The following is a 144,179-nucleotide window of genomic DNA, read 5'->3' as shown; positions in this document are numbered from 1 at the left end:
TTAGTAACTTAAGTACTGGTAAATCAGAAGCATTAGCCATGCCTGGTGTTTGTGGGATACAAAACTTACGTGTTATCGATCGCGAAATGTGCCGGGTTGTTTCCAGAAATAAAGCTAAAGGTCAAAGCTTGACCTTCAGGGTCAGAGGCCTATAATGAGAAAACAATATATCCCTCTCAAAGCAAGTTGTAATGGTAATGGTGCTGATTATACTTGTTTGCTCAGTTATCTCAGTCATAAATGATGCTCGTGTAAGTTGCAGGAAAATGTTTTCCAACTACATGACTTTGTCTATCAGTAGGTTTCCTCATTAATATCAAAATGCCATAAATTGAAATGTGTGTAAAATATATACATACTTAACAAAATTTCAACCAATCACAAAGTAGCACACCACACAAATTACAGTCATTCTGTCAAAAGACTTCTTACAAAATGTTTGTATCAATCTTAGTGAAATGAACACAAATTCCGACCTATCAGAAGCAGCTTATTACAGCCAACTTTTTCTAATAAGGAAACTGAAGTTATAATATCAACGAAAGCACATAATCAATGTGCCTTATTTGATTGAAATTGAACATCATGTAAATTTGAGACAATCAGGTGACTCTCTCCTGCATCAATTTATCAAATCTGCATATGGTTTTAAAATTGATAATATGTCTACAACATATCAAATATGAACCAATTCTGAAAACATATATACATTCTTTATCTATTTGTAGTGAGTAAATGGCAGGAACATTCAACATTCAAGTGTATAGAGCAATCAAACAAATTGAATGAGTTGAGTGCTGCACAATTACACAAATAATGTTATAACTGAAAGTTTCCAGGTCTCTGCCAATAAAAGAGGAGGTAAACCAATTTGATTTGAAAACTAACAAACCTTCATCAATAAAATAATATATTAAATAGAATGATTTAATTAAAGGAATTAAGAAGTTCTGTAAGTAACAGGGCATTACCGGAACAGTGAAGATGGAAGAAGCGACATTCACTCCTTCGCTGACTGTCACAGTGTAAGTACTGGCAGGTATAACTGGAGCCTCAGTACCCGATGGTGTCACAGTAATAGTAACAGCTGTAACTGTAGATCTGTAATACAATGTAACATTAAAGTGTTAGTAGGTCTGATCAAAGTCTCAGTATCCAATACTGTCACAGCCATATGTAAGCACCAATGGTGTTCCTCATTTGGTATCATTCTGTTAAAATTAAGATGGAAGAATTTGCATATTGATGAAATTTAATGTATATCAGTAATAGAAAACAATGTAACAGAACAAACTGCAGTCTCTGGAATAATAATTGAGAGCAATTGGCAAAAGGAATCAAAGCTTTTTAACGTGTAACAGGGTTTGTTCGCCAGTGTCTTACTTTCATCATTTTTTTAAATAGGCTGTTAAAATTAGACATTCCTAATTTCATACCAAATGAGAAAAATTGCAAGTGGCAAAATAAACCTGTGGTATATTCAGGAAAACTTAATCATAGCAGACACATTAATTCAAATCACTTATCACATTGATGACTTTTTTTTTCTCAACTGCATTTTCCTTGTTAATATTACAAAGTGATCTTTTCCAATTAGGTCTGTATCATTTTCTCATACACATTCTGTATATGTTGCTATGAGACTAAGAATGCACTGAAATAGACATCTACTGTCTGACACCCAGGGGTGTTGATGACTTACAATCTGCCAACTGGAGTGTTAGGCGAGTCACTAGCTTGTACTTCCACGGTATAAACTTCGTCCTTGACAGCAGTTCCAATCACAGACAACAGGCCATTTATATTATCAATTGCAAAAACACTCGTATCACCAGAAAAAATTGTGTAGCGTACCGTTCCAAAATCTCCTGTATCACCATCTGTAGCTGTGACCTAGGTAGAAAGACAAGATAACACTACAAATAACAAAAACAAACAAGTAACTATTCAGATCAGAAAGGTAATGGAAACAGAGAATTAATAGTTAGGTCATTCGTAAATCATCAAACAGAGATATCATCTCTCAGATTACACATCTCTGTGGTATTGGAAACAGAGAATTAATAGTTAGGTCATTTGTAAATCATCAAACAGAGATATCATCTCTCAGATTACACATCTCTGTGGTATTGGAAACAGAGAATTAATAGTTAGGTCATTTGTAAATCATCAAACAGGGATATCATCTCTCAGACTACAGATCTACGTGGTATTGGAAACAACGAGTTATCGGAATTAGGCCATATATGTGAAAATTATTATGTGTCTAGTAAAACTGCAATAGTTGAGACATGAAAGCAAAAACAAAATGATAATAATAAAGAAGAGATCCCAGAGGGATCTTGGCGCCGATTATTGTTTGATCTTTATTTTCTCTTTGAAAGTTGGATCTTTTCCCTCTTTTCTCTGTTTTTGCTCTTAATGATAAGAAATTTGAACGTTCCTTTGCGAAAATAGCAATGATAATCTTTACCTGCCATATCCAAGATGGTCACCTGAAAGCCTTTTTTGGTTTTTTCTCACCAGTCCCAAAATCAAACGGGCACAAGTAAAGATCAAAGGAAACAAACACATAAAATTTCTATAAGATCTATGTTGTAGTTCTCAAGAAAAAGTGATAAACTTGTAAAATCAAAATCCAAGATGGCTGCCTGTTGGCCATTTTGTTTTTCAGATCTGTCCACAACGGGCACATCTAGGGACCAAGTGGAACCTACATATGAAATTTGAGAAAGATCCATCCAGTACTTTTCAAGAAATAGAAATAACAAAAATTGTTTAGGACAAACGGAGGAATGGACCAATGACATCAAGAGTAATAAGAGACCTCATCACTTACAGCTATAAGACTGCTTGGTGAAGCTGAATAATCGCCGGCTACAACAGTATCCGCATAACCTCTTCCTGTGAAGGCTGGAGCCAAGTCATTCACATCCCTGACAAACACAGTCACAGACACACTAGTTGACAATGGCACAGCGGTGTGGGTCTCTGTTACTTGTACCTGTAAAACACACAAATTCAGTAATAATCAAACACAAATTCAGTAATAATCAAACACAAATTCAGTAATAATCAAGGGAGCTAACTTTAAATGTAACTCACTACACCCCAACCGCTTCACTCCTCAAATACTAAATAAGTTTTTAAAGATAATTTACAATATTCAGATATAGAGAAGGAACATCAATGATTTGAGAGATTTGATTGAAGTAACACAAAGGCATAAATGTATTGAAACCATCTAAACATGAGCAATTGTAGCAAACAATTTTGTGGTCACCAAACAAAAAAGGCATAAAAAATGACTTTCTGACAAAAGAATCTTAAATCACTAACCGTAAATGTAAAAGACTTGGGAAAAGGCACAGCTTCATAATTCAAGTCTCCTGTCACTACTATGTATCCATCTGCTGTCACACCAAAGTTACTGGTCCCACTCACAGCATAATCATATGTACCATCCGAAGGATCCGCCTAGAGAGGCAAAATGCATTGTATGCCAATCACTTGTCACTTACTTTCTCTGGAATTTTTCATCTACTCTTTCAAATAATTGTATTTTAAAATCCTGATCAGAACTGAAAATTAAATATCTACTAGTAATTTTAAAACACTTGCCCATATCAAGTTTATTTTTGTTTTCAAATTTGTAAATTCAACAGTACAATACACATTCTTTACTGAACGCAGTCATAATCAGTCATTCATTAGTCATCAGAATATCTAAGAAAGCACCTGCCAAATTGGTTTATCTTCATCTCAGAAGCAATATGATGTCATCTGTTCTCAAACTCCTTAATTCCTCAATAAAATTATATCACATGTCCTGACAAACTGTAAATAATTACTATTTACAGTAGGATTAAGAAACTGCACAATCATAATTTGATCAATATTTCCAGTGCAAACAATGCTATAATTTAGATTCCTGTTAGATATGTACATTCACAGACAATGATAATCATAATGAAAACTTTTACCAAGTCACGGTCAGCGACGATCAGGCGAAGCAACTGTGTTCCTGCTTGATTTTGTACCACTGTGTTGAGTGGTACATTTTCATCAACATAACCAGTAAATGGTACAGTCACGTCCGGTGCAAGTACATTGGCAGGGTTTACAGTTAGTTCCAGTACTGCCTCAGTGGTACGGTTGTTTCCAGATTGACCAGACTCTTGTGCCTAAAATGGATTAAAGAATTATACTTATAGTTTGACTGTAACAATGTCATCACACACTTTTTATTATTATTCTTAGTCAAAAACATGTACATTCAAACCTGTCTTAGTTGCCATCCAACTTAAGCACTTATGTGACAGTAATCTGTCCTCCCTATGTGGCTCTACTAAATAACCTGAATTAAGTGACACTTGTCTGATGCAACCAGCGACCTTCATTACTGTGTCTCAAACACCAAAAACGACCTTTTTCAGCAACTCTTTAAAGTTACCTGGCTTGCGTAAGTGTCAAGACCATAATGCCACATGAAATACTAAGACAATAGATAAATTGTAAATCATTAATCGTGCTACCCAAGCAGTTGATTAACAAATAAAAATAATGTGATTCTCAAAATTTCTCTTGGATCACATACAAATCACTACAAAAATATAAATACAACAACAGGTTAAAGATCAACGCATTTTTGGCAAAATGCTTTAGCAGCCAGAACAGGAGATGTCAAATTGGATTTATGGCAGAATAACAGGTGTCGCCTGGTTATTAAAACACATCACTCGCTGATTAGCAGAGAGTTCTGATCTAATAAATCATGGCTTCTACCAAAATCATGGAATATTCACAAAATCACTACTGGTGCCATAACACAGTACATTTATAATTCTATTCTTGTTCTAATTATTTGGGCTTTATTACAAGTCTTAATTGTGTAACTGAAGCTGAAGATGAAGTTTAGATCAACTATAAAACTAAGAAATCAAAAGAAGCTATATTACCAGGATGAAGACAACCACATTGGGCTCACTGCCTATGTTCAAAGGAGTATTGACGCTGATGAATGTGGTGTATAAGCCATTGCTATTTGGTCCTTCAGACAGTGAAAATCTCGACCCAAGGTTAGGTGGATATGCTGAAAAAAAAATATAGTGTATTGGCATTTATTGCATAAGATTCTGTCATAAAACATCAAATATGAAAGGGAACTCTACAGTGGAAAATGCAATAATGTTTGTTCAGCAATAACATACAATTCTTTCAGTTATATGGAAATTACATATAAATTTTTCATTGATCATCAAAGCGAAGAAGACACCTACTATCCAAAATGGAAAAGCTGATAGGATAGTTGAGTGAATCTCTGTCCCGTGCCCGGATATCAATAGGGGTAGTGGTATCTCCCTTTCTGTTAATTATTAGAGTCTGAAATAACACCAGAGGTACATAAACCACAACAGATAGTATTCCTTATGGTTAACAAACAAATCACTTAGTCATCAGTTCTGACTGGTCATGTGTATACAAGATATTATACAAGTTCTAACTGAATAAGCAGTGTTAACTATTCTGATTTTGGTTTGGAATAATAATCAAACATTTTTTAACATGTGATTTTCATAAGCAAACATTCTAATATGTGATTTAAAATTCATTAACATACATAAAGCTATTAATTTTTAATTTCTGAAAAAAGTTTTACTCACAGACGTTGTGCCAGATGTAATTGAAGAAGTGTATTGTGGAAACACACAAAAATTATTGAACACTGTACAGCCTGCATACTCAAACACCGGACTAAGGTCATCTGCATCCATGATGTTGACTGTCACTGTTGCTGTTGCAGTCCTCTGTGTACCTGCTGGAGCGCTGTCCTGTATAAAATCTCAATGGTGAGTTATACTGACTTGAAGTGATTTCACAATGTTTACATTATGACCCAGTTATTCCCCTTGGTAGACATTCCAACATGTAGATTATCCATAGTTAATTTTCTGGCCCAGGTAATCTATTGGGCAGAATATATGCCCAGGGATTATATTTTCACACTGTGACTTCCCTTTAGGTTTACAGTCTGACCTGATGATTCCACCAAGTTTACAATCTAACCTGATCATTCCCACCAAGTTTACAATCTGACCTGATGATTCCCACCAAGTTTACAATCTAACCTGATCATTCCCACCAAGTTTACAATCTGACCTGATGATTCCCACCAAGTTTACAATCTGACCTGATGATTCCACCAAGTTTACAATCTGACCTGATCATTCCTTCCACAAAGTTTACAATCTGACCTGATGATTCCACCAAGTTTATAATCTGACCTGATGATTCCACCAAGTTAACAATCTGACCTGGATACTCAAAACTTACTGTAGCTGTGACTTCCAGTAGGTAAAATTTGTTGGTGCCAAGGGATTCATAATCTAACGGACTGGCAATCTTTAAGAAGTTGGTGTCTAGAGAGAATTTGCTTGAGCCAACTCCCTACAAAATAGAAAGGAATTATACAAAACATTTCATTTCCAAATAGTATTAAATCAATGAAATTTATTTTTCCCAAGAAGAAACAAAAAATCAAAAAAAAAAAAAAAAAACAAGGCCAAAGGGTCTTAATGGCCACCTTAGTTACAATAGTTTTTGAAACATGTCAGAGAAATAATTTTGTTGAAAAAAGTAAGATAACTTTAACTGCTTTGTACACATAATGCAAATGTAAACTGTGTATAACATTAACTGCTGCCCCATGCTAAGGCTTCTAACCAAGTTTGAATTAAATGAGGTTAAACTCAAAGACTGAAATTTCCTATATGAAACCTTCCATCCATAATAGTAAGAAATCATTGAAATTTCAGTCAATTTGACTCATTTTTGCCCTGCCCATCACTCTCTGGGGGTAAGCCAATGTCAATATGTTTATCTCATCAAACTGTCATCTTATACTGATAATTCTAACCAAGTTTGAACTATTTCCAATAGAAAATAAATAATGTTCAAAAATGTGAATTTGCTAAATGTACTGTAGTAAAATTTACTCCCTCCCCAGGGGGAAATGTGAAACCCTTGGGTCATGAAATTTACAAATCTTGTTAAGTATTTGATTCTACTATACCTGGGATTTCAGGAGAAAATTTGTGAAGTTTCAAACAATTTGACCTTTTTTGGCCTTGCCCCTAAGGCCCATTAAGTATGGGGACCATATAACTTACAAGTTCGGTGCATCCTCAGCCATGTCAGGTTTTTGTAAAATTTCATTGAAATTGGTCCAGTAGTTTTCCAGAAGACGATGAAAATGCTAAAAAGTTTACGACGCAGGACACAGGACAAGAGGGGATTGCAATAGAACCATAGGTGATCAAAAAAAATCTTCTGGTGAAAGGGAATATTAATTCATACGCTTGAAAACAAAACTAAGGCAAAATCTTTAACAAAATTTGATAGATTTCATCATATTCTACATACCGGCAAAAGTCCATAAATTATTTTTCTGTTATTTCCAGCATCTTTGTCAATGGCAAAGATATCTTGAAAAATGGTTGTTCCCACCACAGCCAACTAGGAAACAAAATACAAGTTTACATTTAAACTCTAAGGTTATTATTTCTTAGAAAGCTGTCGTCTGTTGACTAACAAGAGATACTAGAAGGATCTTGGTGCCAACCATTGAATAATCTTTATTGATTTTATGCACTACTGATTTTTTCTCTAGTTTTTCCGTCTTTCCACTTTTCTGCTTAATCATTTCAGAACATGAGAATCCTATATCTAAGAAAGGCTTAACAAGAACTTTCAGAGAAATAGTGATAAACTTGACCAGTCAAAATCAAACATGTGCTTCAGAAAGTCATTTAGTTTTCTTGAAAACAAAATTGAAAAGACACAACTTGGGACCAAGTTCAAGAAATATCTTTCCATTCTATTTCAAGAAAAAGAGATAACAAATTTCAAACATCAATATCAAAAAACCTGTGTGAATTTTTGAAACCTTGTACATGAAATCACAATTTGATATAAAAATACAGAGAGCTACTGATTGTGTCTTTGTAAGGACATCACATCTGATCAATGGTTGTCCTTTGGTCTTTTTCTTAATAGAACCAAGACATTACATCATATCACATATATACCTGTAGTTAATCACTGAACTCACCTCATCCACGTTAGTCTGGTAAGGTAACCCCTCAAATTCAGGTGTATTGTCATTAATATCATTTATTGTCACCAACACATTGTAAGTGATAGTTGTCTAGAATGAAAAAATAAAAGGAGTTCATAACTAATGGATCCTGATACCAATAATATACAAAGTATAGGAATTTCTTGTACTTCCTACAAAATATGTTTTACACATCAGAATATTTATTTTGTTGATAGCGATAGATGTTACATTCATTACAGTCTGATACAATACATCATTTGGAAACTTTTACATTACTGTCCATCCCCTTTAATCAACGATAATTCTTTCACATTAAACACATCACAATCTTCATTTTTAAACATTAAATATAAGTCATTGACATTTCTACATAGTTTAACCTTACTGATAAGTCACTGACATTTCTACATTGTTTAACCTTACTGATAAGTCACTGACATTTCTACATTGTTTAACCTTACAGATAAGTCACTGGCATTTCTACATTGTTTAACCTTACAGATAAGTCACTGACATTTCTACATAGTTTAACCTTACTGATAAGTCATTGACATTTCTACATAGTTTAATCTTACTGATAAGTCACTGACATTTCTACATTGTTTAACCTTACAGATAAGTCATTGACATTTCTACATAGTTTAACCTTACTGATAAGTCATTGACATTTCTACATTGTTTAACCTTACTGATAAGTCATTGACATTTCTACATTGTTTAACCTTACTGATAAGTCACTGACATTTCTACATAGTTTAACCTTACTGATAAGTCATTGACATTTCTACATTGTTTAACCTTACTGATAAGTCACTGACATTTCTACATAGTTTAACCTTACTGATAAGTCATTGACATTTCTGAAGTGTTAAACCTTACTGATAAGTCACTGACATTTCTACATAGTTTAACCTTACTGATAAGTCACTGACATTTCTACATAGTTTAACCTTACCGATAAGTCATTGACATTTCTGAAGTGTTAAACCTTACTGATAAGTCACTGACATTTCTACATAGTTTAACCTTACAGATAAGTCACTGACATTTCTACATTGTTTAACCTTACAGATAAGTCACTACATTTCTACATTGTTTAACCTTACTGATAAGTCATTGACATTTCTACATAGTTTAACCTTACTGATAAGTCACTGTCATTTCTACATTGTTAAACCTTTTCAATAAGTCATTGACATTTCTACATAGTTTAATCTTACTGATAAGTCACTGACATTTCTACATTGTTTAACCTTACTGATAAGTCATTGACATTTCTGAAGTGTTAAACCTTACTGATAAGTCACTGACATTTCTACATAGTTTAACCTTACTGATAAGTCACTGACATTTCTACATAGTTTAACCTTACTGATAAGTCATTGACATTTCTGAAGTGTTAAACCTTACTGATAAGTCACTGACATTTCTACATAGTTTAACCTTACAGATAAGTCACTGACATTTCTACATTGTTAAACCTTTTCAATAAGTCATTGACATTTCTACATAGTTTAACCTTACTGACAAGTCACTGACATTTCTACATTGTTTAACCTTACTGATAAGTCATTGACATTTCTGAAGTGTTAAACCTTACTGATAAGTCACTGACATTTCTACATAGTTTAACCTTACTGATAAGTCATTGACATTTCTGAAGTGTTAAACCTTACTGATAAGTCACTGACATTTCTACATTGTTTAACCTTACAGATAAGTCATTGACATATCTACATTGTTTAACCTTACTGATAAGTCACTGACATTTCTACATTGTTTAACCTTACTGATAAGTCATTGACATTTCTGAAGTGTTAAACCTTACTGATAAGTCACCGACATTTCTACATTGTTTAACCTTACTGATAAGTCATTGACATTTCTGAAGTGTTAAACCTTACCGTTGTGTCGAGGACATTTCTACATTGCAGCTTAAATGACGCGACATCTACATCATCAGAGATTCTGAAGTCAGCACCCTGCACAGAGAACACAATAAATGAATCAATTAAGATTCAAACATCCATTACATGAACAAGAAAATAAAAGAAATCAATCCAAATAGATAAATACTGATGATGTATTTAATTTGGGGAAATCAAATTTTAGCGTACTATTACATATTACTTAATTCTGAGACAATGTGAGGGGATAATATTCTTAGATTACCAATATTTATACTTCTGAACATAAAAATCTTAGGACAAAATAAGAAAATGCTTCAAGAGCCTAAAGAAATGAGGACTACATACATCTCTGTCTACTGGGGCAAAGAGTCGAATGAAGACACCCTTTGTCTCTCCATTGATTGGACTCGATAGATCTTGTTCAACAAGCTGGAAGTGAGATGTTCCATTGGGTTCGTTTTCCTTGATAGTTGCCTCATCAATAATGGTCAGACTTATCTGATTGACACCAGGACTTAGGGTTCCAAAGATAGTACTGAACGCAGTGAAAGCATCTAAGTTTAGCAGGTCTATAATGAAGTCAAATAGTGTGGATTAGAATACTTATACAATACATCTAATCAATGAGACGTTTAACATATATTTGCACATCAATTTATCATACAAAAGTAACAGCACAAATTCATTATTCCATAGTTACAGCACATTCATTATTCAATAGTTACAACACATATTCATTTTTCCATAGTTACAGCTCAAATTCATTATTCCATAGTTACAGCACAAATTCACTATGCCACAATTACGGCACAAATTCATTGTCATTTATTAAACAGCATTTACAATAAACATTTATCATATAACACTTGCAGTCTACATTTATCACATATTGTTTATTGTATCCATTTATCACAGATTATTTACTCTATATGTTTATCACACAAAATTTACAGTACACATTTATCTCAACGTTTATATGAAAAAAATATCTCACATCATTTACAGCATACATTTATCACATCTTTAAAGCACATATTTGTCACATCACATTTACAGCATTAAACTATAACATCATTTTTGTCCTTCTAAAGTATAAAAGAAATGATCCATACCTCGAGCTCTGTTCGCTCTAAATGTCAAGAAAAGAATACCAAACAATCCTATTGGCTGTAAAATCTTGGCATACCCTTTTTTAGAATAGATAAGCCATTTATTTTTAACCTCGTTTAATTAACATGTACATATAAAAATTTCATAATAACATATTTGGAGCAAAGGTAACAAACAGGCTTACAAAGCCACCAACGACTCCAAATCAAGGGAAGGGAATCCAACTGTAGCAGTAGAAAATTGTCCAATCATGTTGTAAAATAAATCCAGACGAATAATAAAGTTAGGTTGCAAATAAAAAGAAAACTTCCAGAGAAAATTAAAAAATCAATATGGCGTCGAAGTGTCTGAAAAATGCTGCTGAAGAGGGGTTTTCAATAGCCCCGCAAGGGCAAACTGACCCCTGGTCGGACAAACAGGGATCGCCGAAGCCCACAGAGGCCAATTATACTGACCAATCAGTGATCACCTGACTTAATTACCATACATACATTTACATATCAACTGAAACATCATGTACATAAAACCTAAGTATGTGTGAACCTTTGTTGTACAAAAATATGTCTATAAATAGACATTTGTTATTTTACAGCAGATAGTCATAACATCATATTTACAGCACATATTTATCACAAAATATTTAAAGCACGAATCTATCTCATCACACTTACAGCATGTATTCATCACACAATTTTTACAGCACACATTTATCACACATTTATAAACATTTTTTATGGCTTGTGTACAGCACATTAATCGTAAGATATTTATCAGGCAGTTTTTCCAACAAAATCATCCCTAAAGTTTGACTTACCAGTGGCAGTAGCTTCATCGAAATCAAGTCTTATAGTAGGGTTGGAAGCTGTACTTGAGCCAGTTGTTAATTCACAAGCTGAAGAAAGAAAATAAAAAGCAGAATATACAAGTGTCAAATATATATAGTATTTTGGTAAATGTTAATTTCACATTAATTTGTATGACAAGGTGAAGAAAACAGAGAGCTTTCTCTCCTGACTTAAACAGTGGTATTTACCTTAAAAATGATTACAAGTTAAAACAAAGATTAATCATACTGAGAGATTTTTTTTCATCATGATTTAAAACCACAAAGCAACACTATTATTTCTTTTGACATGATGAACCGTATTCACTAAATATACAAATATGTATTTATTGTATGTCCGGTGATCATGTCAATATGATGACATTGGAATCAGATCATTACAACTTGTTAACCCTTTGTGGATGAATATAGGGTGACTAAGGGGCATGTACAAAGAAAACTGTTAACTACAAGCATTCTGAAAAAAATATAACAGTAGTTTTACTGTTGAGGGTCATGATATTAACTAGTACATTGGAATGATAGTATTCTTGGACAAATACTTCATTATGTGGACCAATAACTATTGCTGTAAAGTGACTAGGTCAGATATTGTCCAACCTTGATGGAAATGTCAATCAGACCAAGACATGATGATCTGATAAGACTAACTAACAATAAGGTCACAAACTGCAAGCATGGTCAATAAAAAGGTTACAGCTACAACTCAACTAACAACACCAGCTGCATATTTACACAACTACATCCTAACTGGCACAATCACACTGCTACAGCTACAACTCAACTAACAACACCAGCTGCATATTTACACAACTACATCCTAACTGGCACAATCACACTGCTACAGCTACAACTCAACTAACAACACCAGCTGCATATTTACACAACTACATCCTAACTGGCACAATCACACTGCTACAGCTACAACTCAACTAACAACACCAGCTACATATTTACACAACTACATCCTAACTGGCACAATCACACTGCTACAGCTACAACTCAACTAACAACACCAGCTGCATATTGTCACAACTACATCTTACAAACTGACAGAGTTTGAGGATGTGTAAGGAAAGATCATCAACATAAGGAGCTAAAGGGAATATAGATTTAAATAATTTTGCAAAAAAAATATCAAAGGAGTCGTCAGGAGGGATGAGAAAGTCACTAGATGAATTAATGGGAAATTACTTTTAAACAAATTTGTTGTATTAAAGGTAAGTTAGAAAAGAATAATGAATTTAAGTAATTAAGGAATATACAAATTAACAGCACTGTAGTGTTCAGAAGATATAATCACAGATTGGGCAAGTATGAAAAGGGACAGCGTCAAAAGAAATAGTAGTCAAATATCCAGACAAAGTTCCAATAGGTAACCACCAGAAAAACATCGCAAACAATCACATTAGGAGGGTTAATATGCAAGGTACAGATCTATGAATTTTCAATACAAGTTGTATGTGGAGATAAAGAATTTTATCCATGGTGTCCTACAGTTAACTATTACCTGTACATATTGGAAGCCAAAATTCTTTTGTAAAACAACCACAACATAAAACTTACGGTTCTGAGCAGCTACATAGCTAACTATCACCAGGGTTGTGACTAGGAGCCCCAGTGAATCCATTCCGGCTGAGGCAGCCATGGGTGTGGACGATGCCACAAGTCTTCTTCTGAAAGTAGAAAATACAATCAGTGTCATGTTATGATTAACAGTATAATTTACAATTTAACATGAATTTTGTTTCATGGATGTCAAATATATTCATATTTTTCTATACATCTTTATCTTTTGAATGTCTATTCATTCAATTTAAAGTAATCAGCTGAAGGATCTACACCAAGAAATTCACTAATAAGCCCATCCATATCTACCTGGTATTCGGTTTTGCAGAAATGCCAACAAATTCAAAATCATTTTCTTGTAATATGCCCACTCCCATACGTACCTCCAAAAAATATACAAAAGGTTCGAGAAATGTTACAATATATTGCAATGGTTTACAAAATGTGAGACCATGTTTACAACCCATATTACTACAGGTTACCTATGTATTATAGATACATTTATTAATAATATCACTAATTTTTTTTTTAAATTCAAAAAATTCTGTTATATAAGTCAACCAATTTTGGAGGAGCAAAGTTAAGATATGTTTGAAAATTATACTTTAAATCTGCAGCTACATCTACAAGTATGTAGGGCTGAAAATTTTGAAGTGATATGTGTACATTTTAGTCAAATGAATTCCTTGTCAATGTTTTTTCAAAAAACAAATAATCAAAAATTGAAAATGTCAAGATCTTTATAGCGTTAAATGTTCAGTTTGTCAATATTTCTCATTTTATTTGGAGATGTCAATAATGAAGTCCCACCCAGTAGCCAGACGCTATATACTGGTGTTCACTGAAGCATGATATAACATGAATGACTCGGCCAAGCCCCATGATACACCTAAATCAGGCTACCTGTTTGACAACTTACGGGTACTTCAATACAGAAAATATGGAGCGAAAAATCGAATACATTATTGAATGTCTTGATAATAATGATGATACCCCTATTGTTTTCACTGACAATACCTAGAATGTACAGTTATAGGCCTACAGTACTACTGTCGTTCTGTAAGAATCTCCTCCAAGTACTAAAAAGTAATGTAATTGTAATTATTCTTGGTGATCCATTCAATAACAAATTCCCCTATTCATCTGATATAATGCAAATATATTTGGATAAAATTGAAGAATTTTTAAATTTGCATTTATTTAATAATTAATTATTTGAGTATTTTTTTACTTTATATATATATATAAAACACAAGTTTAACGTAACAAATGCATGTTTTTTGTTTTTAAATTCCAGTTCCACTTATTTTACTTTTATTTTTTGACATCCCTTCTAACTGAATAAAAAGATAATTAACAATTTGCTATAATGTCAAAATGAGGAGGGTCATACTTCCTCATGATTTCATTTGAATTTAAATCATGATTTGAAACATAAAAAATAAACCATTACATTATACAAGACATAAATCTATGAAAGACTAGTGAAAATGTATGTCAGTATAATTATATCATTAATCAAGATACATAGTAAAAAATCAATCTAAGGTCGTCAAATAATGGTAATTGTTTCTTGAAATGTGTAATATAGATACTATGCATGTACAAACATTTTCCTATGGCTACACCCTATAATGTGTATGGTACATGTAACTTGTGTTTATGTAATCTTATACATAATGTAGGATAGCTTAATTGTTGCAATTTCTCCATTCTGGTGAAGATATGTCGAATGTCAAATAGCAAAACATTTAGCAGATAAGATTTATCAAAATAATTCACTGAAATTGCCATCTAGACCCAACCCCATCATTCAGATCCAAGCCCCCGTCTGTCAATCAACATTACGTTATTACTATTATGTCCTGTGATTGTCTTATACTAGATCACGATTAAATCATTAATTTGTCAATTATAACTTGACCATCGGTAATGCTAAATTATCGTTGTCATATTGCATCCGACATTTGATTGCTCATGTTTAGAATAGTACAGTAGCTATACAGCGTGTTTGAAGCATGGTCCATATATAAAATACACGCAAACCGGTATCTAAACTATAAAATGTAAGATAAAATTCAATATTTACCTGATGTTAATAAATAATCAAAATCCGAAAAATATAAGTCCGATCCTGCCTGCTGAATATTATTGCAGGTCTGTTTTGGCCAATGATGCACTACTGGCCACTTCGATGGTCCGTACCCGTGGTTGCAACCTCGCGGAATCACCACCACACCTTGAGTACGGTCTATAACAGGTACAATAATATATGCTAAGGTTTTCATTATGAAAAGCCCGTCTCTTGATACTATTTTAAACCTCAATAGGCTGGAGCCAACTCAAGCGTAGTTGACAAACCGGTTCTACAAGTGGAGCGAGTTTCTTCCAAAGGAGTTGCCTGTGGTGAAGCAAAAATAACAACCAATCAGAAGTGGGGTTTCCCCGATTCAAGAATAACAGCAAATAGTTATTTTGCAGGCTCCGCTTCGTACTTTCTCGTCTGCGTCTCAGGATTACCTATAGAAATCTACGCATTTTAGTAGTTTAGTTGATAAATTCACGTACAGTTGTGAATTCTAAAATAGCGAACCAAATTTAAATCATGTAAATAGTTCTATAGATACATCGACAGTTTTGTCACCACCGACTTAAAATAATCACTTTTCATAAATATTTTAGTGCTAAACCACGAACTTTGAATGTTCCGTGCAGTTATCCATATCTCCGATATATTCAAGAAATCAAGGTTGGAATTCCGATTAATCAACAACCTATATATACTCATACAATTCAATTATCATTTTTACATGATACACTGAAATTAACCTTAATTGTTCAAAATCATGCTTGTTGTCTTGATAGGTCATAGGGCCTCCGAGCAAAATATTAGTTATGTTATCACTTGGCAATGAATGTAAAGCTAGTTTCCATAAATAGTATGGTTTTAATTGATTGTGTAGTAATAAAAATATTGAAAAATCGGTATCTTTGGTTTCCTAATCTAAAACGAACTTATACACAATTTTCTTCTAGCATATTTTATTTGGAAATGTGCCAACATTTAGTAAAAGTTCAAAATACTCATATAAGTTGTACTTTTTCAATATTCTAAAAATGTCTGGTATATAACTGTCTTTGGTATATTCATTTAAGTTGTATAAAAAGCACCTCAATGTAAAAAATCTATTAGATAAGTTACGTGCTTCTTTCCATTCTGCACAACCTTCATAAAAAAAAAATTCTGGTATCAATAAATGCTTCTAAGGACATCCATCCCAGTAGGGATGTGCACATGTCAGCTCTAGTTCTTTTTTCTAGACCTTGTATTGACTTTAAAGTAAAACGATGGACCCTTTCCAGCATCAATATTTCGGATTTTGAAAGTATCCAAAGTTCACAACCGTACAGTGCAGAAGGACATACTATAAATATAAACATCTTTGAAACAGTTAAAAGATTAAGAGCTCATTGATGAGCTCCAGAACGTTTAGGTGCCATAATACCATTTTAAAGTTATTACAAGCCTGCTTTTCTCTCAACCTTTATGTATATATGCTGCATTTGGAAATAAAGAATTATACTGAATGGAGGCATTTTGCTTTTCTAACCAGTTTCAAATCTATACAAAATCCTTTCTTATGCTGTCCTGAAAAAAAAAACGCACAACTAAAAAAAGACCATTGCAGCATTCCGTTTTCTTTTTTAGATCAGTCTTCGGCGACAAGCACGCACAACTTAGGACCAAGAAGAACTGCTGTGTATATGTAATGGGTGAAGAGATGGGCGATAATTGCTTGGTCTTATCGCTCCATCGCTCACTGGATTAGGTACGATTCAGCATTTGGTATTACTTATATTGGAACTCTTTTGTATGAAAAGTTGCGAAAAAGAATAATAATAAAAGAAATAAAGAGAGGGACTCAGCACTCTGGACAAGTCATTTGTTACCATACCAAATTCCCCGATAACATAACCTATATATGCAATTTGAGAAATATCGATCCAGTACCTCCTCAAGTAATTGTGAAGGAAATCTTTTAACTAGTCCAAAATGACAGTGTGACAGCTATTTTGCTGTCAATCCATAGTTTGGGTTATGCACAACACCTGGAACTTGTATGTTAGATTTAAGATTGACCAATTTAGTAATGGCTGTTCTTTGTTTCTTTTTTCCGATCAATTCCAAAACTGGATAGGCACAACTAAGGACTGAGGGAATCCTGCTCGAGTACATCTGAAGAAGTGTGGACAACAAAGGTAAAACGTTCAAAGGTTTATTTGTCTTACCGATCATGTAATGCCTTTAAGGTGTGAACTTTGAGACTTATCGAACGAGCGATGATGGGCGATAACTGTTGTATTTCGGCGTTTATTACGATAATCCCACAAAACTGATTACATAAAAAAAACCTGATGGGCACTTTTTCAAAATTTGGAAATGGTCCATACAGCAATTCTCAAGAAATAACGATAGTAAACTAGAATTGTCAAAATCAAAGATGGCCGCCTGTTGACAACGTTGTTTTACCGATAAGTCCGAAAATCAAATCGTGTATGCGCAACTGCGGTTCAAGGGCCAACTAAAATAAAATTCCATCAAGAAATCTACTTCTCAAGAAATAACGATAACAAGAATGGCTTCAGTATTGACGAAGGACGTACGATGACTCAAAGTAATCACAAAAACGTCACACACAAAGTCTCTGGCTAGATTGTGATGTATATCGTACGAACATTACTTAATATACTTACAAGATACACCATGAGTTACATATATAAAGTCACGTGATCATTTAAAGACGAGAATAACGTAAATGTTACTCCTTGCATTCACGCTGTACATAACACTCTTCATCATTTTCCCTTTCATTTAACGATATTTTCCATCAAACTCCTTGTGTACCATCAGATATCGTCATCCGTCCCGAGACCCCAAATTTCACCAAGCATTACATTTTAGGAAATGTACCTCTTAGTCAAATTCGGTGAACATTGTCATCTCTCATTCTTTAATCCTCCATTATCCAACTATTCTTTATCAAACAATAGACTTCGTCTACCATGATTCTACAGCATTTTTTTCATCATTCATTCAGTTTTCTTCTTTTGGCCAAATTCCTCCTTTGGTTATCAAATTTGGTCCTTTGTGAAAAATCTCTAAATATTATCCCTGCAGATTTGGCGTAAGCGTTGTACCAGCTATCCCTATTGCATGATAATAACGGGCTACTTAACTACTAAAGATCATTCTGCTTCCTGTTGTCGTCCTTGACAATACCTCGTTTTTGGCCTTTAGACAAATGTTCGCCCCTTGTAATGAAAGCCCTGGGTTCTATCCCAGTACCTAGACATACTAGATTCACCGATTAACGGATCAGCATTGTGTTAGGATAACGATTGGCCCAACCGTTGTCAGTATAATGGACCCCCGTAGGTAGTGTAATAGCTCTATAAACTAGACTTTAGTTTCGCACTAATGTATCTCGCATGCACAGGGAGGTCGAAATCAAATAAATCTTCATCGAAAGGTTATACTTTAAACACCACATATTCTTTACGTTACATTTTATCGATATCACAAGATGTTTTTCGTCAAACATTTTCATCAAACTCCTTCCTTGTCATTCCTTAATCTTAACGTCACTTTAACCAACGTCACCTTCATCCGGCGTCACCTGTTTTACAAAATGTTGAACTAGAAAAGTCCTAATTATGTTGAAACCGAAATTCGGCAAATGTTATGGAAGCAACACTTAGTTTACACGTATCCATCATTTTTATCATCAGGGATACCTGCAATAAATCACAATGCTAGTTAAATGATTCATCTCTATGAAAAATGGTCAAATAACGACGTTATTTTTTAGCTCTGTGGGTGCTGCATCAAATGATACATTTCATCAAACGTCCCCGGCTAACACCACGTTTCACAAAACCTTATCCTTCAACACACTTTCATTTCACTTCAGTTTAGTCACCTTTCAACGTCCATGCTGCCACACCCCGGCTCTTGGAAACCAGACATAACGACTGAGGTCTCTTGAGAGTTTTATTAGAAGCCTTTTTGTTTGAAATAGATCAAGTGAAAGCAATTTCTGTTGCTATAATAGAAAGGTCAAGAACATATTTGAAACTTCGTTTAGTACTCAAACAGAAGACATGGTAGTAAAACAACCACTTTTTCGCCTTTATCAAGCGCAAATCTTCAATTAATTGGCAATAAGATGAACTTGAACACCCCCCCCTCCTTTTTCCAAAGTTATTGAATTTTTGATAATTCGTTATCAACCATTTTTTGTTTTGCTTTGTTTTTTAAAATGTTTCAATTACAATACATAAATGAAGATATTATCTCCCCTCACACCTTTATCTCTCCACGTTGTAGATGTATTATATTTGCATATATCAATTATATACTTTAGATTAATTCTTTCACATATCAATATTATCATGGATCTTGTTCTTGTTTAACAGCATTATATAATAACATCAATATTCTCTGTCCATATTTCCACACTTACACACACGCTGACACACACATACACCGGAAAAAATTAACACGCATTTGCAGATATTCGCTGATTCAGAAGGTATACATATTCTCACAAACTTACTAGGTAGGTATAAAACAGTGAGTTATACTAAACACCGGAAATGGTGGCATAGGTAGACAAGAAAGAGACAAACAACATATACCAGTTAGAACAACAGCAGGTGCGTTAAGATATCTAGATTACTTCACAAATAAACGTTAGGTAATGGTCTCTAACACGTTTGTGTAGAGTCTGTGAAGTCATTGGTTAGAATCAGCAGGACGTCCCTGGAATCAGGAAGTTCTATCAGTGCTTTCATTTTCCTCCATTTGTTCTCTAACCTCCTTTCAGATCCCTTTGATTATTTGCTATATTTTTGAACAGTATAGTATTCCTTGATAGAATTTACAAGAGAATCTGGGTATAACCTTTTGTGTAAAACATCTAGTCTTCTATATTCTCATTTTATGCTGAAAATTGGAAAACTTGAATTTTCAAGAAAATGTTATTATAAATGCATTTTAAGGTATTTCTAAACCGTGTAAGATATTCTGTACTTCCTGGTATTCCCGCATGATATGAACAACTGTTTCTTCTTCTGTACCAAGGAGACAGGGTGGGCTGGTCAATAATCCTATTTCATACATATAGAAATTAGCTGTCAAAATACATGTATGTTTGACTATTCTACATGGAAGTCGCTGTAGCTTAGTATTCCTATGTATATATATAGTATTATTTGTTACTTCTAGATATCTATCTATCTCGAGTGATGTAATTGGACTACTTTCCAGTTTGTCCAACCAGTAACAGTAGTATGGTTTTTCACGAGATGATACATATCTTTTTACCCTTTCCTTCCTTTTTAAGAGAAAATCAGTGTTTAACAGGTATTTTACTGATACTTTATCTAAACCTTTTTCATTTTTTGTTTTAAAAATCAACCCCAGGTAGATATTTTTTGTCGACAGATAATAGACCATGCTATTTCAGAAAGCTTGTGTCAGTTTGACATATTTTGATAAATTCTTCAAACGTTCGAGAAAGTAAGAGCATCTGGCGTTTATTAAGTCGTTCATTATAGTAACCCATCTATTGTGTTGTTTACATTGATGTATTGTAAAACTCAGTTTTTCTCTAACAATTAAAATTGTATCATACCACAATGAGATTGTCCATGTGATCTTTAGTGAACTTCCCATCCAAATGTCAAATCTTTCCCAGACCAGAACGAAATATTTCCAAAACTTGTTTTTACCACCTTTTTGACATATCCTAATATAATCACTTCGACAGTTAGAGACCATATGTAATACATGTTTTAAAATGATCTAATAGAAACTTCATTTCACGCATAATATTCATATACATACAACATTGCATTAAATATCCCATTTTAATCGGATTCAGGAACGTCGTGTTATTTTTCATTATTTATTTACTTATTTGTATATACATCGCGTAACAGTTTATTTGATATCAGAGGAAGGGGTGAATGTATAGAGCCGAAGGTTTTCTCCTGAGACCAGTGACCTCACTCCATTGATACTTTAAACCAGATACCTGGCAATTTATTAGGATCTCCAAGTAACCATGTTGCTTTGTGTATATTTAGACGCTATCCAGTCTCCTGATGATTGTGATGGTTACGTTTGCAGTGGCGTAGCTCCCATAGAAAGAAAAAGCCCGGGCTTACACATAAAAAAAAAATCCGTGCATAGAGTATAACGGACTAAATTACAAAACTAAGGTTGAAAATAAATATAAGGGGTTGAAGTTTGTTGTTAAATAAATAAAAAAAAAGTCTCAGAAAACAATTCAAAACATCTTTGAAATCATGAAATTCATTTTCACATGGGCTTATACATTTCTGCTGAGCTAGCTACGCCCCTGGTTTGTCATCGATGACAGTAATGTCAAATAATTATTTTCATGTTTTTTTTTAAAAACAGTTTGAGCATGACTTGCATGACTAACACAAAGATCAACATATGTTTTCGGTGTCTGTAACAAGGTATTGTTCTACTAAGGCATCTGATCCCATGGATCCCAAACTAGATCTACATGTACATCTTTTCTCGCCGAGTACCTACACTTGATATTGCTGGAGATCTACATCCGATCTCTTCACAAGTCTCGCAATGACTAACCATTATACAGGACATCTTGTCGGAGATCGATATCGTGACGCCCCAAGCCATTATGTAATTTGTTGATGTGGATGGGGAGATAATTTACCGGTCTGATGATAAAATGCATGAACAGCTTGTAAACTGTATGCAAAGGTGTATTATACCAGTAATCCACGGGTATGCTAACGATGCGTCAAATACGGTCTACCTACCTATACTGTCGTCTTACCTGTAAAAGGCAGGTAAACATCTCCACGACATTCCGACGGGGCGTGAAGGCATGGAATGCATGAGTCATTATTTAGGTTTAATTCATATTTTAACGAACAGTGAACGTTTTATTATGTTTGTTTCGTGTAGGCGCACGTTAGTAATCATAACACGAACATAAACAAGCCCACACTTTTTAACAATAATGTAATATAGTAAACCTTTGTTGTTTATACCTACAGCATATGCACCAGGGATAGTTCTTGGTTCGCTTCTCGGAGAGAGCTTATTTTATCACCCCAGCAGGTGTACTAGAGTTCCTTAAAAACATTTTGTGCTTAGACTTTTAATGTCAAATCTAAAAGTTTTTGGTACAAGTGTTGAAAGGCATCAGTTTACTCATTACTAGGATACTGGTGTTTGGTTTGAGGGTTTCTGTGAGCGTACTTTATTTCTCCAGGGATTCCCTATAAACCAACCACAAATGCTAGTTTGAGGTTCAATGGTAAATAATGTGAGGCGAACTTCTGTACCGATGGCGGTATTCTTGTGTTATCGGTCGTCAGGGACGCGCATGTACAGAAAGAAATGGTATAACCTGCCCGAAGTGTCTTTAAAGTAAGTTTTTGACGAATAATGAAAATCACAATGGCATATGCTCAGCAAAGACGTATAGATTTATTTCCCAGTAGATATCCCCGTGTGTCATATACGTCCCTGGGGAAGGAGTTCAATAAGACATAAATTCTCCACTGAGAAGGGGTGGGGCGTTCTAGAAAGTCCTGTAATATGTTCCGTTGTATTTCAAGACGTGAAATATCGTAAAATATGGACGAGTGATTTGTACCATATTCATGTCATATTTACTAAGTTTTCAACTGATTGAAAATGACAAGCATAAAAGAAAAGTCTTTTTGGTTTTAATTTTCCTTTCTGTACCCCATACATGGGACGTATATAACTGTATTATACGAAACGAAATTGGACACGTTTACATAAATATTAGAATTTCTGTGATATTTATGCTTTCAATTTTTCTCCTCGAGTCAATCATGTTCATCGTACGAAGAATAGTGACAAATTCTGACGTCATATTTAGAGGCTCTCTATCAATCATGCCATTTTTGTTGGGTCATGAATAGTTTTTGGATGGACCTACCTGTAATATATACATGTATCTAGAGGATGTTACTACTGATACTGAAATATCGGGGTCGTTCTTTAGAGATATTCTATTTAAACTGGTCGTTCCGTGACAGCATTCAAAGTGAGAACTACTTATTATTACATCTATCTTTTATTGTCCAATACTCTTTCATCTTTGAAAAATAATGTATACTACAACACAGCATACTCAGAAAGAGCATAAATAAGCCAAAAATACCAATTAATAATACGTACGCAGCAGGCATCGGCGGTGTATTCGGACAAGACAAGAAGAGTTATCTCCCCTACTTACTGTCGACACCGGGGATGTAGGTGTTATACACGTTCCCACTGTCTTTTACTACACGATAAAAAAGACAACGCACTAATCAAGACATTTTCAACTCAATATCTGAATGTACCGAAGCGAAGCATATTACACATGCAATGACGACTGTGTTTGTACAAACGTTTCATTAGTTCAAAACACACCCACATGTACACACCAGTTGGACACCTCATATATATAGTGTCCATTTTCAATTGCTATCAGACAGGTTCAGAAAATGCACATGACACTGGAATTAACGCTGAACTTGAAATATTAACTTATTTTCATAGCATGATATAAATCTATGTGCATTAAGTAATAAAGCATAGTCAGTATCGCATCTTTTAAAATCAACATTTTCTTCTAAAAAGAAAAGGAAAAAAAAAGAAAAAAACATTTTAAAAAATCGCCTAGTACTAGTCATATTAATTTATAACATGAATTCCTCGAATACACGACAATCGCGTGTACATCACACGTCTATGTGAAACTTCTAAATTTCTCTTGTGTCGCTGTTCTGTTATGATTTTTTTTCATTGTAAAACTCTATTGTATACTTGTGGCACAGTACGAAAATCAAAGTCACAGAGCCTTTATCAATTCCTCAAGTAGAATATATGCTCTATTGCTACATCGTATTTGAAATATTAGCTCGGAATGGAACTACGTTTTATTATTTTTGTATGGGTTACATTGAAGACCAATAAAAGTAGAGAAAAATTAAATATATTCTTTAAAGTGATGTTCTTATGAAGGCTGTGTACAATTCTGTACGGGATTCGTGAATATGAAGTGTTCAGAGTAACTAAATACACTAATGGTAACCAAGCGTTGACAGCGCCGCCAGAAGTACACTCTAGACTGGTTGCTTGGTTACAGGTGTTCAGTCTCCTTGACTCGTCCTATCTCTAGTTCGGCGATTAGACTATTACATGTCTCAACAGCACCTGCAACTGACCTTTCAGTATTTTTCAGCATATAAGATTTACGTACATTATGCTATTTATTAACCTTTAATTTCGAGGAATTCAGAAAATAACATATCTGGAGAATACAGCCACGGATTTCTAGGACGGACGAATATTATTATATATATTGTATTCCAGATTACCAATTGATGGTAACTTGATATCAGTTCTAATAAATTTTAACATGACAAGAATGTTTTCACCAATTTAGAATATGTCGATCTCTTCTTCTATCAGAGGCGATTAAATCCGTGTAAACTCCAAGAATTACGTTCTCGAACTAGAACCAGGTAGTAAACCAGACATGTTATACGTGAAATTATGGTTTTTAAATGTTAGATATACTACATAATTATTATTTTACACACTGAACGTCACTCGTGCAATCATGGATGCGTCTTCAACAGTCCGTATTATGGTAAAACGGTGCCTGCTTTATATTCCAAAGACCAAATAGCCCAACGACCCTGTAATCTGAAGACAAAATACTCTTTCTTTTTCATTACTTTTGCGCCAATGCCCAATTAAAAAGGAAGTAGGGTACCTGAATAATGTAAGCAAAACTCACCCGAAGTAGACGACGCCATTTTGAATTTGTGTGTGTACCTTACTTTATGGTCACGTGGCTTCTACACATTGTTTTCACCAGTGATAAACGACGCTTCCTTTCCAATAGAGTGGTACATACTATTTGATTTCCGTCGAAGTGATACACAATACTACAATGTAGATATGTAACATTTTCTGTTTGACAGGACCATGGACGTAAAATACTGTTTTTTACGTCCCTGGATAGGATATTCGGTCGCAACTGAAATTCAGCTCCCGGTATGAATGGGTCGGGAACCAGGGACGTATGTCGTTTTTATGCCAGTTGCATTTGAGACACAGTCATAGTTTGCTCTCGAAGATATACACTTATTTCACGCCTGAAAATGTCACGGTTACATTAAAAATGAACACGAACCGGTTAAATACGCTATCTGGTTGGTTAGATATCAAACGCAATTTTCCACTTTTATATAAAAGGATCTCTTACAGGAACAATAGCATTTTGCCCACGAACCAATTTAAACCAAACTGGGTGCTATTTGTAGCATATTGAGAGACAAATCAGGAAATTAGTTTTAAAAACCCAAAAGGTCCCAGGGGCCTGTGCTATAACTCATTTAATGTAGTGTACAACAGGTGCACATTAAGGGTAAGTTTTTGGTCAAAAACCTATTAAATAGATAAAAAAAAATCTTGCATCAATTGATACTGTATTGCAATTAGCATGTTTATCTTTACATTTATGATGTAAAATATTGAACAAAATACTGAAAGATAAAAACGTTATGCGATCTTGAAGTTGAAAAACATTATTTTTTTAGCATTTTTTAAAAGATATCACAACTTTTTGTTGAAGTGAAGCACGTACATCTGGTTCTAGCACACCAAAAATTTGTACAGATATTTGGGTCATTATACTGTCTAACTATGGCAAAAATTTCAGAAAAATCGAGAACCGGTAAAATTGTCATTTCAAGGTCAAAAGGCATCGTGGTCTATTTTCCAATCAATCATTCTTTTTTGAAATATTATTTAATACTTCTTTTATGATAATTAATATTGCTTATGACTGATGCTAATCTGAACTGTATGTAAAAACATGGTAAATTAACTGTAATTAAGGTTGCTTGTATTGAAATGTGTTATTTCCAAATACACGAGTCTCTTTACACCGTCTTTCTCACCAGGCACATACACGTAATCTGGTCGAACGCGCCCTTTTGATTACTTGTCGAACGAACCGGGAGATGGGAGTAAACATGGATGCTGGGGGTCGGCAAGAGTGATATATTGAAACATATTAACGACCCTTAACACATGTCAGTTAGCGATCCACTCCTTCGGGAGTTGAAAGGTATTATGGGATTATGAAACATACTTAATTTAGTTTAAAATATGATGTTTGTTATTTGCATATTGCATTATTGTCAACGTAACTTGTCAAAAGCAGATCGTGAAAATCGACATGCATCAATGAGAGCGCTGATCGGGAATGTCATCAGCTAGTCACTCAGTGATATGATAGTTGTACTCAAATTCAGACTTGCAGCTGTGCTTCTGTTTTGTCACTTTTGTGGCGACGTTACAAAATAACAGACTTTTAAGTCAGCCAATGTTGGCACACGAGCAACTATTTACATGGAACTATCATGGAGTTATAACAAGGACAACATATGGCATTTTAAAAACAACACTGATGTGTTGAAAGAATTTCAATTCAAACCCAAGTTCTCGTTTTATTTTGTACAGGTCAATAAATCACCGAATAGTTAAAATTAGAGAGGTAAAATGACAAGGCCCACTGGAGGCTAATCTGGTGTTAGCTTTTGCGTTTATTCACCGAGCTGTGAAGTCATTGATGCACCCTCTCCTTACACTTGTTATCAAATCTTTATCTATCTATGCCACATTTTCTTATAGTCTGTAGTTGGTATCAATTTAGCACTGATAGGCCCACCAAAACAATTTTGTTGCCAAGTAAAGTGAGGCTCATTTTTTCCTCTAACTTGCATTACTTGAATACCCCCTGTTTATCATACTGAGTGTTATGTACCAACTGTATCCTTATCATCTATTATTATTTTCTTGTTCCTTCAGATTTGTCAAATTGTTATTCTTCTGAAAAATGAGCGGGTTGGTGTGGCTTGTATAGTGTTAAATCTGAGGTCTGTCACACAGCTGACGAAATATGCTTCTTTAGCTCAGTTGGTAGGGCTGGTCAATTATCATGCCAGAGATCCAGGTTCAATTTGTGGTGGGTTACCTGACAGGAATGTGTATATTTTCTGGTCTTTCACGCTTCAAACAAGCCACATTCTTCTTCATTTATATCTCCGTCCTTTCATATTCATATAGTATTTTCCTCTCTATTCCTCAAACAGGTCATGCTTGCTAAAATTACCTGTGTCATACATAATTGTGTCCAACTTCAGCATACTGATAAGATAATTTATGGTAAGAATTACACATGTCAAATAGAAAGTTACTCAGCTTTCATACTCCATGATTTAGAAACAATTTTCTTCTTATTATACTGTACTATTTCAGTTGTTTCCAAAACAGGAATATTTCTAACGAGCCAGTTTACTGTAACATATATCACTGATTTCTATTGAAGGACTCGTTTTGGAACTTCGGACCAAAAATGAAAATGTCTGTGATAGGACGCCAACACTACATAGGCTGTGTAAAATCCTAGAGGAGATCTTCAGGAAAGGTTTAAAAAGTAAGTACGGAAAAGAAATTCCCAACAGAGTTGTGAGTGTAGACAGCTAAAGAAACAGATATTTTGTAAAGGTAGTCATCAGTCCAGTAATAATTATTGCCAGTTTTCATTTAAATTTGTCTGGTCTCGCCTGCACTGTAGAGTTACTGGGTCTTCATACTTGGGATATGGGTTCACCTTGATGAGGCGGTGTGTCCTGTATCAAAAGAAGGTCACGCTGACCTACACTTTGACCTCAAAGAAAAAGTATGTGTGTGCTCTATTTCCTACACCGCTATATACTGAAACATCTTCCTTTGGGCATGGGTTCACTTGCAGTGTATTCTGGGCATATGTTCTAATACTCAGTGGGTAACTGTTATTCATCCAATTATCTTTTTATACAAGATGTGCTAAGATCCATTTGTATGTCCTTTGATTTACTCTTTCCAGCTCCTGTTTTCAGGATCCGGTTTTCTTGTGTATGTTATCATACTATCTGATTGCAAATACTTTGCAGATCCTGGTTGGTTTGGAAAGTGTGACTATTGGACATGGATAAGCAAGCTCAACAATATTTCCAAACAAAGGTAAAATTGATTTTGTTCCCTGTTCCTTAATTGAATGTCTTTTCCACTTGGTCTTTATGTAAATCTGACTGATGTAAGTGCCACTTCCCTATTACAATGGAACTTCTACAGACCTGTAGATACTAATCAACTTGTGTTGTTCAGAGTATTTCTTAATATTACTCATAGTAATTCTGAATGCTGAATTACTATGAATGTCCTGTCCTGGAGGGATAACATATACTCCTAATTACCTCTTCAACCAGGTCACTCATGAATTACACAACTGATGTCCTTATCAAGGAAGACGTTTGTTGTACAATCAGGCCTTTCAAAAAGCTCTTGTTTGGTCAATTGAGTAAAGCATAATATGGTTACGATGATAAGTAAGAATTTTATAGTTATAGATACCTATTCAGCTTTATGTATTTGTATGGTTGTTAAATTTGCATTCATGGGCAGCTATTAGAAATCCTGCTGTATTGGAAGTCTTTAACAGTATTGGAGTGAGTGCATGTGTTCTGTGTGTCAAGGGAGACATAGCTATCAAAATTTACCTGATTTGTACAGGTAGTCTTTATTACTTTGTTATTTCAGAAACAATCCCATCTTGTCAATGGTTATAGACTCAGTGAAAGAATCAAAGAAAGTAAGTACATTCATTACCTGTAGACAGAACTATACCACCAATGATGCTGGTGTTCTAGTTCACAGAAGCAATCAAAGAATGATTGTTCACTTCAAGTGAACAAGCAATCAATTAAATTTTTCCCGTAATTGATCATAAATGATAATTAAACACTCATGATTGTTGTTAATTGAAATAAGATTTTAAAAAAGATATGCATCACTTATGCATCCAAGTAAAAGTTGATATTAAGTACCTCAATAATCACCATCACACAAGTATATCTGTTTAGTTGCCATGTTGCCATTCAAGTTTTGGGTAGTGTATTCAAGTTTTGGGTAGTGTATTTTGTGAATGTAACAAAAAAAATTTAAGAATCACTTTAAAGCTCACCTGTCCCAAAAGGCCAAGTGAGCTATAGGGATACATCATCTGTCAACTTTTCCTATAAATGACTACTAGTCATAAGTGTCTGAGCAGATTTTATCCAGATTTGGTCTGAAGCATTCTTGAGGGAAGGGGAATTTTTTTTTGATAAACCACAGGTCTAAGCCCCCTGGGGCCTGAGGGGCAGGGCCCAGTGGAGAAAATTGATCAATTTCTTTAAAATCTATCTTGCTCTTCAGGAATTGCAGGATATTGGCCAAATTTGGTCTGAAGTATGCTTGGGTGAAGGCAAATCAGTTTTGTTTAAACAGTGGGTCTATGCTCCGTTGAGCCAGAGGAATGGTGGGTCTCGGCTCAGTGGTGCCAGAGAAAGTGTGGGACTCAGCTCCCTAGCTCCCAGAGGAGCAGGGCCCAATATGAGAAATAGAGCAAACTCTTCAAAATACTACTTCTCCTGCAGGAATGATAGGATTTTGCCCAAATTTGGTCTGAAGTATTCTTGGGTGAAGGGGAATCAAATTTTACATATACAAGGGGTCTGTGCCACCTAGGGTGAGAGGTGCAGGCCCAATAAGGGAAATAAAGTTCTTTAAAATCCTTTATTTTCTTTATTTATAAATGCCTGGATGTTGCCTCAAATTTTGCCTGAAGCAGGCTCGGGTGAAGGGAAATAAATTTTGTAGAAACAGATTTCAGCCCCCTAGGGCAGGAGAGGCAGGGCCCAATTGGGTAAATGGAGCCAATTCCTTTAAATCCTGCTGCTCCTCTAGGTATTAATGAATGTTGCCCATATTTGGTCTAAAGTTTTTTTGTTTGAAGGGGAATTAGTTTTATATCAACATTGGGTTTTGGTCCCCTGAGGTGGGAGGGATGCAGCCAGATAGTGGAAATAGAGCAAATTCATTAAAATCCTTCTTCTGTTGGGACTGAAGACATCCTTGGTGATGAGAACTTAGTTTTGTACAAACAGTACTTCTTACCCTGTCTTGGAGAAGGGGCTAGCCTATAACTGGGAAAGAGATGCAAGTGTTTGAATATTTTCTCCTTTAGTTTAAATCAATTAATCAATTTCAGCAAACTAAACCAGATGAATGATGCAGGCCCTGTGAGCCTCTTTTTAGATAGTATCTGCAATACCACATTGTTTATAAAATGTGCACACACAGATCCCTTGCTGTAACCAGTCAGGTTTAACAGTGTAACAATATGGTTTCCACATTTTACAGACAGCATGGCTGTGTCTTAATTTCTAGCTTGTTTGTGCTGATGTCACCAACTAAACAGTCATTTGAAAAGTGTCATATATGGTCAATATTCTTTTCAAACAGGTATTTAGCAGCTGTGGGCGTGGCAGATTATTCATTCGATCAGCTTTGGTCAAGAAAGTCTTAGCTGTTCCAGTGCAACTTCTGGCTAAGGACCATCAACTGGCTCAGGTAAGAATTTCTGTGAAAAGTTACAAGGAGGGTCTGGTTGTATTTTAAGGATTTCAACCGACCAAGATAAGAATTCATGAGAAAAGTTTTGAGGTGGGACTGGTTGTAAGTTAAGTATCATCACCTGGCCAAGGTAAGAATTTATGAGAAAAGCTACAGGGAGGGACTGGTTGTATGTTAAGGATCATCAACAGGCCTAGTGAAGAATTCATGTGAAAAGTTACAAAGAGGGACTGATTATATGTTAAAGATCATCAGCTGGCTCAGGTAAGAATTAATGTGACATATATATGAGACATGGTGTACACTACGCATTTGGTACATGTATCTATTTCAGGTGTAGAATCTTAATCTTCTAAAATGTGTAATTTCTTGCTCTACAACCTTACCTGAGATTTGTCTGCTTTTAGATAAATTCATCATCAGGTAACTTGGTTTTTCAGAGTTAGTTTCTTCTAGATGAGGTATTGTTACTTTTATTTTAACATTCTAATTAAAGTTATTGTCTGTTTCAATGATTGTTTGTTTGTTTATGCAGGAGTGGTATACAAACAATTCTATTCTTGGGGATGAAATTTTAACAGGTATGTAAGATAAAAGGAACAGATGATATTGACAGAACATGTTATGTGTTCATCAATTGAAGGATATTGTGTTTTATCAATTTTTCAATTCACTTGATTATCATTTTGAAATGAGGTCTATAAATACTGATAAGTTTTTTTTTTTTGTGAAGAATGATAAGATAATTCACAGATATTTTATAATAAGAGAAAATCTCCCAGCTTAATCTCCCTAGGAATTCCCAAATCTCCCAAACACTGCCCAAATCTCACTAACAAGTCCCTTATCTCCCTAACAATTCCCAAATCTCACTAACAAGTCTTTAATCCACCTAACAATTCCCAAATCTCCCTAACAAGTCCCTAATCTCCCTAACAATCCCTCTCCCTAACATCTCATCTCCCTAACAAGTCCCTAATCTCCCTAACAAGTCCCTTATCTCCCTAACAATTCCCAAATCTCCCTAACAAGTCCCTAATCTCCCAAACAATTCCCAAATCTCATTAACAAGTCCCTAATCTCCCTAACAATTCCCAAATCCACCTAACAATTCCCAAATCTACCTAACAATTCCCAAATATCCCTAACAAGTCCCAAATCTCCCTAACAATTCCCAAATCTCCCTAACAAGTCCCTAATCTCACTAACAAGTCCCTAATCTCCCTAACAATTCCCAAATCTCATTAACAAGTCCCTTATCTCCCTAACAATTCCCAAATCTCACTAACAAGCCTTTAATCCACCTAACAATTCCCTAATATCCCTAACAAGTCCCTAATCTCCCTAACAATTCCCAAATCTCCCTAACAAGTCCCTAATCTCCCTAACAAGTCCCTAATCTCCCTAACAAGTCCCTAATCTCCCTAACAAGTCCCTTATCTCCCTAACAATTCCCAAATCTCCCTAACAAGTCCCTAATCTCCCTAACAAGTCCCTAATCTCCCTAACAAGTCCCTTATCTCCCTAACAATTCCCAAATCTCCCTAACAAGTCCCTAATCCACCTAACAATTCCCAAATCTCCCTAACAAGTCCCTTATCTCCCTAACAATTCCCAAATCTCACTAACAAGTCCCTTATCTCCCTAACAATTCCAAAATCTCACTAACAAGCCAATACTTAAATCTCTCTAATATAAAACCAAAATCTTGACATAGTTTCCATATTATAAACAAAATTCTTTATTGTTTTTGAATACAGTTATTTGTCCAATTCTCATTTCAGAAATTTTCCAATCTCTCCTTTTCGAACTGACAGAAGTTCCATTCCAGTTACAAGTTAAGGTAACTAGTTATTACTACTTCAGGAGAAATCAGATTTATAGCCTCTCATGTTATTTATGTTTTATTGTACATTAAAGCTTCACTTCTAAATAGAAATTAATTACTCCTTATTTTTCCATCTGTTTGACAAAGTTCTGCACAAAAAGATACAGGTATATAATGGTTTTTGTAATGTCTAGGAATTTTGTTTGCTCACAATTTTTAAATTTATCAGTTTTAAGTGGGCATTTTGCTTCCACCTCTCATGTATCAGAAATTTGTCTCAAAGCCATACATAAACAGAATCGCTGAGTATCATTATTTGATTTCATTTTGTTATAGAATGCAAGTTTCTTAGACAACACTTGGGATTTAGCAGTAAGTATGATTCTGTTAAAATGACCAGTTTCTATAGATAAAATCCTTAATAAAGTAAAAGTATTGCAGTATTATATAATCTTCATTCTTGAACATTTTTGTTTACACCTTAAAGATTAGTTTTACACCATGTTTAACAAGGACATGTCATGCAATCTGTATAGTTATGTAATTGATATTAATAAACATCTACATTACAAACATTTTCATGCATCTACTCGTTTTACCTATATTATATATTTGTGTATGTATTATATAGAGTACCAATATATTAAGATATATAATGTACCTACTGGTCTGTTGTAGACTTACACAAAGTTTGAGTTTGTGCCGTGTGATGACTTAGGACTACATGTCCAGTAAGTAATTCCTATTAGCAATGGTGATAAGGTGTCTTGACTCATGCCTGAAATCAGGCTGGGCAAAACTGAGAATTTTTTTCCCTTTTTCATGTATGAAAAACAAAAACACTGGTGTAATGTCAATGATATTAATCTATGGTAAATTATATCATGAGTGTTCCCAATGATATCTGGTGTCTGAGCATAGAATACATGTCAAACTATCCATAATGTTATAATCAACCTTTGACTAACAGACCAGGCAAGATACCTCCCTGGCCATAAAATTATGTAATTCTGTAAATCACATAGATTTAGCAAACACTTTATTTCATATATTATTTCTTCAGACATATTCATGAATACATGATTTTGTGAATGCTCATCCAGACACGACTTTTAATTCAGGAATAATGAACAATTAGAGGCATGAAGTCTTCTAGACTCAGACATTGGTAACTAACTCATCTTGGATGCCATCCAGAGTTATTTTCGTTTTAATAATCACAACAGATTTGAATTCGTGATTTTTTCTCCTCGCATGCTAATGGGGAAAAAATCTCACATGAAATAAAAGTAATTTACGTTATTCAGACAATGTACTTTCTTGTGAGATCAGGAATATCTGGAAAGCTTAACAATACATCATAGTATGGAAATATCCATTGATAAACAACCTTGTTGTAAAAATCAGATTTATATGTCCAGTTTTATTTGAATGTTTTTTTTATCTTGATCCCATTTGGGTCATTCTGCCATATTTTATTACAACTAGAAAGCAGGAAAGTGTGTACATTAAGATTACATTTCATAGAAACAAGACTTGGTTACAGTATTACAATGGTTTGCTTCCTTTGTGACAGGTTAGTACAAGGACATCTCCTGGTAGTGGCTGTGGAGTCAGGTAGTGTGGTCGAGGAGGATGTAAGTATACACAAAAATGACGCCATTTATAATTATTTATAAGAACAGGTAGATATATAGAAACATTACACAGTGTACTGTTTACAGTAGTGTACCTATGCATAAAAGAGTTTTAGTCCTAAAATTCTTAGCAAATTAGAGTATATGTATTAGATTTGGGCATGTATTAAACTTACATTTAAGGTGTTGAAAATCTAAATTTTCATCTTCGACTTTTTGGGAAAGAAGAAAAACAAATATATTGTATAATACTTAATTATTGTGTGTTGTGTACTTTATTATTAAAAGTCATTTGAGAGTTGAAGTCCAAAATACTGAGTAGATTTCCATATTGATGGAATTCCTGTATCTGATGTACTGGATGAGAGAACAACCATTTAGAAATGTTTTCTCAATACGATGGATCTGACCTCACTCCTAGTGAAGTGTAGGTATAACTGTCTCCACTACCATGTTATGTTTCCATGTGTTTGGAGATTCTGTGTTTTGATGATAGTATGATGTATTTTAACAGGGAAAGATTTCACCAGGAGATGTACTTGATGAACTCTACAAACAGCCTCTAAAAAACAGCAAAATAGCCTATGTAAGTAACAGTCTGCCAAGAATCATGAGAAATTACCTTGAATCTGTCATTAAATTGTATCACTTTTGAGCTATCCACAAGTAAACTTTGTTTACTACATACAGAGTTAGTAATGAGTCACTATTATTTGCTATGTTTTCTGCAAATATCCATACATGTATTATAATTGAGATACATACAACAAAAATAATTGTTATTTGGTTTTGAATTCTAAGATGTAGGAAAAATATTATTTAGCAAGTAAATTTAAATACAAGAGCAGTGTTCTCATTAAAAGACAGATACAGCAATATTAGTCTGGTATTCATCAACATTGATCCACCTGTTTTTTAGGATATATATTGGACGATACTGCAACACACTTCAGTTGCCTGTTCTTTAAAATCAACCTGTTGTTTCAAATCTTAGCGAGAGCACTAATGAGTCTGCTCTGACTTGATACAGGTTATCATGAGTCAACCATGACTCTAGATCAGTGTGAGTGATGTGTCAGTCACAAGTAGAAATGCTTAGATCAGTTCTGGTTATAGAAAAGTCTATTTATAGTGTGTTTAAAGTATTATCAATGTACCTGTCCTCAATTCCAATGATTTCATAATTGGAAAAAAAATTACTGAAAATATGTTAATACAGCTAATGTGTTGTCGTATCAAGATTCTAACTTATTTATCTTTTATTCTAGGCACATAATTTGCTGCAGAAATATCATGGTCTTCCAGTACATATGGGTGTTTTGAAGGTAAATTTTCACAAATATAACCTAATGTATAAATCATTAATGATTATAACAGATCAATGTTGTGTTAGAGATGTGACATTTGTCTTGTGATGGAGATGTTAGAGACATGAAATGTATCTTGTTAGGTCAACTGACCTCAAAGGTTGTCTGCCCTGCACTGTTTGTGACAGTTCAAACTTCTTAAGCTCAAACTTGCATGAAATGATCCTGAGATGGTCCTGACCAAGTGTTGTTATTTTTCGGGTATGTCTGAAATCCAAGACAGGGCCGCCATCTTGAAAAAAAATATTTTAACGTGGTGGGAATGTTAAGGAAAGGTAGTCTGACATGTGTTATATACATGACATGTGTTACAGACATGACATGTGTATTGTGTTACAGACATGACATGTGTATTGTGTTACAGACATGACATGTGTATTGTGTTACAGACATGACATGTGTATAGTGTTGCAGACATGACGTGTATTGTGTCACAGACATGACGTGTATTATGTTGCAGACATGACATGTATTTTGTGTTATAGACATGACATGTGTATTATGTTACAGACATGACGTGTATTTTGTGTTACAGTATCAGGACAGTGAAGGTAACCTATATCAGCCAATTATACAGCTATTGGAAGAATGTGGTATTGACCCTCTGAGTTTGGGGGGATCTTCTTCATGGCAAGATCAGACCAACACCCTCAATGGGAACAGAAAACCACCACATGCTATCCTGGAGGAAGACGAGGATACAGAAATACCTGTTCATGGCTCAGACAGCGGGTCAGTATTCACTGGACATTGAATTTACTCGTCCAGTGCGGTTGAATGAGGTAGTAAATCATGATGACAAGGAAAGAAATAATTGAAAGGCATAGGTATCAAACAGCCATTATCACAATTAAAAAGTTAGATACTGTGGCAAATGAAACCAGGAGAGTCATTCTGATCTGACAGTTTTACTTTGTCTGCATTACTGTCAGGTTATTTATGTATCAATATTGTTACATCAGACAGAACCTGTAAAGAATTTAGATAAAATGACACTAGAAATATTTATTTGTTTACACATCTTGGAATATCTAAAAGATAACTTGAATTAAATTTTTATCATAATATTTGAAATTCTTTGTACAGATTATGAAAATATTTTCATGTAAATTTTCAGAGCTGTTTATGAAGCATCCTATCTTGGTCATGCGATACTTGGAAAGGTAAGCCTTCTATAGACTGCCATGTTAAGTGAGATCTTGTCATTCTTCATATCTGCTAATCAAAGAGACATGATTTCAGTAACAAGTATTGTTTTACTGAGTATTTTGGTAAGACCTCCAGTACCTCAAATAGGAAATTATGTTGATGTGAGATTAGACATTGGTATTGGTCTCATTATCAAAATTTGATGTAAACACTCTCAGGTCATTTAATTGGCTCATTATCTGTTATCGCTACTGTAACATTATTATGTACTAGTGTATAACATCATTATCATTCATGATGTCATAATAGGTCAGAGTTCATACAAAAAGACTGTTGACTACCATTTGTTGAATATAATGGATATACAAACATGTACTTGAAGTCATTTTACTATTTACAGTATGTATTTTAACCCTGTGCTTATTGAAATTCTCAGATGTTTACATCATAAATAGTTTTTATTATTCTTGAGGTAGTCAATTTAAACCCAGTCATACTTGTATGAAAACTGAACCTTGTGTCCTGATGATAATCTCGTAGGATTTTCTGTATGCTGTGTTAGTAAGCTGGTTGTGTTGTAGGATGGCCGTGTTCAGAGGATAGAAGACGCGGTGTCACTGGTTGTGAGGAGTAACAAGAGAAAAAGGGTGAGAAAACCATTACTGTTCTTTATGAAGATAATGTTGGTCTACAGAGTATTTTGTAAGTTCCTGCTTCATGGAAAAATGTTATTGATAAAGAAAATTTGACTTGCATCATCGTTAATGAATTTATAAATTCTGTAAAATATGAAAATAGTTATTGTGCATATATAATTTGGAATCATTTATTTATTTCATAAAGTGAAGTCCAATGTGTGTTCTTGAAGCTTGGTATGGATGTAGAAACTATGAATACTGATATCCGCGTCTTAATATATCTCAGTATACCTGTATATAGAGATAAAATTTAGGGTCTGGTTTACTGGCCAGTAAAGGCTCTTGTGTAAACTGGTTGATATGGCAAAATGAAATTCTCTATGAGAGCAAACGTGATCACGACAAATTTGGTGAATTTGAATGGAATTGTTACAATAATCAGATTAAATTTCTGCTTAAGGGTTGATGTAAAGTAGCATGAATGAACCTGATATACTCTGAAGTTATTGTTGATAATCCCAAGGGATTACATCATTTAAAAATGGACCTGTAAGTGTCACTGGCCCACCAGATAAAAGTGATGGTAAACCTCTCACCAGATTTCCTCTATCAAACTGTTATTCCATATCTTATTGGAAATCTTAATAACCATTAACTTTACCGACATAATCATTTTAAAAAGAAAATCTCTCTTCAGTTTTTGCACAGTATATTCCTATTTATTGTTGAATGGCTCATCTAAATCCTTTTTAGTACTATTTCCAATGATTTTCAGACCTGTTGCCTCAGGTTTTATTGCAGTCATTTCTTTGTACTTCAGAGAGTGAAACTTGACCTGCGAGAAAAAGAAATATATGTCTCTGATCTGACAGATCATAAGGTATGGACATGGCATATTCAGATCATTTCTCCAGCAAACCATATTTTATAAATTAGGTTAAAAATTTGTACTATGTAACACCTTTGAGGATTTTTTGGTAGTTTCAATGAGAGCTCGAAGGTAAATGTGATGTATTTTTCATAGAAGTTACAAGATGGATTTTCTCTATAAATCTTACTTTAAGGGTCTGTATTGACACTATTTTATTCACCTGCAAAAAGAAAATAAAAAATAAAACCCCTTGAAGATAGTAACTACTACAGTATTATTTGAAAAGATATTTATATTTTAACACAAAGATTAAAAACGGTGTTTGATAGCAATTGAAAATTTCATATAAACACTACAAATTATTGTGCTTAATAACCAGATGTTTTGAAAGCTTACCAAGACAGACAGTTTTCATTCGCTGTTTGTGTTATTAGAGTACCACTGGTATTGTCTGGATATCAAGTATATTATAAAACGTTTTGTTATAGTTGGTGCTACAGCATGCCTACACTGCCATATCTGCTTGTGGGCGGAGGACTGATGCTCTCACATATATTGGTTATATTGCAGGGTACGTATTGCTACAGTACATTAATAATGGGCCTGGTGTTACTTATGAAAAAGACTTCTATAAGTTACTTTTTGAATTTGCTTTGACATACCTGGCTTAACTTATCTGTTAAGAAGCACTTTTCATAGCACAATGATATAACAAACTATAAATTCAGTGATATGTTGTCTATGAAAGTATTGGTAAACCCAGGCCTTTCTCGATCAACAGATATGTCTAGTTCATATTGTGTTTATCTGGTAATAAATCTATTGTTGATAATAAGCCCACACATATCTTTTGTCAATCAGTATAGTTGAAAATAACCTTATCATCAATTTAGAGTCAGACTCTATGTTTGTGCCCCGGGCTTATTAAGGATAATTAAGTTAGGTTTAATTAAAGAAACAATTTTCTGATAAGTGCTGTTTGATTAAGTACCCATATGACTTTTTTATATATATATTTCGTGAAGTGTTTCAATTTTCAACAACTAATACATTATGTACTTTACTAGGGAGACAACCTGTAGCCTGGCCAAGGACTTTGTGTGTCATGTATTTGAGATGAATAATGTGGAAGAGGTGAGTGGATAGTTTTTTTAGTTCTCAGTTTTTAGCTCTGGGAAATTAGATAAAATCGATAATTTTATTATAGAATTTACAGTTATTGTGATATGGCAAAGGTTTTAGTGCTACAGAAGTCAGTAATGGATTTAGAATTAGGTGATGAGTGAGTGAGAAAACCTAGAGTAGGTATTGGAGATGTGAGTAATTGGAGATGGGAGTATTGTACCTTGTTATATTGAAATACATACAGCAATCATTGTCATGAAAAAAGTGTAACTGTCGGTCCATAAAACAAAAAATGCCAAGCTGAAAATGTTCAGATAAGATCAAGAAAAACTGTCAAAGATAATTTTGATAAAATTAAAGTTCTGGAAAACACATCTTCATGACATGATGATTAAACCTCAAAAGTTTCAAAAAGATCAGTTAAAAATGGAGATCACACAGCAAAATAGCATTGCTCAAAACATCAAATGGATGTAATGCCAAAAAAGATCAAATATCAAATGGCTGTAAATCTAACAAAAATTATTGCTTCAAAATTTTTAGTAGATTATGAGAGCAGATTTCTGTTAGTGAGACTCCACTATCCATAATGTATAGGTATAAGAACTGTCCTGAATGTAAATTAAGTTGTAATAAAGTTACAAAGAAAATAAAGGAAGGGCAATAACTCTGTATATAGTAATCTGAGAGAATCACAAGTTGTAGTTGGATAGGTTTCATCATCAGTGTTACAGTGATCTGACTATCAGGTATAAAGTTGATTGTTAATTATTACTAAACACACTGAACAGAAATATATATTTTATAAACAGGTGATCGATACAACAATATGACCTGTCAGTATATAAACATGGTAAATGAAAACTGCTGGTTTGCTTCAGTTTATCATGTATATGCTTGTGATCTGGATTATATATACAAGTTTATGACAGATTTTTTTATGATATTTGAAAGTATATGTCTGTCTGTGTAATGCCTAGTAAACCGTACTTTGTCATCTCTATTTCAGGCCAGACTTGCACTGTGTACTATGGGTAAGTCTTTACTTTCTGAAATGTTTTTCATTTCTCAAGTCATTTCACTCTGATAGTTATTCATTTCCTGGATCTCTCTTGTATAAACTCCTAGTTATCTTCAGACATAATAGTATTTTAAAAAATTTTCATAACCTTAATGGAAATGTAATTACATTTATCATTCTTGTCTATCACCTATCATTTGAAATCACTCCAAATTGCTCCGCTAAATATTTGATCTTACTTTGCATCCAGTTTGTAGTTATTAGGCCATAATAAGTTAAGCAGGCTTTTTATAAAACTTTATACAAAGGTTAAAGTATATAACCAAGGTGAAATATAACAATCATTCTTGTTTAAGATATATGTTTCAATGTTTTCTATATGCCAATGTGATTTTCAGGCATCTAAACACGATGTTCCACCTTTTTTTTCATTTTGTTTCCTGATATCTGTCTGTGTTGTTTCCTGATGGATGTCTGTGCCGTTTCCTAATATCTGTTTGTGCTGTTTCCTAATGTCTGTTTGTGCTGTTTCCTCATGTCTGTTTCTGCTGTTTCCTGATATCTGTCTGTGTTGTTTCCTGATGTCTGTCTGTGCTGTTTCCTGATGTCTGTTTGTGCTGTTTCCTGATATCTGTCTGTGTTGTTTCCTAATGTCTGTCTGTGCTGTTTCCTGATGTCTGTTTGTGCTGTTTCCTGATGTATGTCTGTGCTGTTTCCTGATGTCTGTGTGTGCTGTTTCCTGATGTCTGTTTGTGCTGTTTCCTGATGTCTGTCTGTGCTGTTTCCTCATGTCTGTTTCTGCTGTTTCCTGATATCTGTCTGTGTTGTTTCCTGATGTTTGTCTGTACTGTTTCCTGATATCTGTTTGTGCTGTTTCCTGATGTCTGTCTGTGCTGTTTCCTGATGTCTGTCTGTGCTGTTTCCTGATATCTGTCAGTGCTGTATCCTGATATCTGTTTGTGCTGTTTCCTGATATCTGTCAGTGCTGTTTCCTGATGTCTGTTTGTGCTGTTTCCTGATGTCTGTCTGTGCAGTTTCCTGAAATCTGTTTGTGTTGTTTCCTGATGTCTGTCTGTGCTGTTTCCTGATGTCTGTTTGTGCAGTTTCCTGATGTCTGTCTGTGTTGTTTCCTGATGTCTGTCTGTGCTGTTTCCTGATGTCTGTTTTGTTTCCTCATGTCTGTTTTTGGTGTTTCCTCATGTTTGTCTGTACTGTTTCCTGATGTCTGTCTGTGTTTTTTCCTGATGTCTGTCTGTGGTGTTTCCTGATGTCTGTTTGTGCTGTTTCCTGATGTATGTCTGTGCTGTTTCCTGATGTCTGTGTGTGCTGTTTCCTGATGTCTGTTTGTGGTGTTTCCTGATGTCTGTCTGTGCTGTTTCCTCATGTCTGTTTGTGCTGTTTCCTGATATCTGTCTGTGTTGTTTCCTGATGTTTGTCTGTACTGTTTCCTGATATCTGTTTGTGCTGTTTCCTGATGTCTGTCTGTGCTGTTTCCTGATGTCTGTCTGTGCTGTTTCCTGATATCTGTCAGTGCTGTATCCTGATATCTGTTTGTGCTGTTTCCTGATATCTGTCAGTGCTGTTTCCTGATGTCTGTCTGTGCTGTTTCCTGATGTCTGTTTGTGCAGTTTCCTGATGTCTGTCTGTGTTGTTTCCTGATGTCTGTCTGTGCTGTTTCCTGATGTCTGTTTGTGCAGTTTCCTGATGTCTGTCTGTGCTGTTTCCTCATGTCTGTTTTTGGTGTTTCCTCATGTTTGTCTGTACTGTTTCCTGATGTCTGTCTGTGTTGTTTCCTGATGTCTGTCTGTGGTGTTTCCTGATGTCTGTCTGTGCTGTTTCCTGATGTCTGTCTGTGCTGTTTCCTGATGTCTGTTTTTGGTGTTTCCTCATGTTTGTCTGTACTGTTTCCTGATGTCTGTCTGTGCTGTTTCCTGATGTCTGTCTGTGCGGTTTCCTGAAATCTGTTTGTGTTGTTTCCTGATGTCTGTCTGTGCTGTTTCCTGATATCTGTCAGTGCTGTTTCCTGATGTCTGTTTGTGCTGTTTCCTGATATCTGTCTGTGTTGTTTCCTGATGTCTGTCTGTGCTGTTTCCTGATGTCTGTTTGTGCTGTTTCCTGATATCTGTCTGTGTTGTTTCCTAATGTCTGTCTGTGCTGTTTCCTGATGTCTGTTTGTGCTGTTTCCTGATGTATGTCTGTGCTGTTTCCTGATGTCTGTGTGTGCTGTTTCCTGATGTCTGTTTGTGGTGTTTCCTGATGTCTGTCTGTGCTGTTTCCTCATGTCTGTTTCTGCTGTTTCCTGATATCTGTCTGTGTTGTTTCCTGATGTTTGTCTGTACTGTTTCCTGATATCTGTTTGTGCTGTTTCCTGATGTCTGTCTGTGCTGTTTCCTGATGTCTGTCTGTGCTGTTTCCTGATATCTGTCAGTGCTGTATCCTGATATCTGTTTGTGCTGTTTCCTGATATCTGTCAGTGCTGTTTCCTGATGTCTGTTTGTGCTGTTTCCTGATGTCTGTCTGTGCAGTTTCCTGAAATCTGTCTGTGCTGTTTCCTGATGTCTGTCTGTGCGGTTTCCTGAAATCTGTTTGTGTTGTTTCCTGATGTCTGTCTGTGCTGTTTCCTGATATCTGTCAGTGCTGTTTCCTGATGTCTGTTTGTGCTGTTTCCTGATGTCTGTTTGTGCAGTTTCCTGATATCTGTTTTTGGTGTTTCCTGATGTCTGTCTGTGCTGTTTCCTGATGTCTGTCTGTGGTGTTTCCTCGTGTCTGTTTGTGGTGTTTCCTGATATCTGTCAGTGCTGTTTCCTGATGTCTGTTTGTGCTGTTTCCTGATGTCTGTCTGTGGTGTTTCCTCGTGTCTGTTTGTGGTGTTTCCTGAAATCTGTCTGTGTGGTTTCCTGATGTCTGTCTGTGCTGTTTCCAGATGTCTGTCTCTGCTGGTTCCTCATGTCTGTTTGTGCTGTTTCCTGATATCTGTCTGTGCTGGTTCCTGATGTCTGTTTGTGCTGTTTCCTGATGTCTGTCTGTGCTGTTTTCTAATACCTGTTCACATGTTTTTGCAGCACAAGGATTCCAGAGGACACATCTTCTACTGTGATAGTTCTTGGGAAAAACACCAAGAAGACAAACTAAGGACCAATAATAGAACTGTCATGAATTGTTAAAAGATAGAAAGTATTGTTTTCATTAGTGACTGGAGAATGTAGGAAACTTTACACAACATTGTTTTAGTTCAAATGTAAACTCATGTGATGATATTTGAAATCTTTTATGATATTTGGTGAAACTGATACAAAGTTTTGCACTATGAACGTAAAGTTTTTGAATTCATTGATTTTATTTTGTTATTAGATGTAGCAATGTTCTCAAAATATCACTGTAAAATTCTGCAGGAGATATTTGTATCCGTAAAATAGACTCTGATATCCACAAAGACAAGGTAGGGTAAGATTTAAACATGCTGAAACAAAGGATAAATGTAAATATTTACCAACTGATAAATGACATCACTTAATGAGGATTAAATACAATAATGTGACATTGCAAATCAGGTTAATATTATAAAATATTAAAAATACCCATTCTGTTGGGTTTAACATCAGCAGCCAAATCTGCACATGATTGATATTTCCCACCTAATATGGAGATCCATCGATTTTGAAAGCAAGGATGAATTCTTTAGATGATATAGAAATATTAATGTGTAGAATAGATCAGTTCTTTAAAATTAGCAAGAAATGCTTTATTTAGGCCTTGCTTTTTACTTGCTAAGATAAGCCTCCGTAAGTCAGCATGACCTTAATACATTTTTTATACATACATGTCAAGAGGTCAACTTGTCTTTAAACTGACTTTGTAGCAAGTTGTGTTTTGCTTGCGTTGTTATCCCAGCATATAGTGCCTATATTAACGGTGAATTATTTCTTACTTTCCGTGGACTTACAGGTTAATAGAAATGCATTTATCTATGATTTAAGTTAAGGGCCATGTAGATGGCTAGTCTAATCACCAGAAATGTGTTTATTGCCCAATAAATAGTCATCTTACTGGTTAAGAAATTAGTCTTCTTATCTTGTCAGAATTGAGGTCCTTAAATTGATGACTGTTTCTCTAAATTTACAACAAGCTGCAGTTATTTTAGATATCCTATGTAGTTATTGTAAAGATGAATTAGCTTCAGTCAATGTATAACCTTTATAATTATCTTATTGCAGTACTAGAAACTAGTCAAAAAATTGATCAATTTGTTGATCCTATGTTCTAATTTAAACTCCTCATCCCTCTATTCTCTAGGATTCCTAATTTTTATGTGTTTATTTAAATCCTGTGTGGAAGGTTTTTCCTATCACTGTTCAGACAGTACCTGTATATATGTAGAAACCCTTTCACACTAGTTCTGAAGCCATCTTGGTTCACAAACAATAATTCTTTTCACTGTAGTTTCTGTAATCTCTGTATGCTAATTCCATAATTTCCTTTATTTCTGTGGACCCCTCAAGTTCCCACAGCTTTTGTACAATACTTCCCTTCTTTATCAGTATTTCTGTTGATCCAGTAGTTCTCATGATACCTGATCAATAGTCCTGTATTTCTGTCAGCCCTGGTACCAGGGGGTAGTCCCTTGGTCTCTGCTTAGAAGTTCTCTTGGGACCATACATTACTTGTACATTGGTCAGTGAATTCCTACGATCCCAGTAGTAGACATGGTCCTACTAAACATCCCCCCTCAGTCCCAACTCCCACCCCACACCTGGTATTTAGTTTAACTCAGACATGAGGTGCTAATCATTTCTTATTATACATTGGTACATATATTTATCATGGTTTCTTTCATTGTTCTTAAAAAAGAATTTCCACTCAATCTTGAGGCAAAGCATCGAGATGTCTGGTCTGCAGCTTGTGGGGTTGGAGGTATTTGGTTTTTTGTTTGTTTGTTTTTGTGTTGTTTTTTTTTATTTTAATGCAATATTCTTCATAACTGTTATTGTGATCAAAGAAAATGGTCTGCTCAGATTAAATAGTACAAAAGATTGACAGAGGCTCAATTTCAAAGTTACATGATTGGATTGGATTTAAAACTCAGTTGAATTTCCTCTGCAGAAGCCTAAGTCCATGATTTATGTTAAAAAATTGAATATTGATGTGAAAATCTTGAACTAGGCTTAAGCTATGATATTCAGTCTGAAGCACTACAGAATTTGTCTAAGTGAATAATCTTGGCTTATGTAAGGTTACAAATGTCAGCTGTGATAAAAATCAAGAATAAGAGATAAGTCCCTCCAGCATCCCACACATCTCTTACAGGAGACCAACAGCGTTCAGATTGTGGAGGTCCCAAATGCTCAAGTATCCATGTGTTTATATGAGGTTGCTTTCAGTTTATCTTACATGCAGATTTGTACATAACTGAATTTAAATGTTTTGCCTGTATTTATATATTAATCAGATTTAAATCTTTTTTTCATATTTAATGAGACTCAGTATTTTTTGAGAAAATTTCAACTTGATAATGATATGTTAATATTACGTTAAAACTTGCTGAAGCTTAGTGTTACCTATCAAGAAATTATTTTTGGGGGATATCAAAACAGATCAAAAACTAATATAAGTGTTGGGTCCCTCTGAAAATACAAACCAATGTTATAAGAAGTTCAGAAGACTGTCATGAAATAATGTGACCAGTCTTCATACACTAATGTACAAGTGTAGCAGGCACATTTACAGGTAAAATGATATGTTGCATGTGCTGTGCACTTTTTGCGATGTGAAATTACAGGTAGAAAACATGTGTAATAGTCATTCGAGGGCTCACTGTGTAGAATGAATAGGATATATAAATGTCTAAAGTAAATGGCAACCTTTCTCAAAAATGTCTAAAGGATTTTTGTACAATCGGAAATGGAGATATTTTTACAAAGAGTGAATTTCAAAGCTTTGATATTAATACATACACACAATATAGTCTTGTGTATGTTAATTTTCATTATCAGGCCAGCTGAGACAAAATGTCATGATGACCTATTGCAATCGCCTTTGTCTGGCATTGTGCATCTGTAAAATTTTAAGAATATTAACTTCTTCTCAAAAACCCCCGATCAGATTTCAATGAAATTTTGCAGAAACCTTCCCACATATCATTGTTTATTTCCTACTGGAAATAACTTTGTAAGAATTCTTAGTATAGGATGACAGTATGCATTTATTGACACTGGCTTACTTTCATTGAAGTAACGATTACTTTTTCATGACACTTGAAAGCTGCTTACCCTTTAACCTCTAAATTCAATTTCACTTATCCCACGTGACCGTCATGGTTGCTAGGCCTCTTGTATTTATATAAAAAGATCATTATTTTTTTTTCTTCTATTTTTTAATGAAGTTGTGTATATTACGGCTTTTACAGATAGATTTAAACTATTTCTTACATGATTCCCACTAGCTTTTCGTAGTTAATTTTGAATAAGAGATGTTTGATGTATTTTGCTTTACTATTTCTAATGCTATGCTAACTCACCATCTTTATAAAGGTATATAATTCTTTGAATATTATGTGCTACATTTGTGATTCAGTACAATAGCATTCCATATTTATGATAAAGTGCCAATTTCTCCCAGAGTGCATTGTCCAATCCATAATGTAATGCATTGTGGGAGATTTTGATCCAGTAGTTAATATCTGTTAAACTTGACCTATAACCTGTTGTATATTAACATTCACTTCAGCCAGATTGTATGGATCACCTGTTTTGGTTGTATTCCATTATAAAATCATGGCAGTTTACATTCCTATATATGTTTTACATTGTATATAAGTATCAAGTTGTCAATAGTTCCAGCTGTTCTTTAGGTATTGGTATTTTCAAAGTACATCCCCTGATTAGGTAAGATGGTATAAAGTAATCACTTTGTGTACTTGCATCTATGATAACCCCATGGACAGATTGAGTTCATATCAACAACATACTATCACCTATCCAAGATTTGATTTTGATGGTCATCAAACAAGCATTAGCCCGCCAAGGTCTTCACCTAATTAAATTTTAGTGGTCTTTGGTCAAGGTTAAATGTCAAAGGTCATCCTTGAGCATTTCTCATATAAAAATTCGTGTGATATCTTATGAATCCAAAAATAGTTTCAACTCATATTCACACTAGCATCACACTATCACGTTCTAAACATGATTAGATTTTGGTTGTCATTAGTCAAGTTCAAAGGTCACTGTTGACCACTTTCGAAATAAAACTTGTGTACAAGATGAAACCCTTAATAGATTAATCCTTCAATATAGATTAAGATCAACAGAACAAGATTAGGGACTGAGGTATATCTGTGTGAGCTACTCACTTTGTTTTTATTTATATGTTCATTACTTCAGGTGTTGTTGTATTTTTTACATTTATCAAAGAAAAAAAACTGAAAAACTTGTTTAAATTGATTGCTTTGTATATTTGGTCATACCAAGCATATATCATTGGGACATTTAACCGTTCCTAATGGCACAGGTGGTGCAGAAACTTTTTGTGCAAAGTCCCATGTTATGATGTATATTACTGTACATGGATGAGTTTATCTCTATCTAATAATCCTGGCCAACAATTGAAATCTTCAGTATAAAAAGGTGCCAGTGTACTGCCATTATTTTCTTTATTTTTCACATAGAAATATTTTTCGTACCCATAGAATTCTGTGATAATATAAGATAGTATAGGCTGTGAAGGAGTCTCTATAATCAACCAGCATTCCATGTGTGGTATCTCTACTGCTAGTTGCTCAAGCTGTTTGACCCTTAGTCTTCAATAATTGTCCCTCAGTTTAGTATATATCTGTGAGCAGCATTACTTTTTTGCTTTTTTTAGTGCAATATTTGATTGATTGATATTTTTTTTTTTTTTTTTTTTTTTTTTTTTTTTTTTTTTTTTTTTTTTAAAGAAATAGTATTTGGAAAATTGGATGAAGTATATTGACGAAATAAGTTATAGAAAAATTTATATATCACACAGTGACTGAAATAAATTGTTGCTGTTTGACCCAACTCTGACTTTAACCAATATATATTAGGTTGGTGTTCCTGAAAACTTTTCTTAAACTTCCTATTTCTGAACTCTTTTCTATAAATCCAAACAGATTTGTCAGATGTATTTTTAGTACTGAAGAGATTTGCTCTCTTTGGGGAATTTGTCATAGAGTTCTCTTCCCTATTAGTACAATAATTAGAAAAAAAATACAAAAAAAAATACCTTACCAGAGTTACTTCCCTTTAAACATTAAATGCAGGGATTTGCTGAAACGATATTTTTTCCTATTTGTTACATTATATATTGTTTACAATTGTCTTTTTCAAATACTGCTGTTTATACCGCAATATACATCTATAAACTATCATTGTTTACCTTTAATAAATTACTTTCAGAGTAATGATACCTGATGTTGTCTTGTTCCAGTGTTATACTGCAATGACCTCGGACGACCTTGATGTATTATCAGGTCATTGGCGAAAGGTCAGATATCGGTCCTATACGGTATGGAAATCACTATGAGCTAACCCACTCGAAAATAAATTGACCTATACATGACCTTTTACCTTTGACTTCTACCACATGTCAGCACCTACCGATAAGTATTTGAATATCCCAATATGCATTTTTCATGTCCGTGATGTACGTCATCTTTCCCAATATACTTATTTCTGAAACTTTCTGCGTGGCTTTTAAAATCATTCCTTTGAGTGAAATACCTAAAAGTTCAGTTCCCCCCCCCCCCAATTCGTTTACCTAAGAAATTTAAAATGAAATAACACAAACAAAAGCGTGTATATATTACAAATGACATGGTTTATATGTAAATATGCGGGTTACATTTAGAATACATTGTTCATATATACATAATACCAGAGACATATATACGTCTCTGATAGTACTGTCATCCAACCATACACATTGATCGATATTGCATGCTGTCCGTGAATGGAAATATCAAAATGTCCATTTTTCCTTTTTAAGCACTCCGGAGTATGGTAACCGTAATGATTTGGCACATAACCCAGAACATCCTACGATAGAACAAGTCACTATCAACAAACTTTTTGTGAACAGCTGATCACTATTTTTCATGGGTTGTGAAAAACTACCAGATTATGAATGAGCGTCAATATTACATAAAACGAAAGTTTCAATTGTATATGTAAAATATCTATATCCACATCACTGTGTCCAACTTAGAACCTTGCAATATCGATACGTCACACGGTTCATCATAGTCTATGCCACAAACTTGACAAGTGGTGTATGTAACAGAGAAGTGTTTACTGGGCCCTGTGGCGGTCTGTGATCAATTGTACTCTTTGATAGGTCGGGGCTGTCTGCGATGACCCTGTTGGTTGTACCCTGTGAGCTTCCTTTTGCGGTAATTGATCGGACGGATCGTGTTGAAATCGAAGTAGCTACATTGATACTTATCGTTCTCCTGTACCTGGGGACAGATAGTCTGGAACTTGTAACCAAAGTGTATCTCCTCCGGAATATAAGATGTTCTCACTTGCACAGTCATGCTGGTTGATTCAATGATACCTTCAAAAAGTACAACCAGTTCAGAAAATCCCCCAAACTCATCCAATTTCTCCGGTGGCCATAGTGGACTGTTGACGTCAATAGTGTGATACATGACGGCAGGCCAAAGCAAAGTTAAGACGTCACTTCCGCCCTCTGATTTAAAGTCAATGAAATTTTGCTGTAGATACTCCTTTCCCTCATTATTCGCACTACGTCGGACCATGATCCCCGTTGCCTTAGTCTCTAAGAGTTGCGAGCGACGGAAGTCACCGACTCTGATCATGAGTCGCCATTGTCCATCGACAACTCCAATACATGCCTTTTGACTAAACACAACCGTTTCCCCGCGACGCTTTGATCGCTGCAGTTTTGTAAACACGAGGGCTGCCGTCAAACAATGGACACCAATCCCAATTATAAACTGGAAAAAGACGGTCAGTACGACGTGAGGACATTCTGACGTCACTCCCCGAAAGCCGTACCCGATTGTGTGTTGGGTTTCTATAGAAAACAAAAAGGCGCTTGTAAAGTCAAACACGTTAGCAATGCAAGGTGTCTCATCTGAATCATCGCCTAGACTGATGATTTCTGGGTCGTTATGAGCGATACTAAATCCATAGTACAACAGGGCGAACACCAACCACGTCAAGAGAAACCCCATAACGAAGATCAGAAAGGACCAGCGCCATTTTGCATCCACTAGAGTTGTAAGAGCGTCTTTCAAATAATGTGATATAATTACTTTGTTTCCACTGTCCAGTTTGACTCGGAATGTGCCTTGTTTAGTTACCACTCGGTGTTTGCTGCTGTTGGAATCGTACTCCGCACAGCCGTCGGGAATCACCGACATTCGCATCATAATTACAAACGTCCAGTTATTCGTTGTCTTTGAAGATAAATGCCGTAACACTTTCGTCTCCACAACTTCTTCATCAAATGACAACTTCTAATATCTGTCAAACCATCTCTTGTAAGATCCGATGTCCAGTGAGTTGAAGTGACCACTATTCGCGTACTTGTTCGTTGTAGTCTACCTGTACACAGAAATATAGGCGGTGATTACTTGGACACATGTAGACTGACAGGTGAGATATGTAAAACCTACCACTCGCATTCCGCCACAACGCGTAAACATTTACCTTTCTACAAGGACGAACTTGTGCAAGATTAGAGGGCGTTTCACGGAAGTGTACATGTAATGCACTATGTACGGATAATTGATAGGAAGAAAAAAAACAACAAAAACAAAACAAACAAAAAAATAAATAAGTAAATCCTATATATCACTTAAGAGAATAAGAAATATTGAAAGTAATAGTTTAATACCAACATGCTAAAAACTGGGATTATATTAAAAACTTTGAAAATATAATACATTTAGTAGATAATTTTTCCTTGTAGCCTATATCATCCAATATTTCTCTCGGCCAATCGGCGTAGTGTACAGCGTAAGAGATGGGATACGATACATGAGAGATGGGCCGTAACTTGTGTCGGGAATACATTATCAGCACGCCTATAAAACATGGTGACACATGTACAGGTATTATACATAGTTATGTAAATCAGGTCCGCGCTATTCCGGGAAAACATGGTTCGTGGCAGTCAGCACCACCCCCGAGTCAGCGTGACGGATGTGACGAATATGGCTCGAATTTAGATTAATTATACCGTTACATTACCGTGAAAATAACTCAAATCTGACAAATAAATAAGTAACAATTTGAACAACAAAGGGAATACATATTTTGTAGAGACTTACAATCAACTGTATGAAATGCACGATTCTTTTCATTGACAGAAGTTGTTTAAGTGAAAATAATTACAGCATACAGGACTGACAGTAAAGTCTGAAATAATGAGTGTATGTTACAGCGCTAACAAGATCGCAAATAACCATACGGTACATGTTTCAGATCATCGGACTGACGGGAAAATCAGGAATGACTGTAGAGTATGTACGGTAAATGATTGACGGGGAAATCAGGAATGACTGTAGAGTATGTACGGTACAGGACTGACAGGGAAATCAGGAATGACTGTAGACTATGTACGGTACGGGACTGCCGGGGAAACCAGGAATGACTGTAGAGTATGTACGGTACGGGACTGCCGGGGAAATCAGGAATGACTGTAGAGTATGTACGGTACAGGACTGACCGGGAAATCAGGAATGACTGTAGAGTATGTACGGTACGGGACTGACGGGGAAATCAGGAATGACTGTAGACTATGTACGGTACAGTACAGACGGGGAAAACAGGAATGACCGTAGAGTATATACGGTACGGGAATGACAGGGAAATCAGAAATAACGTTGAAATATTGGAAAAATAACAGATACAATACTATAACACTTTCTGATAAATCTGATCAGTGAGGAACTCGTTTACGGAGGACAAGGACTGAAGGATCAGCGCCTAAGGAAGAGGCTAGGCTGCTGGATAAGGAGGAACGTGGAGGAGAGGTTAGGACTGGCAGACCGATGAGAGACTTTCTTAGGGAGGGACCAAGACTGGTTGATTAAGGAGGAACTTGCGTTGAAAGAGACAGGGCTGATGAATTATGGAGAGACTCACTTGGTGAGGAGCTATGGCTGACGAATTAAACAGGGACTCACTTTAGGAACCAGGGCTTATGGATCAAGAGGAAACTCGCATTGAGAGGAGCTAGGGGCTGTCGGATCAAAGAGGGATTCCCTTAGAGAGGAGCTAGGGGCTGTCGGATCAAAGAGGGATTCCCTTAGAGAGGAGCTAGGGGCTGTCGGATCAAAGGGGGATTCCCCTAGAGAGGAGCAAGGACTGATGGATCAAAGAAGGATTCGCTAGTGTAGGGGATAAGGCTTTAAGTGACTTCAATTAGAACGAGAGTATGCATTTCTTGTTATGCCAAAGTTTAAGTCATGAAAAAAATGATCTCGCGTACATTTTGATGTTCAGAGGTTTGTCGACCTGTTTGTTAACAGTTTGGTTGTCGTCACAATCCGACTTTATGGGTGAGTATATATTTAGGTGAGGATTATAATATGTTTAACGGGTAAGTATACACAGCTAGGTGCTTAGAGCTTTTATAGTAATATTCATCCGGATTTGTTAATGGTACACGTGGCATGGAGATGCAGGTCTTATTATCTTGAAGAAGCATATCACAGGTACACCAGCGATCTATGCTTTCTTTTCCTTAATTTATGTTATTCGCTGTTTTGAATGTGTATGCCGAACTTTTAGTCTAAGTATCTATAAATGGACTTGTTATTGTGTTACCGAGTACGCTCGTGCATGCACGTGAGAATATCTTTGTTTATCTTACTACACGTATATCTTGCAGTACGGTTATGCAACACTTGTCTATATGTCAATTTGTGATATTTAATGTTGAAAAGGTTTGGTCATTGCATTGTAGGGTTATGTTCATATTTTGTAGCCTTTCTAGTCGATACTGTTTGTCCGTAAGATGAAAAGTATATCATGTGTCGACAGAGGTTTTGGGTAAAGTCTAAGTCAATTCATCAAACTATCACTTATTACAGTACATGGAATGAGTACATAGACGTGAGCGAATGTTTACAAAATATACCAAATACACGTATATTGTGTAATCTAGTGTTATAGAGATTGCGGCTAGGTTACAGTTGTATTACGTCAAATTGTGGTATTTGTATGTTATAATGTCATGCATAATGGACATTTTGTCGTTAGAAAAAAGTGGAATAATTTACAATTTACGTAGTTTTGATTTACATAATGCATAATATTGCTGACATTATTGCGATAAGTGCAAACACTATACGTAGCAATGTCAACGAGCAATACAGGTTTTGTTTAATTAACTATCATTGTGTTGGACAAGTGAAATATGTGTCTGGTCAGCCGCGTTTACTTATTTACTCGAGCAAGGTTACGTAGTGTACGTGCCGCACGTGACTTAGTGACGTGTATTGTATTCGCGAAAATGTTTTGGCATGACGTATTTGTCGTACCTTAAATGATGATTAATGTAATATATTTATTACGGTAAACATATTTGGAAAATAAAGTCAGCACTTTAAAATTATACCTGCAACAACAACAACAACAACAACAACAACAACAACAACAACAACAACAACAACAACAACAACAACAACAACAACAACAACGACGACGACGACGACGACGACGACGACGACGACGACGACAACAACAACAACAACAACAACAACAACAACACAACAACAACAACAACTATTTACACATGTGGTATGAAGTTGTCTGAAAATTGACGCACTTTTTGTGTTGTTTCCTACTGTTGATGATAAGGCAGAGCTATACAATAACAAACACCCGCCGAGGTCTATCCAAGGACTGATCAACATGAGGTCGTCTGCGAGAAATAGATCTTTCGGAGGTCAGTAACGTATTGTTGTCTTTGCTGCCATCAGAAGATCAAGTAGTTCTGTATGTAGACGAGTAAGGCCTTTATCTGTTAATGTCACTGTGATGAAGTAAAAACAAACACCTTAGAGTTTGTGGAAGGGGAGACCATATTTGAGTAACTGATGTTCGCGATGGATGTTTGAAGGTAATCGATGGTATGGTAATGGAAATTTATTAAAATCTAACAATAGACATCTATTATGACCATGCACAATGGTTTAATGACGTTAAATGGTAATATGATGCCTACATTTATTACCAGCCCTATCATCTCTTGTCTCTGACAGGTTCCTTCATCTAATAACACATAAGTGTTCAAGTGCAATCTTTCATGTTATATTCATACTACATGACATTCTGACAAATATGCCAACGTGTGCATTATTGAGCTCGGACAATATACAATATCAAAGAATCCATATTTATTAAGGGGGTGAAGCATGCGAATATGAATGGTTACGGAATATGCAAAATGACCGCAAAATGCGAAATTGAATGATAGTCCATTTATACATTTGGGTAAAAAAAACCCAAACGAATAAAAAAAACAAAAAAAACAAAAACAAAAAACAAAACAAAAAAAATACATATAATGAAAAAAATGAAACATGAACTATGATTGGATTTTCAATGAAATCAGTTGATTGGCATCATGACGAGCAGAATGGTAACCACAGACTTCCACAAACATACAGAGGTTGAGTCTGACGTTAAATAAAACTTAGGGTATCTTCACGAGCGTCCGGGTTGTAAGTTGATAAGACGAAAGTTCATTGCATTTAAGTATATTCAGATGAAATATTATCACTTTTGTAAATATGAAAAAAGTAACCGATATCTCGTTTGTGACGTCATGTCCGATTGTCACTATCAACACTTCCGTTTGATTTGGTGTCATCGCGTACTCATTATCAAAATACTTCATGACAGGATTCAGTAGCAAGAGTTGAGATCGATCTGTTTTATAAGTAAATTAAAGTTTTATTATCTTAGGTGTCTTGACTTTGACTTTACAGCCATGTTCAGTATCTCCCAGAATGCAGTTATTGTTATCCCAACTCTTGGTCTCTTATAAACGTTATGTAACACTTGCATGCAACAGTTTTAACATAATTTCATGTATGCATTGCTATTTCATGTCTGTTCTATGCTGAGAATGGAAAGAATTGTCTTATGGTTCTTTATTAAAAGTGTAAGTTCCATAATTCCGTCTCCCTTTTTCCCTCTAACGAGGGGGGTAATGTTAACTAAAGTTTATATAGTAATATATAGGAAAATAATACTATGGCGTAGATTTGATTTCTTTTCGATAAGAAGTTATTCTAACTTCATTCCTATTGTCACCAGATCGCAGTTTGCGCCAAAACAACGATGGTTGTATTAGAACTCCAGCGAACATGTTGTTTTTTCTCTGTGTTAATATTTTATCAAAATAAACTGCTGTATCCAAACCCAGCGTGTTTGTAGACCTAATGAGCATATTTGAGTACTGTCAGAGGCGTAGCAATAATGTATGCTTGTATGCTTAAACATACACTCGAATTCCATTGAGATATATTTGCCCTACTTTTTTAACCTTACTGCGCCCCTAGACCCCCTTAACCGGGGCTTCGCCCTTGGATCCTCTCTTGAAAGCATATACTCCTAAAAATGTTTTGCTACGCCACTGACTGTATTTCAGTTTGGGCAGATGTCTGAGAACGAAGTGAGACTCTTGATTTTCTAGATTTGAAAGGGTTTTGTTTTGGTTTAAATAAGCTCACCACCGACACATCACTCTGTATATCTGTTTTGGTGAATCAGGATTCGGGTATTAATAAGGTGTCGAGGACTTTTTCTTTCATATCCATCCACCACGTATCCCTTATACTGAATCTAACTATCTTTAGCTAAGAAGAATGAAAGAAAGGAACTGCGTCATTTTTACTGAACAGAATGATGCCGACTCTCAAAAACGACGTCGATCAAAGGGAGATAATTGTACTGAGAAACCCCTTAAAACCTACAAAGTAGTCGTTTACTTTACTTTACACCGTGGACACCTGCATGTAAAATATGGCTGGAGGTTACTTGTAAATCACCAGTCGCCACGTGACTTCTGTAAACCTTGTGCACCTATTTTACCTATTTTTCTACATCAGATGTCTTCAGACAGCGGCTGTTTTTTGGGGTTTTTTTGTGATTCAAGCAGAAACGTACACTTTTCGGCCTTGTGTGTTTCTCGCTTCATTATCTAAATGCAGAATTGCCGTATTCATTTCATATCACTCATTTTGCTGACGAAAATGACAACGGTAACCATGGAAAGATTTTTAATGGCACGTGAACATCACACTTTGAACGGCCGAAGAAAAAAAATTGTAAGGCTAAATTCAAACTCTTGAGACAGGCTGGTTTATATATACGATAGAATACGTGATTGTTGATTTTATATATATACACATATAATAACCGAACCACAGTGATGTAAAGACAAGGTATACCATCCTTCATCTACATAAATATGAAGTCACATACTACTCCGGCATGTACGTATGAACTCAAGCGTTGGTCGGTTCGTTGGTTACAAGTTTCCCCGTCTCTTCTCACCCTCGAATGTCAGTTCTGGCGACGTTCAAATAATATACGTTTGGCTGTGTCATAAGACTGTGTTTTGTACTCATCTTAGAAATCTCACAGTAAATAATCCTACCATGCAGGCCCGTTCTCACGCCGTGGTAAGTCGAACAACGGTCAGATAGATGGACAGGTACATAGATTTTTTTGATTGAAACCTGTCATATAGGTCACCCCTGTTGACAACGATTTACCGAGTTCGTGTTACCACAACAAAACCTTCAAATTACTGACTTTCTGAAAGCCCAATTATTTTGGTGAAAACCAGAACGCAGTAAAGGTTGATTTTTTTATACTGTGGTGTCAAACTATACCGTGTCCTATCCCGTCACATTATGATATCAAATTGTATAACAATCTTACCACTAGGATTACCAACTCATTCCAATCAAAACATACACAGATTAAGCGAGATAATGCATTGGATGATGATGATGATGATGACGACGACGACGACGACGACAACGACGACGACGACGACGATGATGATCGAGGTGAAAAGTCACTCAGTTTACAAGAGAAAAACATGTTACACATTTTTTGTTCTTTAATGAATCAAACAAAAAAAAATAAACCGATTTCGAGGAATACTTTATTTGTTGGCACAAAGACATATAAAGAGAAAATGATTTGATTTACATACATTTGATAAACTGCAGATAAACATTCCTGACTAAAGCATTCACCTAAAGCAAATATAACAAAACTATATCTCACAACTGATAAAAAGCGGAATGTCCAATCATGCGGAATGTCCAATCATATATCTGGTAAAGATTTCTATAGCAACATGAAAAAACAAACGTAGCTAGCTTTTGCAAATAGATAGCGTGTTTGTACTATAAATCTTTATAGAACCTCGACATGCTGTTAAAAGAACAACATTAAACTTTACATTACGTTCCCATAACAACGAATTATCGTTTCCATAACAACATATTATATCAATCGTTTCCACACCAACTGATTGTATCAATCGTTCCCACAATAAGTGATTGCATAATCGTTCCTATAATAACTGTTAGCATCAATCGTTCCCAACCCACCTGCTTACATCTATCGTTCTCACACTATCAAATTTTGTCAATCGTTCTCATACCACCAGATTATATCAATCGTTCTCATTCCACCAGATTATATCAATCGTTCTCATTCCACCAGATTATATCAATCGTTCTCATTCCACCAGATTATATCAATCGTTCTCATTCCACCAGATTATATCAATCGTTCTCATTCCACCAGATTATATCAATCGTTCTCATTCCACCAGATTATATCAATCGTTCTCATTCCACCAGATTATATCAATCGTTCTCATACCACCAGATTATATCAGTCGTTCTAATTCCACCAGATTATATCAATCGTTCTCATTCCACCAGACTATATCAATCGTTCTCATTCCACCAGATTATATCAGTCGTTCTCATTCCACCAGATTATATCAGTCGTTCTCATACCACCAGATTATATCAGTCGTTCTCATACCACCAGATTATATCAGTCGTTCTCATACCACCAGATTATATCAGTCGTTCTCATACCACCAGATTATATCAGTCGTTCCCCTAACACCAGATTATACCAATCGCTACCAATTGTTCTCATACCATCAAATTATATCAATGGTAGACTTCAGTGCTAAATCTCTGCATTCTTCAAGAAAGTTTTTAATAATAAATAAATTTTCATCAATACCATATTTGTTTTAGCTTATACAAGAGACCTTGGTGTCAGGTGTCAAACTTGGTCAAAGCCTTACTGATATCAAAAAAGACATTTAAGACAAAATAGTTTATACTAATCGTTCCCATACTATCACATTTTAACAATCGTTCCCATAACATCACATTTTATCAATCGTTCCCATACTATCACATTTTAACAATCGTTCCCATACCATCACATTTTATCAATCGTTCCCATACCATCACATTTTATCAATCGTTCCCATACCATCACATTTTATCAATCGTTCCCATATCATCACATTTTATCAATCGTTCCCATACTATCACATTTTATCAATCGTTCCCATACTATCACATTTTATCAATCGTTCCCATATCATCACATTTTATCAATCGTTCCCATACCATCACATTTTGTCAATCGTTCCCATATCATCACATTTTATCAATCGTTCCCATATTATCATATTATCACATTTTATCAATCGTTCCCATACTATCACATTTTATCAATCGTTCCCATACTATCACATTTTAACAATCGTTCCCATACCATCACATTTTATCAATCGTTCCCATACTATCACATTTTATCAATCGTTCTCATACCACCAGATAAAAACAAACTGAATGATGCATGTGTAATACATCGATCTAGCCCGTAAACAATGGTGTCGATCAAAAGTCTGTGTTTCAGCCTCATGTTATCACACAAAAAATCTTTTTGCTCTGACAAACCATCATTATTCGTCAAACTGTTGCCATCAATCGTACAAAGGTTTCACTAAGACAAATAATGGTTACCCACTAAGGCAAACCTTACCACCACAAATATACCCTTTTTTCCGACAAACGTAAACCAATAGGGACTTCTTCCTTCTAACAGGGTTTCATCGTTCCTTCGAATAATTACTTCTATCACTTTAACAACCTGTCATTCTGACACACTTAATGGGACAAGCTGTCAGTCGGACAGACTACTGATGTCCTGACTCATATCGGATATTTTCCGTACGTGAATGCCTTCTCTGTATGTTGTGGATTGTTCACTTCCGGAGTCGGTCGTATCTGTATTACAGCCCTCTCCATTCCCCGACTCTGTTCCGTAACACGAGTCTGTGGGCGACAGAGAGCGGACCAAAAGGTTTACCTTCCGGTTCCGGCCTGGGGAAGGGCTTATAGCTGGAATAGTATCATGGAACTGAGAATAGTCAAAATCAAGAGATCCAGATGCCTTCCATTCAGCCATCATTGGTTTGAACTTCCGGTCCCATAGGAAGTCACTCGGAAGATATGACGTGCGCGTCTGGACCATCATTCCCGTGGACTCGATCGTCCCTTGTAAGAACAAGATTACTTCAAAATTGGTCCTCCTCAAGTCGTCCTCGTCAGTGTTCCAGAATGGACTTGATGGAGTAATTCTGTGTCGCAGAGTAACAGGCCAGCGCAAAGAAATTCTAGGGTTGGTCTTCTGCGCAGAGAAATCGAGGTCATACCGGAAGTGAGATACAAATTCATCGTCATTTGTCAATCTGTCACGAACACAAATTGCACGTGCATGTGTATCGATCATATCTGAACGTTGTAGGTCACCAACTCGTATAGACAAAAACATATCCTGGTCTTCTTCTGATATACAAACATTTCGACTAAACAAAATGGTATTTGCTCGTTTCTTTGGTTTCTGGACCTTGGCTATGACCATGCCGGTGAGTAATGCCTGCAGTAAAGCCCCAATTATCGACTGTACAAGTACCGAGAACACGGCGACCGGACACTCATCGTTTACATACCTCGTACCGTAACCGATGGTAGTCTGAGTCTCCATAGAAAACAGCAACATGTTGATAAAGTCTGGGGTATTTTCTACACAAGCTCTCCATCCTTCAGTCTCCTTGATCCGCTCAAAATCTCCATGTACAGAAGATATGGCATAAAATACTGATGCAAAAAACAGCCAACTCAGCAAGATCATTAACGAAAATATTGGCAATAAAAATCGCCATGGCGTGTCCAAAAGAGTGGTGAAAATGTCGTTTAGAAATTTTAGTTTCTTGCCTGTAACGGTCCGAGATTCCACATTACAGGCTCCAGACTTTTCGACGAGTCTAGGTAAAAACGCGTGATCTTCCTGAAGGGTAGTAGGGTCGGGTGCGAACCGCACCTTGAAGCGTTTCTCCGACACACGTGGTGGAATGTCTTTCGCTGGACTGTCCATTCTGACCACAACTGGTCCGTCCATTTTCTCAGTGTAGAAGACTATTTCGGCTCTCGTAGCCAGCCTGATTATTCTCAAATGTTTCACGCAAGATGGATTGTCGCCTATTGTATCGCCTCAGGCTCTCCGTTCAGACCATAAAGCAAACACAGGTGAAAACAGTGTGCACGCCCCTTATACGAGACGGTAGCTATTGTTTTAGACAAGCTGACAGGTGAATATTGCACTTATCTATCTCGCCTTTTGTAGGTCGTCCATGCGAGGAAGTCTGGCCCGTGAATGATGTCATACTTATAATTAGATGTAGGGGTTGTTTACTTTACATGCAGGATGAAAACGTTACAAGAAGATGCCAGTCATTGACTGCCAAATTTGTGAAAATACACAAGGGACAACTGACCATAACGGCAATATCCCCGTGGCGTCATAAAATCGATATGAAGTAAAGTCATGAAGTTAGATATGAATTATAGACTAAAATGTATATATCAAGTCCGTGTCCAAAGCAATAATTAATCTTTATACACCTCAATATCCTTTAAAGGAGACGAACACACCGCCTATGAATTAATCCACGAAGACTAACTGCTCCATCTATAAATCGTTTAATTATTTATTTAAATTGACATTGTTTACCTCCACGATCAAACTGGTGTAACGCCTTTCCTTCGTTATACAAAATGACCAAAACAATTACAGGACTATGAGGAACTGATGTTTACAGCTTTTTGTTCGGTTGTTTTTTTTTTCGTTAAAACATTTTCTATTGGGGCAGGTGTTTAATAGTTTGACGAAAGCATCTTTTAAATGGATGCGTAATTTGACCAACGCATGTGTTAAATGTGTCGCTTCACCAAGAATGTTGCATTCTTGCAGTGCGGTATTGGTTGAAGTTTTGACGGAAGAGTTTTCTGCAAAGAAAAATGTATACTTTGGTATTTAGGCCAATTCAAATCACTTAAGAGTTTCCGGCAATTAAATATTCTAAACAAAACGTTTGTTAACGACGATGATTTTGACTGAAGATTTTACACTTGGTTTTGGTCTCTGAGCATCACTTTCTTCACTTGACAGCTGACGTTTATCAATATCAGATTAATTGGATATTGCCACCGAATCCAGCATAATAGTGATCTAAGTGGTGTAATTTTGTGAGGCATTCTCTAGTTAAAAAAATACATGGCGACAAACGTTCTCATCATTCCATTTGGTTTTACGTCTTTATAGCGGTGAACTTATGACGTCACAGGTTTGGAAAACGAGGTCAACGCCTCTCAGCCAAAGGTGTGTTTTTCAGAAAAGTCGCAAATTTTCTCAGTAACGTAACATTCCACGGCATTCGCGTTTTCGGCACTGTGTATTTTATGTATAACTATTTTTTAAGCTCAACATAGCTGACCTCTCAGGGTACACTTTAAACCGACGTATATGCGAGTCGGGATGCGGATGTCGGAGTTTTGTTTTGACAAGGTCACGTGATTAAGTGGATGGAGCGAAAGCGGCTCTATCGATACGATAATTAACTGATCGCGTGTTACAAACATGTTTTGCCATCAACATATCACAAATGCAGAAAATATACGGTTTTTCAAGAGGTCAAGATGTTTCTTTCCACAAATAACCACTACATCGTGGGATATTTTGTTAGTGTTTTGTGTACAAAATAAGATTATTAAAAATAGTTTTTTAAAGTCTTTCTCTCGAGTGACTAACCGCGAGTTCTATCTAGACAGTTTGCACCATCAGACGTAGTATTGAACGAGTTCCGGGAAGTCTAACGTCACTTCCTGTTGAGACGGGTCGTGCACCCATGGCACCCTTTTATTTCCTCTGGAACAGGGCGGCTGTCGTGACGTCATTTATCCACCAAGTTGATCGCTAACTATAAAACAGTAGTGATATGTACTCCAGTGAAGTGTTATAGATAACGTTTCTCACAACGTAATATCCTTATAGTTATCTGTTATGTACTAGGGTACCCCAAAAATAAGAGATACGTGCATGATAAAGGCTTTCTCCAACCCCATAAAAAAACGTGTGTTGTCGTGTGTTTTATAATCTGTTGACTAGAGAATGTTTGTAAGAAAATTATACCTTGGCTTCCACATTGTTGAAAATTGAACTAAGGGCCTTCAGTCTAGCAGAACTAACAGTCGCAAAATCACTAAAATTCAAACATTTGAAGTTATGTTTCTACAATTTGACTCCAACGTATCAACGTCGAAACAGAAGATAGTTTGAACGTAAAAAGAATAACTTTTTCATGGATAAATGAAGCTGAACGCAAAGTCTTTTAAAGATGGACGGACAGATCACACAAAGAATGCCACCATTCTTAGCCACTTTTACCGCATAAAAACAGAGATCGGTATATTTTTTTAGCAAAAATTAGCTTTATTAAGAAATCCTGCTCAATCTCAGGCCAACTTTCAAATTCTCTTGGTTCTTTTTCTCAATCTCATTCACATCTTCAAGTGACCATGCAAACACGATCTAATAAATATAAAGACAAATTTAAAATCTCAACGCATCACAAAATTTGTCCAGATATGTATAGATGGCAGATAAAAGGGGTCATGAATATGCATAGATGAGTATGTACAGATGTTTATTGATAGCCCAGGATAATGAATATGCATAGACGTCTATGTACAAATGGTAAAATGGCTGTCCAGGGTTACAAAATATTACCATAACTACAGCTTTTATTATCACAAGATTTACCTAGGATATACTAAGCACTCTCTGTAATATCACAATGTGGAGATCCTACAGAGCATTAACACAGAGATAAAGTCGGGTCAGTTGTGTACACATGTTTTATGCTTTATAATAAGTTGATATCACAGCGTATCACAAAGAGAAACATGGAAAAAACTTAAAGGCTTTAGTAGCGGTCAGAAAATATAATAGCAAGGTTATAAGAGTTACTTCCCCTCCCTCTCAGATTTTTTTAAAATGGACGGATGAAGCCAGCACATTCAAGTTCAGTTAAAGTATTCAATCTTCAACACTTATATGAGGAAAGTGTATTCGATCGATCTGATGGTGTATTTCCTTCAAAATTAAGTATCTGAACAGACATATTTTTGAAAAATTAAAGTTTTTGATTAATCTCTAGCTTGAAGAGATTGAAGACCTTATCATTAATTGGAACTGGAACTGTTTGACACAAGTAAACAGCACAAAAAATTTCCATCAAATCGTAACAAAATGTAGTGTACTTGTGTGTAATTCACCTAGCTGACACCTTTTTATAAGGATAAAACATTTTTTCTGTGTTTTTCATATTACAGGTCTGCAGGAGTTGTCCCCCTTAGTATAAAAAACCTAAGCTATGCAAGAATACAAGGAGAGCTGGAGTGTTTATGGTCATGCAATAAACAGTGACAGATATGTTTTGTAGAATATGTATGCTACAGAGAACAGTCAGAAATCTACAATTATTGAGAACTTATAGGAGAAGGTATAACTCCTTGATTACCATTAATCATATCAAGTAATCATCATTAAAAATCTTAGAAGCAACAATCACCTTGTTTATTCTAAAATACAATGATTCTATTTCAATATCTGCCTCAAAATACCAAATTACAATTGATGTTTAATTAAGACCTATAAAACCATTGCTTGTTTGTTATCTTGTCTAAGGACTCTGTGACAAATTCAACACAAATGTTTTAACCTCTGAAAACAGAAATGGCACCAAATCTTCTTCATATATCAGCAAAAATAAAATCAAAGTTCAATTCACATGTAAAACATTAAAATAAGGGATGATTGTTGTAAATCTATCAAAGGGAGATAATCATGTTAACCAAAATTCAGGTTCCCATAAATATTCAGGAGATTCTGTTTATATGTTCATTGGATTGCAATGTAAAATAAGGAGTAAATATATCTTTCCTTTTCTAAACAATCAATCAAGTATTGCTTATTTTCCAATGGGTTTACACATCAAGAGCAAAACTGATGTAGTGAGAAAACAATTCACATGAACAAAGTCGGTTATGAATATCCCAAGAAATGGATTTCAGTTAGATATATCTATTCCCAGGTGTGATGGACACATTAACCACATTCACAGGTAGCTTCTACAGACAAACTAGGCACATACATATAAGTAGCTACTCCAGTAAAGATGGGCATAAATTTCTTGCAGTTGGATAAACAAATATGGCAGAGCATTCTACACCTGTTAACAGAAAGACTTGAGGTACAAAGATGGCAGACATATTTTGAAAATGTTACTACATAATTTCTCCACTATAACATGGGTAAATAGGAAGACCACTTCATCCACCACAGCCCACACAAATCACTCTCTTCACAGACAATCAAATATTGGAGTGTTTAAATTGTCAAAAATGGCAGAAAGTAAAATATGACTTTCCAGGAATAGATTTGTCAACATTCATCATCAAGATTCCCGACCTACAAAATTCTCTGTTGCTTGTAGTTCTTGTAAGCACACATTCATACATTTTGCAATGCTAGCTTTGCCTTTTCCTTTCTCTCTCAATTAATGGATACACTCATAGTTGTATGGAACATTTTACAAACATGTTATATATACTGTTATGTAGTTGGTTCCACTAGTTCGCCATTCTTATCAAGCAATCTTGTGTATCATTTATCAAATGTGGTAACTTTCTACTCTGAATTGATGCATTGTGATGTTGACATCATCAGCCACAGGACACCTCCACAGCGTCAGAGTGAATGTCACACCTCCACAGTGTCAGAGTGACTGTCACACCTCCACAGTGTCAGAGTGACTGTCACACCTCCTCAGTGTCAGAGTAACTGTCGCAATGTGATGTAAATATCTCTGATCACATGACACCTCCACAGTGTCAGAGTGACTGTCACATTTGTGATGTAATTATAATCAGTCACATGACAACTCCAGTGTCCCTGTGGCAGTCACTTTGTGATGTAGATATCTCCAGTCACATGACAACTCCAGTGTCCCTGTGGCAGTCACTTTGTAATGTAGATATCTCCAGTCACATGACAACTCCAGTGTCCTGGTGGCAGTCACTTTGTGATGTAGATATCTCCAGTCACATGACAACTCCAGTGTCCCTCTGACTGTGACATTGTGATATAAATATCTCCCACCACCTGACACCTTTAACTGTCACAATGTGATGGATTATCTCCAGTTACCAGCCAATAAATTCTTTTCCAGTTTTACATGTAAATATAAATGTATAGAATTAAGTAAACACAATCACATGAATATCACACACATACATTCAGTACAAAGCGGGCAAATATTGTGTAACTAAAATAGGTACACACAGATACATTCACTCTGACACTAGGGTCATTGTCTGTGACAGGGATATTACAGACACATTCAACATGGTCTCCTTCTTTAGGTAGGTTGTCACACATAGCCTTCTGATCAAGTGAAAGATTGTGATTTCATCGAATGAAAATGTTCTTGGTCATCTGAAAATATAAAGAAACAAATATATACTAATTAATCATATGATTTCAGATGTTACTATAACTGACAACTTGGCACATTAAAATGTAAAACTCACATTTACCATAGGGAAAGATACTACTTAATGTAAGGTTTATTCTCCTGTATTAATGGTTTCAGCATTAACCTTACTGTAGTCATATTTAACAGTACAAAAGATAAGTGTTCATCTTAAATAAAGGCACTAAAATCGCACACAGACATCTTCATCAGTAAATATACCCCTTATTATAACAAAAATAAAACAGGTACTGGACTGTTTTATTTAAATCTTTTGACTAAGTAAGGTGTGAGATAGAAAGTTATAAATTATCCTAGATTCCTAATCCCTCCTGTGAGATTAAAAATGACAAAACCAAGTTACCATGGATACAAAATTTGATACTGATATCTCCATGGTAACATGCATCTTTTCACTCTGAGTGATATACCATCAGAGATAGCTTACGTAGCCTTCAGTCAATTAAACTTAATATACGCTACATGCTTTGTAAATTTCTTCACAAAAAATCAATGTCACTGACATATACATAGTTGCTGTCATTGTCAGGTGATGCTGCACATCTAGCATTATTACCATGGTAACGACAGATGCTGGTGAGGATGAATCTGTAACAAGGGAGGCTACTCCTCTCTGTCCTTTAGTAGAGTTTATTTCACCTTTTGTTTGTAACATGTAACACAATAATATGTGACCAACAATTATCACTTTCAGAGGGCAATATACAGTATAAAGTACTATTTCATTATATACCCACATATTAGGATATGAATATTCATATTTAACAGCACATAATAGAGCTATGATTGGCGTCTTGTTACCTCGTAATATCTTAAGCATTAAAATTACAAAAGAGAGAAGCCAAAAGGTCTTTATTTCATATTTCCATAAAGGTCAGTGAAGAGTGTTTCAACAAATGTTTTCAAGAAATGTCATACATTAAAGAGAGGCAAGGGATACAGATGAAATTTTCTTTCTGTCATTAAGGAAATGGGTATAGGACAATATTCAACCCTCCCCCCTAATAACAGGCTTCATACTAGTCTTACAATGATAAAACTAGCTGATTCCATGCTCAGTAAGGTAAGATATACTGTCTTGACAACAGGGCCTGGCACTACCAAGGAATGTTAGATATACTGTCTCAACAACAGGACATGGCACTACCAAGGAAGGTTAGATATACTGTCTCAACAACAACAGGACATGGCACTACCAAGGAAGGTTAGATATACTGTCTCAACAACAGGACATGGCACTACCAAATAATGTTAGATATACTGTCTTGACAACAGGACCTGGCACTACCACGTAAGGTTAGATATACTGTCTCAACAACAGGACATGGCACTACCAAGGAATGTTAGATATACTGTCTTGACAACAGGACCTGGCACTTCCAAGGAAGGTTAGATATACTGTCTCAACAACAGGACATGGCACTACCAAGGAAGGTTAGACATACTGTCTCAAAAACAGGACCTGGCACTACCAAGGAAGGTTAGATATACTGTCTCAACAACAGGACATGGCACTACCAAGGAATGTTAGATATACTGTCTTGACAACAGGACCTGGCACTACCAAGGAATGTTAGATATACTGTCTTGACAACAGGACCTGGCACTACCAACGAAGGTTAGATATACTGTCTTGACAACAGGACCTGGCACTACCAAGGAAGGTTAGATATACTGTCTCAACAACAGGACATGGCACTACCAAGGAATGTTAGATATACTGTCTTGACAACAGGACCTGGCACTACCAAGGAATGTTAGATATACTGTCTTGACAACAGGACCTGGCACTACCAACGAAGGTTAGATATAATGTCTCAACAACAGGACCTGGCACTACCAAGGAAGGTTAGATATACTGTCTCAACAACAGGACATGGCACTACCAAGGAATGTTAGATATACTGTCTCAACAACAGGACCTGGCACTACCAAGGAAGGTTAGATATACTGTCTCAACAACAGGACATGGCACTACCAAGGAATGTTAGATATACTGTCTCAACAACAGGACCTGGCACTACCAAGGAAGGTTAGATATACTGTCTCAACAACAGGACATGGCACTACCAAGGAATGACTATGACATCAATATAACATAAACTGCTCTCCTGCCATAGTATAACAAAACTCATCTGTAAAAATTTAAACCTCAGAGTTTGGATTTAAAACAGCTGTACGTTAAGTCTGAACCTGCATTCAATTTGAATGGCAATAACAGTGTGTTGGCTTAACTCCCAACCAATATAACCAATGATCCACACCCAAAAACTACTAAAAAGCCAAATTAAAATTTAATGTCAAATTTTTTTTCTTCTTTTACTGCTGGGGTGGTCCTACAATCATCTCAACAACAATACAAGATGATATTGAAGAACACTGTTATATTACAGTTTCAGAGCTGGCCTTGATACAAACATTATGCACATCAAAATTTTTCTCTCATTATTTTGTTTCAGTCTTTTATCATTTTTGTTTCAGTGACTAGATTAATTGTATCAAATTGTTACAGAAATAATGAGCTATTGAATTCTTAATGAAACTTTGGAGAATGTGCAACATTATCACCGTAACAAGTTCCAAGTGATCTCCATGGTAAGATGAAAAAATAACCAATATGACAGACTTGCACCACAAAAAAGTGGTGCAATGCACCAAAAAGCATTACAATTCACCTTCTAAATAATGTAAGGTCTATCTACGCTCTTGTGTTCGTCATGAGGGGAATACAGCCGACGATTCCTGGGCAAGATTCACCCTCTGGTCCGACTCATCAGCCAACATAATCGTTCCACTCTGATCAATATGTACCAACCTTAAACCTGATGTGTGACTGAGTGAGAACAAAATGTTTTATCGGTTTTGAGGATGTTATATCATTGAGGTGAAAACGGACATTCCTGAATCATATATCTCTACACATACACTAAATCAGTACATTGTACCAAGTGCTTTTGACGTACATACATTTCCATCACAATGGATAGGATGGCAATGTTCAAGTGCTTCCCCTACATTTTTTCCAGCATAGGGATTGTCAAGCTTTTCAGAAAATGTCAAAATAATTTTTCCATCAATTACTCCTAATGGACCAGTGCAATGATTTGATGACTTTACAAAAGGTCCAAATGGCCTGCTTCACTCACCTGGTTTGTGGAACTGAAAGTTATAAGTTTACCTCTCTTTAACCTATTGGGCCCCATCCCTGTTAGTGGGGGTGGGTATTGGAATGTTTGGGAGGAGGGGTCAGACCCTTTATTTCAACAAAATTGAACTCATCTCTTCAAGGATGCTCCATATCAAAGTTAGTCCATTTTCTTTACCAGGTGAGCTCAGATTTACTGAATTTTACAGGATAACATATTTTGCAAACATTGCAATTTTTTTCAAATAGATTAAATCACTTTTTAACAGCTTTTGATTATCAACAATAAAACCTAGACCTAAGCAATTTTTAAATAACTGATCTTGAATAATAATATACTATTCACCTACAAAATGTGGAAGTTGTCTGACCTAAATGATTTTAAAGAGACAAGGAAAAATATTCTATACCTATATGTATTTCTTGATTTAAGTGGTTTTGTAAAATCAAAACTTTGTTTTCGTCACTTCTCCTAATTAACGGTATCCTCCATCACCATTAATTGGATCGTTTCAACTCATTCCATCTAAATGAATGGTATCCCGTAAACAGTTTTTTCTATCACCCCTCCTAATTAATTGTACCTTCCATCAACCTTTTAAACCAATGTTACCTTTGTCATTCTTATTAATTAATGGTAACCTGCTTAAAAAACCCTCTCAGTTCATGTTATCGCCTCAAATGAATCATCACTATCGTGACTTAGCCTTACATCACCAAAATACTGACATTTATCATCGAGACAATGCCTTGTGATAGAAGGAATCAAAGAGAGGGAGACCTAAACACTGTAACCAACCAATCTACCAAGCCACTCTGCCCAATTTGGTCCTCACATTCCATGGTTCCGTTTCTACTAACTGGTGAAATTTTGCTTCACCTTAAGTGTTCTAATTGATATCACTGGTCTCTCCTCACTACTGACCGAGACCCATCCCAGCACTACATGAGGGGCCTGAAGTTGTTTTAATTGATATCACTGGTCTCTCCTCAATACTGAAGGTGAGTTACCCATCCCGTGGCCTAGCATGACATTTGTACCTGATAAGACTCTCTGCCATACATAAGGTGACCCACCCAGTAGCCCAGCAGTAGGGGTCTGACTTGTTGTAAGCTGTGACATTTGTACCTGATATGACTCTCCTCCATACATAGGGTGACCCACCCAGTAGCCCAGCAGTAGGGGTCTGACTTGTTGTAAGCTGTGACATTTGTACCTGATATGACTCTCCTCCATACATAGGGTGACCCACCCAGTAGCCCAGCAGTAGGGGTCTGACTTGTTGTAAGCTGTGACATTTGTACCTGATATGACTCTCCTCCATACATAGGGTGACCCACCCAGTAGCCCAGCAGTAGGGGTCTGACTTGTTGTAAGCTGTGACATTTTAATTGATATGACTGGCCTGACAGATGATGCTATACAGCACTCGGTATAACCAACCTACTTTTACAACAGATATTTTAAAGCTAACATCTGTTCAAACTAGGAATGAAATAAGATTCTGTGTCAGTTACTGCTTAAAATAATAACAATAAACTGTATTTGTATCTACTAGACATGCAACAATGCTGAAACTAGTTATGTGACCTCATATTAATCACTTATGTTGGCCCCCAGTTGAAGTGCACCCGTGGAGCTTTAATTTTGGAGGAAACTGGACTACCTTGTGAAAATCTGTATGGTTTGTCAGGTAACCCCATACCAATTTATGTCTGAGTTAGGAATCAAAACCAGGATACCACAAATTTACTATTACAAGTTTATAAAAGTTCAACAAAGTAACAAGTGTCATGTGAATGTTTTTATAGACTGTAAGACATATGGACAATTTGTCATTATAGACAGGATAGTTCAAATCTTCAATTAATGTGAAAGTGTAACCTTGACAGAGAAGGTCTATAGCCTTGACCTTGCAGTAATGTCTGGCCAAAACTTTACAAGAGATTTTCTTGTTTACAACACATATCATAAATATAACACTGACTGGATCTAACTGCATGTTGTATCATCATTTCACAAGGAACTTGGACAGACTAGAAGACCTTTTGGACAGACTAGAAGACCTTTTGTTTCCGATGTACTAATTGTACATTTGGTATTCCTTGGGATAATTGACTTCATGGAGACAGACGAGACAAGACAGGATGCATTGGTTTGTCTCGCTGAATCCAGAACACTGTATCACCCAATGCTGTAGTTTCTTGTCATTACAATACTAGAAATTTGACCACTTCTGCCCCTCTACCTTCCTGGAAATGAGGAATGGTACAATTCACACCTCCAAACCCTTAACTTATGATAAGTATATGATTCTATCATATCTGGGTCTTGGGAAGTCTTTTCAACCTCCCTTGAGGAGTGAGGATGGTACAATTCACACCTCCAAACCCTTCACTTATGATAAGTATATGATTCTATCATATCTGGGTCTTGGGAAGTCTTTTCAACCTCCCTTGAGGAGTGAGGATGGTACAATTCACACCTCCAAACCCTTCACTTATGATAAGTATATGATTCTATCATATCTGGGTCTTGGGAAGTCTTTTCAACCTCCCTTGAGGAGTGAGGATGGTACAATTCACACCTCCAAACCCTTCACTTATGATAAGTATATGATTCTATCATATCTGGGTCTTGGGAAGTCTTTTCAACCTCCCCTGAGGAGTGAGGATGGTACAATTCACCATTTTGTTTCACCTCTGAGTAAACGAAGGATTCTGTAAAATTTTATCAATGTTGGTTCTGGTGTTTTTGAGAAGAAGTTAAAAATGTCAATTGTCTACGAATGCAAGACAGTGATGAGAGACCCATGTTATCTATTCATCATGCGTAAGATTTATCTATGCTTAGAACTTAAGAACTATGTACTTTCTATGTACCTAAACTCTTTAGTAATTGATTGAATTTCTTGGAGAATTGCTTTCATCACTTCTCACTTCCATCACTGTAAAGCAATCGAACTTATACTCTCCTCAAACAAACACAAAATAAAATGTGTTCTTTTGTCTGAGTAATAAAACAAAGAAATAGGAATTTAGAAAATAACCGATAATGGTCAGTGAAAAAGGTCAAGTAGGTATTAAAGTAACAGCTATTTGTGCTTCCTTTATTAGGGAGCAGATTATGTTGTTTCACAAAAATGTTCAGACTGAGGTTCAATTCTGAGACAACCACATTCAAAGAATGTACTGCTTTATTGTGTCAGAAAAAGTAAAAAACTATGGACAGGAAAGTACCTCATGTTATCATTCATCATGCGTAAGATTTATCATTTGTGCTATGCTTAGAACTTAAGACTTATGTATAAGTCTATGTACCTAAACTCTTTATAATAGAATTTCTTGGAGAAGTGCTTTCAACTGGAGTGTAAATGTCAATCAATCGAAACTTGGACAGGAAAGTACTGTTTTACCTCCAATCAAACAAAACAAAATAAAATGTGTTCTATCAAATCAAAACAGAAACTATGGACAGGAAAGTACTGTTTTAACCTCCCCATGGAGTGAAAAATGGTCACAAGGTTCACCAAGTACTGTTTTGTGCCTCTGAGTATGTCAATCAAAGGTCAGAAACTATGGAAGGAAAGTTGCTCTAATGTTTTTATCAAAATCATGTTCAAAGGTCACTGGGAAAGTGTTTTTCATGTCATCAAAGAAAACAAAAAGTACATTGTCAAAGAATGTACTGCTTTATGTGTGTCAAAAAAACTATGTAAAAGAAATATGTCAATCAAAGGTCTATGGACAGGAAAGTACTGCTCTAATATGTAATCAAAGGTGAAACTATGGACAGGAAAGTACTGTTTTATCATGTCAATCAAAGGTCAGAAACTATGGACAGGAAAGTACTGTTTTATCATGTCAATCAAAGGTCAGAAACTATGGACAGGAAAGTACTGCTCTAATATGTCAATCAAAGGTCAGAAACTATGGACAGGAAAGTACTGTTTTATCATGTCAATCAAAGGTCAGAAACTATGGACAGGAAAGTACTGTTTTATCATGTCAATCAAAGGTCAGAAACTATGGACAGGAAAGTACTGTTTTATCATGTCAATCAAAGGTCAGAAACTATGGACAGGAAAGTACTGCTTTATAATGTCAATCAAAGGTCAGAAACTATGGACAGGAAAGTACTGCTCTAATATGTCAATCAAAGGTCAGAAACTATGGACAGGAAAGTACTGTTTTATCATGTCAATCAAAGGTCAGAAACTATGGACAGGAAAGTACTGTTTTATCATGTCAATCAAAGGTCAGAAACTATGGAAAAAGGTCAGAAACTATGGACATGAAAGTACTGTTTTATCATGTCAATCAAAGGTCAGAAACTATGGACAGGAAAGTACTGTTTTATCATGTCAATCAAAGGTCAGAAACTATGGACAGGAAAGTACTGTTTTATATGTCAGGTCAGAAACTATGGACAGGAAAGTACTGTTTTATCATGTCAATCAAAGGTCAGAAACTATGGACAGGAAAGTACTGTTTTATCATGTCATGTCAATCAAAGTACTGTCAATCAAAGGTCAGAAACTATGGACAGGAAAGTACTGCTCTAATATGTCAATCAAAGGTCAGAAACTATGGACAGGAAAGTACTGTTTTATCATGTCAATCAAAGGTCAGAAACTATGGACAGGAAAGTACTGTTTTATCATGTCAATCAAAGGTCAGAAACTATGGACAGGAAAGTACTGTTTTATCATGTCAATCAAAGGTCAGAAACTATGGACAGGAAAGTACTGTTTTATCATGTCAATCAAAGGTCAGAAACTATGGACAGGAAAGTACTGCTCTAATATGTCAATCAAAGGTCAGAAACTATGGACAGGAAAGTACTGTTTTATCATGTCAATCAAAGGTCAGAAACTATGGACAGGAAAGTACTGTTTTACTATGGACAGGAAAGTACTGTTTTATATGTCAATCAAAGGTCAGAAACTATGGACAGGAAAGTACTGCTCTAATATGTCAATCAAAGGTCAGAAACTATGGACAGGAAAGTACTGTTTTATCATGTCAATCAAAGGTCAGAAACTATGGACAGGAAAGTACTGTTCAAAGGTAGAAACTATGTCTGTTTTAATGTCAAAAAGGTCAGAAACTATGGACAGGAAAGTACTGTTTTATCATGTCAATCAAAGGTCAGAAACTATGGACAGGAAAGTACTGATTTATCATGTCAATCAAAGGTCAGAAACTATGGACAAAGGAAAACTATGTACTGTTTTATATGTCAATCAAAGGTCAGAAACTATGGACAGGAAAGTACTGTTTTATCATGTCAATCAAAGGTCAGAAACTATGGACAGGAAAGTACTGTTTTATCATGTCAATCAAAGGTCAGAAACTATGGACAGGAAAGTACTGCTCTAATATGTCAATCAAAGGTCAGAAACTATGGACAGGAAAGTACTGTTTTATCATGTCAATCAAAGGTCAGAAACTATGGACAGGAAAGTACTGTTTTATCATGTCAATCAAAGGTCAGAAACTATGGACAGGAAAGTACTGTTTTATCATGTCAATCAAAGGTCAGAAACTATGGACAGGAAAGTACTGTTTTATGTCAATCAAAGGTCAGAAACTATGGACAGGAAAGTACTGTTTTATCATGTCAATCAAAGGTCAGAAACTATGGACAGGAAAGTACTGTTTTATCATGTCAATCAAAGGTCAGAAACTATGGACATGAAAGTACTGTTTTATCATGTCAATCAAAGGTCAGAAACTATGGACAGGAAAGTACTGTTTTATCATGTCAATCAAAGGTCAGAAACTATGGACAGGAAAGTACTGTTTTATCATGTCAATCAAAGGTCAGAAACTATGGACAGGAAAGTACTGTTTTATCATGTCAATCAAAGGTCAGAAACTATGGACAGGAAAGTACTGTTTTATCATGTCAATCAAAGGTCAGAAACTATGGACAGGAAAGTACTGTTTTATCATGTCAATCAAAGGTCAGAAACTATGGACAGGAAAGTACTGTTTTATCATGTCAATCAAAGGTCAGAAACTATGGACAGGAAAGTACTGTTTTATCATGTCAATCAAAGGTCAGAAACTATGGACAGGAAAGTACTGTTTTATAATGTCAATCAAAGGTCAGAAACTATGGACAGGAAAGTACTGCTCTAATATGTCAATCAAAGGTCAGAAACTATGGACAGGAAAGTACTGTTAAATATGTCAATCAAAGGTCAGAAACTATGGACAGGAAAGTACTGTTTTATCATGTCAATCAAAGGTCAGAAACTATGGACAGGAAAGTACTGATATATGATGTCAATCAAAGGTCAGAAACTATGGACAGGAAAGTACTGATGTATCATGTCAATCAAAGGTCAGAAACTATGGACAGGAAAGTACTGTTTTATCATGTCAATCAAAGGTCAGAAACTATGGACAGGAAAGTACTGTTTTATCATGTCAATCAAAGGTCAGAAACTATGGACAGGAAAGTACTGTTTTATCATGTCAATCAAAGGTCAGAAACTATGGACAGGAAAGTACTGCTCTAATATGTCAATCAAAGGTCAGAAACTATGGACAGGAAAGTACTGTTTTATCATGTCAATCAAAGGTCAGAAACTATGGACAGGAAAGTACTGCTCTAATATGTCAATCAAAGGTCAGAAACTATGGACAGGAAAGTACTGTTTTATCATGTCAATCAAAGGTCAGAAACTATGGACAGGAAAGTACTGTTTTATCATGTCAATCAAAGGTCAGAAACTATGGACATACTGTTTTATCATGTCAATCAAAGGTCAGAAACTATGGACAGGAAAGTACTGCTCTAATATGTCAATCAAAGGTCAGAAACTATGGACAGGAAAGTACTGCTCTAATATGTCAATCAAAGGTCAGAAACTATGGACAGGAAAGTACTGCTCTAATATGTCAATCAAAGGTCAGAAACTATGGACAGGAAAGTACTGCTCTAATATGTCAATCAAAGGTCAGAAACTATGGACAGGAAAGTACTGCTCTAATATGTCAATCAAAGGTCAGAAACTATGGACAGGAAAGTACTGTTTTATCATGTCAATCAAAGGTCAGAAACTATGGACAGGAAAGTACTGTTTTATCATGTCAATCAAAGGTCAGAAACTATGGACAGGAAAGTACTGTTTTATCATGTCAATCAAAGGTCAGAAACTATGGACAGGAAAGTACTGCTCTAATATGTCAATCAAAGGTCAGAAACTATGGACAGGAAAGTACTGCTCTAATATGTCAATCAAAGGTCAGAAACTATGGACAGGAAAGTACGGCTTTATCATAAAGCCATCAGGCTGAATCCTCGGAGTTTCAGCTGTACATACAATCTTCATCGAACTTGAACTGACTGTCAGTTGTTGTCAGTCATATCCCTAGATCTAGACTCTCACACAAGTAGGACTGACCATATGTTCACATATCCATCAACACCAACATTGACTAAGTAGTGACCAATGGACAACACATCTGTATCTGGTGCCAGGTCATTAGGAAACATTTCCTACTGGGTCAGAACAATAGCCTGCCTGCATCAAACTATTTATTGACCCCATATGTGAAACCATCAATACAAAACTATATATATAATAGCCACAGATACCCAGCCACAGATACAGACTGTCCTCAGAATCTGGTTTAACATGCATTATAGTTATCACTATATAAATACAATGCTGAATGAAACAGTGAGTCATATATAAAAACAAAATGAAGGTTTCTCTTGTCCTAGACTGGTATATCCATGCTTTTATGATATTCATCCATGCCTTCAACCCACTTTGCTGACAAGACAGGGTGATCTCATCCCTTCAGAAATGATTCTTAAAGTTGGTAATTTAAATCTTATCACATTGTTTTCACAATAACAAAATATATATTTATTGTAGGCTCTGCCTGTCCTCGTAAATCATTTAAAAGATTAATGTTGCAGAGCAAATACATTACTCACAAGAGTAATTATCTACGTATTCATTACCTTGTCAAACTAATTGGCTATTTGTAAAAAAATCTTGCCAATAATTGTTGCTATTCTCTATGTACCTTAGTACAATGTGTTGGGCTTATTGTCATACAACACTATTCTGTATGTACCTTGGTACTGTGTGTTAGGTCTAAAGTCATACAACACTATTCTGTATCAAGCTTGGTACTGTGTGTTAGGTCTACTGTCATACAATAACACTATTCTGTATGAAGCTTGGTACTGTGTGTTAGGTCTACCATCATAAAATAACACTATTCTGTATGAAGCTTGGTATTGTGTGTTAGGTCTACTGTCATACAATAACACCATTCTCTACATACCTTGGTACTATGTGTTGGGCTTATTGTCATAAGAGAGTCTCAGACTCCTCTGCTGCTATTCGACTTGGTATTGAACTGTCTTGCGAATCAAGATCATCATCATCAAAGTCTGTTTGTGCGACTCCATGTCGCTTGATAACATAAGGGCTTGGATACCTTTCTTGTTTTGTTGACCCTAACGACGTATTCTCATCGTCTTCAATATATGTATTTTCCTGCACTGTTTCACCCATATCGGCGAGCTCCTTGGCACTACACTGCGGCGTATCTACCGCCATTGTGTTGTGGAATCGTGAAAAGTCAATCTGATATTGTCCGTTCTCCTTGCGGAATGTGACCAGACGCTCAAATCTGTGGCCCCAAAGGATCTCTCCAGGTAGATATGAGCTGCGAGCTTGTGTTGTCATACCAGTAGACTCCACAATCCCTTCTAGGATGATTATCAGCTCAAATTGTTCCCGGTGAAGATCGTCCGGAGACATTTCCCAGAAGGGACTGTCCTCATCAATTTTGTGGACTATGATAACAGGCCAGACCAAAAAGAGACGGTCTTGTCCATCCTCATAGCCAAGGTCCACATCATATTGATACAAGGGTAGAATTTCACCCTCCTTTGTGATTTTCTTTTTTATCACAACTGCGCGCACATGTGCCTCCACAATGTGTGACTTGCGCATGTCACCCACACGGAATAACAAACACATCTCTCCATCCTGTTTACATATACAGGCATTTTTACTGAACATAAGGGTTTCAGCTCTCTTTTTAGGTCTAGAGAGTTTAGCAAAAACTATACCAGTCATCATAGCCTGACAAATCACACCAAAACATGACTGAATCATCATTACTGTGATAGCCTCGGGGCATTCTTCTGTTGTGTGTCGTGATCCATACCCGATGGTGTGCTGCGTCTCTATAGAGAACAAAAGTGCCGATGTGAAGGAGCGCATTTCCCTGACACAAGGCACCCATTTATCACTGTTCATGTTGTCAGGGTCAAGGTCACCATGTGAAAAACATATCAGCCACCATATAACTGCAAATATAAGCCAACTCAGGATAAATGCCATAGCAAATAATAATAAATTATACCTCCATTTGATGTCAACTAATGTTGTGAAAATATCAGCAAGAAAACGTCGTCGCCTTTTTCTTATATTTGTTTGTGTAATGTTAACTTCTCCATTTTTGTACACTAGTCGTCGGCGCATACGTTTACTAAAGTGTCTATCTGCACGCCTGTGTAATACAGGCCCATTACTTTGGGGTGCACTTCGTGCCAGGAATTCTGTAAAAGACTCCTGCGAGCCTATCTTAGGGTCATGTTTGCCATTGTCCAGAATATCTGGCTCCCCAGATTGGAGACCACTTGCTGGGGGGCCCACCATTGGCCCATACGCTGTGTCCATGACCACTGTCTGCATCAGTTTGAGTATTGTGGCCAGAGCTTTAGCAATGCCAAAGTCCTTGGTTCCCACCGACTTCTCCACCTTGGAGGGTAGGATGGCAACGTGGCAAACTGTTCCTATGGCGATGATTTGGACAGATGGTCATACATGTCACTGAGTATTCAGAACTGCAAGAGAAGAAAAAAAATTAAGTAATAATTACACATTTTTGACAGATTTTAATATTTTTACATGTACATGACATCTGCTTTTAAAATGGAGCCCATATATACCACATATATCATCTCCCCTTTTTTAGAACGTATTGGCCAATCTAGTCAGATACAAAGCATTCAACCCATCCCTTAGGACCTGTCAATATACATACAAATAGATTATCTTCCAATTATTTTCATGTCATGCTATTTACATGCTTTAATGACCATTATTCATAACGAACTTAAACAACTACCAAAGACATCTCCGTGACTGGAATTTATCATTCACTTGTGAATAGACATGTTTTCATTCTGTTGCTATTCCATCATGCTTGTCACAAAACGATGACATCAATACTGGCCCTGTCCACATAACACTGCATCAGCAGTCTGCATCTGCAGCAGTACTGTAGTAGGCAATCAGCAGAGTTACTGGTGAAATCACCCAGCGACAGACTGTCACAACAAACTACTAATACCTATTGTGTAAAACCACCCAGCAAGACAGATGCTCAATAGACCACTACTTCCTATTGTGTGAAACCACCCAGCGACACAGACTGTCACAACCAACCACTACTTCCTAATGAACATTACAACAGGATCTACTTATTGGAATTCTGACATTTTCATCGCTCCGTAAGTCTGACTACATGGTATCATCGACAACCTGTGCACCAGAGGAGTTATTTACCAGTGTGAAAACACATCTTGCACTGCACTTTACACGAGCTTTACTACATGTGTAGTATGTATAGCAGGTCTTTCAAGCTAGGTCATTGGTTGATTCCTCATGATAGCTACTTACCTGCAGGAATTATCCACATCTGACACACATAACAATATCTGATGGTAACCTTCTCCCTGATTAATCCTACCATCAGACATAATCTCACATATGAGACAGAATATTGACAGATCATGACAATTAGAACTTGAAAGATCTCTTATTTCCAGATATTGTAATGCAGTTTGATATCGGTCAATAAATCGCCTGGTAACTACTACGCACAATTACTTAATCTTAGGGATGGTTAAGAGTCTTGAACGTAAACATATACCTGGTATATATATCTTGCCCCTAGTTTGTACAGGGTATGACCCAATGAACAACGTCACAGTGGGCTTTGTTTATGAAATGCTGCAGTTATTTTATGATAAAAAAAAATCTTGTTTTTCTTGTATAATGTGATTCACACTGATTTCTGCACTGATGTGCCCCATATCTTGATAGGCACATACAGCCACACACAGAAACATAAAGACAAAATACAGACATGGAAAACTCATTAGTTCTGGCTTCAGCTCAAACTATAAACTGCTAAAACCTGTATCCCCAAATCCCGGCCCCCTGGGGTATAGTGATGTGGAGCTGGTGGCTACACCTCTCTCATCCTACATCCTTACTTCATAAGAACATGGTAACAACACGAGATTCTACACCAATGTACTGTCTCGCTTCCTGTCTGTAGATACTGGTAGTAATAGTAAATGGGAGGCTGGACTGTTTACAGAGTCAGACCCAGACTCAGTGAAGAGTGTAATCTTTTAATCCAGTAGAGATCTACAGAAGATGACAGTGATGAGTGTAGGAGGAGGTCTGTTCAGATTGTTTATCTCTCACTCTATATTATATAACCAATTTCTATAACCCTTCATTCAATCTTTATAGTCAAGCCCATTAACTGGTATCCTAGTTAGACCCAGAGCTTTTATAGGTATTTACTTAAACAAACCCAAATACTACAACCACTTTCCACAACCACTACATATCACAAATTTGCCACAACCATCCAGAATCAATCCTGAAACTAAATCATCCACACATACAACTCCTTATTAGAATCATCATTTCTGGACAGAATACACTATCCTATTAATTTGCTTTCTTTTAAATTCATCAGTGCCTATAACGTTGATGTATCAGTCCGTTACACGTGAAGATCACTTTAATGCTGTGCGTCATTTCATTTAAGATCGACCCGTAAAATGGATATACTGTGTGACATGAAGGATCAATTTCCTGTTCATTTCAACTTAAAGTTATGTTGTTTTTTTTTCAGGAATGAAATTGTTTTGTTTAAAGATAAAAATGCATCTTTTCATTTAAACTTGCATTTTGGTATTTGTTGTGTTTGTTTAGGTAGAAGTATCGTGTCATCAACTATATATAGCCATGAACATGAAAACATCAATATAACCCAGCACGCATGATTTGAAGTCTCAATGTATCAAAGCTTTTTTCGTAGTCCCTTGAACTTCAAAACATCGAAGTTTGAATGTAACATTCTCTAGCTCAACCATCCACACACCAAACTCATTAATTAACTCACTAGCTCATCTGTCCACACACCAAACTCATCAATTAAAACACTATGATTTCCTACCTCAACCATCCACACATCAAACTCATCACACCATTCCTTGGCTCAACCATCCACACACCAAACTCAACATACCATTCCTTGGCTCAACCATCCACACACCAAACTCAACATACCATTCCTTGGCTCATACACCAAACATCCACACACCAAACTCAACCCATTCCTTGGCTCAACCATCCACACACCAAACTCATCAACACTATGATTTCCTACAAACTCATCACACCATTCCTTGGCTCAACCATCCACACACCAAACTCAACATACCATTCCTTGGCTCAACCATCCACACACCAAACTCAACATACCATTCCTTGGCTCAACCATCCACACACCAAACTCAACATACCATTCCTTGGCTCAACCATCCACACACCAAACTCAACATACCATTCCTTGGCTCAACCATCCACACACCAAACCATCCTAAGACTGAACCATTCATTGAAATCATGCCTTAACAAAGGAGGAATCAATCGCTTATACTAATACTTATATACTTGTACTCTAACACCCCTTCATACCAGATTTACTCTCTGCTCTCAAATGTTGATTTTGTCTTTGAACAGTCACAGTCACCAATGACAAACGATAATAATCAACTTGTTTTCTCCTGATCAGGTATTTTTCAATAATATGCTTCTTTACAATTAATTTTGTTGACATTAATTGACCCCAACTCATCTTTGTTTGTTGATATTAGATATTTTCACTTAATCAAGTACAATAAGATGTTGGCATGTTTTTAATTTTTTTTTCAAAGAATCTTGTGCAGATTTCCTTCTTTCAGATAATTTTATTCAATGAACAGCTGAACAAAACAAGTGTTTCTGACTGTTGCCACGTGCAGCCACTTTTAAGTAGTGTATATATACCAAAAGTCTGAGGATAAAGACCTATGGATGTAGGTTATTCAAAATGCAAGCTTGCATCGCAGGATTTTCCTTACACTAAAGCACATTCCCATCCCCTTCCCCCAACTAAAACCTTGCCAATCACAATTGTCTTCAACTGAAAATATTTGATCACTAAAATCAATTTGATCTATCATTAAACATGATGGGATAACCTTGTCATGTTGAATGAATCAATCCCCTATCAGGCCAGACCTGGTGTTACTGAGTACCAGCTCAATGTCAGCAATATATACCAGGTTTGATTAGCTTTTTTACTGATGAAGGTAGTCATCAGGAAACAGCACAGGGGTCGAACACATGATCAATTAATACCTGGATACATCTAATAAATTCTCAAAGCCTGCTATAATATGAATTTTATTAACAAAATATCTATAGCCTACCATAGTGAACATCCAACCTACAACCTGCAATTTTCTACTGTCTACAGTATGCCTTCAACCTATAACATGTCTACATCCTACAATATGCCTACAACCTTTAACATGTCTACAGCCTACAACTTCCTTCATGATTCCTTCAACCTATACCAAGTCTACATCATACAACTTGCCTACAACCTATACCATGTCTACGTCCTACAATATGCCTACAACATATACCATGTCTACATCCTACAACTTGCCTACAACTTATAACATGTCTACATCCTACAATATGCCTACAACCTATAACATGTCTACAGCCTACAATATGCCTACAACTTATAACATGTCTACATCCTATAATATGCCTACAACATGTACCATGTCTACATCCTACAATATGCCTTCATGATTCCTTCAACATGTACCATGTCTACATCCTACAATATGCCTTCAACCTTTTACATGTCTACAGCCTACAACTTCCTTCATGATTCCTTCAACCTATAACATGTCTACAGCCTACAATATGCCTTCAACCTTTTACATGTCTACAGCCTACAACTTCCTTCATGATTCCTTCAACCTATAACATGTCTACAGCCTACAACATGCCTACAAACTATACCAAGTCTACAGCCTACAAATACATGCCTTCAACCAACAACATGTCTATAGTCAACAACAACATGCCTACAACCTATATCATGTATACAGCCAACAACATGTTCACAACCTACAACCTCTCTACAACTTACATTATGTGAACACCTACAACATGTCTATGTACAGCCTTTAAAATGCCTACAACATGTCTACAGCCTACAACACATCTACAGCCTACAACACGTCTACAGCCTACAACATGTCTACAGCCTACATGTCCACAACCTCTCTACAACCTACATTATGTGAACACCTACAACATGTCTATGTACAGCCTTTAAAATGCCTACAACATGTCTACAGCCTACAACATGTCTACAGCCTACATCATGTCTACAGCCTACAACACGTCTACAGCCTACATGTCCACAAGCTCTTTACAACCTACATTATGTGAACACTCTACAACATGTCTTCAGCCTCCAACATGTCTACAGCCTACAACACGTCTACAGCCTACATGTCCACAACCTCTCTACAACCTACATTATGTGAACATTCTACAACATGTCTTCAGCCTCCAACATGTCTACAGCCTACATCATGTCTACAGCCTACAACACGTCTACAGCCTACATGTCCACAACCTCTCTACAACCTACATTATGTGAACACTCTACAACATGTCTTCAGCCTACATGTCTACAGCCTACATGTCCACAACCTGACAATATGTGAACAGCGTACAGTCTAAGTGTAGAACCTACAATATTTTCCTGCTGCCCTAGTATATACAGCAAATCAAGAAATATCATAATTTTTAAATTTCATTAATAATATATATCATACAGAACAGTTTGAGGTTTAATTCACATTCAACTTTTTTCGCATCATCAAACTAAGTCCACATTTGTTAGGTAAAACATGTCCAAATAAAACGTACCAATGACCCTGCTATTAAACTCACACCCAACAGTCCCTTATAAACCCTTTATACATGTTAGCATATAAACAAGGCCTTTCATACATCATAATCTACATGATTAGATGTCGATAGTAAGTTTGACAAAAATCCAACATTCAGATTGTGACAAAGGTTTATCAGACATAAAGTTTTTTGAGGATTGATCAGAGCTCTGATCATCAATAGTGAAAGGCCAGACATGGGAAGTACATGTGCTGGAGAAGTCTTATCACAAAACATGACAACAGCCAGCATTTGAACTGGTAACCTCAATCAATGATGTATTACACTTCACAAACAACTACCTTCCTCATAATTCACTTCGTTTAACTTTCACCTCACTTTAGAATGTTCCAGCCAAATATTTAAAGTTTAAAATACAACAGTACCTATCTTCTTTACCAATAAAATCCCCTACAGTGTATTACAGTTATAAAACTATCTTGGTGTCCATTTACTCATCAGCGCCACCTGGTGTTGTTCTGATAATAGATAGGTGATGCCACCTACCAAAAGTCATGTTTGGGTCATATATCAAAGGAAACCTTTAGCCTCTCTCCATTCTTCATTTGGAAACAATTCTCACATCACTGGTGGCCTTGAAACAAAAGGAAATAAGTCCATCCTTCATCTAATTTTATGGAAGTTAGCAAACTGTTGGTGGGCTAGCACTAATCCAATTGAGTAGAACTTGTTCAAAGAAACACTTAATGACTTATCAATTCACAAACGAAAAAAAACTGGTGACCTTTTCTTCAAAGGCTAATGAAAGGTTTACAGGATGATTCTGTATTATCTCTTGAGATGAAGTGTGATTATATATACCATGTCCTGCTCTGGTCTAAAAGCAGCTTTCCTGATAATTTGGGTACAATTACCCAATAGATGGATCACATCACCATGAATACACCACCAACATGTAAGGAACTCCAAGATCATCAACTCACTACAAAATCTGATTCAATTAGACTTTTATCTGAACTGTTCAACTTGCAGATTATTGTACAAGAATCATATTTATGTAGTGACAACAGACAAAGTCTTAGATAGGTCTGATTTCAATAAGTACTGCAGTTGTATCAGCATGATGAAATAATACAGAGGATACATCTCGTATTACAAGGAAGTTTATCCAACATATAGCTACACGTACCAAAGGTACTTAAAAAAATACATTCCTTTCACAGCACAGCTGACAAGTAGGTTCCTGTTGGCAAATGGTTGCGGATATTGTTAATACATGTATAGCACAACATTTATCTATCTCTGTTTTTTTCTGTCTGTCAGTTGAACAAGTGAGAGCATGTTTCTACCCATTCAACCAGTCTCCATCCTTCCATCTTTAATCCCGGATACAGGTAAGGTAGGGCTTTCTGATACTTCAAACTTTTAAAATTCAACTTTATCTAGTTTATAGCATTTGCAAGACATTTATTCCAATTTATATTAATCATTTTTGTTGGCTCCAAAGTAAGCATATGAGGGGTATCACTGTGGGAGTAAATAAGAGTACCTTGGCAGAGAGATTGGGAAGGTGATCTTGTTCCAATACCTTTTCACATCTGTTCCAGGAATCAAACCCTTGACCCCACGATGAAAGACGGGTGTTTATACATCTATCCCTATAATGTTCAAATCTTTACACCCTTCTTTCATTCACTACTCCTATTTTGTCCTCCATATTATAATCCACAGAATCCTCGAATGCTCTACACTGTTTTGAAAATTATTTTTGCCTTTTCCCATGAACTATATACCCTAACGTTCATCCAAAGATGACACTATTATCCCATGATGTCCATACAGGATCCATGTCATACCTCAGATGGCCAATAACCTCCTCCAACTCACATCAACACCATACCCTTCCTTAAAACTCTTAAAACTAGACCCCCAATCCATGAAGATCAATTTTATTCTTTACTATACCAGACCCCTTACTTAATCATAAATATCTACTATATCAAGATCTTCTCTACATTTCACACAATCTTTCCCAGCCTCTCCTTCACAGACTACACCCCCTCCCCCCACACTTTACTATATCCTCTTATCCTTTCACACTCTACTAGACCCAAAGTGTACTTCAGCTCTCTTCCATTCTTCCAACAACCCTCCATCTCCTCATCAACCTTCCACCCTTTTTGACAGATTTCTGGTTTTTTTCTCTTCCCAGCAGGACTCCCCACATTAAATCCAAACCACTGCCTTGATCTGTTGACCTTGTTTTCCAGCCTACATCCTGTCCATTCTGCCTGCTACAAACTTTCTCCCTATAACTTGGGGTAGTAGATGTAAATCACACAGTTGTAGAGATGTAGGCATACTTTATCACCTCTTAAGCTGATATTTCTCACCACAAGGAAACCAATTTGTCACACTCGGTAAAGTACAATCTCATCTGTGAACCATTTTACATGTATGTAGGCTCTGCTGCCATGTAGTATCACTTGAGTTATGTTTACAAATTGTGCATGTAGTCTCATTCAACAGAAAAAAAAATCCTCATCATTTTACTGCAGATTGTTGTCCTCATAAAGTCGTCAGATATAGATATATTTTGATACCTTAACACACAAATATATCGTAATGTCTGTTGGCTTAGATTTATTCTCATCCCATAAAATTTGTACATATGGTAATAATGTCTTCGGGTTTAGAGATATTCATAACATTCAGACATATGGTAATGTCTTATGACTTTCATACATTTTGACCCCTTAACACTTATATATATCCTTATATTTAAGACCTAAGATATATTCTGACCCCAATAAGGACACAAGGTGATTGGGTGGCACATAAACAACACACTCACCTTTCATCTAAACATCTGGGGTCTGATTCTCAAAACCACCGTGAAAAGGTATGGGGTCACCTGCCCAATCATCTGGGGTTTCCCCAAGTACTCCAGTTTCCTCTCCTAGTAAAACCCTTCATGCCCCTCCATCCATGCCAACAAGCATGATTTATATAAGTTGGAAAAACTTGTTTCACAATTGTTGTAAAATAAATAAAGTTAATTTTAAAAAAAGGACAAATTTTGAGAACATATATGATTATATTTCTTGGTAAAAAGTGCTGAAGTTGCGCCAGAAGGATCAATAGATTCCTTTTTATAGCAGTGTGATACATAATTTAAAACTCAGACAAATTTTATCTTACACTTATTGACATTACCATCAGATCTATGATTTATTTTCTCCTATACACCTGATAGGAGAAATTTCTGTAAGCTATTTGTATATCATTTTTTGAGGAGGTAGCTGAAATTATACACAAATATGTAGGTTTTTTTAGCAGCTGAGAACAAATTAGATTTAGTAAGAAGAGATCACTGAGTGTTCTATGTTTATCATTAGAATGTATTTATTCTGAGATGTGTTGATGCTGTGAGTTTACCTCTCATGCATGGTTAGTTTTACAATGTAACAAATTGAAATCTCTAAATAATTTATAACAAAAACATAAATATTTTATTGGTAGATAAACAAAACAATATCAGAATATATTCCCTAGTTTTTTCATTACAAACTTTTTTCCTTTAACTGAATTTTCATTTGACAGATTTTTTGTGATATTACTAGCAAAGTACCTGATGTAGTGAAGAAGTGACCCTTCTCGTTGAAGATGTAGAGTTAATCAGTTATGATGTGTGGCTAGACTGATGATCAGTTCATCAGACTTACCTTAACGAGGTAATAATTCAGAATGTCTGGATTTCCACCCACTCCTATCATCATCTACACATTACAGGTAATGTAGGTAAAGAATTTTGTAAAGATAAAAAGTTACAAATTACTTCAGGATATTTTCTCCCTTTCTGATGACAAACCCACACCAGCTACTCATTGAAACAATTTTTCTGTCCATATAATCTGTTCCAACTAAGATGTAGGCTGCAGGTGCTCATATAAGTAAGATAAGGACTTGGATTATAAGACAAAAAGATTAGAAATATAAAAAGCATTAAGATCAGGACCAGTGAGGTAAGGATTAGTAAAATTAGGACCTGGACTACAGGACCAAAGAATAAGACCAGAAAATTTAAGGACCATTAAGGTTTAAACTAGAGAAATAGGATGGGTAAGATTAAGACCTGGAGTAAAGGACCAAAGGACAAGACCAGGTAATGTGAGGACCACTAAGATTAAGACCACGAGATAAGGATAACACCCAGACCAGAATCAGCAGAACAGGACCATTAGGGGGCCTAGGACCCAAGGAAAAGGACAAGAGAAGGCAGGATCAGCAGAACAGGACCATTAGGGGGCCTAGGACCCAAGGAAAAGGACAAGAGAAGACAGGATCAGCAGAACTGGACCATTAGGGGGCCTAGGACCCAAGGAAAAGGACAAGTAAGAGAAGGCAGGATCAGCAGGGCAGATAGGCACCAGTAAGTGTTATAGTAGTTACCAAGACTAGGAGAGTGTCGTTATTTTGTGCCCTAAGGTACATAAGCTAGCTGATCAGCTTCTGAAACAAAACAAAAGTTCCATGGACCACATTGTGTTGCTAAATCAACCCTCCATATCATAATATTGCTCCGTGCTCTTAGATACATGTATACATTTTAATTTGTGTGAAATATTTCATTTATTTTCTCTGCAAATTAATGTGAAAGTATATATTTTTCTTTATACTTTGGTGGTGTATACATCAAGTTCATATTGTAGTATTCACTACTGGAGTATTTCTGCTCCATATATACTGTTTGTAAACATTGGCAATCAACCATTTACTATTGTTTCAGATATTTTTCAGACTAGATTAGATTTTATGTCATCCAATACACAGAGGATCTGTTCAATGACAGGAAGACAACTGGGTAACCAACAGGAATATCGTTCACTCACCTGTAGTACGAGTATGCCCTGGCCCTCACCACACTCATATATCACAGGACCTGAATCAGTTTGTCCTTACACAATATACATATGATTAGTGTCAGTTATTCCCCTTTGAAGCATTATTTAATTATTTAGAACTATCTAAGCGTGTAATCTGATGTGCCTTTAATCATGTCAATTAATACACTTAAACAAACTTCATAGATGATTCATAAAAGATTAAGAATATACACCACATCTGGAGTGGAACATTGAAAAGGAGATCTTTGTCATTTTAAGGCACACCACATCTGGAGTGGAACATTGAAAAGGAGATCTTTGTCATTTTAAGGCACACCACATCTGGAGTGGAACATTGAAAAGGAGATCTTTGTCATTTTAAGACACACCACATCTGGAGTGGAACATTGAAAAGGAGATCTTTGTCATTTTAAGACACACCACATCTGGAGTGGAACATTGAAAAGGAGATCTTTGTCATTTTAAGGCACACCACATCTGGAGTGGAACATTGAAAAGGAGATCTTTGTCATTTTAAGACACACCACATCTGGAGTGGAACATTGAAAAGGAGATCTTTGTCATTTTAAGACACACCACATCTGGAGTGGAACATTGAAAAGGAGATCTTCGTCATTTTAAGGCACACCACATCTGGAGTGGAACATTGAAAAGGAGATCTTTGTCATTTTAAGGCACACCACATCTGGAGTGGAGCATTGAAAAGGAGATCTTTGTCATTTTAAGACACACCACATCTGGAGTGGAACATTGAAAAGGAGATCTTTGTCATTTTAAGGCACACCACATCTGGAGTGGAACATTGAAAAGGAGATCTTTGTCATTTTAAGACACACCACATCTGGAGTGGAACATTGAAAAGGAGATCTTTGTCATTTTAAGACACACCACATCTGGAGTGGAACATTGAAAAGGAGATCTTCGTCATTTTAAGGCACACCACATCTGGAGTGGAACATTGAAAAGGAGATCTTTGTCATTTTAAGGCACACCACATCTGGAGTGGAGCATTGAAAAGGAGATCTTCGTCATTTTAAGACACACCACATCTGGAGTGGAACATTGAAAAGGAGATCTTTGTCATTTTAAGGCACACCACATCTGGAGTGGAACATTGAAAAGGAGATCTTCGTCATTTTAAGACACACCACATCTGGAGTGGAACATTAGAAAGGAGATCTACGTCATAGGAGATACACGTCATAATGAGTGTGGAACTCTTTAGGAAAGGAGATAAGACATTGTGAGAGTGCATGGAACTCTATTGGAAAGGAAAAACACATTATAGTGAGAGTGAAACTCTTTAGGAAAAGAGATACACATCATAGTGAGTGTGGAACTCTTTTAGATAGGAGATGCATTTAAGTCACAGCTATAAGTTTGAGGTGTCCAACTCTTTTGAAAAGACAAATGCAAAGCACTGCTAAGTTTATAACTTACACTGATGCACAACATTATATTCACTTACCATAGGAATGAGATAGGGAACACCTGATAGAAAAGGGCAGACTTGACTCCTTTCTTACACCTCACTGGTCACACATGCTGCTAGTGTATTAGTAAGAGTTGTTATTGATATTTTGCATATCAGCAAAAACTATTTTGTTGAATGCAATTTGGTAGATATCAATGGTTTAACACATCCTATATAACCTCCTCTGAATTTGTTTCTGTTCTTCGTGGTTTTCCCAGAAGATGACCTTGAGTTGCCACTGGCGACTGTTGAATTTCAGACAAGGAAATGAAATAGACAAGTGACAGTATCCACGTGTACCTTCGATCCAACTCCTCCTCGCCCCTTTCCTTAGATTCTAAAATTACTTTTACCCCAGGTTGACAAAACTCCCATGCCCTAGCTAACTTGCAAAACAGAATTTACATTGTTTTTAAGAAAATTATTTTAAGTGTAATTGGTAAGCATTGAAGCATGATGATAAAGCTGTAATGTTGAAAATTTGGAGGATGTTAACATGCTGTGTCGACCTATATACACAGAATATTTCACAAACACAGTGTGAAAAAAACATGCCTACGTCATTTCATGCTTTATGATATAACACATAAACCATATGTGTATCTGCATCCTCTTGCATAAGTGTGATTTCATCTGTAAATGATAAACGCTGCCCTGCATGAAGTTTCATGACCTATTGTTTTGTTGTATTAGTGTATTGTAAGCCAAAAAGAAAATCAAAACTTTTTTCTAGAAAATAATTAGTCAGTTAAGGGATTACTTTATTTAATACAATACATTCTTGATGTTAAAGGAAGGGCTGAGGGATAGACCTATAGCACATGTTGCAATGAAAAAAACAATTTTTTGCCTGAAATTTCTGAACATGTATGATACTGCAGAAAATTAATTATGGCATATTAGTTGGTTACAATTGACCATTACTGCTGGCTCAGAAATTCTGATGACATGCGACAAGTCAGAAATTTGGAGTTGACATTAAGGTTAGTTTCAGTAGACAAATTACAACACACTGGTGCTGTATCATTCTTGAGGTAAAGCCAACATCTGGCCTTAGTTTCACGAATCTACTTCAACGTTAGTCAACTTCCTGAACTTAAAACTGCTCATAGGAAAGCATAACATAAGTTAAGGAAACTTCCTTAAATTTAATTGTTTTCTTACATTATGCTGTTCTATGTGAGTTAACATTTCCTTAAGTTAAGAAAGAATCCTGACCTGGGGCTTGAAATTATTCATGAGGTTACAGATTAATTGCAGATACAGTGTATACAGGAATGAAACTTAGTGAAATATAATCGAACATCACACAGTATTATTTAGTCATAGCAGCAATAAAGTAATTGTAAATATCACTGAATATTGGGTCTTTTTTCTTCGGTCATACTGCATCACAAGTTTAAAATGTTATTAAAATCTCTTCAAAAAGGTGCCTTGATCAATGTGTTACAGAGCCTCATGCAGAAGCATTATAATTAAGTGCACTCTTGGGACTAACAAAACATCACAATAATACGTGCATCCAATACAAGTTTAAAAAGAAATTTAGTAAGCTTCACAGTGCATTAACTTGTAAGTGTTACAACAGATTCAGTAATCGTTATTGAAGGCTGAACGCCCACAGATTATCATGGAGTAGCCAGCTTGTTGACTTGGTGTAAATATACTGAGGAACAGGACAAAATGCCAACCAAGTGAAGAGTTATCATACTGACAATGAGGCAACACAAAGAGACACCTATTAAATCTATAGCTGCAGACAGGACACCTGTGTACACAGCTGCTGCATTTTAGATAGAAGGAAAAAGTGGAGGGAGGAGGGGTCAAACACATGTTTTACTCCAACTCTTTAGGTTAATCCCTTGAGGGATAAGACTTTCTTTTTTTTGAATATTGACAAAAGTCATATGTTATACAGTATAATTTTATAACTTATCTAAATGTCAGCATATTTTGTTAAAAAAGTCAAACTTCCAAAGTGTGGCTTCTACGTTGATCACTCTGATTTTTTTCTGTTGTTTCCTGTGATAAAAGAGGTTTTGCAGTGTATGATATAGTTCCTGTCTGACGTACCACATATTCCTAAGTGGAAGTTCGTTTTGATGGAGAATTAAAGTGACGGTTGTAGATGGTATAAAACCAACATTTAATATAGAGCTGTAGTAATGACCTTAAAAATCGTACCAAGATTTTGTCAGTTATCTGATCAATTTGTCAAATCAATTACTAGATTGGTCTCTTATCTCTAGAATCTTGAATTTATCTCGATTCTTTATAAATTCAAGATTCAATCAGACTTATTCGTTTTTAAGCAGCAAGCATCTGTTAGCCAGACTTTGCATATTGAGCCTAAATGGAATTATGTAACAGAATAATTATTAACCTAGTCAAGCTTGTTTAAAAAATGACTTAATGAGTTAGCTATATCATTTTACATAGTGTTAACATGTCTGTGACCTACATACATACTACAAGACAATTAACCATCATCAACAGAAAATAACATTAGTGTATATGACTCCGATTAAGCTGGGATTACAAATTTTAATATATACTTTCTCACTCACTTTATACAATTGACAGTCACTCTGAAATCTTACCTCATTGTGTCGATCTGTGTGCCCATGTTGTATTGAAATGAGGTGTTCCTCTAACACAGGAAGTGACAGAGAGACTATGTGCGTATATATATATGTATATATATAAATATCCCACCTCACAGTACACACACTACATGTCCGAAAGTTTAAGGAAGTTCTTTAATCCACTGAACACTATTTCCCTTCATATAAGCAGGACATGTGCTCACAATAACTGCCTGTAAGTCAATGCACTAATCTGTCCCCCACAAAGCCTGTGTACCTTGCTGTATTTTGTCCCTACACGACCCAAACATACACTACATCCTACAACTCTGTACACATCTGGCCTATGATTTGTAATTAGTACCCGACAATGCCCAAGTCAAAAGGTATTGTATGACTCTAACAATGGTTTCAACATGTGTTTGTGGGCAGCGTGTGGATCTGGTTGTGATCAGGTTACACTAAAACTTGGTAAAATCAGTGAGATCTCCTATCCATGTCTCAGCTTGTTTCATAACCGGTTCAAAGCCATGGCCCCCTCCCCCATCATAATGCCTTGACCTTATTCTGCCACACAGGTAACAACATTATATATTATGTCCAAACATTAACCTACCTGTCGGAAAACCAATCAATTTCAATCAGTTAAACCTGATTAGTCTTTGATCTTGGTCTATATGATTGACATCACAGAAGTACATATATTACAGACGTCCACACTGCAGAGACAGGATGGATACACCCCTATACACAGATACAATAATTTATCCAGGCTAAATATAAATCAGAACGTCTGTTAATCTCACCGTCTTAATGCTCCATGACCATTTACATACACTAAACAGTTTTCCTTTACCTTGAAATGTTTTCGTCCGAGGATAAAAGACAGGAAAAACATGCCCAAACATTTAATTTTCATGCTAATAAAAAATCAAACAGCACATTTAAAAAATACAAAAAGTTGGAGTAACTTGTCTACCAGGTAAACATTTATCACAAACAGGCAAATACAGGTAAGATATCACCCCTTTAATACAGGAGTTTGGCAATAAGCCCATGTATGTTAATAACCCCACCTACTTCTATTGCAGTATTAGTAGAGATGACAACAAATTCTATATGACTAGTCTTTAGTAAGACCACCTCCCTACACTGGGTCAAAGTTTAATAAGATCCTATGTCAGCACCCTTGTAGGAACAATAGAGTTACTATACATGTCAGCCATTCTTTTTCCTTGGTCAGTCTCAAAATTGAACATAAACAACTTTGAGAAAAGTCCTTATTCTATAGAGAAGTCTCTAGTAAATAGTGATATATTTCAGGACGGACCAGGGACCCGAGTTGAAGGTCAAGTTCAGCAACCCACCAACTGATAATGATGGACTAAGTAAACGAGCAGTAAATTTTTATCAGCTGACAGAAACCATGTGTTTGTGATATCATTATGTGGTTTTCATTTACTTCAGAAGATGTTTTTTTATCTTTAGAAAAAACTAGAACCTTACCATTTTATTCTTCATTATACCATAAACACTGCAGTCCACAATGCTTTAATTATCAAGGATGGTGTAAGCACTTGTCCAGTTGTTCTAATGAGTATATTTTGACTACAGAAGAGTGATTATTATTGGCAACTAGATGTAATTGCTTGTGCCTATGAAATTAAAGTCACCCATTCAAACGGTCATTATGCATTGATTACTTGCAGCATTATTGCACAAAATCTCCAAATTTCAGCACATCAGCAGATAAGAAAATGTTTGCCTCCTGCAACCGAAACTATATACGAAAAAACAAGTGTTTCATTGACTGTGATTGCAACGTATACTTCTGTGATAGTGTTCTAGTGTTTCAAGTTATCTTAAGTACAAGGGGAATGGCCGAGGCTACCTGAATGGAAATAACTAAAAGAAAGTTACATTTTTACTGGTCAACCAAGAAACTGCATTCAAAATGATCTTCATTAAATATTTTCTAATGTTAATATGTTTTCTATAGGGCAATTTTTATAGTGTAAATCAAGAGCAATGACTATTTTAACACCACTGAAAACCAAAGACACATTCACAGGCTACTGGCTCCCAAAAATGTTTACAAAATAAAATCTGTTCAGTTTTTTGGAAGCAAAGTCAAAATCCTTTTTTTTCAATATGCCCTGCAGCCATGAGAGAGCACTATAGGTCAATTCAAATTATACTGATAAGGAAATTCAAATACCAGAGAGTTTGTTTATATATAACTGATATATTGATGACTGCCATAACTGAAATGGCCCACACATTTCAAATGTGCTCGATTCTGCAGCAGATTAACTTCAACATTTATATTCAACCTTAAGCAATGTTTTATTTTTTTGTAAATTTCATAAAGGAAAACCATCTGTATTCAATCTCTTAATCAATGTCTTAAGATAACAAATATTATAAACTTCCAATGTCAAGTGTATTTAAAGTTCAGTTTTCAATGATTAAGCAGTAGTTCTGATCATTTATGTCTAAAGTAATGAGAAAAGTTTAGCTGTTTTCCTCCTAAATTGTGGGACTTGACAAATTAATACTTATTCAATTCAAGGTATTTGGAATACAGATTTATTCATCAAATTCAAATTCAATGTATCCCCAATACATTCGATATTTCTTCTGTAACCCTGGTAAAATACTAGCTGCAACATACCACTCGGCTAGAGAGAACTTCTCTTTAGCTTGATTGGTTGAGTGTCAGACTAGTAAGTCAGGGGTTCCAGCTTTGAATCCTAGCAGAGGCATTGAAATTAATTATAACCTCTGTTACATTGGTGCCCATGCAGGGACTTGGGAATAATGCTTAGCCATACCCCACCAACATCGCTGTAACCCCTTGGAACTCAACGAGATATTTCCTGGAGGGGGAGTACGTAACCCTGGTAAAATACTAGCTGCCATATACTGCTCGGTTAGACATAATTTCTCTTTAGCTCGATTGGCTGAGTGTCCAACTCGTACGCCAGTGGTTCCAGGTTCAAATCCTAGCAGAGGCAGTGACATAAATAATTCTAACTTGAAATGTGGAACTTCATCTCTTTCAATGTTTGAATTTAAACACAACAGAATGATATGGTTCTGTAGTCTATTCATGCCAGCAGTAGGGATTAGATTATATAATTCCTTTAATGCATTTTAAAAGCTAAACATAAATAAAACATAGTCACATATCATCAGGATACAGGGCAATGAACTTTGATCGAGAATAAAACAGCTGCATTACAATATCTGAAGCTGTTATTTACTACAGGTATCAGAAGGAATACAAATGTACAGCATTCGCATCTATATCAATAAATTATTATCAAAGTCTTTCAAAAATGAAATGTAGTGATTGTGTTAAATCCCAGGCAGGCTTAAGAATGGACCTGGCAAACTTTTTCAGACAAGCTCAAATCTGCCAAACAACTTCAGTGTTATTCTAGTGCATTCCATACAGGGTCGAGACTCCTGGACTCCAGGAATGCAAACAGCTATTTCATGCAAATCATGTATTCAAGAAATAACTATATATATCGATCCCAGATACAAGTATACACATATATGGGTTACAGGTAGATTTGTGGTGAAAATTATTTGAATTGAGCCTGCAGCATATGTAGTGAGTTTGGCTTATAAAGACTGCATCAGACTGCAGCAGATTTTGATAGTATGTAATTTTGGAGACTGCAGCAGATTTAGAGGTTTGGTATATAGGAGACTGCAGCAGATTTAGAGAGTTTGGTATACAGGAGACTGCAGCAGGTTTAGAGAGTTTGGTATACAGGAGACTGCAGCAGATTTAGAGAGTCTGGTATACAGGAGACTGCAGCAGATTTAGAGAGTTTGGTATACAGGAGACTGCAGCAGATTTTTGGTATACAGGAGAGTCAGGAGACTGCAGCAGATTTAGAGAGTTTGGTATACAGGAGAGTGCAGCAGATTTAGAGAGAGGAGACTGCAGCAGGTTTAGAGAGTCTGGTATACAGGAGACTGCAGCAGATTTAGAGAGTTTGGTATACAGGAGACTGCAGCAGATTTAGAGAGTCTGGTATACAGGAGACTGCAGCAGATTTAGAGAGTCTGGTATACAGGAGACTGCAGCAGATTTAGAGAGTTTGGTATACAGGAGACTGCAGCAGATTTAGAGAGTTTGGTATACAGGAGACTGCAGCAGATTTAGAGAGTTTGGTATACAGGAGACTGCAGCAGATTTTGAGAGTTTGGTATACAGGAGAGTTTGGTATACTGCAGCAGATTTAGAGAGTTTGGTATATAGGAGACTGCAGCAGATTTAGAGAGTTTGGTATACAGGAGACTGCAGCAGATTTAGAGAGTTTGGTATACAGGAGACTGCAGCAGATTTATTTAGAGAGTCTGGTATACAGGAGACTGCAGCAGATTTAGAGAGTTTGGTATACAGGAGACTGCAGCAGATTTAGAGAGTTTGGTATACAGGAGACTGGTATACACAGGAGACTGCAGCAGATTTAGAGAGTTTGGTATACAGGAGACTGCAGCAGATTTAGAGAGTTTGGTATACAGGAGACTGCAGCAGATTTAGAGAGTTTGGTATACAGGAGACTGCAGCAGATTTAGAGAGTTTGGTATATAGGAGACTGCAGCAGATTTATTTAGAGTTTGGTATACAGGAGACTGCAGCAGATTTAGAGAGTTTGGTATACAGGAGACTGCAGCAGATTTAGAGAGTTTGGTATACAGGAGACTGCAGCAGATTTAGAGAGTCTGGTATACAGGAGACTGCAGCAGAATTATTTAGAGAGTTTGGTATACAGGAGACTGCAGCAGATTTAGAGAGTTTGGTATACAGGAGACTGCAGCAGATTTATTTAGAGAGTTTGGTATACAGGAGACTGCAGCAGATTTAGAGAGTTTGGTATACAGGAGACTGCAGCAGATTTAGAGAGTTGGTAGATTTATTTAGAGAGTTTGGTATACAGGAGACTGCAGCAGATTTTTAGAGAGTTTGGTATACAGGAGACTGCAGCAGATTTAGAGAGTTTGGTATACAGGAGACTGCAGCAGATTTATTTGGTAGAGAGCAGCAGATTTATTTAGAGTTTTTAGGAGTTTGGTAGAGACTGCAGCAGATTTAGAGAGTTTGGTATACAAGAGACTGCAGCAGATTTTGAGAGTTTGGTATACAGGAGACTGCAGCAGATTTTGAGAGTTTGGTATACAGGAGACTGCAGCAGATTTAGAGAGTTTGGTATACAGGAGACTGCAGCAGATTTAGAGAGTTTGGTATACAGGAGACTGCAGCAGATTTATTTAGAGAGTTTGGTATACAGGAGACTGCAGCAGATTTAGAGAGTTTGGTATACAGGAGACTGCAGCAGATTTATTTAGAGAGTTTGGTATACAGGAGACTGCAGCAGATTTAGAGAGTTTGGTATACAGGAGACTGCAGCAGATTTAGAGAGTTTGGTATACAGGAGACTGCAGCAGATTTAGAGAGTTTGGTATACAGGAGACTGCAGCAGATTTAGAGAGTTTGGTATACAGGAGACTGCAGCAGATTTAGAGAGTTTGGTATAAAGGAAATTGTAGCAGATTTAGAGAGTTTGGTATACATGAGACTGCAGCAGATTTTGACACTTTGTAATTTTGGAGACTGAAGCAGATTTAGAGAGTTAAGTATAGTTTAGTATAAAGGAGATTGCAGCAGATTTAATTTAGAGAGTTTGGTATATAGGAGACTGCAGCAGGTTTAGAGAGTTTGGTATACAGGAGACTGAAGCAGATTTAGAGAGTTTAATATATAGGAGACTTTAATATGATGTATTTCCCTAACAATATTTGGTAATCATCAATATTATTCCTTGAGATTGCTTATTAAATGTAATGGTACGGTAACTCAGCATTTTTGAAAATATTGAAAGTAGCGGAATTTTAAAGTATGAATTTCCTTACGTAGACTTTATGTAAAGATTCCCCCTTCCATCCAACTTAAAAAAAATGAAGCAATTAATACTTGAGGTCTTTACTATATCTTACAATATACTACCAAAGGGGACAACATATTTCATTTGAGGAGGCGGGCTTATTACTGGACAGAAATAACTTTTGTGTGTAATTCTACTGATCAGCAATATCAATAGATAGACTTATTACCAGACATGGGCTTATTGCTGAAGAGATTCTACAGCTCCCTATTACATGCACAGTGTGTACTATTATTCACAGTGTACGGAGCTTCAAATTAAAAATTTTGTACACAGACATCATTAATAGAAAATTTAAAACAATGAACAAACAAAATACAAAATTAGCATACCTATTCAGCTGAAGATTCTTAACTGAGAAGCTAAGAGCCTGGACAAATGGTTTGGTTGTGTTACTACCAGATCTGCCTGTTGTTTTGGCAGCTCTCACATTACAGATACAGACTAGCAGTAAAGTAATGACACTATATAACAACACATGGGATTTTCTATAATAAATTGACTTGCCACAGGTGAAACCTATCAGATTTGGTTTCTCTGAAATGATTCCTGAAGTCTCCAGACACAATCATCAATAAATAGCCCTGCAATTAATTTTATGATATTAACATGATTGAGACGAATCTTAATTAATTATAAAAAAGTTTAATATTCTAATTGATTGCTTTAAGATTTTTGTTCCATGTCAAATCTTTCAAACCAAAAGTATAATGCTGAATCTGATCCAGTGGGCCTCATAAGTCTACCCCCGCCCCATCCCCATCCCTTTCCACTTCATCTAGTGTCCACTTTAAGCGTTTTTTTTTTTTTTTCATTCTTTTTAACATTAATACAATATCCATTATGGCCTCTGCCCCTGCTGTCTCCATGTATATAACACTAAGGAACACTTCAAAATGTACTTGGCACGCCTCATGATGACCAACTAAAGTCTTGAAATATTCCTGTCGACAGAGGAAACCCACGAAAGATTCTACTAATCACTAAAGCAGTGGATAGAGAAAACATGATTTTACAGCAGGTTAAGGAAGCCATCTGGAAATGTCATAGCATACATAATATGGAATTTACGACATCATAAGTATTTATGACATGGCCAAAAAGATCAGTTATGTCTAACAGAGAAAATTTCCATTCTATTCTGGACAACTGTTTTCAAAGAAATATTGGCAATGGAAGACAAATGCTATAGCATCAGCTTATGTAGTTCTGAAAGGTCAAATCTATCACCTATAGTAATCAAAGAATTAATAGCCTTAAAATGTCCCCTGACCAAAATGACCACAGGATTATCTACTGTCATATACTACTGACCTGACCATGAACAGAAAATAATGGCCAGCCAAGGGCGGATTCTCATTATCTATAATGGTGATAGATTACAATATTTGTAATGAAGTCATTTATATGTTATTTTCTTTAACGAATAAAAATTGAGCCAGAGGTAACATTCCATCGTCCATGTAGTTTATACCCAGGTCTATACCAGCCAGAAGCGAAACTTTCCACACATCTGCTGAGCTAGTGAGCAGGTAAGTTGGATGACAGATAAGCTGGTACCATTTTACTAAGTATAAATCACTCAAGTCATCAATATTTCATGTAGCCATTGATCTCCACTCGTGGCATGTTAATACCATTTGCTATAAGCTTACGTAACAAAACAGTTCATGACATGCAACCATTGTATCATTGTATCAAAGTACTACATCACTGCAATATCACAGCATCAGGTACTTTTGTATACTCACTGTAGTAACACAGTGTCAGGTACTTTTGTATACTCACTGTAGTAACACAGCATCAGGTACTTTTGTATACTCACTGTAGTAACACAGCGTCAGGTACTTTTGTATACTCACTGTAGTAACACAGTGTCAGGTACTTTTGTATACTCACTGTAGTAACACAGTGTCAGGTACTTTTGTATACTCACTGTAGTAACACAGTGTCAGGTACTTTTGTATACTCACTGTAGTAACACAGTGTCAGGTACTTTTGTATACTCACTGTAGTAACACAGTGTCAGGTACTTTAGTATACTCACTGTAGTAACACAGTGTCAGGTACTTTTGTAAACTGTGATGATTCTAGAACTGATGGATGTCATGAAGTTTGTGAAGTCAGTTTGGAACACAGCATTTTCTGACTCTAACGATACATAATCACCAAAGCTGACATTGAATAAAGGATTTTCCCACTCAAATGTCACTGAATCACCAGATGTGGAAAACAGAGGGTTTTCCTACTTAACTATTACGCAGTCATCACACTCAATTCCACCAGATACACAGAAACTAATGAGGAACAAAGGGTTTTTCAACTTAAATGCCACAAAGTCTAAGAGACATTTGGGACAGAGGGTTTTCCAACTCAGTTGTCACAGAGTCACTGAGGCTGGTGTGGGACATACTCTGGGGTTTTCCACAACTATGTCACTGATTCACAGAGGCTGGCTTGGAACGTAGGCTGACTGTTCGCCAATGTCACACGAGTACCAAGGCTGAAAGGGAACATAGATGTTTTCAACTCTGATGTCACATTACTGAGGCTGATATGGAAAATTGGTTTTCCATCTCCTTATAAACACTGGTACTCCTTAATGAGCCCGTGTATGTAGCGAAGTTTTGAGACTTAAGTTGCTACAGCAACTATTTGATTCTGGTCCAAGAACAGGTCATTTTGTCAAGATGAACGTAGTCATTGTGTTTAACTACTTTTTTACTTAATATTGTTCATGAACAAATTGTTCTCAGTGGTCATGTTTTGTTTTGTACATGATATTGAAGACATTGTATAACGTCCAAGTTCTGAACGAAATTGAGTTTGCACTCTTTTTAACATGGAATCACCATTGATGACAAGTAACACCAGATATGCCATGGCCAGCTTGCTCAGTTTTGGAAAGAGACTGATTCTCCAAAATGGCTATTTAACATCTTCCGTCTCTCCCCAAAAAAACATTCCATTAAATCTGTCTCAGATGTGTAAGGAGGAAGTTCATCAGACTGACAGAGCTGGTATTCCCTGAATTCCTGTATTAGGGCATCTGTACAATCTTCTCCAACTACAGCATAGAAATTCTTATAATACAACCAGAAGAAGATTAAAGTGTGATGTTTGATGACTACACAATCACCTTCGTCAGACAAATGACTAGTGTGGAGCATACTAGCGTTGTGTAACAACCAACATTTTGAATAGACTATAATCTTATGTACAATAAGGTCGAAAATAGTGTGATGAAATGGTAAACAGATTATAGACCACAAAAAATACACCAGATGGTAACAATGTACTATAGTCAATTTGGCTACACTTTGTTTAAGACTTGGTCATAGACGTATCCAAGTCTGTCCCTGTTAAGAACTGGCCCGTTGCAGTGTATCCAGACCTTACCCAACTACCTGAAAAGCTAAGGTATACATGAATATTTCAAATATCTAACTATGTTAAATGATAAATCGCCTTTTCTTTGTGTTGCCAGCAGGTTCCAAAAAAGAACGTTTTTTCTGAAGTAGAGATATACTAACACTGAACCAGAGCACATGAACTTGCATAGTTTTATTTGAGAAAAATGAGATCTAGTCACCTTCAAAAAATGTGCAATTTCCACTTTGATATACATAAACAATATCATTGTCACGCATCTATTAGGTACATTCCGAAGTTACATTATTCAATCATGTGAACGTTTGACACATCCTTATTTTCATCACACAGACAAGCGTTGATTACACAGACAAAAACATTGTACATAAACAGTTATTTTCATGATGTTAGGAACTCTTTGTCTGTTTTATTACCAAGTGTGATGGCTATCTGTTGTTATCTTTACCTATCGATTGTTATCATTACGACCGAGGCCTGTTAAATCAACCATGTCAAACCAGAACCGCAAACAAAATATTTGTTGTACTCACATTTGTCAACACTACATTGGTGTCAGACATACTACACTCAGGTCAGGCTCCTGGGTATTTGGGATTTTATGGAGTTAAATCAGGGGTGGTTTCTGATATCTGGGGTAAATTTGGTCCGATTCAGGAGACATACCAAATCGGGGAAAATGACTTGATTTGGCAAATTCCAGGGCCTCCCCAGAGAATCTGGGATGATTGATGCCTCAGGAGTGTCAGAGATCATATGTTGTCCTCAGGGACCTGTTTCTGGATCAAAAAAAGAATGTCAGCCAAAAGCATCAATTTCTTGGATATCAAGAGTAAAGCAATGGACTGTATCAGATTCCAGCCTCCCACAATACTATAAACTTCTAGATGCTCTGTCTGATAACATGAACGACCCTGTCAAAAGCCCCCTCTTCTCCATTTATAGATATTTATGTAAAATGATATAACTATATATGTGTAATGTCATCCATATCCTTCAGCCCTGAAATTTCTAAATTGTATCAAATGCATTTTCTAAAAAAAAAAGCTGATAACATTCTTCAATACTATAACTATGAAATTGGCAATGTTACCAAACAGCAACAATGAAAATGGACAACTTTCATAAATACAATGAGCATTTGTCGGTGACAATTGATAGAAACAGTCACTGTTGTATCTGGTATGGAACATGATATGACTGACTAACATGTCAAAACAACCCATTGCCAGATCCTGGCAACTCCCAACTCATCACTGATCATAGACTAGAGGGTGACATTTCTATTTTAGGTTGAACAGACTATCAGACAAATATTGATCGGCAACTGTTGATCATAACACACAACAATGTACATCGTCAGATTTGTAGTTTTATTTACCTAAGGTAAAACACTACGCTGGGCATCGGATAGACTGTCTCATCATATGCAGACATTTTTATCTGCTCCTTATCATCATCACCATTCTTCGTACATGAAAATTCTCTATGAAGGACAAATAAACAGTCATGGATCAATGGCTCCCTTCATGTCCCATGCATTGAAGGCCACATTTGTGTCTCACTTTGAAAAGAAGATATGAATACATTAAGTTATTCTATAGTAAAACGATACTTGTATTTATCATAGGAAAATCTATCGCCGAAATGACTTCAATTTTCCAAGGTTAACTTGAGGCAATTTTGCATAACAATGATCTTGACATTTGATAATAAAGATTTAATTTAGATTTGGGCTGTCAGAGTGGTCACAGAAATATGATCGACAGATTGACAGGAGAACTCAACACTTAACTCTTCGCATAGCAGGAGTTATAAATACATATTGTTCTGCACCATTTTTGGCATATATTTTCTGCTTCACAATGTTTGTTAATGTAACCTTGATAAAAACCAGCCACAACATACATAGGACTGATTGTTTGATTGTAAGACTATACATAATTAAGACAGAAGTTCACATACATAGGACTGATTGTTTGATTGTAAGACTATACATAATTAAGACAGAAGTTCACATACATAGGACTGATTGTTTGATTGTAAGACTATACATAATTAAGACAGAAGTTCACATACATAGGACTGATTGTTTGATTGTAAGACTATACATAATTAAGACAGAAGTTCACATACATAGGACTGATTGTTTGATTGTAAGACTATACATAATTAAGACAGAAGTTCACATACATAGGACTGATTGTTTGATTGTAAGACTATACATAATTAAGACAGAAGTTCACATACATAGGACTGATTGTTTGATTGTAAGACTATACATAAGACAGAAGTTCACATACATAGGACTGATTGTTTGATTGTAAGACAATACATAATTAAGACAGAAGTTCACATACATAGGACTGATTGTTTGATTGTAAGACTATACATAAGACAGAAGTTCACATACATAGGTTTGATTGTAAGACTGATTACATAGGACTTTGATTATAAGACTATACATAAGACAGAAGTTCACATACATAGGACTGATTGTTTGATTGTAAGACTATACATAAGACAGAAGTTCACATACATAGGACTGATTGTTTGATTGTAAGACTATACATAAGACAGAAGTTCACATACATAGGACTGATTGTTTGATTGTAAGACTATACATAAGACAGAAGTTCACATACATAGGACTGATTGTTTGATTATAAGACTATACATAAGACAGAAGTTCACATACATAGGACTGATTGTTTGATTGTAAGACTATACATAAGACAGAAGTTCGTAGTTTGAATTCTAGAATAAGCATTGAAATAAATAATAACCAAAGTTAAATAAATCTGAAGTACAAACTGTATGAGAATTTACAATTGAAAATATCTACAGCAGACAGATTGCACTGTAATATAATTTGACTTCTTAAATTGGCGTCTGTTGTAAACGGTGACATAATTCACAACTGAATTTTTTTCAATATGGTTGTCCTACCTAACTATTTCACTACCCATTTCATTATGCATGTATATACTTGAAGTTGATTTCAAAGACCCAGACTCGTGTATAATGACTATCAAACAATATAAACAGAAGACATAACATGTTGATCATCCATAAAACAGCTTGGAAATGGAGACTGAAAGTGATTCCTTGCACGCGTCCTGAATCAGAGGCAAGCTTCTGAATTAAAATCCTGACTTCCACAGAAATGGATATGTCGCCTGTGCAGCTAAAGCTAGTAGTAGACAGATTACTCACAAGCCCTCAAAACCTGACCAGCTGATCAGACAGATTATTCAAACTAGTACAGTAATAGAAGATTTTCTATAAATAATTTTAATAATATTGACCTTTCAACCTGAAACACAAAGCCCTTTTATCACAATTAGGTTCTTCTCAGGCCATGAATTGGTACCACTAACCCTCATATCACCTTCCTACACCAAACCGACCAATGATGGGGCCAATCGTGACCCTGATAATTACCCCGATGATGTGGCCAATCATGACCCCGATGATGACCCCTATGATGGGGCTAATCATGACCCCAATCATGACCTCGATGATGGGGCCAATCATGACCCCGATGATGACCCCTATGATGGGGCTAATCATGACCCCAATCATGACCTCGATGATGGGGCCAATCATGACCCTGAGGGACTCCTTCTGTTATACTATTCCATCGCCTTGGCCTGACTCTAATGATGTTTTGGCACCCAACTGGGAAGCGCTAGACTCACTAGAGGTGGGGATTAACGCCAACCTCATTGTGTCTGTTAATTACGATGAAGAATATTAGTGAAAGCTACTGTAAAACTTGTAAGCCTGGTCACAATTTGGCCAATAACCTATGACCCAAGACAATGACCCTAGTAAAGATAAACACTTAAACTAATGGTACTTCATATGAGAACTACCTATGACAGAAATATACCATTATTTGTTTCAATAAATCTTACTGATAAATAAATTGATACGTACCAGCCATATCCTTGTCAACTATTGTGACTCTCACAAGTACAAAGCACTAAAGCCATATCAAAGCAAAATTAAGAGCTTGTATATCATGCAAGAAAAGTATAGGAGAGCAATCAGGCCGTATATGGTAGAGAGGTATTCCAAATTTCATCTTTCTACATGAAGTCGCCACCAGTGTTCATACTCTATACTCGTCTCAATTCCTAACAGCCAAAAAAGTGTAGTGTCAAAGAGTATTATACAGATTTTGTACTGAAAATTGATTTTACATTGCAAATTGATGACCTATGTCATCATTTTGGATCACTCACAAATGCTGATAATTAATACCTTATCTGAGGACTGGGATAGTCTCTCCTATGTTATAAGTCCATACATCACTGACAACATCAATAATTAAGATATTAGCTCTACTCTCACTCCATCATGTAGCTGTCAAAACAACACTTCTCAAACACTCCTCACATTATTTAAAGGACAAGACATAAATGAACCCAGTAGGAGGACTTTCAGTGTTAGTTTGTGATGAACCTCACTCTGTATCAAAGATACCAAATAACCCTATATTAATATGAACTGATATCCTCAATACCGTGGGAATGCTGCACAACATTTTAAGTACAAAGCTATGAAGAAATTTTTAGATACGCAAATGATAAAAGAATTTCAAGCATTTTGATCATAAATTTTTAAAAAAAATTTCAATTTGGAATAGTTTGTTACAAATATGATACTATACAGTTTTGAATATTAACTGGTTTGGTACTCTGGTAATACTTATCATAAATGCCACAAAAATTTAAGTTGTTTTGGCACTCAGATAATTCAGAACTTGGACACATCAACATTCATCCAAGACTTACCAGCACTTCTAATATATGCATGCAACACCAACACGCAATTTTGTCTAGAACTGTTTTTTAAAAGAACTGCTTTGCATGCAATACATTTTTATTAGAACTGTGTTTCATACAGAAATTCATGCATTATTTACTGACAAAACTTCCTTCAGGCAAGTTGTAACCCTACAATACATTGTATGAATCAGAGAAATAACTAATGTATGTGTCTGCTTGAATTCAGCTCACATATATAAGGTGATTCCATGAATTCAAGTCTCCCTCCAAATGTGAAATCATAAGCCAAGAATGAACTACAAGTGAACGCCATACCCTATGTAAGTATTGCAGCAACTAGTAGTGTAGGGGTAGACAATTGTTTTAAAAGAGATCAAAATATAGGTCAAGTAACCTAGTTTTGATACATGACACACTGTCTCCTCAAGTCGAACCCATGCCACATGTGTGAAGTTCCATTGACAAGTAGTCTAGGAGATAGAACCTTAATGAAATAAAAGTAATTTCTGATTTATCCATTTTTTCTTTTTCATTTCTCGATGAAAAAAACCAAATCTAGTTCCGCCCTCTTGATATTGATTGGAGGAGTCCATGGCAACACACTACCTCGTGGTGGGTCTGTTTGAACTTCATCATTTTATGAATGAAATATCTATGCACATTGACCTGGTGTGTGGATCTCTGTCATTTACTGATGTGAAAAAAAAACACAAAAAAAACTGGACAACACCTTCATAAAATATTCAAATATCTTACGATGTACACAAACAATAAAAAAAACCAATGAGAACAGATTTATCAGGGGGACTAATATACCATGTCATACTTTTACTCATTTCTGATCGGAATGTGATAGGCCCACTCTTGAATGAGATTTGAATGACTGAAAATGGTGTAAATCAGCTTTCAATGATGTCACGTCATGTCACGCCAGCTGAAATGTATGGTGATTTGTCATAGAATAATTCCCTCATTAAATTATGATTTATACATTTATGTATCGTTTTTGTTTCTGAATCCTTTCTAAGTAATTAATTATAATGATAAACTCATCATGAATGTGCATGATAAGTTTGCAAAGAGGTTTTTGTTTCATAACAGCATGAAACTAAAAAAATACTCCTATCAAAGCTTAAACGAGAGTAGACAGATACTATCCCCATTAATTTATTGTAAGTTACATGGTATAGTGTTAATCCACTAGCCTTTCACCTAGGCATCTGCCAGGGTGTGATTCCCGGAACGGACATGAAAAGGTAGTCACCTGGCAGAACACATAGGTTTTCTCTGGGTACTCTGATTTCTTCTTACAGTAAGACCCATCCATGCCAACAAGAGTGACTGATATATGTTGGAAAATCTTGCTTCACAATTGTTGTAATAAGAAAGTTTATATCTATTCTTCAATACGCTGTCTTTTCTATCACATACCTTGGCAATCCCAAGGCTCCTGAATACTTCCAATACATGGCCATGCTTCGTTTGATTTTACCAATGTGGTTAATTAACTACACAGATAGTTCTTTCCTGTTAATTTGGCTGGATGTGACTAACCAGATGGAATTTGAAAGTATTTAAATGATTTCACTCATACTGAGATGTCTATAGCTGTGTATCAAAATTGTTGAGTATTATTCCATGTGAATGCTGCTTCATGCTACACAGGACCCTAGATGCCAGCCTCATTTGCACCTAATACCCAGGGAAAACATCAATCATTTTTTCTTCTTGTCCCCTTCCCAAACCAATTATCAATAACTGTTAACACAAATCTTACGTGGGATGTTTCCATGCCTGCTCTAAGACACATTTCAAGATTCTAGTTCTGTTATACATACAACAGAAAATGCCCAACTTATTTAATGGCATCTTGCTTTGATTCTTCTCCTATTTAAGTTGATGTAAAAATGTGATAGATTCTGATATTTGGTTCTATCGACGAGTATTAAGAAAGAATCAATTAATCAATCAATAACTTCTTTCTTGGTAAGCAAATAGTATACTTGGTTGTTCCTGTAAATACTATGTAGAATATGAGTTATGAAGGGAGAGAACAGTTAAAGTTCAGCTAGAAATGATTTGAAGTCAGCAGATATGATAGGGAATAAGATCTGATCTTCGTATACAAAACTATGTCTTTCAGAAACACAAATAAAGCACAGTTAGATAGGAGAGTATAATTTATAGATTACAGAAAGAAGAAGAAAGCCACACTCTGGGAAAACTCATCTCTGGTATTAACAAGTGATCCTAAACAGATCTTGGCATCTACCATTGTTATCCTAAACAGATCTTGGCATCTACCATTGTTATCCTAAACAGATCTTGGCATCTACCATTGTTATCCTAAACAGATCTTGGCATCTACCATTGTTATCCTAAACAGATCTTGGCATCTACCATTGTTATCCTAAACAGATCTTGGCATCTACCATTGTTATCCTAAACAGATCTTGGCATCTACCATTGTTATCCTAAACAGATCTTGGCATCTACCATTGTTATCCTAAACAGATCTTGGCATCTACCATTGTTATCCTAAACAGATCTTGGCATCTACCATTGTTATCCTAAACAGATCTTGGCATCTACCATTGTTATCCTAAACAGATCTTGGCATCTACCATTGTTATCCTAAACAGATCTTGGCATCTACCATTGTTATCCTAAACAGATCTTGGCATCTACCATTGTTATCCTAAACAGATCTTGGCATCTACCATTGTTATCCTAAACAGATCTTGGCATCTACCATTGTTATCCTAAACAGATCTTGGCATCTACCATTGTTATCCTAAACAGATCTTGGCATCTACCATTGTTATCCTAAACAGATCTTGGCATCCTAAACAGATATCTACCATTGTTATCCTAAACAGATCTTGGCATCTACCATTGTTATCCTAAACAGATAAACAGATCTTGGCATCTACCATTGTTATCCTAAACAGATCTTGGCATCTACCATTGTTATCCTAAACAGATCTTGGCATCTACCATTGTTATCCTAAACAGATCTTGGCATCTACCATTGTTATGTAATTACATGCTCTTTACAAGTACTTCTCAAGTAATAGTTAAAACAGTAATTCTCAAGAAATAGTGATAACAATCTTCAACTGTCAAAATCCAAGATGGCCACCTGTAGGCCAATTTGTTTTCCTGATGAAAAACAAAATGAATGGGTACAACTAAAGACCAATAGGGAACTTACAAATCAAGTTTGAGAAACTTCCTTCAAGTACTTTTCAAGAAATCTTCAGCAGTCAAAATCTAAGATGGCCATGTGTCAATCATTTTGTTTTCCTGATCAGTGACAAAATTAAAGGGGCAAAAATATGGACCAAGGAGAATCAACATACGAAGTTAAAGGGGCAAAAATATGGACCAAGGAGAATCAACATACAAAGTTAAAGGGGCAAAAATATGGACCAAGGAGAATCAACATACAAAGTTAAAGGGGCAAAAATATGGACCAAGGAGAATCAACATACAAAGTTAAAGGGTCAAAAATATGGACCAAGGAGAATCAACATACAAAGTTAAAGGGTCAAAAATATGGACCAAGGAGAATCAACGAAGTTAAAGAAATATTTAAGAAATGTTCTAACAATACTTCTCAAGAAACAGTGATAACAAGGATTGTTAATGGATGGATGATAGACCATGGATTATGGATGCAGGGTGATTTCAACAGCCCATCATTTGGTTATGGTGGACTAAAAAAGGCAGGTGAGGTAATGGGGTTACATAGGGGCACACTTCATTTCAATACAAGACATTCTATCTTCTCATTATATACAAGCCAATTTGGTGAATTTAGATCAAAAACAAGAAAGTTTGGGTAAAGTCTAGTTTAATTAGTATCAAAACTGAATGAAGGACCATAACTCTATATATATAGAGAGGCATGGAAATTTATATCGGTAAAATTCCCTTACATTCTGTCCAAACATCCCATCATGGGCCAGGTGAGCTATACGAACTAAAAACCTGATCCGGTGCAAAGATCTACAGAGAGACTGATATATTAGATACATCACGGCTGGAACATCCAAATTACTGTTTTAAAATAATTCATTGATGTTACCTCCTAACCCAGTAACCTAGCTTTACAGACATACTGACTCACTGCAGATAATTACAGGTGTACATCTCAACATCAGCATATTCTCCAGCCCCCTTTCATCTATATAGAAATGGTAGAATGAAAAAACAATCAGACGAAAGTAGACACACAATCAGAAAATTATTTGAAAGCCAAGTGGATGACAGATGGAGTGAAGAGAAAGTAAAAAAGAAATGATATGAGAAGCAACTGAAAAATGAAACAGACAAAGCCTCCAAAAAACTAGAAAATGTCTGTAAAACATGAATGCCCCAACTCCTCTGCTATTAGCATAATTGTTTAATAAATTTTCAGAAGTTGAAGAATTTGTCAAAATTTTACCTTTGACCTTTTCATCTTGTTGATGCCAATATGTAGCATTGATTTGGAATGGAACATGTCACACAGGTAATCAGAAAGGAAGTGACATGACAAAGGGACATGGGTAGCACAACTAAATGTAAGCATAACGACAAGTTATTTGGCTACTGGCTGTTTTACCAATGCACTAAAAGACAAAAACATGTGGAGTTAAAGAGTCACATTAGAAACACTAGCATTGCACTTATCTCTAAGAATCTAGACTTTAAGAAATAGAAATGACACTATGGTAGAAAAGCTAGTTAAAGAATCAAACTGCAGAGTTCTTTACAACATTTTATAGATTTGTATGCCGAGACACAACATCACCATTTCAAAATGTGACTCCAACCTGAGAAAAACATCAACAATGTGAATATTGAGGCAGGATTTTCCTGTAAAAGCTAGGCAGTGGCTACTTCAACAATCATCAATCAATGTAAATGGCCTGTTGTATGTTTTTGAGAGCTCTTGGGGTAAAATGTCTTGGCCAAAGAATACAACATCACAGAACAGTCCCTACCTCAGAGCTCCCTGAGAAACAAGCCCCCATCCCCCCCCCCACAGGTAGGGATCAAATCATACATCATGGATCTTCATATAAAGATTCATTAGTCCATTGCACTAAGGGCCAAGCTATTGCAGCCCCTATCTAGAAATCTGAGTGTAAATGCGATTCTGAAGAAATAATAGTACTATGGACCACATGAAAGTAACAAGCAGAGGACAAATACACTATCTGCACTATAATCTGCAGTACAAACACTTCAAGTGGCATCTTGCCATGTTGACGAGAGCATCAACTCTATTACAGTTCGAAAATCCAGGTCAGTTAATTACATCATTACGGTGTATTATACAGACTTTATAGACACGGAACTGTATTGACAACTCGGTGCATTCATCCAATTAGTAGGCCATAGTAATTCTCTTTTAAATTGGCATGTCTTTTATGCGATCCAACATGACATAAAGCAATTGTCCTTCCTTTATCTTTGTTTACATTTCAACTTCTAATTGTTCACCTGTACAGTATGGAAATTTACCCATATAACATCAAAATTTACCTGTACAGTATAGAAATTTACCTGTAAATCAATATTTACCAGGGCAGTATGGAAAATTAGCTGTGAAATATCAAAACTTATTTGTATAACATAGAAATTTACCTTTGCATCAAAATTTACCTTCACAGTATGGAAATTTACAACATGAATTATTTGTACAACACAACCAGATTAATGTAAGACCAAAATTTTAACCCAGCACATTGGTAAAGTAATTTTTTTTTCTTTTGAAATGGCTGGTCAGTTAAATTATCATCAGACTCAAACAGCTCTTTCAATTCCAGGTGAGAATGAATTAATATTTATCATGATGAAATAGGAGCAATGATTAGTCTTAGAAAAGCTGATTAGATAATTTGTATCAGTAATTAATCAACTGTTGAGTCAACATCAGTTGTGACATTACAAAGACCCTCCAGGTAAAACTCTCTTCTTTCTTCATTTAAGGATGTTTGGATTGATTCTGTAATAAAATAACTTTTGGAGCTAGCTGATAATTACTTTTTGCCTTGTATACAAAGGTACTTCTTATGTTAATAATGTTGTAGTCATACAAGACAGCAGGTTTATTAACTAATTTGTATCAAAAGATCCATTTGTTCAAACCTTATAGGAACCTAATGTTATTACACCATCCATCCCTGACTACAGCCAAAATTGTCTACAATATAGACATTCCCGGCCTTACTACACTTGCCCAAACATAAAAAGCCTTCTCTCATCTATATGCTTACAGCCTCTCCATTTCTGGCTGATTGTCCAGACCTGCTTTCTGTTTCTCCTGTTCGACATACTTCCACCTAGTATTTTCCTACAGCCCCTATTCAATCTTGCCTGTGTATACGCATGCACAGTTCCTCCATCCCTACCTACATCTGTAAACCTTCCTTATTCCCAATTACACTGTTACATATTTTCCAGATTTTCAGTTCCATAATAAATGTATCCCTTCTATCCATGACTGTGTTTATGTCTCAAATCCTTTACACTGCAGCTTCACGTAATTTTTCCTAGTTCCACCTATAATCCTATATCCCCTATATCTCAGGCTGTAGCTTAATGTCTTTCTTGGCTCTGTACCTACTCCTCGATACCATGTGGACTTAACTATGTATTTGTACTCTACTGAATTATACTATATGTATCAAGTGTCATCCCAGGCCTCAACTATAGGACCAGGTATACTTTACTAGCTGTGTCAGATATCATCCCAGGCCCCAACTCTAGGGCCATGTATACTTTAATAGCTGTGTCAGATGTCATCCCAGGCCCCAACTGTAGGACCATGTATACTTTAATAGCTGTGTCAGATATCATCCCAGGCCCCAACTATACGACCAGGTATACTTAAATAGCTGTGTTAGATATCATCCCAGGCCCCAACTGTAGGGCCATGTATACATTAATAGCTGTGTCAGATGTCATCCCAGGCCTCAACTGTAGGGCCATGTATACTTTAATAGCTGTGTCAGATGTCATCCCAGGCCCCAACTGTAGGGCCATGTATACTTTACTAGCTGCGTCAGATATCATCCCAGGCCCCAACTGTAGGGCCATGTATACTTTAATAGCTGTGTCAGATATCATCCCAGGCCCCAACTGTAGGACCATGTATACTTTACTAGCTGTGTCAGATGTTATCCCAGGCCCCAACTGTAGGACCAGGTATACTTTACTAGCTGTGTCAGATATCATCCCAGGCCCCAACTGTAGGACCAGGTATACTTTACTATGTGTCAGATATCATCCCAGGCCCCAACTGTAGGACTATGTATACTTTACTAGCTGTGTCAGATATCATCCCAGGCCCCAACTATAGGACCAGGTATACTTTAATAGCTGTGTTAGATATCATCCCAGGCCCCAACTGTAGGACCCTGTTTACTATACTGTGTGTGTCAGGTACCATCCCAGGCCCCAACTGTAGGACCAGGTATACTTTACTATGTGTCAGATATCATCCCAGGCCCCAACTGTAGGACCATGTTTACTTTACTATGTGTCAGATATCATCCCAGGCCCCAACTGCAGGACCATGTTTACTTTACTATGTGTCAGATATCATCCCAGGCCCCAACTGTAGGACCATGTATACTTTACTATGTGTCAGATATCATCCCAGGCCCAAACTTTAGGACATTTATACTTTAATAGCTGTGTCAGATATCATCCCAGGCCCAACTGTAGGACCCTGTTTACTATACTATGTGTGTCAGGTACCATCCCAAGCCCCAACTGTAGGACCCTGTTTACTATACTATGTGTGTCAGGTACCATCCCAGGCCCAAACTGTAGGACCATGTTTACTTTACTATGTGTGTCAGGTATCATCCCAGGCCCCAACTGTAGGACCATGTTTACTTTACTATGTGTGTCAGGTATCATTAGGTACACAGAATAATAAGACCAATTTGTTTGTGTCATGATATGTTATAAACATAGATAAGTATGGGAGGTCCTAGCCTCTTACAGCCACTCAGGAGAAATGAAAGGAACATACCTGGTTATAACTTGACCCAATCTTGACCACTTCATCCTTTCTCTTTTAGATGATACCTTTAGCCAGATTTGTCTATGCTCTCTTTAATCAATCATGTATCCCATAACACAATCCTTTTAGTGGCATTGAAATATGTATACCAGTGTTTATAGTAGACGAAGCTGTATTACAAAATACTATAACTATTTCACAACCTCAGCAGACAGGATCATACAGATGCTGTTTACAAACATGGTCAGAATCAGTCACACTGCACTAGGGAAAACCACGTAATACTGTGTAGTAGTGGAAAACTACACAACTTTTACAGATATTTTGAAATACATTAGTAATAGTACAGGTAAATGAAGAAATTACAGAACTGCCTTTAGACAAAAGCAGGATATTGTAATGGTAGATAGACCCATATTTCTTACAATTAAATTTTAATTGAGAGGCAAGCCTTGATTATGTAACATAGACAAATAATAAAGGAGTATCAATCCTGTGTAATACCCCAGTATCATTATATTTACATGTATACATTTTTAAACAGTGAGGAACACATGTTTCCATTTTTGCTGGAGGGTAATTATAAGCCAATCCGGGACATTTAATCAAATCCAAATTCTTTTGCTCCTAATCAGGTAATCAAGTTTTAGTAATATGCTGATGGTTATATATGTTTTTTTCTAACATAGGTTAATTTTGTATTGAAATTTTACATATATAACTTACCTGACATTTGACACACTAACATGTGCCGTATCCTATGTGGAGACCAAGACAAAATATCCAATCCACATCACAGAGATAAAAAAATCTGCCAGTAAAGCAGATTCAGCATTGTTATAATGCCACTGAAGTCCTCGACACAAGACTGCCATTGTAACAATGCCATGGATTTGTCTGGAGTAGAAATACACACAAACTTGCCATCTACTCGTGGTTTCCTGTTGTTATCTGTCTATCACACATTCCCACGTGTAGGCCTGTGAACGTTCTGGCTCTAACTACGGTCAGTGCTAGCCATTAAAGTCACTGCTGCCGCAGCATCATGCTGGGGAATCTGTCTCACTGAAAAAAGTACAGGGGAGAGGCTACTGGGTGTGGTTCTTTAGTGTTACCGGTAGGGCTGATACACAGGAGGTAACCTGGTCTATAGTTCCTCCAAAGATCAATAACCTTGACAGAGCGAGTCCACACTGATACAGAGGCTGGGCCTGCTTAGTCACCTAAACGTCTCCAGACTGCGGCAAACCCTCAACAGCAATTAATACAGGTCCAGCTGTGATACAGTAAAGGTGATCCTTGCATCAATTTCCCCAGGTGTTACATATACTATCACCAAACACATCAGTCAGCTTTTTTCCTGTACTGGTCAGTAAATCTCTTTCCTAAACCATTCAGAAATCTTAGGATATCCATCCTTAAAGATTTGTACACAATCTTTTAATAACTGGTGGTGAATATCTCAAAAATCATTTTATAACACTTGTAAGTAAATTGATTGATGGACTCCAGGAAAAATTCACTGATGGGGAAGAAATTCTATTCAATTATCTCCTCACTGTAGTATGTAGATATCTTCCATATTATCTTATAGAACATCCGTATCCAGAAAAATGAAACAAGGATTCCGATTGGTGATGACAATCAACTCACAGATCACATCATATTTCTCGCATGACTGAAAAGATAGACCCAGTAAACACTAGTAAACACGTAGTACGGTAATGACGGCATGCAATATTCATATTTTACAATATTATAATGACTTCTGGCCATGACGAAGCAGTTATACTGATAAATGTGTTTTCCTAGGAACTGTCTTGTTCTGATGCATTTTTATTGTCTACACATACTGTACTAGTGATGATAAAGAATTTCCATTCAGTAAAATTCTAAAGATCTCCAATAATCACTTGTGAATAATAAACTATTTCAGTGATAAATCAATACCATGATCCTTCCCTGCTGTCTCTAAGTCATTGTTGAATGATTTCGTGTGTAGAGTAAAAAAAATCTTTATAGTATGGGTTAGATTTCAAACAGCTTACCTATATCATAAAGAGCTGTAAATTGTTAAAAGTGGTTGACATCTCAACAAATACACAATTTCAAGTAAACTTCTCATGAAGTGAAGAATGGTAGCCTTCTTTTTGAATTGTATTGAAATTAAAAAAAAACTTTGTGAAACAGAGTGTTGTAAGGATTAATCATGCCTAATTCATGACATTTTGATTCTGTATTACAAAGATTTATAAAGAAAGGTAAACAGGATTCTGTATTACAAAGATTTATAAAGAAAAGGTAAACAGGATTCTGTATTACAAAGATTTATAAAGAAAAGGTAAACAGGATTCTGTATTACAAAGATTTATATAGAAAGGTAAACAGGATTCTGTATTACAAAATTTTACATAGAAAGGTAACCAGGATTCTGTATTACAAAATTTTACATAGAAAGGTAAACAGGATTCTGTATTACAAAATTTTACATAGAAAGGTAACCAGGATTCTGTATTACAAAGATTTATATAGAAAGGTAAACAGGATTCTGTATTACAAAATTTTACATAGAAAGGTAACCAGGATTCTGTATTACAAAGATTTATATAGAAAGGTAAACAGGATTCTGTATTACAAAATTTTACATAGAAAGGTAACCAGGATTCTGTATTACAAAATTTTACATAGAAAGGTAACCAGGATTCTGTATTACAAAATTTTACATAGAAAGGTTACCAGGATTCTGTATTACAAAGGTTTACATAGAAAATGTATACAGGATTCTGTATTACAAATTGCACCAAATAATGTAATTTCATTTCAGTGATAAATATCATAACTTTAGTATGCAGATCTTCTACTAATTCCAATTCAATTGTATATAATATGAATAAGAAAGAGAGCTTAATAAATACCCCTTAGGGAGCCCCTCTACCTGCCTGTTGTACCTACTCACAGCCAGAAGTTGTCCTTCTTTATCAATGGTGACATTCCACACATACGAGCGGTATTCCTCATTTTTTGTGGATTTCGGCTCGTTATCCTAGCAGGTTTACCACTTTTATTCCCATTTGATTGTTGTTGCGTTGGCCGTGTATTTTTTTGGCCGCATTTCTCCGTCTGTGTTCATACAAGTGACCATGAGTTTACGATGGCTAGTAATGGTCCTCGCGGCAGTACCATGGATTGGTGCTGTCACTTTTATAATGAATCTGACCTCCATCCTGTATGTCCCCAGTGCCATTATTGCTCAGAGGAGAGGCTCTGCGATGTTTGTTTACTTGTGTCTCCCTCTGGAATTTCAGCGGCTACATCTAGGTGCCCTTACTTGGGCCAGAAGAGTAAATCTTCCCTAAGGGCAAATGCAGGTCTACCTCTGGATTGTCTAAGGAAATTGCTCGAGGTGATATTGTGCCCCTCCTTCACTATTTCGGCAGCATTGGTTGGTAGCCAAGGGGTGGCCCCTCCCTCCCCAGCATCGGTTGGTACCCAAGGGGTGGTCTCTCCCTGCATTGGTAGGTAGCCAAGGGGTGGCCCCTCCCTCCCAGCCTTGGTCTTGTTATTGGGAGGAGCAGCCTTGCTTAGAGTGGGCCCACTCTGATGTTTAATCAATTGGGACCCTTCATAAGCCCTTCCAGAGTTTGCTTTCAGGTAGAGGTGTGTCCCCGTCATTGGTATCATCTGGTGTGCCGGTAGCTTCTGGTCCTGCATAGGGTTGATGGTTTGGCTTTGTTGCCTAGTTCCTATCACTCTGTGACTAGCCAGGGTTTATCGATGTCTTGATGATTGATCAGTCAAATGGTTTCTGCCCAACATCTTCCGTTAGTCCTGGGGTTAATCCTGTGTTTGCACAGGGTTTCAGGTTCATTTGCTCCTCACGTTCCTTGGGTACCTCAACTCCCTGTCAGATGTGGTTTCTTTTGAACATCTTCTCATCAGACCACTGATCAACTGGGTCCCTGCTTCAAGGGATTGGGAAGCAATGCTCCCCTTAATTATGTCAATGAAAAATTTTCCTTCTTGGTGGACTTGCCTTGACAAAGTTCATCCACAAGCTCTGCAATCACTGCAGGAGCTATTGAAGTCACAGGTCATTTGTCTGGCAACAGACAACTCTACAATTGTCATTTACCTGGAGCAGAAAGGGGCACCAGATCTCATGTGCTGGGTGTCTTGGCCATCTACCTTCTGCTTTGCCAGGGGATGGTCTTGACCATTCCTGTCAAGCATTTTCCTGGCAGTTTGAACATCCTGGCCGACACTGGTCATCCTCAGCTGTTGTTGACAGAATGACGGCTGAAAGCCTCCTTGGTGTTCTGAGAAGTTTGTGAGGCTTGGGACAGACTTCACATAGCTCTGTTTGCCACAGCTCTAAATGCTCAGTTACCAACCTTTGTCTCTCCCCTCCACGATCCACAGGCAGTAGATGTTCTCTCTGGATTGGAAGAGGTTGATTGCATATGAATTTTCTCTGTTTAATCTGGTGGGCAGGATGCTCCACGAGTTTTGCGAACATTCCTGTTCTCTTCTTCAGATAGCTCCCCTTTGGTTGAGGCAGCCCTACTTTCTAGAGTTATTGTCTCTGCTGGTGAACCAGCCTTTGTGGTTGCAACTCAGTCAAAACCTCCTTCCACAGCCTTGATCCTATGTTGTACACTCACTTCCTCAGATCCTCCACCTTTATGTGTGGAGGCTATCACAGGAGGCTTTGCTATTCTAAAGATGCATCAGAGAACATTGCAAGATCAACCAGGTCTTTCTCTTCTGCCATCTACTACTCCAGATAGAGAATATTCTGTGATTGGCATGGTGAGAGACAGTTTCATCCAATCAGGGAGTGCAATCTTGCTCCTGGAATTTTAGCTGGCTATCGCTCTGTTTTAGCTGGTATTTTTGTCTTTCATGGCAAGCAAGAACTCAGCACTACTTCTTCCCTGTCGTTCTGCTTAGAAGCTTTGAGTCAGGCAATTAGCCCCTCAATGGAATCTAGTGTACTTGACCATTTTGAGCCACTGGGGAACACCTTTCTGAAGTTCTTCACCTTCAAGATGGTTTTTCTCATTGCCTTGGCTTGTGGGTGCAGACGCAGTGAAGTTCATGCCTTGTCATGTCTTCCTTTTTGTCTTTGTTGGTCTAGGGGGTATACTGCAGCCCCTTTGGTCAGCGATCCTGCTTTCTAAGCTAAGAATCAGGTGCCTGGCTGATCCTATTAGGATTCCTTCTTTGGTTTCTGAGGCAGGGTATTATTTCTGCCCTTCTGACTGCCCTGCAATGAATTTGGCACTGGGATGTGAGAATCTTCTCTATGGTTAAACAAATTGGCTTACTAAAGTTATGGTAATTATAACTGAAATGAAATTGAGGATTTTCTTGAAAAATCAATCTTTCATGATGTAATACTTACCATAACTTTACTGAATCACTCCCTCCTTTTGTTTAAAAATTCTTGCCTTCCTTTTCCTCTATCCTGCACTTTTATTTGTGTTGTTAGTGATAAAGGATGTATTTCTGGTCGTGAGTAGGTAAAATGGGCAGGTAGAGGGGCTCACCACGGGGAATTTATTGGGCCTGCTTTTTCATTTATATTATATACAAATGAATGGGAATAAGTGGAAGATATGCATACTAAAGTTATGATAGGTATTACATATCATAAAAATTTGTTTCACAAGAAAATCCTCAATTTTCATACATAAACTCTTCAATCCATAAACAGCACTTAATAGATTCTATCATATCTGGGTATTGAAAAGATCTTGGAAATTTTTGCTGTGCCCCCTTTGGGGTCATCTTTACAAATAATTTTAACCAGTTTTGGACTATTTCCAATGGATAATTATGATTTAAAACAAAATTTTCCTACACAGACTTACGTGAAACCTTTTGGTCATGAAATTTACAAATTTGGTAAAGCACCTTAAGAAACTTTCATTTATGAAGAGTTTTAGGTTCAATTTTATCTGGGTAATAAAAAGGATTATTTAGGAAATTTCAGTTAATTTGACCTCTTTTTGGTCCCCCTGCCCCATCAGCCCTTGTGAGTCAGCCAAGGTCAATGTTATATCATCATAATGCCATCCTATAGTGACAATTCTAACCAAGATTGATCTACTTCTGATGGAAAATAAACAAATTATGTTAAAAATGTAATTTTCCTTTATAAACTATAGTAAGCCTTTGCATTTGAATCTACCAAGCTTGGTTATTGAGAAGATTTTAGAAGTTTTTAATCAATTTGACCCCTTTTGGCCCTGCCCCTCAGGCCCTTGTGGGTTTGGAACCCTGCATCCTTGGCCATGGTTTAGGTGCCTGTAGAATTTCACTGAAATTTGTTTAAGGGTTTCCAAAAGAAATTGAAAATGTTAAAAGTTTACAATCCACTAACCTCAACAAAAGATGACCACAATAGGTCACCATGACACTTTGTCCCAGTTGACCACAATAGGTCACCATGAGACTTTGTCCCAGGTGACCAAAATAGATCACCATGAGACTTTGTCCCAGGTGACCACGATAGGTCACCATGAGACTTTGTCCCAGGTGACCACGTCCCAGGTGACCACAATAGGTCACCATGACACTTTGTCCAAGTTGACCACAATAGATCACCATGAGACTTTGTCCCAGGTGATCACAATAGATCACCATGAGACTTTGTCCCAGGTGACCACAATAGGTCACCATGAGACTTTGTCCCAGGTGACCACAATAGATCACCATGAGCAAGTGATCACAATAGGCCACCATGAGACTTTGTCCCAGGTGACCAAAAAAGATCACCATGAGACTTTGTCCCAGGTGACCACAATAGATCACCATGAGACTTTGTCCCAGGTGACCACAATAGGTCACCATGAGCAGGTGATCACAATAGGCCACCATGAGACTTTGTCCCAGGTGACCACAATAGGGTCACCATAAGACTTTGTCCCAGGTGACCACAATAGGTCACCATGAGACTTGGCCCAGGTGACCTAAAAAAATTCAGCTATAAACATGTGTCTAAATTATACAGCGAGGCAAAAGGTCTGGTTTATATAGATTTCCAGATTACACAGACAGACAAGCTGTCTAGTTTACACATGTGTCAAAACTATACAATGAGCAATAAATTCTGGTTTAAGTCAATGCTTTCAGCTTCCTAGAATCTCTCGGGACTAATGTAGAAGGGACAGTCAGTGTTCTCAGCTTCATACAGTCTGTGGACTAAGGTAGATGTGACAGTCAGTGTTCTCAGCTTCCTACAGTCTGTGTGGACTAAGGTAGATGTGACAGTCAGTGTTCTCAGCTTCCTACAGTCTGTGTGGACTAAGGTAGATGTGACAGTCAGTACAGTTGTGTGTGTGGACTAAGGTAGATGTGACAGTCAGTGTTCTCAGCTTCCTACAGTCTGTGTGGACTAAGGTAGATGTGACAGTCAGTGTTCTCAGCTTCCTACAGTCTGTGTGGACTAAGGTAGATGTGACAGTCAGTGTTCTCAGACTACTACAGTCTGTGTGGACTAAGGTAGATGTGACAGTCAGTGTTCTCAGACTACTACAGTCTGTGTGGACTAAGGTAGATGTGACAGTCAGTGTTCTCAGACTACTACAGTCTGTGTGGACTAAGGTAGATGTGACAGTCAGTGTTCTCAGCTTCCTACAGTCTGTGGACTAAGGTAGATGTGACAGTCAGTGTTCTCAGCTTCCTACAGTCTGTGTGGACTAAGGTAGATGTGACAGTCAGTGTTCTCAGCTTCCTACAGTCTGTGTGGACTAAGGTAGATGTGACAGTCAGTGTTCTCAGCTTCCTACAGTCTGTGTGGACTAAGGTAGATGTGACAGTCAGTGTTCCCAGCTTCCTACAGTCTGTGTGGACTAAGGTAGATGTGACAGTCAGTGTTCTCAGCTTCCTACAGTCTGTGTGGACTAAGGTAGATGTGACAGTCAGTGTTCTCAGCTTCCTACAGTCTGTGTGGACTAAGGTAGATGTGACAGTCAGTGTTCTCAGCTTCCTACAGTCTGTGTGGACTAAGGTAGATGTGACAGTCAGTGTTCTCAGCTTCCTACAGTCTGTGTGGACTAAGGTAGATGTGACAGTCAGTGTTCTCAGCTTCCTACAGTCTGTGTGGACTAAGGTAGATGTGACAGTCAGTGTTCTCAGACTTCACTACAGTCTGTGTGGACTAAGGTAGATGTGACAGTCAGTGTTCTCAGCTTCATACAGTCTGTGTGGACTAAGGTAGATGTGACAGTCAGTGTTCTCAGCTTCCTACAGTCTGTGTGGACTCAGGTAGATGTGACAGTCAGTGTTCTCAGCTTCATACAGTCTGTGTGTCTGTGTGGACTAAGGTAGATGTGACAGTCAGTGTTCTCAGCTTCCTACAGTCTGTGTGGACTAAGGTAGATGTGACAGTCAGTGTTCTCAGCTTCATACAGTCTGTGTGGACTAAGGTAGATGTGACAGTCAGTGTTCTCAGCTTCCTACAGTCTGTGTGGACTAAGGTAGATGTGACAGTCAGTGTTCTCAGCTTCCTACAGTCTGTGTGGACTAAGGTAGATGTGACAGTCAGTGTTCTCAGCTTCCTACAGTCTGTGTGGACTAAGGTAGATGTGACAGTCAGTGTTCTCAGCTTCCTACAGTCTGTGTGGACTGTGTTCTCAGCTTCCTACAGTCTGTGTGGAGGTAGATGTAGTGTTCAGTCAGTGTTCAGTCCTGTGTGGAGTGTTCAGTCAGCTTCCTACAGTCTGTGTGGAGTGTTCTCAGTGTTCTCTTGTGTGGACTAAGGTAGATGTGACAGTCAGTGTTCTCAGTCTGTGTGTGTGTGGACTAAGGTAGATGTGACAGTCAGTGTTCTCAGCTTCCTACAGTCTGTGTGGACTAAGGTAGATGTGACAGTCAGTGTTCTCAGACTCCTACAGTCTGTGTGGACTAAGGTAGATGTGACAGTCAGTGTTCTCAGCTTCCTACAGTCTGTGTGGACTAAGGTAGATGTGACAGTCAGTGTTCTCAGCTTCCTACAGTCTGTGTGGACTAAGGTAGATGTGACAGTCAGTGTTCTCAGCTTCCTACAGTCTGTGTGGACTAAGGTAGATGTGACAGTCAGTGTTCTCAGCTTCCTACAGTCTGTGTGGACTAAGGTAGATGTGACAGTCAGTGTTCTCAGCTTCCTACAGTCTGTGTGGACTAAGGTAGATGTGACAGTCAGTGTTCTCAGCTTCCTACAGTCTGTGTGGACTAAGGTAGATGTGACAGTCAGTGTTCTCAGCTTCCTACAGTCTGTGTGGACTAAGGTAGATGTGACAGTCAGTGTTCTCAGCTTCCTACAGTGTGGACTGTGTGACAGTCAGTGTTCTAACAGGTGTGGATGTGACAGTCAGTGTTGTGTGGACTCAGTCAGTGTTCTCAGCTTCCTACAGTCTGTGTGGACTAAGGTAGATGTGACAGTCAGTGTTCTCAGCTTCCTACAGTCTGTGTGGACTAAGGTAGATGTGACAGTCAGTGTTCTCAGCTTCCTACAGTCTGTGTGGACTAAGGTAGATGTGACAGTCAGTGTTCTCAGCTTCCTACAGTCTGTGTGGACTAAGGTAGATGTGACAGTCAGTGTTCTCAACTTCCTACAGTCTGTGTGGACTAAGGTAGATGTGACAGTCAGTGTTGTGTGGACTCAGCTTCCTACAGTCTGTGTGGACTAAGGTAGATGTGACAGCCAGTGTTCTCAGCTTCCTACAGTCTGTGTGGACTAAGGTAGATGTGACAGTCAGTGTTCCCAGCTTCCTTCAGTCTGTGTGGACTAAGGTAGATGTGACAGTCAGTGTTCTCAGCTTCATACAGTCTGTGTGGACTAAGGTAGATGTGACAGTCAGTGTTCTCAGAATCCTACAGTCTGTGTGGACTAAGGTAGATGTGACAGTCAGTGTTCTCAGAATACTACAGTCTGTGTGGACTAAGGTAGATGTGACAGTCAGTGTTCTCAGCTTCCTGTGTGGACAGTCTGTGTGGACTAAGGTAGATTCAGTGTTCTCAGCTTCCTACAGTCTGTGTGGACTAAGGTAGATGTGACAGTCAGTGTTCTCAGCTTCCTACAGTCTGTGTGGACTAAGGTAGATGTGACAGTCAGTGTTCTCAGCTTCCTACAGTCTGTGTGGACTAAGGTAGATGTGACAGTCAGTGTTCTCAGCTTCCTACAGACAGTGTGGACTAAGGTAGATGTGACAGTCAGTGTTCTCAGCTTCCTACAGTCTGTGTGGACTAAGGTAGATGTGACAGTCAGTGTTCTCAGCTTCCTACAGTCTGTGTGGACTAAGGTAGATGTGACAGTCAGTGTTCTCAGCTTCCTACAGTCTGTGTGGACTAAGGTAGATGTGACAGTCAGTGTTCTCAGAACAGTCAGTGTTCTCAGCTTCCTACAGTCTGTGTGGACTAAGGTAGATGTGACAGTCAGTGTTCTCAGACTACTACAGTCTGTGTGGACTAAGGTAGATGTGACAGTCAGTGTTCTCAGCTTCCTACAGTCTGTGTGGACTAAGGTAGATGTGACAGTCAGTGTTCTCAGCTTCCTACAGTCTGTGTGGACTAAGGTAGATGTGACAGTCAGTGTTCTCAGCTTCCTACAGTCTGTGTGGACTAAGGTAGATGTGACAGTCAGTGTTCTCAGCTTCCTACAGTCTGTGTGGACTAAGGTAGATGTGACAGTCAGTGTTCTCAGCTTCCTACAGTCTGTGTGGACTAAGGTAGATGTGACAGTCAGTGTTCTCAGCTTCCTACAGTCTGTGTGGACTAAGGTAGATGTGACAGTCAGTGTTCTCAGCTTCCTACAGTCTGTGTGGACTAAGGTAGATGTGACAGTCAGTGTTCTCAGCTTCCTACAGTCTGTGTGGACTAAGGTAGATGTGACAGTCAGTGTTCTCAGATTCCTACAGTCTGTGTGGACTAAGGTAGATGTGACAGTCAGTGTTCTCAGCTTCCTACAGTCTGTGTGGACTAAGGTAGATGTGACAGTCAGTGTTCTCAGCTTCCTACAGTCTGTGTGGACTAAGGTAGATGTGACAGTCAGTGTTCTCAGATTACTACAGTCTGTGTGGACTAAGGTAGATGTGACAGTCAGTGTTCTCAGCTTCCTACAGTCTGTGTGGACTAAGGTAGATGTGACAGTCAGTGTTCTCAGCTTCCTACAGTCTGTGTGGACTAAGGTAGATGTGACAGTCAGTGTTCTCAGCTTCCTACAGTCTGTGTGGACTAAGGTAGATGTGACAGTCAGTGTTCTCAGCTTCCTACAGTGTGTGTGTGGTCTAAGGTAGATGTGACAGTCAGTGTTCTCAGCTTCCTACAGTCTGTGTGGACTAAGGTAGATGTGACAGTCAGTGTTCTCAGCTTCCTACAGTCTGTGTGGACTAAGGTAGATGTGACAGTCAGTGTTCTCAGCTTCCTACAGTCTGTGTGGACTAAGGTAGATGTGACAGTCAGTGTTCTCAGCTTCCTACAGTCTGTGTGGACTAAGGTAGATGTGACAGTCAGTGTTCTCAGAGTACTACAGTCTGTGTGGACTAAGGTAGATGTGACAGTCAGTGTTCTCAGCTTCCTACAGTCTGTGTGGACTAAGGTAGATGTGACAGTCAGTGTTCTCAGCTTCATACAGTCTGTGTGGACTAAGGTAGATGTGACAGTCAGTGTTCTCAGCTTCCTACAGTCTGTGTGGACTAAGGTAGATGTGACAGTCAGTGTTCTCAGACTACTACAGTCTGTGTGGACTAAGGTAGATGTGACAGTCAGTGTTCTCAGCTTCATACAGTCTGTGTGGACTAAGGTAGATGTGACAGTCAGTGTTCTCAGCTTCCTACAGTCTGTGTGGACTAAGGTAGATGTGACAGTCAGTGTTCTCAGCTTCCTACAGTCTGTGTGGACTAAGGGATGTGACAGTCAGTGTTCTCAGCTTCCTACAGTCTGTGTGGACTAAGGTAGATGTGACAGTCAGTGTTCTCAGCTTCCTACAGTCTGTGTGGACTAAGGTAGATGTGACAGTCAGTGTTCTCAGCTTCCTACAGTCTGTGTGGACTAAGGTAGATGTGACAGTCAGTGTTCACAGCTTCCTACAGTCTGTGTGGACTAAGGTAGATGTGACAGTCAGTGTTCTCAGCTTCCTACAGTCTGTGTGGACTAAGGTAGATGTGACAGTCAGTGTTCTCAGACTACTACAGTCTGTGTGGACTAAGCTAGATGTAACGGTCAGTGTTCCCAGCTTCCTACAGTCTGTGTGGACTAAGGTAGATGTGACAGTCAGTGTTCTCAGCTTCATACAGTCTGTGTGGACTAAGGTAGATGTGACAGTCAGTGTTCCCAGCTTCCTACAGTCTGTGTGGACTAAGGTAGATGTGACAGTCAGTGTTCTCAGCTTCCAGTCTGTGTGGACAAGGTAGATGTGTCAGTGTTCTCAGCTTCATACAGTCTGTGTGGACTAAGGTAGATGTGACAGTCAGTGTTCCCAGCTTCCTACAGTCTGTGTGGACTAAGGTAGATGTGACAGTCAGTGTTCTCAGCTTCCTACAGTCTGTGTGGACTAAGGTAGATGTGACAGTCAGTGTTCCCAGCTTCCTACAGTCTGTGTGGACTAAGGTAGATGTGACAGTCAGTGTTCCCAGCTTCCTACAGTCTGTGTGGACTAACGTAGATGTAACAGTCAGTGTTCTCAGCTTCATACAGTCTGTGTGGACTAAGGTAGATGTGACAGTCAGTGTTCTCAGACTACTACAGTCTGTGTGGACTAAGGTAGATGTGACAGTCAGTGTTCTGATAGTTGGGACAGTGAGCGCACTCAGCTTCCTTAGAGTCTGTGTCAGCTAAGGTTTCATTTCCATTGTTGGTTAACTTTTGGGAGGGAAAATCATGTCAATAACTTCATGAAGAGATGTTACTGACTAGGAAATGTATATTCAGAAAAATAAAACTATGAAAATTGAATTAATTTGCATAAGAACAAATCACATATTAGTAAAACATCTAAATTTTTTGTGAAACAGTTTTAAAAACATTAAAACCAATAGAACTGTGTATATTTATCATTATATTTATAACAAGTTTTGTTTGAAGCTAGAAAACATGTGTTTTCACAAAAAGATGGATACTACATATGTAATTCTTTTAAATAAACAACAATGGAAAACTTTGTAAAATACTCAGACATGTCTATTCCAATAAACAAACCAGAAAATCCTGTGTAATTAAGAGTAAAGACATCATTTGAACTTCAAGAGGCTGTAGGAATGGAAAAATGAATTTGTCTACAGAATAGGCATTCTAGCACTTATATTTACAAAAGGCAAAAAGTGCCTGTATCACACATCAGTTATACAATGCTATTTGTAAGGAGAGGCCCTTGGACCTTAACAGTCATCTGACAATAACGACCTATAAGTGATATAATAGCAGTCACAGAAGTGTAAACAATTATTAACTGATTCAGACTATTCTGTTTATCAGCAGTAAAGATAACAAAACAAAAAAGATTCAATGTTCATTTCAGTTTGATATCACAGCCGTGTCTGACTTTGAACACACTTGAAAAGTTACAAAAATTGATCAGGACCATCGCAGGATCATATCAGTCAAGTTTGACTTAAATCCCACTTGAAGAACTTGAGAAGAAGTTTAATTTGGTGTTTTTCTGGAAAACACATGATTTGGGCAATCATTTTTTAATATGGCTGCATGGCTGCCATGTTGAAGTTTTGAAAAGGCTGAAAAATAACAGCATTTTGTCAGCTTCCTTTCCATATCAGACCATATTTGATTTTGTAAAAGATAATAACACATGCTCAGGATCCTCTCAGGATCATTTCAAGCAGTTTTGAGCCGAAATCACATTGGTAGAACTTGACAGGAAGGTTTAAAATATGAAAACTTAATGTGTAGTAGATGGTGCACGATGATGGACAAAACACAATGGCTACAGGTCATCAGGACCCTTCCTGAAACTTCTTGATCATAAAAGAGAAACAAAGTCAAATTTGTTTCAGTATATTTGACAAGGAAGTTTACACTGCAGGCTAAATATTGTTACTTAACACCACTTGTAGGTTTTTTTTGATGATTTCAATTATTTGTAGTGATGGTGCTTTTGAAGTTGGTAAAGTTTAGTCATTGTTTCAACAAATTTAGTAGCATAACCATGTTTTCTAAATAAGCTTTATGCTAAACAATCAAACCATTTGGACAAATAGGGTTGTTTTTCACACGTTTATGAAACTACTTTAGTTAAGAATTAAAGTAATAGTAGTTAAGTAATTTCTTCAACGAAAGTTATAGCCATCTATACTAGGAAGTTTCAGACATCATGGCGAACCTTGCACTCTTTCTGATAGAGAAGACATATTGTTTAAGGTACAAGAAGAAGTTATGACTTTGAAAATGAGTCAAGGCCATTAATTTGATCAAAGTGATTTGACTTTCAGCTCGCTATCGCCAAATATCATAAAGTTTAATAAGACTTGTCTGTGCAGATCAATAAATTTCAAATCTTTTTCTTTGTTCCCATTCACTACAAGATTCTGTCTTTGACACAGCCTTGATTATTGTTATTACTTATTATGCAAGGTTGTAACTTCAAAAACATTCAAAATTCTCTCCCATATATGGTGATGTTCCACATTTGACTTCTAGTGTAAGAACTTTATTATGAGCCAAATTCTGGAATGAAACTGCCAACAATTTATTAAACTCAGTCTAAAATTGAGAATGGAGGAGATCATCTGTTTGTTTTTCTATTGGACTTATCACCCAATGCCCAAGTGTAATTTAGAGGAAGGGTCTCCTTGAAATAGAAGGTGACAACCTCGATGAACACGAGTTCATAAAGCGACATTCATATTACTAACAGAATTTCTTAACAGACATAAAGTTACATTAATTTTCCTGTCTCTATTAACTTAAAAAAAAGAAGTGCGCTGATGTTGTGCATCTGCAACAGGTTGAAATTGCACTAATGACGACATTGTGGGAAACAGACATGATGGGTTATTCCATTCAGACATAATTTTTTGGAAAAAGCTGGTATTAAATACTTGAGTTCTTGCTAGTGGAACACTAAAGAGTCTTAAGAGGATATTGATCAGTGTTATTATTATTGTAAGGTTGAATTGAGTCATAAACATGAGCAGGGCACATAAAATTAACAAGAGGGCCATGACCCTTAACTGCCATCTTACAATCAACTAATGGAAAAACAAAGCACAGAATTCACTGATGGTGGTCTGACAAATTTGACAAAATCCTTGAAAGTATCAGAAAATCATCTATGGTAGGTTCTGTGCATGAAAAACAGTTGCATAATCATATTAAAAAATGGCTACTGTGGTTACCATGTTGAAGTTTTGATAAGACTGAAATGTAAAAAAATCATCTCTTTATTTTCCTTAAGATATCAAACTCCAAAACTTGTTCTCATTGGTAAGAATGAAACATGAGAAGAAGTTCTTACTATTTGTTCTAGATGAGTTATGTTAGATTTTGAACCAAACATAAAACTAAGATTGCCATTACCAGATGACATTTCAGGCTAAATTGGGTTGAAATCTACCCAGGCATTATGAAGGAGTAGCATTTTCCCATTTTGGAGCAAAATATCGTCTAATTTCCTCTTTTGGAGCCCTGCCCCTAAGTACTTGGGGATCAAATCAACGTTCTGAATTTGCGGGATGATTCTCCACCCACAATGATGTTTTGTACCACATTTGAATTAAAAAATCCATTAAAGTCTTTAGGAAGAACAGCATTATAAAGCAAAATTATTGACATATTTTCCCATTTGGTCTCTAGGGGTCTAGTCAACTTTCTACATTTAAGAAATGATTCCCCACTCTCAATGATTATTCAGACCAAATTTGGTTGAAATCCATTCAAGAATTAAGGAAGAGTAGCATTTTGAAACAGAATATTGTCTAACTTCCCCTTTTATTTGGGGTCCTGCCCCTAAGTCCCTAGGGGTTGAATCAACTTTCTGAATTTAAGAATGATAACCTTCCTGCTATAATGTTTCATACCTACTTTGGTTGAAATCTACTCAGGCCAGTGAAGAATGTGAATTGTTATTGTAAGTATATCTCGATAGAACTGTGTATCCTCCTGTTAAAATCTGCTACCGTATCTTACTTAAGGTAACATCTTACTCTCACTTTCATGAATTTTTGCAAAAAACAAGACCAAAAAAAACCTCCATATGAAAATAATGCATTTAAAGAAATACAGAGGTATCCAAATCTATAACATTGTTGCCCCTGCTTTTTTTGGCCATGACAACTTTAATTATAGGTAGGTCACACAACAATACAAATATCCCTTTTTCTTGTACACAAAATCATTACCAGAAGACATTGATCTAATATTTTTAGACGTCGCCACAAAAAACAGATCTGTAAAATGGGTTGATTTGAAAAGCATGACAAAATGACCACATTTCCCAATGAATTAAAAAAATAAAAGAATTCAGAATATATATCCCAATTACAATTCATGGCTTATAAACCACTTCTTCTGTAGGATACAAACAAACTATTCTGGTTCCTTCTACTGAAAGATCCCTCACGCACTTCAATCCAAGTCAACAAGGACGATTGGTATCAGCAAGCATGGAGAAACTTGTTTCACAATTTTTTTTAAACGAAATAAAGTTTAAATTTATTGAACAGGATATGAGCCAGAGATGTTTCTGGAGTGAGATGAAAACATCCCACAGGTGATAACAGAAAACATGGTAATCTCTTAACAAGCAATTCATAGGACAGACAATTGCCAGTAAATTATTACAAAATGACCACAGGGTTGCCTCCGGCTATTGTAGTTTTACTGAGAAAGGTTTACAATGCTGTATATGTGACATTTCTGTCTGCAATGGTGTTAATAGAATTTGAAATTCTTGGTATTTTAATCATTGGAAACATAAAAATACACATCCAGCAAAAAACTGTAACAAACAACTGAAAATCTCTGTTTACACATGAAATTTACAAAGCCAATATTTGTTAAACATTTATATCTCTGCTTTGGTTTTATTACAAATGGAGCTGCAAAAAGACAACATCTCATCAAAACTTCAGTCTGTATGTTTTTGTTAACAAAGCTCAGGTTGAAACTTGTCAATCTGAGAAATGAACTATAAAGTCCAAGAGCACAAGTTATCGGCTAAAACAAAAATTACTAACTATACTAAAGTTTCGTTACATTGGTTAAGAATATATTTTTTTTCAGAAATAAAAAATAATTGCAAGTCATTGAACTTAGTCATTGCAAGGAATATATCTGTAGTCCAGTGAAGGAAGATGAAGTGTCATATAAGTACGCTCTTTCATTATTTCAAGCTGTTTATAAATGACCTGGTGGTACAAACATCTATATCTACCCAATATCACACAAATAACTGTCAAGTATTCAACCTGGTGGTACAAACATCTATATCTACCCAATATCAAACACATAACTGTCAAGTATTCAACCTGGTGGTACAAACATCTATATCTACCCAATATCAAACAAATAACTGTCAAGTATTCAACCTGGTAGTACAAACATCTATATCTACCCAATATCAAACAAATAACTGTCAAGTATTCAACCTGGTGGTACAAACATCTATATCTGCCCAATATCACACAAATATCTGTCAAGTACAAGTATTCAACCTGGTGGTACAAACATCTATATCTACCTAATATCACACAAATAACAGTCAAGTATTCAACCTGGTGGTACAAACATCTATATCTATCCAATATCACACAAATAACTGTCAAGTATTCAACCTGGTGGTACAAACACCTATATCTACCCAATATCAAATAAATAACAGTCAAGTATTCAACCAGGTGGTACAAACACCTATATCTACCTAATATCAAATAAATAACAGTCAAGTATTCAACCTGGTGGTACAAACATCTATATCTACCTAATATCAAATAAATAACAGTCAAGTATTCAACCTGGTGGTACAAACATCTATATCTACCCAATATCACACAAATAACTGTCAAGTATTCAACCTGGTGGTACAAACATCTATATCTACCCAATATCACACAAATAACTGTCAAGTATTCAACCAGGTGGTACAAACACCTATATCTACCCAATATCACACAAAGAACAGTCAAGTATTCAACCTGGTGGTATAAACATCTATATCTACCCAATATCACACAAATAACTGTCAAGTACAAGTATTCAACCTGGTGGTACAAACACCTATATCTACCCAATATCAAATAAATAACAGTCAAGTATTCAACCTGGTGGTACAAACATCTATATCTACCCAATATCACACAAATAACTGTCAAGTATTCAACCTGGTGGTACAAACATCTATATCTACCCAACATCACACAAATAACTGTCAAGTATTCAACCTGGTGGTACAAACATCTATATCTACCCAATATCAAACAAATAGCTGTCAAGTATTCAAACAAAACTTTGTATGTATAATTAATTTCCATATCAGTCACATATACTTACACAGTCAACTTTCTAACATATGTTTTATATTCATCTAACTGGACACCTATACTTGTTTTAAAATCTATTGATTTGAGTTGATGGACAAAGACTGCCAACACAACAAAAGAATTTTGGTCAAAGTGTTATGCTCTCCTAAAACTGATGAAGACCAATCACTATCTCCTCTCGCTCAGTTTTCTAAATGCTCTCTTCCTACTCTCAAAGTTCTGTAATCTGGCAAGTAAAAATAGATTCTGCAGTAAAATGGCAAGTAAAAATATCTGCAGAGAGCTAATAAGCAAACAACTTTATACATCACTTCATTGGGCTGGTAAAAATATACATTCTACAAATCAGCAACAGCTTAAAATTGTAGTGTCATGTAAAACTTCAATGGTTATCCGATGGCTTCTACAAGGTCACTTTAAAAGTTAAGCGAAAAGAGATGCTAAGTTACAGCATGTAAGTTCTATTGTTGAATCTTGAAAATTTCTTCCACATAACATGAAATGTTGGGAAAATGTATGTATGTATTATTCATTTTTATAATTTTTTGTTTCAATCTGATGTAACCCTGGTAAATTATAAGCCACAATGTACTGTTAGGCTAGAGAGAACTTCTCTTCAGCTTGATTGTTTGAGCTTCAGATTAGTAAACCAGAGGTCCCAGGTTCGATTCCTTGTGGAGGCATTGAAATAAATAATGACTTCTGTTACGCTGATAATAAGTAAATCAGAGAACAATTTAACAGTGATCAACCCTCAAGTTGATCTTTGACCTAAACTCTACATATCAAAAGATTTCCACTGCAGAATTTCAGAGTGAATGATCGGTTCTGTAACACTTTTGTGACCGTGAAAGGTCCTACGTAGAAAAAACTTCATAAGACTGTATCCTAATTATCCTCTGGCTAATTAGGCTGGACTGGAACTTTGTGAGACTTATGAAGTTTCTTAACCTGTAATTGATCAAAGGCCATGGCAGCTTTTGACTCTTAAACCAGTACCTGCTATAAATAGAAGTTTCACATTGGTAAAGTCTACAATACAGAACCAAGTATACGGCTTCAGAAATCATGTTTCCTTTTGATTCCAACGACCTTGAAATTAGGTCATGGTCATTTCTCTAAGAAAATAATAAAACTCTCTGTCCCTGGTATATGTTTGCAAAACATCATTATGACCCAGAGTTTTGTAGTTTTCGAGAAGAAGTTGTTTAAAGATAAAAGTTGATAGATGGACAATTTCAGATGATTGACTGAATGATGTTGTAGTATATACCATATGGTCTTGGTCAGTGTATGATTTAAGCTAAAATTCTTCTACTCGTATCAGTTATAAAATGAAAATATAGTAATATTTAACAAATAACTACCTTGTTGTCAGTGTAATAACACTAATTACATAATTATTAATAAGACCTAGCACAGCTATGAATGGCTGAAGGTCCCTAGTGTTTACAAGTTTCCACTGATATTTCATATCTTTATGGAATTATATGTCTTGTCACAAAGAGATAAAAAATGATGACATCACCAATCTTAATTTCATAACACTCTTAAAAAATGTTTACTAAAGTATATAAGTTAGGTGATAAATAGAATCTTACATTCATTTCTGTAAAGATTTAAGAAATGTTGCGATGAAATTCTCATTTCATAAATGTTATATGAATATGAACTCATGAAATATCCTTGATTTCTCTATTCATGCCAGATGCATGAGATAAGTAGCTCTTACAAAATATGACTATGCTGTGAAATCATATGTTTTTGTGGGGTAATTTTTATGGTTTTCCAAATAATCATTATTTCATGGACTTTTAATTTTGTGTATATATATATATCTCAATAATTGGATATTATTTATGTGGAAACTAATTATATCAGTTCAGGGACAAATGAATTCAAGCATTAAGAACACCCATGAAATTAACTTAAATAATTCAACTTTGAAAATTCATTATTTCACAGTATATAGACAAAAGGGATTCTAGTATCTCCTCCTTTTTTGAGCAGGATGTAGGTGAATTCAGTTACCAGCCTGAAATTTCATCAGATTTGATTTTAAAATGAAGTTACTCTATTGATACGACAATAAATCTGTTCATATACCTACCAACTAACAGCGGTATATACATGGATACTTATTAAAATCCATTTAAAAAAAGAATCCAGAAGAGAAATAAAGAAGGCAATCTAATACGTTTACATTTACAGGTGTACCCATATACAATACAGAGAGTCCTGCCTGGTGAGGCCCCCTATGTGTTTGAAAAGAGGATAATTACATCAACTTTAATGTATCATATACCTAGTCTAGTAATGCTGAGGATGTTTCATGTAGCAGTCATTTTAAAGAGCATAAAATTGGTCTTTGTATCTAAGTATAATTGTTTACCTCTACTTGTTAGCATTGGAGAGCTTGGCAGATAGCAGAGTCTGTGACAGCTTAAGTGCTGTTGTATATTTCCCTGACTAGGCACATCTGTGTAAGTCAAATAAAAGTTTTGATTTATTAATTTTCTGGACCATGGCAGAACTAATTCAACTATTTCCGCCTTTAGTTTTTTTCTGCATGAGATTCAAGACAGATACTTTGTTCTGGCCACATGAAAGTAAAACTAACATCTTTGTTTTACACTCCACAAGGGCATCAGATCTGGATGTCCTTAAAATCATGTACTTTTACAAAGATTTCTGTATTGTAGAAAGAGTTTCTCAGAATTCCTCAATATCTCAGAATCAGATAAAAAAAAAAAAAATACAGGAATGACAAGAAGACACAAGAATCAGGTTGTGAACTTTATGAATTTAATTGGTTATCTAGGTTTGTCCTTGGTATTCCGTTAACTTTCAATTACAAAAATTTGGATAAATTCAAGATGCGTACATATCAAAATAAATTCATCAATAACAAGGTTATTCTGTCCATAGTTAGTGCTGACGACAACCAATCAAATGTAATCCTATCTGCAGGGCATGATGGTTAATCAATAACCCAATTAAATGTAATGCTGCAATGAATTATCATTTCAAGAGTAATGTTCAGTATTGATAATGAATCGTTTTACTTTGTACAACCTGTCAAATTAAAATCCAGTTGATGGAGAAGAATTAAATCAAACTGGGACAGCTTCAAATCAACCTCAACACACGAAAGACATTACAGTTTAAGCGCTTTATTTTTCTGTGGAAGTTTTATGCTAACTTACCTATTAAAGGATAAGATACTTCAAACATACACACATCTGATTCCTGAAACGAAGCCCGATAAACTATCTTTGACAAAAGATAGTACAAGCTTTGCTAACTTACCTACATTTTAGTAATTACTGTAAGTAAATTTGCATCACTAAAGATAAAATGTACAATATATTTTGTGAGTTATTAATGGGCAGTTGCTCCTTCTACAACACTTATCACAAAATGATGTGGTATAAACCATTCAAGGCTCCCAGTACACAATCTCGATTGTAAAGTTATTAATCTCAGAAACAACATTGAGATCAAACAGGATGAAATACATGTTCTGTATTTCACTTTTTTATTTCCACTGAAGATTCTCTATTTCAATACCTTACTTCCTCCAAACAGGATTAAAACTATGCATCATGATGTCTTTAATTACTGTTCTTTCACGGTATGAAACTCTAGTAGGGATATTCCTAAACAACATATTGGAAATAAACCAGGATATTATAAAGATGATTTAACTTAAAGGAAATATGATTGTAACATATTCAATTTACAAGGATGAATATTGCATCTGATGGTTTACACAGACTAACAAGCTCATGCTTAATTACTGCTCTTATTTCATCATTAAGGTTTTATAATCTTGTTCACGTTAACTTAAATTATGACTTTATACACATTACTTAATATCAAATAATTACAATTTCGATGCAGAAAATTATGTTACAGAAAGGTGAAAATCTCTAAACTGTAATGAAAGCATCATAACCTGAAGATTGCTGCCAAGGTGCATAAATATGAAAACATAGGAGTAAATTGATATTACTCTGACTTTCACTCAGCTTTTAACATTGTGCATTCATCTGGCAATAAACCCATATGTGAAAATAAGCTCGTTTGTATATCTATTGTTTAACAAAGCAATTACACCCTAACGCTATTGTCCCACAATGAGTCCACTAGACCCTGCTGTAGAGTGAGAAGTTCAGTGTTGGCACTTCCACCTTATTGAAGGATAAATATTTAAATAATGTTCATATTTTAACTGAATGAAATCAGTTAAAGTACTGCAGGGAAGAGCCAGACTTTGCGGTGAGGCGCCCCTTGACATGCAGTAGACCAGATGTTTGGAATAGGTAGTGCAGTTCTGTTTGTCTGTAGGTAGGTAAAAACCATTACCTGTATCGGGCAGGAGCTGTAACAGATCTATCAATTACAGAAAAACAATCATTATAGCCGTGTATTGGAGAATTATCCCCATCTGACGTGGAGAGACACGCAAACAGGTTGCTAGCTTTGCTCTGCATCTGTTACCGACAGCTCACAACAAACATTCTCACTTTACTCTCCTAAATGCTCATCATAGAAGACATTTCTTAAAGTTTATTATAGTTTGATTGTATAATACATACAACAGGTAGGCTGTGATCACTAGTAAACATATGTATTCAATTTTATTGCTTTTCAACTGTTTTCCGTAAAGTATGACCTTGGAGAAAATGGAACAGGGCACATTGTAATACTTATACTCAATTTAAAAAGTACACATTGTTATTATGGAAGCTTTGATCTGTATTAATGCCCCTGAAATCTAAGTGAACATTTATAATGAGTTTTTAAATCTGGTCCTACCATCTTGATAGATCACTAATAGGCAATGTAATGCTTCCCAACACTGGGAGGATTTAATGCCATTTAGTGCATTACAAACATTGTAAACAGTCAAACAAAATTATAAACATGTGCTATAACACTTTCTTAACATAACTCAAACACGACCAATTTTATTAAAATGCAAATTTCCATGATGAGTAGACTTCATAAATCAATACAGTTTGGCTCTAATCTATGTAAGATTCACAAAACACACTATTTTTCTTTGTTTCTCTACACTTTCTATTGTTCTTGATCTTCCCAACCAAATTTTTTAACTTGAAAATATAATGTTGTACAGCTTAAACATATACATAGGTTCCCCCATTTCTCAGATTTAAACATACTGTGAATAAAGCATTTATTATAAAGAACCAGAGGAGCATTGTTTGCATCAAACTCAAGTGGATATCATCACCCTTGTTCTATTTAAGGAGTTGAAAACATTAAAAAGAGATCTCCCAGGGATCTTGGCCCCTACCATTGTTTGATCTTTATTTGTTCTTTGAAAGTTGGATCTTTTCCCTTTTTTCTCTTTTCTTCTCTGTTTTTGGTCTTAATGATAAGAAATTTGAACATTCCTTTGCAGAAATAGAGATGTAAAAATCTTTACCTGCCAAATCGAAAATGATTGCCTGAGAGTCATTTTGACTTTTCTGATTAGTCCCAAAATCAAATGTGCACAAGTAGAGACCAACGGGAACATACATATAAAATTTGATAGAGATCCATTCGGTAGGGATAACAATCTTTAATTGGCAAAATCCAAGACAGCTGCCTTTTGGCCATTTTTTTTTCTGATCAGTCCCAAACTCAACAGCAACAGAAAAAGATCTATGGAGCATTTCTTAAGAAATAGCGTTAACAAACTTTAGTTGACGAAATGCAAGATTGCTTCCTGTAGGCCATTTTCTTTTTCTGATCAGTAACAAAATCACACAGGCATAACTAGGAATTAATGGAAAACTACACATGAAATTTGAGAAAGATCTATCCTGTATGTTCTGAAGAAATAATGATTACAAACTTTCAAAGTCAAAATCCAAGACGGTCACTTATCAGCCATTTCATTTTTCTTGTCACATCCAAAATCTATTGGGCACAACTAGGGATAAAGGGGAATCTACATATGAAATTTATGAAAGATTCATCCAGTACTTCTCAAGAAATAGTAATAAAAAACTTGCATGTCAAAATCCAAGATGGCCACCTATCAGCCATTTTGTTTTGTTGACAGGCCCAAAATGAAATACCAAAGTACCAAAACAAAAATTGTTTACAGGCAGACGGAACTCAGACCATGGACTTCAAACTATAGACATAAGGCGATTTGAAAAGCCCACCATGTGATGAAGGTGGGCTAAAAACAGATGCCAGAGGGATATGTAACCATTATTGCTTGATCTCATTTCTTCTTTAAAAGTTGAATTTTTTCCTTCTTTTCAAAAAAGAACCTACCTATGAAATAAGAGAAAGATCCATTTAGTTTAATTCTCAAGAATTAGCAATAACAAACTTTCTTTGTCAAAATCCAAGATGGCTGCCAGTCAGCCATTTTTATTTTTTGTGATCAGTCCCAAATTCAAACAAGCACAACAAGGGACCTAGGGCAACATACATGTAAAATTTGAGAGAGATCCATCTTGTACTTCAAGAAATAGTGATAATAAACTTTCATTGCTAAAATCAAAGATGGCTGCCTGTCATCCATTTTTGTTTCTCTGATCAGTCCAAAACTGAAATGGACACAACTAGAGACCAAGCAAAACCTACAAGTAAACTTTGAGAAAGATTAAACAAGTATTTCTCAAGAAATAATGATATAAAAAATTGTTTATTGACAGACCAACCAAGGACGAAGGACAATTTGAATAGCTCACCACCTGATGGTACTTGGTAACTGGTACTTGGTGCAGAAAATAAGTTTCAAAACAGGTACACATTTCCCATGCTCTGTTTCAAAGAGTAACAAAGCCCAAAACTCTACCTCATTTTCCTGGGGTGACAGACATCCAAGTCAGACCTGTACAGACCTGATTAACCTCTTCCCATGATTTTCTTAAAATAGCAAGATAATTCTGTGAATCACAGTCTGACACCTCATGTGAAATCATATGCCAAGAGTGCACTGATGATGAATTTGTGCAGCAACTAATTTCCGGTAGAAATGTTAAACACATCCAATGTATTCAATAAAGAACTGATTGTCCATGGTCATATTACAAACAAATTCTGGATGTATACAATTAATTGTGGCATTTTATTATTAATTTCCAGCTATCAATGGCAAGGGATTCAGATACATAATTAAATTGAGACAGTGATATCAGTAGTTCAAACGCTAAAGCGATATCATTGAATGGAAGCGATAACAGCATTAATTTCAATCTATTCAATCACCCATTCCTAGTTTAGGTCAATGGTCAAAATGTGGGACAAGTAATCTACTTTTGGTACATATAGCCTCACCTTAGTGGACTAATAATCTCTGAAGTATGAAGTTCCAATGACAAGTGGTATAAGAAATGGAGCCTGGATAAATCTTTTCTATCATATAGGTCAAATTCCAAATGTAGGTTACAGTGACCTACTTTTGGATTATGACACATACCTTTACCTCAATTATGCCCCCAGTATGAAGTTCCAGTGACAATTAGTCAAAGAAATTTAGTCCAGATGGATACATAAAGCAAAACTATAGCAACCATTCCCCCCAGTTCAGTTCTCAGTAGGGAACTTATCAAAAACCAAGAGGACTAGGGGCCTTGACGGTCACCTGAGATAAGCAATATTGAATATAAAGGTGAAAGGATAGTTATCAAGAGTCATGAAACAGAAATTGTGACACTGAATATAGTAAGCCAGTGTCAATACATGCATACCATCAAAACTGTCATCCTATACTGATCATTCTTATAAAGTTATTTCCAGGAGAAAACCAACATTATGCTCCAAAATACAATTTTTCTATGACAAAAAATTCCTCCCCAGGAAGAAATGTGAGACTCTTTGTGTTTATTAAAGCACCTTAAGATGCTTCCATTCATGAAGAGCATTTGATTCTACCATATCTGGGTGTTGAGAAGAAGGTTTTTTGAAATTTTAAGTCAATTTGACCCCTTTTGGCCCTGCCCATCAGCCCCTGGGGGTCAGTCAGGATCAAAATGGGCATACCATCAAGCCTTCATCCTTCACTCATAATTCTAACCAAGTTTGAAATATTTCCAATGGAAATTAAACAAATTATGCTAAAAAATCTAGTTTTCCTATATAAACTATAGTAAACTTTACCCCTCTGCACTTGAAAATGTGAGACCCTGGGGCCATAAAATCCACAATTTTGGTAAAGCACCTTAAGATGCCTTCATTCATGAAGAGTATTTGATACCATATCTGGGTATTGAGGGGGATCTGGGGGATGACTTTGTCTCAGGTAACCTAAAAATCGAGTACTTTCTATCTATTTGGTTTACAATTTTTTTTGTGAGTTTCCCTTTATAAAAAATCCTGCATGAGCCACTAAAACGTTTGCTTACTAGTCTCAATTGTATCAATTTATCTCTAAGGGCCATAACTTTGTTTAAATACACATAGCTTTTTGAAAACTGCCAGTCAAATGGATGAAACAGGATATACAATAATTTGAGAGAAGTACGTACAATATTTTGGAGTGTCTAATGGACAATAAACTTGATCTTCTTACAGTAAACCTACAACATCCTTTTCAAACTCTGGTGGGTCGTCATGAGCAGGTCCATCTGAATACTACTGGTATATTCATTTAAAACACATTTGCGTTGAGATAGGACACAACAATTTCTCCTACACCTGGTGCAGCCCATAGATTAGTGATCTAACAGGTTTGAAGTAACAGCTTGAGTGGCTCAATTGGTTTTAGATATACAAGTATATAGCAAATATCCTTGAATGTTGTAGAACAGAGGAAGATGCTATATTAAGAGATTATTACAGGACCATTTTTTTTGTATTATACCCCTTATCATCCCGAGAGTCCTGATATCAGCCAAAATGGTCATATGAGAGTCTTTTTCTTATTTTTTTTTTTTAGATAAACAAACCACAAAATTCATCAAACTGGCCATCATTAGTCCTAGTCACCATGATTACATTTGCAGATGACAGTGACAATTGTATCACTATTAATGAAAACCAATCTGTATATAGCACCATCCGAAAATTTGAATGCGGTTCCATATTATTTATGGTATATAGCACCATCCGAAAATTTGAATGCGGTTCCATATTATTTATGGTATATAGCACCATCCGAATATTTGAATGCAGTTCCATATTATTTATGGTATATAGCACCATCCGAAAATTTGAATGCGGTTCTATATTATTTTTCGTAAGAAAAGACAAGAGGCCCAAGGCCCTTTATGGTCACCTGAGTCACATTGCTTCTTGTAATATGTCAAAGAAATGATTTGGTTAAAAAAAGAATGATAACTTTAACAATATTGCATTGATAATGCAGATGTAAATTGTGTATCCATTTACTGCTGTCCCATGCTGAGGCTTCTACACAAGTTTGAAATAAAAGAAATTACACTCAAGATTTCAATTTTCCTATATAAATCTTCCATTCAGGAAGAGTAGAACATTCTTGAAATTTCAGTCAATTTGACC

At 36.4% G+C, this 144,179-nt stretch overlaps 5 protein-coding genes across 6 annotated transcripts in view; 1 reads left to right on the top strand and 4 right to left on the bottom strand.

The window, feature by feature from the left end:
• LOC132559381 (cadherin-23-like) overlaps positions 1 to 13,929 on the bottom strand; it is a gene marked incomplete at its 3' end in the record, with an annotated part of 32,261 nt that extends 18,332 nt beyond the window's left edge. The window contains exons 1-17 of the mRNA XM_060223989.1: positions 13,862 to 13,929; positions 13,550 to 13,659; positions 11,954 to 12,031; positions 10,375 to 10,598; positions 10,024 to 10,101; positions 8,111 to 8,206; positions 7,423 to 7,515; positions 6,160 to 6,447; positions 5,664 to 5,831; positions 5,280 to 5,382; positions 4,959 to 5,092; positions 3,984 to 4,184; positions 3,340 to 3,477; positions 2,840 to 3,004; positions 1,703 to 1,893; positions 972 to 1,101; positions 70 to 149 (exon numbers count right to left, since the gene is read on the bottom strand). Of these exons, the coding sequence (XP_060079972.1) occupies positions 70 to 149; positions 972 to 1,101; positions 1,703 to 1,893; positions 2,840 to 3,004; positions 3,340 to 3,477; positions 3,984 to 4,184; positions 4,959 to 5,092; positions 5,280 to 5,382; positions 5,664 to 5,831; positions 6,160 to 6,447; positions 7,423 to 7,515; positions 8,111 to 8,206; positions 10,024 to 10,101; positions 10,375 to 10,598; positions 11,954 to 12,031; positions 13,550 to 13,659; positions 13,862 to 13,929 (2,345 nt within the window). The remainder of the gene's footprint in view (positions 1 to 69; positions 150 to 971; positions 1,102 to 1,702; positions 1,894 to 2,839; positions 3,005 to 3,339; positions 3,478 to 3,983; positions 4,185 to 4,958; positions 5,093 to 5,279; positions 5,383 to 5,663; positions 5,832 to 6,159; positions 6,448 to 7,422; positions 7,516 to 8,110; positions 8,207 to 10,023; positions 10,102 to 10,374; positions 10,599 to 11,953; positions 12,032 to 13,549; positions 13,660 to 13,861) is intronic.
• Positions 13,930 to 26,733: 12,804 nt separating this feature from the next.
• On the top strand, positions 26,734 to 44,002 carry LOC132559387 (uncharacterized). Its single transcript, XM_060223998.1, has 20 exons — positions 26,734 to 26,781; positions 28,045 to 28,152; positions 28,652 to 28,721; positions 29,298 to 29,349; positions 31,044 to 31,151; positions 31,690 to 31,735; positions 32,939 to 32,997; positions 33,319 to 33,354; positions 33,661 to 33,713; positions 34,559 to 34,619; positions 35,134 to 35,205; positions 35,888 to 35,944; positions 36,522 to 36,718; positions 37,104 to 37,149; positions 37,717 to 37,782; positions 38,594 to 38,653; positions 39,133 to 39,215; positions 39,712 to 39,778; positions 40,779 to 40,803; positions 43,853 to 44,002. Exons 1-20 carry the CDS (start codon positions 26,745 to 26,747, stop codon positions 43,885 to 43,887), a joined length of 1,338 nt encoding a protein of 445 aa, XP_060079981.1. The 5' UTR covers positions 26,734 to 26,744; the 3' UTR covers positions 43,888 to 44,002.
• A 6,116-nt stretch (positions 44,003 to 50,118) lies between these two features.
• On the bottom strand, positions 50,119 to 51,198 carry LOC132559393 (inward rectifier potassium channel 2-like). The gene has a single exon (XM_060224005.1). The coding sequence runs from the start codon at positions 51,196 to 51,198 to the stop codon at positions 50,119 to 50,121; it is 1,080 nt and encodes a 359-aa protein (XP_060079988.1).
• An 8,830-nt stretch (positions 51,199 to 60,028) lies between these two features.
• Positions 60,029 to 61,306, bottom strand: LOC132559376 (ATP-sensitive inward rectifier potassium channel 12-like). The gene has a single exon (XM_060223983.1). The coding sequence runs from the start codon at positions 61,304 to 61,306 to the stop codon at positions 60,029 to 60,031; it is 1,278 nt and encodes a 425-aa protein (XP_060079966.1).
• A 3,508-nt stretch (positions 61,307 to 64,814) lies between these two features.
• LOC132559384 (G protein-activated inward rectifier potassium channel 3-like) lies at positions 64,815 to 116,992 on the bottom strand. Of its 2 annotated transcripts, none has more exons than XM_060223995.1 (3): positions 116,941 to 116,992; positions 78,262 to 79,837; positions 64,815 to 66,742 (listed from the first exon to the last, which is right to left on the bottom strand). In XM_060223995.1, exon 2 carries the CDS (start codon positions 79,683 to 79,685, stop codon positions 78,288 to 78,290), a length of 1,398 nt encoding a protein of 465 aa, XP_060079978.1. In that variant the 5' UTR covers positions 79,686 to 79,837; positions 116,941 to 116,992; the 3' UTR covers positions 64,815 to 66,742; positions 78,262 to 78,287. The 2 variants fall into 2 exon arrangements, with proteins under 2 accessions (XP_060079978.1, XP_060079977.1); XM_060223994.1 differs by lacking the exon at positions 116,941 to 116,992 and adding an exon at positions 94,052 to 94,105.
• Between the last annotated feature and the right edge of the window lie 27,187 nt (positions 116,993 to 144,179).

This window comes from Ylistrum balloti, unplaced genomic scaffold (genome assembly GCF_031769215.1).
Source record: "Ylistrum balloti isolate Yb309-2 unplaced genomic scaffold, AGI_CSIRO_Ybal_v1 Utg370902, whole genome shotgun sequence".
NCBI lineage: Eukaryota > Metazoa > Mollusca > Bivalvia > Pectinida > Pectinidae > Ylistrum > Ylistrum balloti.
The sequence above is the reverse complement of the archived record's forward strand: the minus strand, read 5'-3'. Positions and strand labels throughout refer to the sequence as shown.

Coding starts and splice junctions, on each gene's coding strand:
- LOC132559387 (XM_060223998.1), top strand. CDS start 26,745: ATGTCAGTTAGCGATCCACTCCTTCGGGAGTTGAAAG. Junction 31,736..32,938: donor TGGGGATGAAATTTTAACAG/GTATGTAAGATA, acceptor TTCTCATTTCAG/AAATTTTCCAATCTCTCCTT. Junction 37,783..38,593: donor GGAGTAACAAGAGAAAAAGG/GTGAGAAAACCA, acceptor TTTGTACTTCAG/AGAGTGAAACTTGACCTGCG.
- LOC132559393 (XM_060224005.1), bottom strand. CDS start 51,198: ATGATGCGAATGTCGGTGATTCCCGACGGCTGTGCGGAGTACGATTCC.
- LOC132559376 (XM_060223983.1), bottom strand. CDS start 61,306: ATGGACGGACCAGTTGTGGTCAGAATGGACAGTCCAGCGAAAGACATT.
- LOC132559384 (XM_060223995.1), bottom strand. CDS start 79,685: ATGCAGACAGTGGTCATGGACACAGCGTATGGGCCAATGGTGGGCCCC.